General features: G+C 40.0%; 1 protein-coding gene across 1 annotated transcript; it reads left to right on the forward strand.

The window, feature by feature from the left end:
• Positions 1 to 10,603: 10,603 nt before the first annotated feature.
• Positions 10,604 to 91,156, forward strand: OXCT1 (3-oxoacid CoA-transferase 1). The gene is made up of 17 exons (XM_054003286.1): positions 10,604 to 10,818; positions 14,659 to 14,767; positions 16,095 to 16,185; positions 27,550 to 27,685; positions 31,618 to 31,767; positions 33,554 to 33,660; positions 38,698 to 38,758; positions 54,415 to 54,522; positions 57,083 to 57,194; positions 57,659 to 57,753; positions 58,421 to 58,469; positions 61,609 to 61,681; positions 62,448 to 62,523; positions 73,973 to 74,062; positions 79,047 to 79,127; positions 81,135 to 81,236; positions 87,457 to 91,156. Exons 1-17 carry the CDS (start codon positions 10,753 to 10,755, stop codon positions 87,490 to 87,492), a joined length of 1,542 nt encoding a protein of 513 aa, XP_053859261.1. The 5' UTR covers positions 10,604 to 10,752; the 3' UTR covers positions 87,493 to 91,156.
• The last annotated feature ends 53,023 nt before the right edge of the window (positions 91,157 to 144,179 follow it).

Here is a 144,179-nt window from a genome sequence, read left to right on the forward strand (position 1 = left end):
CTGGCCCAAGGACCTTCTGAAAAGTCTCAGCCAATCCAATGGGTGGTCCTCGGAAGACCAGCTCGTGCATTTTCCCCGGGAGTTGAATGCGTCGCCAACCTCATCATGAAAGGCAGGAAACTCTCCCTGAGAGACCTGGGAACCAAGCTGGCAAGAATTCACCTTCCCTTCCACAAGCGACCGACCACGGAGTCAACCGCGATATCAGAGCACCTGGCCCTTGCACTCACAGGCTTTGGAGGAGAGATCTCCTATGCTACCAGACCACCTTGGACTCAGCTACTGACCATTGTCGACATAGACATGCTGCCAAAGGTCATGGATCGACTGCAGCCAGGACCAACGGTCTTCACAGATGCTTCCTCCACGACTTCTACAGCAGCGGCAGTGTGGCAGGCAGGAGAACAATGGCATTGCGTCAAAACACGTGACCCCACACTGTCAGTGCAACAACTGGAAGCAGCAGCAGTGGTCTTGGCGTGCGGACTCTTCCAAGATGAACACCTCAACATCGTAACGGACTCTATATTTGTGGCAAGGCTTTGCCTGGCCATGTCGGGACCAGGTGTGTCAACATCTGCAGCGGCCTCAATGCTGGAAGAGGCGCTCTCCTCACAACGAGGCACCGTGTCTGTCATTCACATCAACAGCCACAACCCAGTCAAGGGCTTCTTCCAGACCGGCAATGACAAAGCGGATGCCGCAGCAAAGGGAGTGTGGACATTGCAGGAAGCTCGACAACTGCACGAGTCACTCCACATCGGAGCCAAAGCACTGGCGAAGAGATGCGGGATCTCGACAGCGGATGAAAAACATGTAGTGGCCACTTGCCCTCACTGCCAGAAGTCACCCCTATGGACCAGTGGGGTCAACACAAGAGGTCTCAAGGCCTCAGAAATCTGGCAGTCGGACTTCATTTATGTCAACCGCTGAAGCCCCGAGCATGGCTTGCAGTGACAGTAGACACTTACAGCGGAGTGATCGTGGCCACACAGCACCCCAAAGCTAACTCTAAGGCCACAATTCAGCACTGGCTGACAGCCATGGCATGGCTTGGTATCCCCAAGCAAATTAAAACTGACAACGGTTCCAATTTAATCTCCAAACCAGTGCAAGAATTCGCCTTGAAATGGGGCATCACTTTAGTGCATGATATGCCGTATAACAGCACTGGGCAGGCCATTGTTGAGCAAGCAAATCAGACCCTGAAAGCCAAGTTAGAAGTACTGGCAAAGGCGGAGGGCTTTGCCAACTCCGTTCCCCCAGGAGACCAGGCGCATGTATTAGCAACCGCTTTGTTAGCACTGAATCAATTCCCTAGGGGAGATGAAACAAACAGTCCAGTTCGAAAGCACTGGGTCACCCGAACACTAGAGGAGGGCCTGCAGGTCGTAATCAAAAATGAGCTAGGTGAATGGGAACGGGGCTGGAGACTGGTGCTCACAGGGCGAGGGTACGCGGTGGTTAAAAAAGAGGGCAGAATCAGGTGGTGCCCACTTAAGTCAATCAAGCCAGACCTTCAGAATGAGACTAATGAAAACTGTGAGTTTCTGTTTGCAGGACATGTTCGTGGGGCGTCCCCGTAACGTGTACACCCCTGTTCCAGAGGAAAATGACGAACCACCAAGCCGCCAGACAGCACCCAAGAGTCCCGCACCGGTGAGACTCAAACATCAACGGTGTTTTTGTGTGATTTTACTGTTGGGGCTTGTCGCCGGAGGGCGAGCCGACCCAGATCATTACCCCCATCAACCATTCAGGTGGGTCATGCAACATCTTTAAAGTGACAAGGTGTTCAAAGAAATCACACATGAGCACCCCATCCTTCGTGTTCCACATCGCCGACCTGTTTCCAGGACGACCAAAATTACAGCCCTATCACCTACACATCATGTACATGTACCTATCCTACTGGTGCCCAGCCTCCAACCCAGGGAAAAAGTACTGCAATTACCCGAGGTGAGGATATTGTGGATACTGGGGCTGTGAAACCATTGTTACAGATGCCAGGCCATCAGGAGAAGGGTGGCAACTGCAGGAGCCCGACAAATTTTTACAGTTCACCTGGGCACCCACCGGCTGTAAAAAACCTGCCATTGCGAAAGGGGTCTATAGCAACTATTATACACAGCCCAAATATCAGAAATGCACAGACTATAACATGACAGTTTTGCAGCCAGATCACCCTAGTTGGGCCACAGGCAGAATGTGGACAGTAGTCTTCAAAGGGCCAAAAGAGTGGGTGAATGTACAAATTATCAGGCTCCAACCACCAGCACCCCGACCGGTAGGACCCAATAAAGTTATTAAAGACGTGCTGAAAGGGGAAAACATAACCCACCCCAAAACCTTGCCCACAAAGGCCACTGATATCCCGATCGGCCATGCGGATGCCTTCCAAATAGGCCGCTTAGCCGAGTCAGACTCGAGCCCAATCTTTCGCATGCTAGAAGCTACCTTTCTATCCTTGAACGAATCCAACCCAAACCTAACTGATTCCTGCTGGCTTTGCTACGATGTTAAACCTCCTTTCTATGAAGGAGTTGCTCTAAACACCCCCTTCAGTTACTCTACAGCCGATGCCCCCCACCAGTGCAGATGGGATACTCCCCGCAGAGGAATCACCCTGAGTCAAGTCATAGGCCAGGGCAAATGCTTTGGCAATGCAGCCTCAGCAAAGCAGAAAGGCAACTTCTGCACCGAAGTTGTCAAGCCCAACAGAAAGATCAATAAGTGGGCGGTCCCATCCGCATCTGGGATGTGGGTTTGTCAGCGATCTGGAGTGAGTCCCTGTGTGTTCCTTGCCAAATTCAATGATGCTATCGATTTCTGTGTCCAAGTTCTGATTGTTCCTAGGGTCCTGTACCACTCAGATGAAGAGATATATCACCTTTTTGAAGAACCCGGCCAACTCCACAAAAGAGAAATAATAACAGGTATAACTATCGCAATACTGCTTGGCCTGGGAGCAGCTGGCGCAGCCACGGGTGTCTCAGCCCTCGCGACCCGACACCAAGGGCTTGCTCAGCTGCAAATGACCATCAATGAGGACTTGCAGAGGATCGAGAAATCCATCTCCTTTCTAGAGAAATCAGTCTCCTTGCTTTCGGAAGTGGTCTTGCAGAACAGGCGAGGACTGGACCTCTTGTTCATGCAACAAGGAGGATTGTGTGCTGCCTTGAAGGAGGAATGCTGCTTTTATGCAGACCACACAGGAGTCGTTAAAGATTCCATGGCAGAACTCCGAGATAGACTCAGAGAAAGAAAGACAGGGAAACCCAACAGAGCTGGTTCGAGTCCTGGTTCAATCGATCACCATGGCTCACCACTTTAATTTCCACCCTGATAGGTCCACTGGCAATACTACTTTTGGCTCTTACTTTCGGACCATGCCTGCTGAACAAGCTGGTCTCATTCGTTCAGGCCCGCCTGGAACGAGCCAACATTCTGTTTATAAGCCAGCAATAAATGCTGTAAACCAAAAACGGGGAACACTGCCAGTCGCAAAAATGTTCCAAACTTGCCTTGCGAAGATTACTCAAGTTTGCCAAAAACCCTTTTTCCCTTATCAAGTCATAACTTTGTACCTCATCTTAGTGCCTAGGTTTATAGCTACCTCATTTATTAGTGAAAAGCGGGGGGGAGATGTGGTAGATAGGGACAGGCGAACGGAAGATTTCGGAATGTAATGGAAAGCAAGACCCTCTCCTCCTCATCCTGCGATATGTACCCAATCACCCCTGAGACATGTAGCACCTCCTAACACCACTAGTCCTCCACTCCCTGCTAACCCTAGCCGGGCCCACCGTCCCCCTTTTGACGTAGTAGGGCCCCTTGACTATTTAACCTCATGAGATAAGGTAATAAACGCCATTTTGACCATCTACCACATTGGTGTCTGTGCATGTTGGTGGCCCGAGTGACCCGGGCAAGGCCGGGTTGCCGTGCTGTGTCTTGAAACCAGGTCACCTGCCTTCTCAGCAGAAGGCAACAGAGATCGCTCATGCAGTAGCCCTTCGCCCAGTCAGGACAGGACCAGATGTGAAGAACGTGCTCTATTCTGCAGCTGGGAGCCATGGTTTGTCCTGAAGCCTTTGGCAGAAGGTGCCTGGGGAGACTCGAGGCCGACCTCTAGGATTTTGGAGTCGAAGCTACAGAGGGTCTGAAGCCAACTATACTCCAATAGAGAAGGAAATCTTAGCAGCCTATGAAGGAGTCCAAGCTGCCTCAGAGGTGATTGGCATTGAAGTACAACTCCTCCTGGCACCCCGATTACCGGTGCTGGGGTGGATGTTCAGAGGAAAGGTTCCCTCCACCCACCATGCCGCCAGTGCTACGTGGAGCAAGTGGATTGCTCTTATCACACAGCACGCCCGGATTGGAAAACTGAATTGCCCTGGGATTTGGAGATAATTACAAACTGGCCGGAAGGTGAAAACTTTGGTCTCGCTGATGAAGAGGAACAAGAAGTGACACGTGCTGAAGAAACTCCACCATATAACTAACTGCCAGCAGAAGAAACACGTTACGCTCTTTTCACTGATGGTTCTTGCCGTATTGTGGGAATGAAACGGAAGTGGAAAGCAGCCGTGTGGAGCCCCACACTGCAGGTTGCTGAAGCTACTGAAGGAGAAGGTGGATCAAGTTAACTTGCTAAACTCAAAGCCGTTCAACTGGCCCTGGACATTGCAGAAAGAGAGAAGTAGCCAAAGCTCTGCCTCTACACTGATTCATGGATGGTAGCCAATGCTCTGTGGGGATGGCTGGAGAGATGGAAAAAGACTAATTGGCAGCGTAGAGGAAAATCAGTTTGGGCTGCTGATGAGTGGAAAGACATTGCTACCAGGGTAGGGAAACTACCTGTGAAAGTTTGCCATGTAGATGCCCCTGTCCCCAAGAGCAGAGCCAAGAGCACCAAAACAATCAGCAGGTAGATCAGGCTGCAAAGATAGGGGTGTCAAAGATAGACTTGGATTGGCAATACAAGGGGGAGTTGTTCCGAGCACGATGGGCCCATGATGCCTCAGGCCATCAGGGTAGAGATGCCACTTTTAAGTGGGCATGAGACCAAGGGGTGGATTTAACCATGGACAGTATTTTTCAGGTTATCCATGACTGTGAAACGTGTGCTGCCATCAAACAGGCCAAGTGAGTGAAGCCCCTATGGTATGGTGGGCGGTGGTCCAAGTATAAGTATGGGGAGGCCTGGCAGATTGACTACATCACACTGCCGCAGACATGCCAAGGCAAACGCTACGTGCTCACAATGGTGGAAGCCACCACGGGATGGCTGGAAACCTACCCTGTGCCTCATGCTATGGCCCATAACACCATCCTGGGCCTTGAAAAGCAAGTCCTTTGGAGGCATGGTACCCCTGAGAGGATTGAGTCAGACAATGGGACTCATTTCAAGAACAACCTTATCAACAACTGGGCTAGGGAACATGGCATTGAGTGGTTGTACCATATCCCCTACCATGCACCAGCTGCAGGTAAAGTGGAAAGGTACAATGGACTGTTAAAAACCACCTTGAAAGTGTTGGGTGGGGGATCTTTTAAAAACTGGGAGCGGCATCTGGCAAAAGCCACCTGGTTAGTTAACACCAGAGGCTCTACCAATCAAGTGGGCCCTGCCCAATCTGAGCCTTTGCATATAGTAGATGGAGACAAAGTCCCAGTGGCACATATCAGAGGTTTGTTAGGGAAAACAGTGTGGATCATTTCTGCCTCGAGTACAGACAAACCCATTTGTGGGGTTGTCTTTGCTCAGGGACCAGGTTGCACATGGTGGATAATGCAGAAAGATGGAAGAACATGATGTGTACCACAGGGAGATTTGATTGTTGTTTGAGAACTATGTGTAAATATCATTGTTTGCTGAATGTTACTACCATTGTCTTTGTATAGCTGTATATTGGATGTGCTTGTAGAATTAGAATATATATATTAGTTTTAGTAGTAAGCTGACAATATGGGGATAAGGGGGGGAAAAATAAATGTATTTGTCCCGGTTCAGGGTAAATTTGGGAGAGAATCCCCAAAGGGGTTCCTCTAGAAGGCAGATTCAATTGGCCCCTCCCCCAACCAGTTCAGGGAAAAATACTTCCCTGGAGAAAAGTGGAAAAAAATGTTTATTAAACAAGAAAACCTAAACAATATTAAACAATGAAATTTCTTGCTGCTTTAAAAGAGAGACAAACTCAGAAAAATTCCCCCCTTGCCTGGGCTGCAGCTCAGCTCACTCAGTCTTTTATCAGTCCCTCTGGCGCTGGAAATGCCGCGGCCCAGGCCCAGCCCGTTGGGTTACAGGTGTGAGCTGCTGGTGCTCTTCTGGGTGTTCAATCCGGAGCTGGTTTGAGCAGGTCCAAAGAAAAGGAAAAAACCACAGTCCAGGGAACTTCTTTGCCTCAGCTAGCTAAAACTAACTAAAAAGCAAAGGAGAGCTCTGTCTCGCTGTCTGTCTGTCTGCAGACAATACAGTCCAGGAGAAGGAATGTGGAGGAGTGAGTGCAGTTTCTGAAAACAAACTCCGCGCTTCTTCTCCCTCCCTTCACCCCTGGAACAAGTCTTAAAGGTGCAAAACTTATTATTCAGCATAAACAGAACAGACGACTGGGGATAAAAGCATCATACAGTCAACCTAGGACACTACTTTATTGTTGATTTAACTGCTGATATTTCAGTGGCTACTTCTCAAGTGCTGTCAAGGTTAATAATTTGCTGTGGTAACTTAATTCTCAAATTTTGCTGAGTATAAAATATTCAGTGGCTTCTAAAAGTTCTGCATAATTGCTTATCTTAGCTTGTAACAATTATATGATAGTATGACAAGATATAGAATATAATTTATATGAAAGTAGGGCATTCTAACCAAAATATGAATCTGGTATAAGGAAAACTGGACAAATATGAAACCACCAACAAAAAAACCTTAAAACCCTAAGATTGTTTTTCATTGTATGGAACTCCTCATGCAGTTACTGGGGTTTTCTGTTTGTTTGGTTTGGATTAAATTTTTTAAGTTTTATTTTAAATTTTTAAATTAAAAAAAAATCTTAATTAGATGAGCTCTAGTGTTCTACTGCAATTTGCACTGTAACAAAAATATTTGAGGACTTACTGTTTTCTGCTCAAGAAGTCCTTCATGGATAAAGAACTGCTCTTGTCAAAGGGGTGTTGGTTCTTCCTTATTCTGTAGCTGCACTATCCTTTCATAATTTGTTATCCCTCTTTACCTTAAGCTAAGGACTATAAAAGAAAAGTTAACAAAGAGATTCCTCAAGAGGTTCAGGTGTTGTTTCCTTCAAAAACCTTGGCTCTGTGCTTCTCTTATTTGCTTTATGTTTCCATAACCATCTAGAAAATGGCTTTTAGGGTTTTCTTATTGTTTGTTTGTTTTCCGCTTTAATTTTGTCTTTGGTATTTATATTTAATTATGTTTGAACTTACATTTGTTTAATCCTTGCTGACTTTCAACATTTATAGTTTTAATTAGACTTGTAAATATCATTTTTTCTTTGTAATGACCTTCCTTTCACTGAAATCTTGTTAATAAGTAAGTTGAATATTTAAGTTCCCATGGCTTCCTAGTGTAATCATTAGTCAAGCAGGTAGCAGCCCTTTTGTCTTCCCCTAGTTATATATTCTGTAAATGCTATGAGTTGATCTTAAAATTGTTGTATTTATCACACAGAGCTCATAAGTATTTTCATATTCTCATCATATTTGTTATTTTTTAATATTTTTTTGGTGAGTATCACGAGTTTTATATCCTGTCTTTGTTCTCCCTGTAGCACTCCATTCTCACAGGAATATGAGGATGAAATAATGTTTTGATTTTTGACTTGCCATCCCATGTCAAGGGAATCAATTTGTTGCGCTTTTCAAAGATGAGTTGCAAGTGCTCTTAAATGAATAATATAAATAATACTTAAGTATTTTGAGTAATAACCAAAAGTACTGAAACACGAAACTCATGTTTCAGAACGGGGACCTATTAACATGTTGAAGATAAGTTTAGGTGTTGTCTGTGTGTTCTAATTGCTGCAATGTTAAATGAGCTTTCCCTTTTGTGTGGTTCCATATATGGTTTTCATGCCTCACTAACTGAATTTTCCTGGCAAGTTCCAGTGGATCTGAAAGAAAGGTAAATTGCTAAGTTTTAATTAGCTAAAGCCTGGGTGAAGTATAAATGAATTTAAGAAAAAAAAAATTGAGAAACAAAGTTCTTTACCTCAGAATTCCAGTTCTTCCCCCTGTGCAGGTAAATCAAACCTCTGAACTACCTGCTCACACTTCGATGTCTTCTTTGGACAATATTATTTCACTGTATTGGTGTGCTGACTTTGACATCTTATGCTTGGTATTAGTATAAGTAAGCTGGTGTTATACAGTGTATATAATGATTAACCTTTGGTAGCTCCAGAATGTCTACCTGCTGACTTGTTTTGGGCACCAAGGGTTCAAAACTCTCCTCATTTGTAAATGCTGTTGAATTTGGAAAGTGTTTTGACTCACATTTACTGCTGTCATGTGATTTACTTCACTAAACAAAATAATATATTTTAAAATTCTTAATCATTTTAGAGACTAGTTTCACACTGGCTGCTTAGTTGTAGTTCTCATTGTATGAAGAGCTTTCAGAAATCTTAGAAAAGGTTGATCTACTGTCCTTTCTAAGCTACTCCAGAAGGAATTATTTTATCTACTCTTACAGTAACATTTGGAACTTTTCTAAGCCAAAATAAAATGCTTACAATCCAAAGCATGTGAACTTTGCAATTTTTTAAAAAAAATTGTGGTAATATAATCTGTAGCACCTGATAAGGAAAATTTAGTTCATAAACTAATTTATGTAAGTAGAGTACCCAGTTTTGCATAATAGATGTTCCAAGAAGGTATTAATACTCATCACTATACCTACTGCATGCAGTTAGCCCCCTTCCTTCAGTCTGCAAGGAGGAGCACTGCTAGAATCCTGAACAGTGCAAACTCCATGCAAAATAAATGCTAGTTTGATATATAACAAATACTCACTGCTGAACACTTTGATAAATTCTAGAATGCACTCTAGAAATTGGTTTAAAGGAAGATAACTTACTGAACTGAAGAGAATAAACTTTCTTTAGACAAGTTTTTCTATGCTTAGGGAAGTTTTGTCATGAAAGGAAACATGACTTAAGGAATTTACTTTTTTATACAAGACTTAGATAGAACCAAGGGTCAGAAATCCAGTGAAACTTTTGTACTAATGCTTAGTCCTGGAAAAATACAAGCTGTACTGTTATTTTGGTTTTAGTTCATCATGTCCTTGTAATTTGTAGCTTTTTTCACCTGGCACCATCTCAAACTTAACTGACTTGCTAAATATGGTGAATAACTAGAAAACTACTGAAAACCTTCACAATAGTGAAGGTGTCCCCATCACATTTCACTGGTATCTGCAAGGTTTGCCTGTTATGTGAACTGTAAGTACAGGAACCAGCAATTTCAAAATGCTTGTACATAGGAGAGTGGCATGCCACAGGCCACAGACCACCAGCAGCAAGGCAGGACCAGTGTTCTGAATAAAACGGGAGGGTTCTGCAGGAACACTTCACAGACCGGTAGCACACTCTGAAGACCTTGTTTTCCTTGTAGCTTATCCTTCCGCATGTTGATTACCACAATGGCAAATTACAGTGAGGCTGGCAGCTGCATTGGAAACTGCCTGGAAACAAGACAAGGGTCAAGCATGACCTGCCAGAAGTGTGACCTCCCGTCATGTGCGTGAGAATTTTTCTTTTCCTGCCTCTAAACAGCTTCTCACATTTTTTTTTTTGTGAATCCTTCTGTTGCACTGGGCATCTTTAGGGCATGCAGTGATTATTAGGGGTATTTTTAGGAAGTGTAAATAATAGCAGAGGCATATTTTGAAATTTTCTTCTAGCAGCAGCAAAAGGGCCAGCAGTTCACATCATGTGGCTGCCACTTCAACAAGTATACATCTATTCTAGTAACGTTTTCCCACCCAAACATAGAGTCTCGGCGCTCTGTGAGACCATGTGCTTTTTGGAGTCTGGGTCACCCTGAGGATTATGCACTGGAAACTTAACAATTTTTCTGCCCTTTGCCTAATTCTTGTGCTGCTAGTCTTTGGTCATAAAGTGACAACACAGAAATTTAAGCCACCTTAACTTTATCGGGGAAACGGCTGAGATGGCACTTCTGAGTTGTCCATCTGTGGAAATCGTGGAAAGGAAAACAGGAAAAAGGAAAGAAAACCAGGAAAAGCTCTTGTTTTCTGAAGTGATTGTAACATTGTAATACTGATGTGCCGCTGGTTGATACCGTTTGCCCACCTGTGTTTTGCGCGGGTTCTGATGGTTTTTATGAACAAACCACGACGGACCACGATGACGATGGAGCGGAGTGGGGGCTGCTCCCTCCCGTGGGACAGCACCCGGGACGGGCTGCCTGTGCTCGGCAGGCGCGGGGCGGCTGGACAGCTCTCCCGGGTCCCGGGCGGAGCAGGCGGCCGAGGGGAGACGGGAGGCACTCAAGCCTCGGGCCCCCCTCGGTCGGCGGCCCCGCCTCGGGCGCACCGACGTCAGCACACGTCAGGGCCGAGCCCCTCGGCCTCCCTCCGCCCGCGGGTTCCGTTGTCCCGCCGCTGCTGCTTCCCGCGTTCCGCGTTGGGCTCCCACAGCCGCCGCCCCAGCCCGGCCCGGCTCCCGACGCCCCTCTGCTCCCCGACAGCCGCGCAACGCGAAGATGGCGGCGTTCAAATTCCTCCTCCCCGGCCGCCGCATCCTCCTTCCCGCCGCACGCAGGGCTGAGGTAAGGACGAGGGGCGGCGGGGAAGGCGGGTCCGAGCCCCTCCGCCTCGCCCTGCCCGCCGGGTGACCTTGGCGGAGCCCCCACTCGCAACCGCCCGCGCCGGGTCGGCCTGTGTGGCCGGGGGTACCGAGCCCCGGGTGGACGGCCGCCCGGGGGCAGCGCTTCTCGCCCCGCGGGGAAGCGATGGCTTTGTTCGTGCGCGGTTTGTCCCGCGCAGCCCCGCGGGCGGCGGGAGGAGGAGGGAGGGCAGAGCGCGGCCGCGCCGCAGGCCCGGGCCCGGCAGCGGGTGGGGATGCGGTGACCTTGAGAGGCTGGCAAGGAGGGCTGGCTTTGAGGTTTTTTGGTTTTGTTTTTATATTTAATTTATTATTATTAATTTAGATCCCCATAATTTCAAAAGGCAGCACAGTTACAAGTGTGTTACTGTGTATTCCCATGTCGCTCTCACCGCCTCCCCTCCCGCAGCAGCAGGTGTGCAAAGCTCGCTGGCAGCCCCGCCATCTCCTGCTACCCATAAATGTGTGCTGTGCAGCCGTGCAGCTCCCTTCGTATAGGAAGCTTCTGCAAAATCTCACGGATTTAATGGTTTCCAGCCCACATGTAACCATAGCAAAGTTATTTTTTTTGTTTCTTCAGCCAGAAGTGTCTCTGTGGCTTTTCTTAATTTATTTTATTTGAAAAAGCTCACCTTCTCACACCTGTGTTTACTACTGATATCCTTATGAACAAATCTTAGCACTTTCAGGTCTTCTTTACTATGCCATATTTTTCCTTTTCCAGATAATTAAAATCTGTTGATTATTCTAGGAAGGGGCTAATCTCTCCCCATGTTACTTCCTTAAACCTGCCAGAATTGCCACCAGTTCCTGAGGTCTTAGCTTGCTGCCTTGGTGTGCAGGAAAGCATGGGTGATTCCTGGTGCCTCAGGTCCCTGAAAGCCCATTGCTCTCAAACAACGGGGTGGGTAGGAAAGGGACAAGGAGAGGAACATATTTAGGATAGAAGAGCAGATACATGCATTAGAGACATCCAACCTTCGAATGCACACTTGTGTAACACATGCTTCTCTGTTCACCACTGTTGCACACGGTCAGGAAGATTAAAGAAAAGGTACCACGTGGCCTCTGAAATACTTTCCTGTGCGTAGGTACAGGGACACAGCAGAGGCCTGGCTTCCTTCCAGCCCTGGCCCTCAAGCCCTCTTGCAGCCCTGTTGTACTGTGATTCCCAAAGCTGCCAGCACCTAATACTCCTCTGGACTTGCTCTGACAGGTCCATGTCCTTCCTATTCAGAGGACCCCAGAGCTGCATGCAGTGCTCCAGGTGGGTCTCACCAGAGCAGAACAGAGGGGCAGAATCCCCTCTCTCCCCTGCTGCCCATGGGGCTCTGGATGCAGCCCAGGACACGTTTGGCTCTCTGGGCTGTGAGTGCCAATGGCTGGGGTGTTGCCCTGATTTTTAAAAGTGTTAAGTTCTCTTTTATGGTTCTTTTGAAAGTTTTAAAGTTCTCATAAAGCTTCTTTAGCCTTCTGATAATGTTTACATATTTGAGAGTCAGAGTTCCCACACAATTTCATGTATAAATAGAATAGTTTACGTAGTTCTCTGTGAGTGGAGAGAAATGATTGATTGATCTTTGGACCAGTGTGGTTGGAGAAGTGGTAATTCCATCCTCCAATCCACGGTCACCTTTGGAATTCTATAAGTACCAGATATTTAAATAAAACTAGGTCTTTTCTCTTTTGAACTTATCAAGCTTCTGTGTACTCATTTTGTGTCCAATAGTGATAGCTGGGGCATGTCCAGCCTCTCACCCACCCGCAGCACCAGTTAGTCAATGAGTTCCTCTCCCAGTCTGTACAGGCCTGGGATTTCCCTGATGCAGGTGCAGCACCAGCATTTGGCCTTGTGGAGCTCTTTAAGATTCCCATGGACATGCTTCTTGAACTTGCCCAGGTCCCTCTGGATGGCATTGTGTCCCTTAGGGTTATCAGCTGCACTGGTTAGCTTGGTGTCACCTGCAAACTATCTGAGTGTGATCTCTCTCTGTCATTGATGAAGATATTAAGCAGTCTTGGTCCCAGCACGAACCCCTGAGGAACACCAATGTCCATCAGGACTCTCAGCCTTTGGCCACTCCCTTCTGGTTGTGGCCATCCAAACAATTCCTCATCCACCAAATCCATGCAATTAAATCCATCTCTCTCCAATTAAGAGACAAGGATGTTGTAGGGGACTGTGTCAAAGGCGTTATAGAAGTGCAGATGAATCCATAGCCCTTCCCTTGTCCACTAATGTGGTCAGTCCATCACAGAAGGAGTATGATCAGGCAGGGCTTGCCCTCAGTGAAGCTGTGCTGGCTGTCCTGAGTCATCTCCCTGTCCTTCTGTGCCTTAGCACAGCTTCCAGGAGGAGCTGTGTCATGGCCTTCCCAGGCACAGAGGTGAGGTTGACAGGTTGGTAGTCCTGGGGTCCTCTTTTTTTACCCTTTTTAAAGATGGGTGCAACGTTTCCCTCAGGGAAGTCTCAAGGGACTGCACCTGACTCCGTGACTTTTCGAGTACCATGGATCAGTGGCGAAACATTCATGGTATAATTTGGCATGCAGAAGGCTGTTGCAGTTTTTCTCACATGACATTGTTTCTTATGACCCACATACTGATTTTTTATTGAGACCATCAAAACAGAGGAACATCAGGGTCTCCACTGGGAAGGAGGTAAGCTTCCATTCAGAAGGGTTTTCTTAATATTCAGTATAAACTCTTGCAGTTTTAATTATAAAAAGAGAACAGCTTGTGTAATATTGAAACTGAGGCAAAATTAGTTGCCCTGGTTGTAACTCCAGGTAACTCTTAAGGTAACTCTTCAGGGAAGAATTTGACTATTGTCTTCAAAATGTGTAGATTACCTTGTTTATTTATTATTTTTTCTCTCTCTTTCACAGTATAATTTTTTTCACTTCTGCTGTCAAGCTAGAACTTGAAACAACAGTAGGTAGTACTTTAGCTTCCAGATTTTCTGAATTTACTGAGTTTGTTTCAACATCATGATTTAGGTGTTAATTTTTCTTCTGGTGCCTGAACAAATACTTGAGTAGTATTAATGCATGGTATTAGTGATAAATACTTAAAGAGAAAAAAACGTAACTGTGACTAAGTACTAAACATTACATACATAAGTTATAACGACTACTGTGTAATGGCTTTGCACTGTGAGGTCCAGGTTCAGGGGTGGGATTTATATTGATTTCCCTCTTGCCCTCCATATTTCATGCATTTCTTAGAGTCTTCTTGATTATGGGCTGTTCTTCAACAACACGTGGATCTGCGTTAGAAAGCTCTAAGACTGCACAAGGAAACTGGGGGAGGGTTCACTCTGTGGAAGGGTGTCCCTGCTTACCATACTGCCACTACAATGCTGTCATTCCTATTGTTCCGTGGCTTCCACTCAAATTTTGTGAGGGTGTTGTCTTTCTTTGAGCAGTTTCTGTTTATGTTTAGTGTCTGGATGTCTATGAAGCTCATGTAGCAATATATAGGTTTAAGGAGTCTGTGGATGGCTCCAACTTGTGCTGAGGAATTGCATTTGTAAATCTGTTCTCAGAAAGGAACTATTTGTCAGTAATTCGGGATGGAATTCTCTTGTTTTGGAAACCTGTACTTTACTTCCCTCCCTTCTCACCTCTGCTCTCCCTTCCCCTCATACCCCCCTTAGTATTTACAGCAGCAGTATCTTTTTGTATCTATTTCCCCCTTACCTAGCCAGAGGCATGGTCTTCATTACAAAACTACTGTCTAATGTCTTTTGTTTATTCTCATGTTTCTTTTATTGTTGTTGCAGATCTGTGGATGCTATTTTTCTACCAGCTGTCATCGCAACACCAAATTTTACACTGATCCTGTTGAAGCTGTGAAAGATATACCCAATGGGGCAACTATACTCGTTGGTGGTAAATATTTAGATTGTTTATGGTTGCAATCATGTTATGTTAACGAGATACCTTTTACTCATTTACCGTGTTTCTTTTACTATTAACTAATTTGAGAATCCATGGAATTGCATGATTTTTTAAACAAGTGGTTTCCTACTCTGCTCATGAGGGCCATACTCTTTCAGTGAGAAAGTCCAGGTTGTGTCATAGGGAAGGGGAAAAAACCTTAGAAAAATAGGTTTTTTTTTCCCCACTAGCAAAAACTGGACTCTATTTGGTTGAATCCAGAAAGTGAACTTGGGTTTTTCAAGATAGCATTGTTATTTTCATTATTTAACATGGTTTCACATTGTCATTTCACGTGGTTTGATTATTTTGTTTGCATTCTCTGTATCTTTTGTCTGCCTAGTCTTTGGGTCTCTGTGACCTTCAACAAACTGCCTAACCTGTTCCTGTGTTAGGAAGTGAAGATAATACTTATCTATGTATCACTTAATGCTTATGTGTGGTATTTCCAGAAGAGTCAACAAGTTGCATCATACTAACTTTCACTGTCACTTGAACTTTTGGATATTCTAGGCGCTTTCCACAATTTCATGCTGTGCAATCTGCATTTTAAAAAAAGTGATTTATCTATTTCTTAGGTTGTTTTAATATTGCAGAAGTAATGAATGTAACATTGTAAAACACTTCAATGGAGATGTATATCAAGGCAAAATTCTTTCTGCAAGAATTTTGTTTTTGTTGTTATTAATTCGTGAAGAAAAGAAGATTTGAGGCCAAGATAGGCTGGCCTTGAAGATTTTAGGGGTCTTTTAGAACCTAATTGATTCCATGATCCTGTGAAAAGGTAGTGCTTGTAGTGTGACTTATTATTTCATTTTAGATGTACTGGACTCTTGCATAATAGATGGGAGTGTGAGGCTCTTGTGCCTTGGTGGAGATCTAGATTACTGTGATTCCAGGCAGATATCCTCTCAAGGGTGTTCAGACTCCAGAGTTTTATCACCTAATTACACAGGCTAAGCTTTGGGGTGTGCAGCAAAGATAGGAAGATTAAATGGGTAGAAAGAGAAGGAGGAATAACGGGTACAGGGAGGACACACATAAGGAGAGCCATGGTCTTGGGGCACTTCCCTAAAGGCCCACTCTGATGGGTAAAGAGCTTTCTCCACACTAGGAAGTGTCTGGAAAGTGGGAGATTCCAGTACTAGAGTCTTTCTGGAAATGTTGATTTATTTAGTTAACTAAGGAGCTTCTCAGAAGCTCCTTTTAATTCCCGTACTTCTGAACATTCAAACACTTGTTACATAAACAATTTTTTTTTTTTTTTTATTTTCTGTAGGTTTTGGATTGTGTGGGATTCCTGAAAACCTTATTGGGGGTTTATTGAAGACTGGAGTAAAGGGAATAACAGCAGTCAGTAACAATGCAGGGTAGGTATTCATATGTCTGTGGTTTAATAAGTACAGACTGAAAATTCCAATTATGTGAAAAGGCTGATATATATGAAAAAATCTTTCTTTTCACCATCATAATTTTATATTAACCAGACAGCTTGGTTTGAAAGTGTTATTTTTGGAAGGAGCCCAGGAAGCTCGGTACTATATGTATACTTGACTTTGTCAGGGACCAATTGTCATGGTGTAGAGTTGCAGTTACTGCAGTTATATTACTGTAAATATTTATATGTAAATTTATGTATATTTAACTGGTTGGCTGTAAAAGTCTAACTGAGAGGCTTTAAATCTAGTATCAGTGATTTTGTGTGTATGTTTTTTTGTAAAGTTTCAAATAGGAATATATTTTTTAAACTTAGTTTGGTGCTTTCTGACCCTTTTACTGTATTTGTTACTTTAAAAAAACTCCAAGGAACACAAAAACAGCAGAGAATATCTATGATGAATGAATGGAGAGTCTCTTTAATAGGTCTTCAGATTTTTGATTTTTTTTTTTAAATGTTTGCCCCTTAAGAAATTCATGTGGAGTTGAAATTGAGAATACTTCTTTCATGTATAATCTTTCATCTTCTCATTCAGGCTAATTTTTACACAAGATGTTCATTGTAGTAAGCTCCACAATACCTAATGATTTCCATATAGAGAAATAACCACAACCACTTCTGTTGAAGTGCATCGATGAAAATATAAATGAAATTAAAATATTAATATGTAAAATATTAATTGCACATTCATTGGATAACAGATGATTTGTTTGGTACATACACTGTCAAATTTAAGCTCCTTAGAATCTTGTGGGAAACAATTTCTGCTGGATGATAAAAAGGAGAAAGAAAGAGAAGTAATTTTGAGTGGAAAGATCAAGCACTACAGTAGAGATCATTAACTTTCCTCATAGTCTTATTTTTGAATAACATACAAATATTTGCAGATAGAGAGATTGCACACGTGTTCCTGAAGAGGAGGTGAAAGTCTGAATATGAGAAAAAGTAGAAAGAGGAGCACTGTGCAATAGGATGAAAATGAAGACATTTTGTATTGTATTCTGAATATAGTTGCTGATGTTATAGATTAAAATTAATTTATGTTGAAATAATGTTAACTTTCCTGAAAGTTCTTTGGGTTTTGAGGCGGAAGTGATTTCTGTAAAACTATTGGCTGTTGGCAGGAAAGCAAAATTTAATTCCTGTTCTCTTGAAATTAGTTTTTTATGAACATTCATGGAAGTCTGGAGAGTTCCTCACAGAACAGTGTAACAATTTGAAAATGCTCAAGGGCATCTAGAGTTTTTTCTAAAAGTCTAGTTTGTAAAAATACAAGTTTTACTCTCCTGTTGAACAATATAATTTATTTTGAAATATAATTAATAATAAAATAACTGTTTAATCTATCTTTGCATTTACCCTATTACTACTATGTGGAACTTAGCCTGCTAGAGTATGGTAGTGTCTGGGAACCAGGTTAAAACACAGCTGTTGTCAGAAATAAAGTCAGAATTTTTGTCACAGCAATTGATACAATTTTTAATCTTCTAATTAGCCTGTAAAAAAGCATGCTTTTCTAATACCATGCATCTTCTTAGCATCTTCTAATACCATGTCCAAAGGTTTAGTGGTATTATCAAATATTGGAACGCTAGTAAATGCTTTTACAACTGAAGTAGCACAGCAGTCATATACCCTACAGCAGTCATATTCAAAGGGTCAATTGTTCCTGTAATGTTGAGGTGTCAGGCATTTTGTGGAATGAGTAATTTGCCACTTCCAAATTGCCATATGGTTTAGTGTGCTTTTCTTTGGTGACCTTGTGTTGCAGTTGATGCCTGGCTGTGTTTCAGTTTCTTGACTGCAGCTGCTTTCTTTTCTCCAGCTCTTCCAGCACATAGGAGGTAATTGGTTGTGGTCAGGTTTTCTTGTCCTGTGGGGGTTAGCAAGCAGCTTGTAATTGGAGCAGGGAAGGAGCCAAGTGTGCAGACAGACAGCCTATTCTGGAGAGCAGTGCAGCTACATGGATTAAGTCACATGCCTTTCAATATGTGAGAACCATGGAATGTTACAGAGCTGTCTGTTTATAGCTAAAATAGCAGCAATGGAGACAGCGATTCGCTTACATCTAAGGGAAAGCAGTAATTAGGAAGTCCTGAAGTGTTCTTGCCAAATTTTCTAGCTGGAAACAAGGTTTAGCAGAGCCTAGAAATGCTTGGCAGTGTCTGGAAACAACTTTGAACGAGTAGGATGTTCACAAGTTCACATCATACTTACTGTTCTGTGCTGCAGTGTAACTGGGAGAAGATTCCTCCTGCAAAAACTTGTTCAAATCATGTAATTGCTGGCAAGTGAAGTCCTGTTTTTGACCTATTTAAGGCTTTTCAATGACAGGTTTTACAGTAGTGTATGGGGTGCTCTTTGTCACACTGCTTAGCTTACTGTCTGCTGCTGCACATTATGCTCGTGCTCATGCTGTGTGCTAGCCAGTGAAACAGCACCTTTAAGAGCAGTTACTCTTTTGCCAAGCCAAACAAGGCAAAGTGTTTGAAAGTAAAGCAGTTCAAATATCCAGTACCTCTGGTATTTACACAACTTGCTGCAGGGGAAACTGAAGCTTGTGAACCAGGGCAATACTACAAGATAACTGCGATAGATAGGTGTGCTTCTAAAATATATCCTCTCACACCTTCTCTTATAACTTGTTTTGCTTATATTGTTCATCCTGTAAATACTTTATTTGCACTGTGTTTTTGTAAGCCCTTTAAATTGAGAGTATTCCATTTTATTAGGCTACTAAAATACATTTTATTACAGATTTTCTTCATTCCTGTTTTAATTTGATTTGTTCCACATTTACTAGTATTAAAATTAATAAAAATATATTAAAATATATTTTAATAAGTAATAATAAATTTTAAATACATGAAAGTGAAAGGATGAATAAATAAATAAATTTTAAAAATCTCGTTTTAAACATTAATTCAGTAAATTTCCAATATAGCTGTGATTAGTATATAGTACCTTTTTGGCTGTTTTCTCCTACCCATGTAATGTCATAGTATCTTGTTGCGTACTGATTTAAAGTTACTTGGAACTTGGGACTTGGATGTATTGGCTCAGCCTATGCTAAGACTTTCCTAATGCAGGTTACCTGTTGTTTCAGGACCTGTGTTGCAATAAAAACTGTCAACATAGCCAAATATTTAAAATGAAAGTTAAAAATGTGCATGAAATTATTATTTTTAATTAATTGTGCTTAATAAAACAGATAAATAATTTTGGCTATAATCACATACTGAAATCAGCATTTTCATTGTATCTACCGCCTGAATAGGCAGACTGAAAATGAAGCCCATTATTTGTGATAACTATGTGTGTAGTTTGATTGTTTTATCAAATTTTGGTTTTGTCTTATTTTGAGACTTAAAAATGCATCCTTTTTGAATGCAGTAGTGTTGAACAAAAGGTTTTCACTTACACTAAAAATAGAGAAGTCACAGTTAAGATCATAATTGCCTATCACCTGGGCGATCATCTGAAAGGAGATTGACAGCATCTGTCAGATTATCACTGGTTCAGACTGTGTTCTTATAAGGCATTATCAGTTTTTTGAACCGTTGGTCTCTATTCTTTTTGAAGGTCTTTTAAAGTTACAGTGTTATACATTAGGAAGGAAAAGATGACTTTGAGATAAGCACTTGCGCTTTTGAGCATGATGCCTGAGTGCCATTACTTAGCTCTGTTAAGCATAATACTCTTGTTTTCTTAATGGGCTGGGCTATTTGTGGTTCCCAAATCCCCAAAAGGCAGTACTCTATGGGATCAGATGCAGTGGTAAACGTACTGCACCCCATATTCTAAAGCACAAAATGTATCTTTATATTCTTTGCAATTAAATAATTTGGATTTAAGACAGGTTTGATGAATGTTCTGTAAGTTAAGGTTATCTCATTTATTTGTAATAAATGTAAATTCATTTGTAATAAATTTACTCATTAATGTAAGTTAAGGTAATCTCATTTTTCAGTTGTTATTTTTCTGTTAAAACCAGAATGTGTCTGCCATCTTTGCCATGGATTCCCTGGTTTTTCTTACATGTAACTCATGTGGCTTAATTCCACTGTTATTCTTACTAAAACATGTATGTATGTATGTATGTATGTATCTGTCTATCTGTCTTTATATTACTTATGCTTAGTAAAAACATATTCAAATGTAAATGTGTATATAAAAAAATACTGTCATGTGGAAAATTGTTTTAAATTCACAGAACGTTGTGAAATTTTTCCATATAGTATTAAGTATTGAGTGGTTTTAGTGGAAAAAAATAGATAATCTCTTGATTCAGAAAGTTAAACGTAACTAAAAATGTCTGAGGAACAGGCAAAGAGGTTTGTATGTACACAGAGGTGAGATGAAGGTGATACTCAGAGTATCTTACATTGTGTGTGACATTTTTGTATATTCAAAAGAAATTCTTCAAATATCCCAAATTTAATATATTTTCAGAAATGAAAAAGAAGGCCACCAGAGACTCCTACCTCTCTTGGTAGAGAGAGAAGAGTGGAGTTATGTAAAATCCTACACACGGCAAAGTGCTAAAATCAGGAGGCTATATATTTTCAGTGAATTTGATTATTTGAATTTGATTTTTTTAAAAAAAATGTCTGCATTCTTTATAAAGAATCTAATCAGATGCTTTATTACAGTTGTTAAATTGCTGACACTGTTTGAACTGCAAATCCCTGAAAATCTGCCTAGGTCATCTAGCTAATTTTAGTGTGGAGGCGATTTAGGATTTTGGCAGGGCAAATTGTACTAGCTTTGTACTATGTGGAACTATTGAGAAATCAGCTGTGGAGATGACTTTCTGGTTGTAATGACAAATGAGAAAAAAATAGATATAGAACTCAGCATGGTTGAGGAATTGGTTGTAGAAATGACAATGGATGTTAAACCTATCTTTTGGCTAGGTGACTTTTGAAATGTGATACATTTACGATGAAATTTAAATATTTATCAGATTACTTCTATATGATATACCTTCTCTGTGAAGGAAAAATATGGTACATTTTAGACATTCTGAATAAAGTTGTTTTATAAAAATACAGTACACCATTTCATACCAGAAAGGAATGTGGAGAGAGGAGACTGCTGCTGATGTAACCATGCAATGTACAGTATTTCTCCTCTTCAGAAGTTATCTGCCTTATATGGACTTGGCCTATATGCCTGCACCCATCACTGTCACAGGAGAAGAGCATCATTTTTGGAGGAGGATGGTGGAGGAACAATACTGCCATTTTGCTGTGAGATTTGAGATGAAGTTATGAGAGCAGAGAGGACAGAGTTCCCATGAGAATACTTCAGTAGCAGAAGGACAAGGGTCCAGTGCAGACACTGCAGAGAAGGAGTAGACAGAGAGGAAAGCTCAGGAACACCAGTTTGCACAGAGGGCTTTATGATTTTCCACAAGCAGTCTACCTCCCTCCCTCCCTCCCTCCCTCCCTCCCTCCCTCCCTCCCTCCCTCCCTCCCTCCCTCCCTCCCTCCCTCCCTCCCTCCCTCCCTCCCTCCCTCCCTCCCTCCCTCCCTCCCTCCCTCCTTCCTTCTCATTCCTGCTTCTCATTGTCTCCTGAACAGGACTGCCATAGCATATAGCAGCACCCTTACTTCTCTCTTCTTCCTCTTTTTCAGTCTACAGAGAGCTTCTTTTTTCTTTCTTAAGAGAGCTTCATCCTCCCTTTTTTGCTTTCCATTTAGCAATTTGCAATCAGACATATGGGAAAATGTCCTAGGAAAAGAAGGTGCCTGAAGACAGTGTCAAGACATTTGGCTAAAGACAAGATGCAACAAGGCAAATAAGCGTTATACCTCTGAATAAATTACCTTTCTGTGAGCTGAATCTGTTTTTCTCTATCTGCTGGTTAACTCCTATTCCTCATCTTGTTCTCATTCTTGGTACCCTTTGGGAAGTGAGGGACAGAGAAGGAGAAACACAGTATCATCTGAGCTGGCTCTTCAGTAACCTTACAGTTGGGAAATTATTGTGGGACATAGTGTCATTGTTATGACCAGCTGTAAGACTGGGGATGATGAGCTGTAAAGAACTGTTATGTGATTGTCTATATTAATTTTGCCCTGGATGTGCCTGCACTTTTGTTCAGTGTCTTCCAGCAAACACCATCTAGTAGGCATTTATTAATTTTCTGCACAAAGCCATTAAGGATCTTTCTAGTGCTGCCAGGATTATACTTTATTTTTGTGGACCCAAGAATGTGTGTCCCTAAGAACTTGAGTGGTAAACTTTCATGTTGGTAAAGTTTCATACTATAGTCAGGTACCCCTGTGAACCTGAAAGCTTAAGTTTCTGCTACTAAGAAATGCCACGCAGGTAGTGATTGATTCCTTTTAGTTGGCAAGCATATCTGGTCTTCCTTAGGAATTGTGGATCTGTCAGAAGGCATGATTTCATGTAACTTGGAGCAAATCCTCTTGAAGACTGAAAAGCTGAGATTGCAAATAAAATCAGCCTCTCATCTTCTACATGGAGAATATCAGAGGAAATTGTTTCCTTTCCTCACACCTAGTCTATTGTCAAGAAAATTTCTAGCTCTGGAACAGATCTGTCTGTTATCAAGTTTCATGCTTCATTATGTAACACTTGGAGCTGATGAATACCTAAAAAGACTGCTTGTCTATCTCCAGAAGGTGACTGGTGTCTTTACATAAAATGTTTTCTAGGAGTAGAACCAACCATTTATGTGCTTTTTTTTTTTTTTTTTTTTTTGCAGCAACAGCTAGTTGCAGAATATTTAGTTCTGCCTGAGGTGGAACCTTGCCCCAGGATTCTTACTGCATACTTTTCCTTCTCAATCTGTAGTCTTCAGGGGTGGTGTTGTAGTTTTACCCTCCTATCTTTCCAGTCCCCAAATTATGAGAGGAGGAAGATCAGGGGGTGTATCATGTTAGCTCCTTGATCAACATGTTTTAATTCTCCAAAACTCAAGATACTCCTTTTAATATTTCATAACTAATAATTTCTGGTCATGTGTAATCTCCTAGGAATATCAGCTTCTGGAGGATCTTTGAACAATTAGTGGAGGAAGTTATCTCTTCAAGAAATCTAGAAGGAGGCCCTCATTCTAATTGATGCTGCTTTCTATCCAGTAAAGGCAGCCAGTCTGTTTTGACCACACCCACATATTTTAGAAACAAATAAATATTTTTACAAAGGCAGAGAGAGAGGAGAGTTGTAATTGTCTTGTGATGTTTCCTTTTACTCAACCCCCACTAACAATAAGCCATTTTATGTTTTGTGCCAGAGTGTGTGACATTCCTAGTAGCCATTTTTTTTCTGCATAAGAATGCTAATTCTTATTTCCTGCTTCATCAGGCTGTGTAGGGCTTGTTGGTCTATGAGGCTTTTTATCAGTTTGGAAACTTAGATAATCTCTTCTTCCATGTGATGCTGTAGAATGTGTTACGCTTGAGACACCAAAGAAGAAGAGCTGAGAACAGCAGTTTATTGTTTATCTACAGTGAAATACTGACATGTTGCCTTTGACCACTTCTGGTACATTGGAGATGTGTGAGCTAGATCTGTCTGGGAGTCATATTTGCTGAATTTTTTAAATTAGAAAAGGCAGACATAGTTTTTGGCAGGATGTTTTTGTAGATCTGAGAGGGACAAAACAACTGGAATGAATGTGTTGATGATCAGAGCTCCTTAATTTTTCTTGTCTATATCAATAGTTTGGCATAACTTGGGTCACTGACATCCTTGATCAATGCCTAGTTCTCTTTTCCTATATGCATTTCATGTATTCTGTTGATGCACTTTTCATCTTAATACAAAATGGGCAAACTTCTAGAAATCCAAACACATCTGAATGTAAAAGAATGCTTTCAGTGTCTAGCAGTTATGTGTACTTTTCCTTTTCTGACTGCACTCATAACAACTGTATCAATTTTTGCGACACCTTCTTCCTTCCTATCTAGGGCAGCATATTTTTATTCCATTTACCTTTGTTTTAATTTGTAAAGGACCAAATCCAGCTTTTGAAATAGGTGTATGGGATGTATTCTTTTCATGCACTCAGTAAAGGTTCTTTTTTTTTTCTTTCTATGGTTGCTGTTTGATAGGTGGAGTGTTGCCAGGCAAATTTTTATAGGTAACATTTGAGGGTAAACATAGTTAAAGCTGAAAAGTTCAAAAGGCTCTTGTGCTTAAAACACACAATCAAGAAAGAAGCAAAAGACAGCAAGGGAGAACTAATAACTTAAAATTGCCATAGAACTGTTATATTGAGAGAAGTATCCATAAACCGGAGGGTTTTTGAAAGTTGTAATCTTGGATAGAGATCTCACAGGAAAATCAAAGGGTAGGAAAAATAGGAGTAAGAACAGTGTTTTCTGTGTGAAATATGTGTTTCTTGGACATTGACATGCAAAAGAAAAATATAGGAAACATAAAATATGCTGAAGTGCTCAAAATGGGTTTTTGGAGGGACATGAAAACTGATGCATGTGAAAGCAAAAGGGTTATTTTAGCTGGAACCTGAATACAGATTGCATCCTCAAAAGAGAAGGATGGCAGTGTATTTTCTTTCAAGATATGTACATCTAAAAAAACCCTATATGAGTAATGGCAACAGGATTTTGTGCTGCTGCTCTGAAGATTAAATGCATGCGGGAGTTGAAATAATTTTGTGTTACCAGGCAGGTAGAGCCTCCTGGTGCATGGCTTTTGAAAGGTGAAATTCCTGTTCTCATTGTGCTAGGGAAATAATGTTTTATATGACCTTGTTGTATGCTCAGCAACAGATCTTCACAGCAATTTTACTTTTTAACAAATTGGCTACATTTGAGGAGAAGAGAAAGAGTGACTTAAGACAAACTTGGCATGAGTGTGACAGAATAACCTTTGTACAACTTTCTGCTTGATTTCTTCATAAATACTGAGTTTCATTTGATAGAAGATACCTCAAAGTAGTAGATCAGGGAATTAAGTGTATCCACATGGAATCCTGCAGGATGATATGCAACATCCTGTTAAGGACAATATGCTTCAGTAGCTGCTTCTGAGAATGTAGGAACAAGGATTATGGATCTTAGTGAAATGAAGGAGAAATTCCTTTAACCATTACAAATCTGCTCCTGACCCTCTGTTTCCATCCTTTCTTACATCAATGCACACAGTATTTCATTGTCTTCATGCAGAAGTTTATTTTTCTATTTGGTAACTTCCAAGTCTTGTAATGATAAGAGCAATGTTAACCACCTGAATGATACACATAGATTGCAAACTTTGGCTTGCAAGCAGTTCAGGAAGCTTCCTGTTGTTCCTGCACTAGAAAGCGCTAGTACAGTTTTGTTTAAATTCTGCAATTTTGCCACACAGTGCCATAGTTACACCAATCCATTTAACTGCCATCAGATGTTGACTGGTCTTTTTAAACATTTGTTTACTACCTTTTATAATGAGACATCAGGTTGATGGTTTTCATGTGAGAGGAATTGTCCTGCTTTGAATCAATCTATACAGGAAATTCTGGCTTTTTTATTTTTATTCTTTTTTGTAATCTCTTTTGCCCACAGGACTTCTTTTTCTTCTCTATTCTTAGTTCTTCTAGTTTCAAAACTGGAGGGTTTTTTTCTTGTGGGGATTTAGAAACACGAGTTGTTTCTAGGCAACATACATTTTAGTCCCAAGGCTTTGGCACCAGAACATTTTGGAAGTTGCATCATGGTTAGATTTTTAACTTTTTTTTTAACCTGTCAGAGTTGGAGAGTGGAGCAAACTTTTATAATAAATCACATTCTTTTGTATCTAGATAACATAGAATAAATTCAGAGAACCAGGTTAGAGAAGTTTGTTTCACTTCCTCTCATCCAAAGTGCTTGAGTATGCACTGAAGTGGGCCACCTCCTAAAAGTAGTCCTAACCTTAAAATAGTGCTCATGCTGCATGCAGTTGGGAAGGCACCAGGACTGCATGTCTGTCCATACAGCTCTCAGAGTATTGTGATGGGACAGGCAGAGCTGGTGCTGGTCCTGCTCACTCAGCCCCTCTCCCTTCACCTGCAGCACTGCAGCCTGTGCTATGGCTGGCATGCATTTCCACTTTTTATATTTGAAAATGAATACTGCATAATAGTAAAGTTTTTTAATCTGGTCTTTCTTTGGAGCACTTCTTCAGGAAGGGTGTTTTCAACAGGATTCATATATTGTAAGCACATATGTGTTAATTACAAAAGTGCTGAATGATTGATATCTTAAAAGATGATTTTAATATTTTTCTGTATTTCTTATCCTGAAATGTCAAGCCATTGTGTGGATAATTGAGTCATATTTAATTGAGCCAACTCATGGCAGATATACATCATATTTTATGAGGTAATTCTGCATCATGGCATCTTTTTTCTAGAGGGACTGAGTTCTCTGCTTATATAATGGAGAGACCAACATAAATGTAGAGGAGCTTCACACACATGTACCAGTCTGCTGGCATCCTGCATAATGTGCTAGAAAAGAGAAAAAAACATGTCTTTATAGTATCATCTACATTTATTTCCATATTTATATGTTAACCTCATATTTCCTTGAATTGATTTTTTTACAGAGAAACCTTGGTTGCAGGAAGTCCTGAAAAATGTTTCTAATCCAGAAATACACAATATAGCATACAAACATAATGAATGATATCAGGATTTTAGAAGCACTGGCACAAGAAAAATGTTGTTTAATATCTCTGGCATTCAGTTTCAGTTGACATAGACAAGAAAATCTTGTTTGTAGTGCCAAAATCCTTTGTTGGAGTAGGTGATTATTTAGTAAGAGATTTAATTATTTACTATTATAAGAAAATTTAAATACAAACATTCTCTTACCTCATATAGAAACTAGCATTATAAATATCAATGTGCCTTTGTCCTTGGCCTGCTAAGCAATCACTTGTGTTTTTCCCAGTGAGCAGGAGTGTAAACAAAAATGCCTTTATTCACTCAAAGCCATGTCTGACTTTTTATTAATTTGGTAAGGTTTTTTAAAGGAGCAGATATGTAAAATAAAATCACTTGTCAAGCTGGTATTTTTAGTTGCTAACATGTGAAGTGACTTTAACTGGAAGTTTTGGATGTATTTTGTCCTTGGAAAAGATGAGGTCTGAACACTGAAATATTAAATTTTAATTGTAGCTGTGATGCTTTACCCTCAAAATGCTGGAATTTTGTTTTTGTTTTCAACTCCTTATGTGTGGGGGAGATAACTCTGTTCTTTTTTGTAAGTCATTACAGCTTATCAAATGGGTTTTTTTTACAATAAAACTGTCTTGTCTGGTATTTTCTACATAGTGTTGACAATTTTGGACTTGGTCTTCTGCTTCAGACAAAGCAGATAAAACGCATGGTGTCATCGTATGTTGGAGAGAACGCTGAATTTGAGCGCCAATATTTATCTGGTGAGCTTGAAGTTGAGCTTACACCACAGGTAAGGAGTATCTCTAAGAGGGTGATTTCTTTTCATCTAAAATATTGAGTAGGATAATGCTTAAGTGCTCTTACAAAATTATTTTGCAATCCAAATGTTTTGCTTGTGTGCAGAAGACACTTGCCATCTGTGGTGGGCTGACCCTGACTGGATTCCAGGTGCTCACCAAAGCCTCACTCTCAACTCCCCTCAGCTGGACAGGGAAGAGAAAATATAACAAAAGACTCATGGGTTGAGATAAGTAAAGAGAGAGATCACTCACCAGTTATGATCTTGGGCACCATAGACTCATCTTGGGGAACTTAATTTTGTTTATATCAATCAAATCAGAGTGGGCTAAGAGAAGTAAAACCAAATTTTAACACTCCCTTCCCCTACACATACTTTACCCCAACCCTACCTTCTTCCTGCTTCCTGTGGATTCCCTGCAGGGTCACAAGTCCTGCCAGCAAACCTGTTCCAGCATGAGCTCCTCTTTCCTTGTGGTCCCAGGTCCTGCCAGGAGCCTGTTCCAGCACGGGCTTCTCATGGGGTCACAGCCTTCTTTCAGGCATTTTCCTTCTAGAGTGTGGGATCCTCCAGGGGCTGCAGGTGGATTTGTGCTCCCACGTGGCCCGCCATGGATTGCAGGGGCACAGCTGCCTCACTGTGGTCTTGCCAAGGGCAGCAGGGGAGTCTCTGCTCTGGCACATCGTGCACCTCCTGACCCTCCTCCTTCACTCACCTTGATGCCTGTTCCTCTCACATACTCTCACTCCTCTCTACTCTCAATGCACTTGGATCTGTGCAAGAGGTTCTCCTTCTTCAGTACGCTGTCCCAGAGGTGCTACCACTGTTGCTGATGGGCACAGCCTTGGAACCAGCTGGCACTGGTTCTGTGGACACTGGGGGAAGGTTCTGGCATATTCTCACCCTTCTAGCTACCAAAACCTTGCAAAGCCAATACACCATCTTAGGGTCATGCATCTGTTAAGCACTGACTGTCTTGTTATTTGTGTGAATTCCTTTAGTTGAATTAGTTAATTAATAATAGATTATATTCATCTGAAGTATATATACACACACACACACATACGTAAATTGTAGAAAAAGGCATAAAGTATGCTCAATACTGTGGCCCCATATAAAGGGAAGGAAGTCAACGAGCTGCTCTGTTCCCATTTTGGTGGCAGGTTTTGGGGATGTTGCATGTGCAATGCCTGCCACCTAGGGGGTAGGAATCAAATTTGGAGATTTCATTCATTGTGCGACAAACTCCTTTTTGGCTCGTTCATTAACTTAGCGAAATTAATCTGTGTATACTGTTATGAGCAAATTTAAAACTTTACTTTTTAGCACCTTATTTTTAATTATTTTAGCACTGCCAAGCTACTCAAATAGCATGAATGCAATGACATCTCAAAATCATCAATATCAGTCATGTTCTATTGAGATCAACTTCTGTGAAGTTGTTGTTCTAACTTTAAAGACTACGGCATGTTAGTGTCTGGCATTTTCAGAGGTGACACATAAAATTTAGGCTTTAAACAACTATGTGTCTGGGAAAAACAACTGTGTTAAGTTTTTATTAAGAATAGTACCTTGAGCTCCCTCTCTTGTGAATCACAGAATTGGTCAGGTCGGAAGGACCCACAGTGGATCATCTGGTCCAACCTCTTTGCTCAGTCAGAGTCATCCCAGAGCACATGGCACAGGACTGTGTCCAGACGGTGCTTGAATATCTCCAGTGAAGGAGACTACACGACCTCTCTGGGCAACCTGTTCAGTGTGTGGTCAATGTCATAGTAAAGAATTTCTTCCTCATGTTCAGGTGGAACTTCCTGTGCATCAGTTTCTGCCCCTTGCCTCTTGTCCTGTTGCTCAGGACCCCTGAAAAGAGCCTGGTCTCTCCTCTTGACACCCCTTCTTCAGATACTTACAGGCATTGATAAGGTCCTAAGGCCCTAAGCAGTCACCTCTGCTCAAGGCTGAACAGGCCTAACTCCTTCAGCCTTTCCTCATAACTGAGATGCTCCATTCCCTAAAGCATCTTTGTTACCCTTGAAGATGCTTTTCCTGATGCACCCCAGGACACCACTGGCCTTTTCCTGATGCACCACAAGGACACACTACTGGCTCATGCACATCAGGAGCCCCAGGTCCTTCTCCACCAAGCTGCTTCCCAGCAGGTCAGCCCCTGGCCTGTACAGGTGCATGGGATCATTCCTTCTCAAGTGCAGGAACCTGGATTTTCCTGTGCTGAATTTTGGAGTGTTTTTCTCTGCCCATCTCTCCAGCCTGCCAAGGTCCCTCTGAAGGGCTGCAGAGCTCTCTGGGGTATTGGCCACTCCTCCCAGCTTTGTGTCATCAGTGAATCTGCTGAGGAGGCATCTGTCCTTCCTCCAAGCCATTACTCAAAAGTTAAACTGGACCCTGTATTGACCCCTGGGGACACTACTAGTGACAGGCCTCCAACTAGATCCTGTGCCACTGATTGTAATGCTCTGGGATTGCCATTGAGACAGTTCTCTATTAATCTCACTGCCCTCTCATCCAGTCCACTCTTCCTGAGCTTGCCTATGAGGATACTGTGAGAGAATGTTTCCTAGAATTACAGACATTAGTGGAAAAGTTCCTTTTATATCCAGTCAGCAGACGTGAAGATAGCCAGACACTTGTCATGTCTGATGTTTCAAATATCGCAAATCTCACAATGCATTTTTTTCCTTCCTATTTAATGTTCAGTACTTTCACCTAGGGGACCACGAACTCCTTAGACACATAGTTGGCTCTGTGGACTACCGATAAGCTATGTAGATCCAGCATGGAAATAATGTGTCTACAGTATATAAAGGGAAACAGTAAGGTGAATTAATTACCTGCTAGGAGATGTGGGGATTTAAAATACTTGTGTCAAGAAAAACAATCTTTCTAAAATAATGTGGTGTAACCTTAGGCAAAATGGGAAACTTTTATATTATTGCACAGTAAGGAAGACATCATGGTGAGATCTTGAAATGATAAGGCTTCTTAGAACATAGGATTCTGTATCATTGCATGGTTTGCATATGCCTCTAGCCACGATTTTGAAAACCAAGCAGAAGCCATGGTATACGGCTTCTTTCATATGGTATATGGTAGAAGGCAGGATAACTGGGGAAAGTAAAATCTGTGTTGTAGAGGCTGTTAAACTGGTAATTGACCATGATGTTTTTGTCTTGCTTTGAATCCAGGAGAATATAAAAAAAAAATCTGGGAAATGACACTAATGAAAAAGAAACACACATCTTTGGCCATACATACATAATTAAGGCGAATGAGGAATTTTTGCTGTTAGTGTCCTGTACTATGGCTGGACAGGGGTTCTCCAAAAAGGAGAAGCGTGCAGATGGGGTGGTCAAAGAGAGTATAAAAGCTGCTCTGTTAGCTTTTTGGTATTCTTGGCATGGGCAACCCAAACTACTGGACTCCCTCTTGCTTTCTCAATCTGCCATGCTTGGCTGTTTCAACTAGGAGTGGGTTCTGAAGTTTTTCTTAGAATATTGAAGAATGAACATCAATGTTTAGGACTGTTAGAGAAGAAAAACCTTCTAGGATATGTAGCCAGGTAGGAAAGAGAAAAATAACACTGTACTCTTCTCAAGAATAATTGGTTGGGAAACAAACCGAAGGAGAGGAGACATAGCCAAGTGCTGGCATATGGTAGGTAGTTGTATGACTGTGTCATCTTGAGCAGTTCATGACTGTGTGTCAAACATTTCTTGCCATATCCAGTACTAGTCCCACATGGGAAAGCTAAAATGTGAGGAAGAAATAGATGATCACATATGTCTACTATGTGCAGAAGGAAAACCTACAAATGGCAGGATATAAAATAAAGTTAATGCAAGCCATTCATCAAAGTTTGATTTGCTGTTCCCAAATGATGATTTCTTAAATGTGTTTTCCCATAGGGTACACTTGCTGAACGTATTAGAGCAGGAGGAGCAGGAATCCCAGCATTTTACACCAGTACTGGCTATGGGACGCTGGTGCAGGAAGGGGGTGCACCCATCAAGTATAACACAGATGGCACCATTGCCATTGCCAGCCAGCCAAGAGAGGTAAGAGGTGTGATTGCCATTAAGAATCCTTCAGCATTGAAAAATTAATTTCTAACATATTTACAAGATAAACAAGTGTTTAAGAAGGAGTTAAATTTAGCTTTACTAAATTCAGTTGACTGGATGTCTATGATACCAGACAGATTAGCTTTGCTTCCATTGCTTACTGCTGTCCTCTGTGATGTGTTAAAGAAGTTCTTACAGTTCTAGAGTGATTTAGCATAAAGACCTGGTCCAAGTGAAAGCCTGCCTTGCTGAGTTACTTTTCACTTGACCATTCTTTGACCATGTTTGCTGTGTATTCAAACTAAATTCAAACTAAAACCTGTTAGTGGGGCAGGTGCTCCTTAAATACTGCACTTAAATATGCAGTAAGCAGCCCTGCAGCTGCACATGGAGCTCAGCCTTGGAAGAAATGGGGCATTCTCATATTAGAATGGCAAGAGCTCAGCTGACACAAATTTCAGAATATGCATTTCCCAACATTTGAAATGAAATTCAGTATCAGTTTTTAAAACTGCAAAGAAATAAAAAGACTGTGGCTTTCAAGGGAGAAGCAAGGGTTTCATTTTGAAATTGGATATAGAATTTGGAGAAGGGAAGAGACGTCTCAATGCCATAATTTTTCTTGAAGAAATGGGTGGGGCTAATATTGTGTGCTCCAATTTGGCTGCATACAACATTAAATTTCACCTCAAGCGCATTTCTGGGGTAAAGGTAATTACACCCTAAACCATGGTTTTCATGTATTTTATACATGACTATTTGCGGTATCTATACTGCAAAATAGTATATTGCAAATATATTATAGTATATGCAAATATATGCATATAGTATATGCATATAGTATATGCATATACTATATATATATACACATATATATATATGCATATAGTATATGCAAATATATTCCCTTAATTTTTTTACTGCATACATCATTATGATGTTTTACCATTTGGAAGAATGTTTTGTTCGTTAAATAGCTTATAATTTTAATAAAATTTTTCTTAATTTGTTTTTCTTTTGACACTTGTGGGAAAATCTCACTTCCTCTCCTCAGTCTAATAACTATGGCTAGCATAATTTGTTCAATTCCATTCTCCACATCCATTTTGCACAGAAGTGTCATTTTGTAAAGGCTCAGATCTCCTTTTATGGTACTGGCACACTGATGTCTGATACACTTTTCTCATACTTCCCCTTTCATCAATTTTAAGTTCTCAAGTAATATTTGTGTATACTCTTACCTTCTACATTGTTAAGAGAGGTGGTCTTTAATCTCTCTGTATAGGATTGAAAGACTAGCTCTGTCTCTCTTCCATATTTTGATTTCAGGCACAGTGTCATTCATTCAAAATATTGATCATAAATCAGGGGAAACCAAATGAAACTCAGCCTGTTAGATGAAATGATTTGAGTAGTCTGTCTCGAATTGACTTAATTTTGGATTTGGTGTTGGGCAGTGCTTATGACCTTTTCCAGTAATTCTGCTTTAGCACTTCAGTATTTGGTTAGCTGGTAGATGTGCAGGACAAAGCATGTCTAATTCCAGTAGATGGAGCAGGAGGAATATGGATTCTCATGATTTCACTAGAGACACTATGATAAAACTGGGGTTTATAGCCTTTCCATGCCTCTCTTATCATACAGCTTTTCAGTAAAAACTTTACAGAGTACAAAAAGAAGTTGAAATATAACTGTCTGCAAAATTAACCCCTAAAATAAGTATTCCATGTGAAATCTGTTGGAAGAAACCTGTATCTCAATTTTGGACTTTTCTCTGTAGGTGAGGGAGTTTGATGGCCGTCACTTTATTCTAGAGAAATCTATTACAGGAGATTTTGCTCTTGTGAAGGCATGGAAGGCTGATCGTGCAGGAAACATAATTTTCAGGTATGACTTGTTTACTGGTGGGAAAAGATTATTTTACAGTTTAGGTAGTGAATGGGAAGGAGAATCCGGTCTCCTGTGTTATGGCAAAATAATGTTTTACGTATTTCACATTCTTTCATATTGCCTTTCCCTACTGTCAAATTACACTGCTATAAAACACCAAAATGTAATTGCTTTTTCTAATGAATTTTGAGAATTCAAACATAGCTATGAAACAAAGCATTCATAGTTAAAAATGAGACACAGCAGACCGAAGTCATGATGATTTTTGAGAAACTTAGTGACATTCTCTTTCTTTCAATATTCTTGTTAGTTTGGGTGTGTTTCTTGAGCAATTAAAGGCTAACCCAAGAAGTACAGGTTCATGTACAACAGAAGAGAAGGAAACTGAGTCAGTCTTTGGCCAGTCAGTGATGGGAAAACTGATTCTGTCTAAAGAAAACTGTTTAAAGTTTTTTTTCATCTCAGAGGTGTAGGGAAAGGCATCATATGAATTTAAACATCTTTGCAATGAAAAGTTTGATGTTGTACTACTGAGAAAATCTTTTCTATGAGTTGCTCTGTTTGTGTTCTGGTTTGTCCTGAGCTGAAGCAGGAGAGTGGTTTGCTTATGATAATGCTTGGTTTTTATTTGTTTGTCTTATGGCTATCAGATGAAAAGGTGAGTGTTGTAGTTATCATGTGCAGTTTATTACAAGTGCATGCTGATTGAGAGTCTGTCTTTGTATAGAATAAACAAGGAGTTGGAAAAGCAACTGAAAAATATGTGTCTAAAATAATACCCATAAAGTAATGCTTTTCTTTATATGTTTATATGTGTGTGTGTATATATTTTTTATATACCACATAATTAATACTAAATTAAAATACTTGAAAATTAATTGATTTATATATCCACATAATTAATACTAAATTAAAATACTTGAAAATTTATAAATAAGTTTTTATTTTGCCCAACTCTCGACGTCCTGACTTGCCCACTTACAAGACAATATGGTTTCTGATTGAAAGCTGAACTTTCTTGTATGTGTGCAGATGAATTTGATGGCTGCTAAACTGCTCTCCTTAGGCTCTGGTACATTGAATACAGGAAGCACTCTTCCCCCCTGGCCTTGTCTTTGATCCTGAGCCACTACTCTCTGTGCTTTTATCCTGTATCTTTCTGCTGATGCATAGTAGATACCTCTCAAAAGTTCTTTCATTCTCCACAGAAAGACTGGTTGTGTTCTCCTTTTACCCTCTTCCTTTATGTCCTGTTGTTCTCTATGCCTTTCCTTCTTCCTGTTCTTTTCAGAAGTCTTTGTTATGTCTCCCATATTCACACAATACAGCTGATAATAGACACTTCCATCTGGAGTGAAGACCTAAAAATCTTGACTCCTCCCTTCAACTGTAACAAATTGAAGATGGAAACTAATCATCCTTTGGTGTCCTATTCCATATAAAATATTGCTAGCTCAAAGGAATGTGCTTATGATAAACAGTGATCTGTTCTGTTTCTGGATGAGATACAATTATCTCATAACATAAAGAAACATAGGGTCATCTTATAACTTGATGTCTGCTACCACTTTCACAGCAGTGTGGTACTATTCATAGTGTGTTTCCTGTGACTGTATGAAGCCAGTAGCAATGGTGTGTCTGCCAAACTGTTAATCTCCCTCAAGCTAAGAGCTTTTAAAAATTTAGAGGTTGTAAGTGTAGATTAAGTACACTTTCTTAGACCACAGGCTGGCATTGATTTTTTTCCTATTCTCATACATCAAGGTATACTGTTTTCTTGGAATTCAAAATGGCATCAACTTCTTTAGAATGCTGGGGTCCTCCTTTATATAATTTTTAAAGATGGGAACCATCTTTCCCTCTTTCCAGTCACCTGGTACTTGACCGGACTGCCATGACTTTTCAAGTATCATGGAGTGAGATTTCTCTGCCTCCTTTGGCTCCCCTCCCTTTTCACCTGGTTCCATTCTTCTAGGTGTTCTAGCCCAATCTACTTCAACTTTACAAGCAAATATGTGGCTTGTTGGTGATGAAAATAGAGTATTGACAAAGAAGCAGAAATGTTGAATGGATAGCCTGAGTCGGAGCCTCTTCTATGACAGTCATGTCAGGTCATCTCTTCATGCTTCAACTGGTTCTGCAATACATAAATTCAGCTCATACCTGAGGTGTCTCTGCATCTTCATATCACTAGATATGTAGTGGATGTAGTTTGTTGTGTTTGTGTTTGTGGATGTAGTGTTGTAGTTTGCTATCTTTTGCCTCTGGGAGAAAAGATGTCATGCCTTTGGGTCATAGAAATTGGAACATTGTTCCAATGGAACTTTATAGATGTTGCTGAATCTAGATGTCCAGAAATTTTTCTTAAAATAAAAAGACAACGTCGTCTAGCTAGTTTTTAAATTTCCTACTGCTAACTCCTTAACATTATTCTGTGTTGGAAAATAAGTGTAGTGCTTCTGTTTTGTTTTTTTCTTCTGGATGATGTGCTTTTTAGAAATAAGGCCTGTGATCCCATAAAACTTCTGCATGGTCTAGTCTTTAGAAATAAAGCCTTTGATCCTGTAAAAGACTGTGGCTTCTGAAACAACTTTACTAACTCAAGAACAGTTTAAATGGCAGAAGCTTTTATAAATTACATCAGATTAGAGACCATTAGCTCTTCTTAATGTCAAATTAACATTGAAAAGTTTTCTTGTAGTTTTTTTCTCTATGTAAAAATAATTTTATATCAGTTTATTTTACTGATAGAGTAGCCACTACAATCTTGAGAAAGTCTTTGGCTCAGAAAAGTAGTTACATGGGATGAAATAATGAATTGTTAGTTTTGTCATCTTCATTTCCCCCATCTGTATCCATTTCTCAGCTATTTTAATTCAGGTTTTTATAGCTCCATTTTTTTTCTCATTTGCTACTCTGCCTAGCTAGGGGAGTTTTCCCTGAATCATTACTAACTAGTATTGTTTTTGCCTCTCAGAGGAGAGTATAAATTCATGTTGTGGGTTTTTTCCCCTTTTTTTTTTTTATTGTTACATCCTTCCTTTGGGTCTGTATAGCCACCAAAAAGACCCATGGGCAGAAGATACTCATAGCATCATAGAAAGGACCCACAAGGATCATCAAAGTCCAACCCCTGGCCCTGCACAGCACCATCCCCAGGAGTCACACCCTGTGCCTGAGAGCATTGTCCAAACACTTCTTGAGCTCTGTCAGGCTGGTACTGTGACCACTGCCATGGGGAGCTGTTCCAGTGCCCAGCCATCCTCTGTGTGAAAATCTTTTATCAGATGTCCAACTCAAACCTTCCCTGATTCAGCTTCAGGCTGTTCCCTCAGGTCCTGTCACTGATTACCACAGAGCAGAGATCAGTGCCTGCCCCTCCTCTAGCCGTCACAGGGAAGTAGTAAGTGCAGTGAGTTGTCCCCTCAGTCTCCTCCGGGCTGAACAGACCCAAGTGACCTCAGCCACTCGTGATTTGGCTTCTTGTTAAGGCCCTTCATCATCCTTGTGACCCTCCTTTGGACAATCTCTAATAGTTTAGTATCTTCTTTATGTTGTGGCACCCACAAGTGCCCCCAGCACTCGAGGTTGCCCCAGTGCAGAGCAGAGCAGGACAATCCCCTCCCTTGCCCGGCTGGCGATGCTGTGCCTGACGCCCTCAGGACAGGGTTGACCCTTTGTTAGAGGCTTCACAGCTGCTGTATATTGCCAATAAAACGGCGTTTCCCCAAGATAGTGTCTTTGGGTATGCTTTGATTGTGTCGCTATGTGCGCTGGAATCCCGTCCGAGCTGCCAGTTGGTGCCGGGCCTTGGCCGCGTCCCTGCCTCTCTGCGCCCGGAGCCACGCGGTGGCAGCAGCGCCCCGAGGCTCGGAGCGGCTGCGGCGCCGGGCACGAGGGAGGGAGGGAGGGAGGGAGCACCTTGTAGGCCAGCTGTTGGACTTCATCGTCTTAAGGGCTTTTTCGCAGCTTAAATGATTCTGTGAGTCTGTGAACTAAGGATGGTCAGGGGGAAAAAGTGCTTCTGTGGAAAAACGATGTGGCAAAGGAGGTTTTATCTTGTTTTGAAACCTGGTTTCATGGATTTTGATGAAACATTTCCAAGAATTCTGCTTTTTAACAGAGAAAAATGCTGAGAAGCTAGCAATGGAACACCACTAAAACCTTCATAGTACTTCTTAATTTTGAAATGTGCTGCGCAGCTTTGTTTTGTTTCTGAAAAACACATGGAGTGGCTGACACAGGTCACTTGTTTCCCCTGTGCTCCTAGGATCTTGGTGCAGTTGCCAACACAGGTATACATGTTAAGTATTGCTTTTATTCTCTAGAGGTCTTTTTCCTTGGTACAAAAATGCTTTGTGGGAATACTTAGGATAAATGCCAGAGTCTTACAGTGAGTGCCAAAACGGACACAGCTTTGGTTTTTTTTGGTATTTGGTTTGTTTTTTTTTTTTTTTTTTTTTTGGTTGGTTGGTTGGTTGGTTGGTTTGTTGGTTTGTTTTTTTTTTTGTTTGTTTGTTTTTAACTAAGAGAATTGGATTACATTTACTACCGGGAAAAGTGCTATCCCAAGTCCTAGTCCAAGTTAGGAAAGCATACTTGAGAGATTCTTAGGCCTGGTGCTTGTCCCCTGTGCAAGTGTGCATTCTTTGTGCAGTGAAATAATGGCATTGTACAAAGTCCAGCTTGCCGCTGCTGCTTTTAGATCCAATAAATGAAGATATCAGTAACATACCCAATTTCAATTAAACAGTGTGCTGATTTAAAGTCAAAAGAGCTGTAATAAATACTTTCTAATGTAGCAAAATATTATTTAATTTCAGATGCATCTTACACAATTCCATAATACTTTCTTCTCCCTTATACTTTTTTTTAATTAGTTCTTCAGCTATTTGCATTTCACAAAAAGCTTTGTGATGCTTAAAATACAGACATTCCTCTAGTAGCTTATCTCTGAAAAGTCTTCCATTGTACTATTATGGCCTTTAATATTTATTAATCTTCTTTTTTTTTGTATTTATTTTTGTTTTTCAGGAAAACTGCAAGAAATTTCAACCAACCTATGTGCAAAGCTGCAAAGACAACTGTAGTAGAGGTAGGGAATTGAAACATAGTAAGCCCTATACTGGTATAGTCAACATACCCCTTTATCTTACATGGTATTCTGGAGACAGGCTGCGGGGATTTCAGATCATTTCAGGATTTCAAATCAGGGTCAGTGGTCTAACCTCTCTCCTTGGATTGCCTTCTCCTGACACTATGCTCTGCTTTGATGAGTAATTCCTTTGTTGCTGTACATCTGATGCTGACCAGGACTTTGTGTTTACTGTGATCAGCCTTTGAAAGGGAAACAAAGCAAGAGCCTTCAGATTTGTTAAATAAAGTAATATGTGGATGAAAGAGGAAAAGATTAGGCTTAAGCTATGCTTGAGAAGATTCACTTAAGACTTTATGCAAAACTTCTTGAAAATAAAATCAAGTACATAACATCATAGATTAGGCAAACCACAGAGCTATCACAGTTGTGGTCTCTAAAATTTAATAAATTACATAAATATCAGTTCACAATGAGATACAGATATTTGGCTGTGTCTTGAGAAAGAGGATGGACTAGCTGATCTAGAAGTTTCTTCCAATCTTTTTGCCCTTTTTCTTTATCTGAAATGATAATATTTAAAAATATGAAGCAGCCTACACTGGAAAAATATTAGTGCCTGGAGAGTTGCTAAGGCATAGCAATATGTAAAAGATAGACTGCTCTCTTAGCTTTTTCTTCACTCTCTGGTAAGTTTTTTTATATGCCTAATAAAAGCTAAATGCAGTTAGGCAGTAAGATCAAGACAAACTCTTCTGGACTATTTCTAGTAAATGGTATATAGAAGAGGTTTTATTTCTTCAGGGCTTTTTTGTTTGTTTTGTTTGGGGCTTGTCTTGGGTTTTTGTTTGTTTGTTTGTAAGATGTTATTTGGAAAATATATTTAAGCATCTCTGGATAATACATTTGGGAACTTCTGTTATTTCTTTGTGCCTTACAGAATTATCACAAAAAAATACCATGATATTTACCACATGACTTACACTGACAATACAGCAAGACATTCTCATGTTTTGTTTTTAAGAAAAGTTTCAAGTATTTTTCTATTTAAAAATTAAATAAAGAATCCTTTCTTATATACACTTGTCCTTTATACCTTGTTCAGTCTGGCATTTAAAGAATTTAAGTAGATCGAAGCCTTCCACCTACATTCCATATCAGCCTCTCTTTCTGCTCTTCTATCCATGTATGATAGGGTAGAATTTTCCTGTCAGTGAGCAGCTAATGTGACATCATGTTTGCTGTAATTCCATTTATTAATTGTTAGTAGATCTGCTGTGAACTGTGTCCACTCTGAGTTTTATTGCATTTTCAATACCATTTAAAAAAACGTCAATCTTTTTGCAAGATGCATTATTAGTATCACTTTGCAATTCGGTTTTTATGGACAAATTAGATGAAGATGCAAAACCACAGATATAGGACAAATATTTTGAACCATCCTTGACTTAACTTCTAAATATCATTCTTTCAAAGTGGAATTCAGAATGTTTTGTTTTGGTGTAGGAGTTAAAATCCAGGAATCCGAAGGAAATATCTCTATATGGTGTCTAGTACATCCTCAGTACTGAGCACTATAAGCTGTCTCGGCTTATCAATAGGGAACTGAGGCAGCTAAAAATTTGAGTTTTGCCTAACTCCTTACTTAGCTCAAGGCTGAAGATTGAAATTCTCAATCCCATTTACAGGGAGAAGAAAAAGGTTTGTATAGGGTAGTAATTCAGATACTGTCTTGGCAGGAGGGATTTCTAAATTCTGGTGGTTCTTCCCAGCTCTGTTTCTGTTTTTCACTGGCTGAACATTTAACTGAATTTAAGCGGACAGTTCTAGTCTCTAGGAGTAGAGACTTGAAGCCGACCCTGCTCCTTTTCATCAAAATAGCTACAGGTCAGGCTTGTCTTCAAAGATAAAGTGATTGACTGGGAGTTTCAGGGTTGTTTCCACTTTGCTGAGATGTACTTTAGTTTCTGATCATTGATACAAATATGGAATAGTATTTGGCATAGTAAGATACTAATGAAATATAAACTACTGGAAATCCAATCTCAGTGTATCTGTGAACTTGCTGAAAATAGGAACTTAACCGGAAATTATTTACATTTGTTAACATGTTCTGCTAAATTAACCTGATGACATGTGAAATCTGACATGCATACACAGTGAAAGACTTTTTTTTCTTTACTTAATGCTGTTGTTCTCTAGTTTTAGTCTGTGTGGTGTTTTACACACTCTTATCTGAAGTACAGATAAGACACTTAATAATTGGAACAATTCAGAGGCGGACGAATTTTGTCGATGTGAAGGATAAGAGAAAAGAAAAAAAGATAAGGGATAGAACTGCCTCACTTCTCAAACTCACAGACGGATAGCTATTGTTTGCTTAAAAATTCTCTATTGTGAGAAGAGAGATTGGCTGTGCACAGAGGCATCTGAAGAAGGAGGAAGTCAGGCTGTACTATTACCTATTATGTTTGGGATACACAGTGAAGAATTAGTGATTTTTAAAATGTCAGATTAAACTTTCAGCCTTGTTTATTTTGAATAGGGAAATGGTCAGAAGTAGCCATTCAGTACTCATTTTGGGATCAGAAATGTATTGATTTTAAGCTTCTAATTAAATGCAATAAGTGCTTGCTGATCTGCACAATTTTTTTGAACTGTTGCATGCATCTCTTTTGTTTATCTAAGTGAGAGGGAGTAGAACCTGCTGTCAAGATAATAAGGATGGGTTATCTGAGATAGGGTTATCTGTCTATAAAAATCAAACTGTGCCAAATCCAATGGAATTTCTATTTTAATTTGAAGGTGACCCATTATTAAATGTCAAAAAATTTTTTCAACTAAATTGCATGATTCCTGTTATTTGTAAGTTAACCTTTGCAGACAGAAATGCTAAATAATGTTGGTAACATCAGTTATTTTGTCTTTATATAAAAGTGAAATGATGCAGGGAGTTCATCTGCTTCTTGCTTCAGCTTGCAGAACTTTGCAGAAATTAAGCATGCTGTCAGTCCTGTCAGTCCTGTAGCTTTGTTTGAATCTAAGCTCTCACCCACTCAGCCTGAAGCTTTTAGGTTGTTTTTTCAGAGGTATAAACACTTTTCTGCTCCTATAGCAAAGATGGCAGAGTTGAGAAATTGGCTGATACAAAAGAAACTCAATGGTCAGAAGTTACATACAAGCCACCAGTGCTCGTAAAGACTCAAAGGAAGAGCATGCCTGTGAAGAAACTTGAGAGGTTGTGTGGTGTTATAGATGTGGTAACACTTCCAACACTGTTGAATGAAGGTGAAACTGAATTGAGGAAGTGTCACTGCTGTCAGGACCCTTAACAGAGCTGTTGAATTTTGTGATGGGAAATGAACTGCGAGGCAGCTTGGAGTTGCAGAGAGGCCTCTTGGATATGTGCCTAGGCTAAGGGCTGTGATAACAGGGTGCTTCTTAACATGTGCATCTCCCTGTAGAGACACCTCTGAGCAGATCCCCACTGGGGCTTTTGGTCATGACACTTCTTTTTTGTAGGGAATTTAGGCTACCCAAAGCTACGGGAGAAAATATGGTGTGACCTTGCCAGATGTAGTGTCATGACAGCACGGGAAAGGGTATTAAAGGCTTGGGCTCTTGCTTTCTACCACAGAGGAGTACATAAATGTGTGTAACTGGCCCAAATGACCCTGAGCTCTTATCTGTTTTCTTTTCATTCTCTGCTGTGAGACCTACTGAATATTTTATCCTGGTGAAGTGGTTTGAGATACCAGCCACGGCCACTGTGAAAATGTTTGGTAGTGGTAATGGTCAATATGTTTAGAAATATTTATTGACTTGCTGTTTGAATATCCAGTTTGAATAAATTTCTTGTTCAGATCACAGATCTCCTTGGGTAAATAGCATTTACACATCAAATAATATCGGGGGAGGGAAAAAAAGAGAGTATACTTTCTCATAAAAATGCATTAAATAAAAATCATTAAGCCCTGCATTTTATCTCTGGTTGCCTAGTAACAACACAGCCACATCAGTGAGACCATTTTCTCAGGTACAATGAACTGCGTGGCACTAAGGGACAGAATCAGACTGAAATAAGCAATTTGTATCCTGTTATCTGTGCTAAATCATGGCATTTGGTTTTATTGAAGAAACTCAAAATGAACCTTTTTTTGTGTGTATGTCTATACCTCCAAATGCTTTAACAATGGCAAAACTTACCTTACATGCATAGCTCTGTTCTGAGGAATTCTTCAAGATTTTTAGACAGCGATGGTTTAGTGTAAAAAACCTGTAAGTACCACTTTAAAGTGGAACAATCATCTAATAGAAACTTTTTGTTACCTGGGTGGTCCAGCCGTGGAACTCAAAAATGAGCCCTGGTAGAGGATGGGTTTGGGAAGGGCACAGACTTTACATCAGTGTGTGTTTCTGTGAAACCACAGATCAGGACGAAAGGCATAGAATTAAAGTCCTCTGCAAATGCTGTAACCACTGAGCTTTTGTGTTGCTGTAGCTTTTGTTGATATTATTTAACTGCTCAATGATGAGTCTGTGTGTACTTAGGCAATGGTTGTAAGGGAGTGTCCCATGGATCTGCAGTGGCAGAAGGCCTTTTTATGAGAATCCCATTTGTCACAGGATGGACGCTGAACTTCTTAGTCCTGCCACATTACCAGCTGCTTTTGGCACAAATGACAGTAGAATTCTACTTGCTGTTATATGCTCCTATAATACATTATGTATATATGTGTATATACATATATATACAATAAATATATAAAACTTTGTATCTTGAATATTTAGGTAGTTAGTCAGGGCTTTTGACTGCATAAGTGTATTTACATACCTAGGCCTTAGCTAAATCCTGAGTCAGGGCTGCCCGTGGATCTGAATTTAGATAACCCAAGTATAAGGTATAGACATTACAATAACCTTTCCCAGAGGAATCTTAGTTGAAAGATTTGAGTGAATACTTGTGGGAGAGCAACTTTGAAATACAAGCTCATGATCCTTAGAATATATAGAAGGGAAAATAGCAAAATATCGGGAATGTCTCTTAGGAGGACTGATTTCATCAACTCAAAGACTTGGATTGATGAAGACTTTTGGGAGGCATAGCAAAGAAGAAATGAAGTTAGGGAAAGACTGCATTAAATGCTTGAGAATAAAATTTCCCAACATGGAGGAAGTAATGGAAGAGCAGTAGGAGTTTGACCTTGATCACAATCACTGTAATTTCAAACACAGAAAAGAAGCATGATAGAAAGTGAGATCCAAGCTCAGATGTCTGAAGCTAAGCATTACAAAGCCAAACCAAACCGAAAAGCTTAAGTTTCTGAAAAATATCCAGCCCAGTACAAAATAAATTCTACTTGAAAGTAGCAAAAAATCTTTTTAAAAATACATACATAGCTGACTGGGAGACCAAGAATACTTCACCGCTCCATGAAGTGACTAAAAGTATCAGTGCAGATTACAACAAAGGCTGAAGAGTTTAATGCCTTTTCTCCTACAGTACTGAGGAACGTTAATTATAGCCACCAGTTTTGTGGCTATAATGATGACAGTCATATAAAGTTAAAGAGAAATTAGAGAAGGATTGGAGTTGAAATTAAAGGACTACTAATACTGTTTTGGAAAAGCAGCTCCTAGAAACATTTGCACACCACTGCCACAACAATTTTAGTTTCCCAAAAAGAATCCCACCCCTAGACTTGAATATTCTTTTATTGGTTTTATTTCTCTTCATTGTATTTGATTCCTTGCTTCTGTGCGTGCATGTGCTTATTAAAAACAGAATAAAAAACAAAACATTTGTACAGCTGTGGTGCAGACCCTCTTAGAATGATTAGAAAAGTTCAGGAATATAGGTAGTACTGGGCTAGAAGGGACTTCATATGGTAGTTCTTGTCACATTTAGTTAACATGCTTCTAATTCATGGTATGATTATTGGGCTGTCCTCTGCTGGGCCAGGAGTTGGACTTGATGATCCTAATGGGTGCTTTCCAACACAGCATACTGTATTCTGTGACTCTATTCTATTCTATGATTTTCAGGGGAATAAACTTCTTTGATAGTTAATTTGGCAATATGGGATTTGTTGATGTTTTTTGTTTGGATGGGCTTTTGTGTTGGTTTTTTAACTGTTTTTTTATTTCCTGGTTGTTGGTTTTCTTCCTACAATTGCTTTTCTTTTATATGTAATGTCTAATTAAATGGCTTCAGATTTGGCACTTTGTTGCTCAAGTAGTGAATATTAAGTAGTTAAAATTCGTAGCAGATCAAATTGTTGCTGACTGCTGTTCAGGTAATTTTACTTACTCATAATATACTGCTGGAAGATTTGAATTTGTTTTTCTTTTATCTGTCTCTTATATTTCATTCCTTTCTAAATTGTATTTTCTTGTATCATGAATTTTCTCAACATTCAGCTTCATAAGTTCATTGCAGATGAGAATATATTCTTCAATGAAAAAAATTCCTTTTATCCTTGTCACATATGTTAAGAACAAATATGGCATTCAAAAAGAACAAGAAAAAGCAAGCTCGCAGTTGATCAGTAGATACTGTAGATTGCCAGGAAGTAACTGTGCTGGAGAAACTGATGGAAATCCTCTGCTTCTAAAGCTAAATTTAGAGAGTTTTTCATAACATGTTCTAGAAATCCTCGCAGAGTGTGCATTTGAAGTATATTTCACTAGCAGTACTCATGTCTTCTATCATGAGAATTTGAAAACTAAATTTAAAATACTCCAAATTTTCAGCTCCGCTCTGTGTATAAGATGTGTAAATCAACCAATGACTTACCTGCCATTGCATTTAAAATCATGCATTATTATAGGACTGAAAAAATGGGAGAGTTTTAGGCATTATTCAAGGAATTTACAAGCATATATCCTGGTGTCTTAAAGCATTAATTTGTTTTCTGTGCTATTAACAACACTGATGAAGATTTCTAGTATAGAATGAGAAAGATTTAATATCCAAACTGAAAGTCTTCCAAAAAAATGCGTTCTGACACAAAGCAAATGTATCTTTCAGTTGATCAGCATAGGAGATTTGAAAAGCTGCAGCCTCATAACTGTTGCTGGAGTGAAAAATTTTGAGTAATTGAATCAGTAGCTCAGATGTTAGCAGCATCCTTTTAGCTCTTGCAGCATCCCTCCCCTGCAAATTATATTGAATTACTCAGTAAAAAAGTGAATATTTAAAGAGAACTAATGGGTTGAGATACCAAGACTGACTTGACTTAAATCATACTGATCTTTCAGGCTGCAGACAATGGTAAAAGAATGAACAAGGACAACAGAGTAGTTTTCCTTTTCTGTGTCCCAGACAATTTCCTAGTCTTCCTCTTCTTCTTTTTTTTTTTTTTTTTTTTTTGTTTCCTCCCCAAAACGTTATTAAATTCTGTTATAAAGAACTTTGAAGAACTTGCACTCAGGGTGTCCAGTGTTTAGAAACGCACTCTGGACACCCTGTCATTCATCATTCATCCTGAGTGAATTTATATTCCCACGAATATAAACAAAGATCCTTAGTTTGCAACTTCTAATTCATCTAGACAAAGCAGTAAGTAAACAAATCTTAAAGCAACTTCATGTTTGAACAGGTGTTCCTGGATGTTCCTTTGTTACAGAGAAATAAGCACACTCCTCCTTTTTGTTAACCTTTGGAAAAAGTCAAATGTATTTTATCAGTTTTCTTCTTGTTGCTGAAAGAAGTGAAGAAAGGCAAAGAGTTGTGGGTTTGATCCCCGTATGGACCATTCACTTAAGAGTTTCATTCCATGATTCTTGTGGGTCCCTTCTGACTCAGATGATTCTGTGAAATAATCCCAATCTGAATGGAGAAGGTATGTAGCCAATTGGCTCTGTAAGCAATGGGATAAGGAGCACTTGTGCTCAGGACAATTTTTCACCATTTTTAGTGAAATCAGTTTTCTTGTAAGGCTATGATAATCAAAAAATTCCATTTTTATAGTTTGAAGGACTGATTTAAATGTTTCTGCCAGCTTCAAATAGTAATAAAATGCTTTTATAAAGTACTTTATACTTGAGGTTTTAAAAATTTCCATATGTGTCTATTGCTCTATTTTCCAGGCACCTTTTAGGAAGCATAATGATTAAGTGCAAGAAAACTTTAATTCTTCTTAGAATATGTTACTGACAATCTTTTTATATACACATTTCTGTGGTCTGTTGAAAGTGTCTAAGCCACATCAGTTGTTTTGTTTCTTTCAGACTTTTCCTTGAAAGGTCCTCTGGCTACCTTCTTCCTCAAAAGTGTGGAGAAGTTTATTTATCTTGAATATTTTGGGAGGTTGGGATATCTGCTATGATTCTGAAGGTGAACTGGACCACACTAATTCCTTGTTGAGAAACAAAGCGATGGCATGTCAAGTAGTTTCCAGAACTCTTTGTAAATTACCACTGTCTCTAATGAACGTTGAAATAAGGAGAATGGATGTATGCATAGAACATGCCATTTTTGGATGAAGCTACCTTTTTGTTACCTTTACTGAAATACCTGCAAGGCTTCTTTTTCTTACCAGAGAGAACCAGCAACATAATTAGCTACAAATCAGCTGCTAATACATTGTTTTATGTTGCTATTACATTGCTATGTATCTCTTGCTGAGCATGCTCTGGTCTGATCCTTAGTTAGATTCCTTGAATCTGAGGGGGATTTAGTTGCACTTAAATAGATTTTAAAGTACAAAACCCACCTTCTTGGATAGTGCAATTAAATCTCTGATTTATTTTTTTATTTTTGTTTTACTTTTCTATTTCTCACTTCAGTATTTAAATTCCACTTAGTTAATTTTTGAAAGTAAAGCTTAAATTTCTCTCCTGACCTTTAAGTTACATTTCTTGGAATGTGTAGAATATGAGACCTTTTCTAGTCTCTTTTAATTTGTCATTTCTCTGATATGAGTAAGAAGATAGAGTCTTTTGTTGTGGTTATGGTTGGGGTTTTTGGGGAGTTCAATTATTGCAGGTAAAATGTGAATAATTTTAATAAAAATTAAAAAATAAAAATAAAAAAGTCAGTTATTTATTTTTACCTTTTAATAAGTTCAAAGGTTGTCAATCTAAAGCAATTTGAAAATAAGTAACAAAGTATGGCAATAACAAATTTAAAGCAACATATGTTTTGTTTGCAAAAATGTTATATTATATTCCAGTACAGTTAATATTGTTAGCAGCTATTCTGTTCTGGAGTGGAAGTATTTGGGATGTGGTCATTTCTCTTATTCAGCTGAGTAAGGATTAAACAGGTTCTGCTATTAACTGGCCCTTAGCAAATGAAGACCATGTTCACAGATTGCAGGAGTTCTGTATGTTGTCTTCCGGCTCTTCTTCCATTATTTAATTCTATGAATGAAAAATAATTACATCATGTAATCAAAGAAACTATTTTCCAAAGTTTCTATCTCCAGATGTGAGATGATTTTGTATATATTCCACATGGATGGTTATGTTTTAGTTTGTGTTAAGAACCTAGATATTGAATATAAATTGGGTGCTTTTTCACCTCATTTCATCAAGAAAGCAGAAGTCACAAAATATGATCACAGCCAGCAGGAGTTCACTGATGACTTATATCAGAGCAACCGCAGGGTTTTGGAAAGAATCACTCCTTAGGTGTGCCTGCTGTAGGAGCCTGGGTTGATTGGTAATGCTGGGGCTGCTGGACTGCTGGATCTTAAAGTAATCTCTCATGCTTTCAATTCAGGTAATTTTACCATAAAATAATGGAGTAAAATCCAAATGAGTGAATTTAAGGAGGTAAGAAAGCAGCTACTTCATTTTCACTTTTTAGTGGATACAGAATTATATAGACATATTAGTGCAAGTCATCAAACAAGCAAGCCCATCAATTTAATGGAAGAACTTCTTTGAGAAATGTCAGTATCTTCAAACTTTGAACATGTTCTTGAAAGTTAAGACTGTTGTGTATCCTCACTGTGCTATATGTGACTAGCTCAAAAATTTCTGAAGTGTAGTTCTATGTGAATGGGAGAACCTCTTTAGAGACTGGTGGTTAAATTTTTCCTATTCTTCCATGCATGCACACAGCTTTACATATACATAACCTTTGCAGATAATCAAGTATACTTCCTCTTTTCTTTGTGGTATTTATACTGGAGCTGCTGTGTGTGAGTACCTAGAGCTGGTAATCTACTGCTGTCTGTTTTCTTCTCTGCTGTCAGCAGTACAGCATGGAGGAAGATGTCAAATGTGTGGAATGGAATGGGGCTGTTGAAGGAAACAGGGACCAGGTGCAGAAAAGTGTGAGAGGAGATTAAGCCTGAGGCAACTACAAGTGGAGGTAGTCATTGAGGAGATTTAGAGCAGAGAAAACATACGTGAATTGAGTATATTCTAGCAGGGGCTCCTGATTTAGGAGGATCTGTAGCTACATGACGAAAAACCTGGAGACAAATATAGGAGATTTATGTCAGTTTTGCTTTCCTAATCATCAGATACAACATACTGGCAACAGATCTCACTGTTTTTCTCTGTGGTGTTTACAGAGGATAACAGTCTACTAGAAAGAAGGAAAAAGGTACATAAGATCTTCAACAGCATGAAACAGACAAATAAACAACTGCTGTGTGCTATTTCTGTATGGCACAGAGAAGGGATTACAGTGGAATTACAAGAGGTAATAAGAAATGTTTTTCATAATAGTTAAATTTAAAAAATACATCAGTAGAGTCTCTTGGGTTCTAAGAAAACAATTAGTTCTTGGCTCATCAGAAGCTATGAAGAAGGTGATGTATGTCTAGCCTCCGACTGAGGACATCCTGCAACTGACACATTGGTGGCAGCTGGGAGACTATAACCAGAAGTACCACACTGCCTTTTAAGATCCTATTGCTTTGAGGAAGGGCTATTTGTCTAAGTGGACGTCCAGTGTGACCCAGACAAGGCTCATTGTATGAAAGGTTCTCTAACAAATATGAACTTTACAGGTTTTTACTGTTCCCTGCCCCTCATTAAGCTTACGAAAATATCTATTTGAAGTCTAATATGACCATAATGCAGTAATTGTTGATCAAGATATGCCTTTATAAGGCTATTTGGTAGTTGCTTGATTTCAAAGTTATAAAAGTCTCTTTTTTAGGATGGATATTGACTCACTGTCATTCCATTACTGTACAATTTTGGCAGGGGTAGAAATTTCATGGTCTGTCTGATCTTACAAAAGAAGAGAATTGAACTCAGAAGATCCTCTGTTTCATCTCCCTGCTTGCAGAACTCAGTAACCTGCTTTGCTTTTTTCTGTAGTTAAGAAAGTTTGTATAATATGTTCTTAATTTCTAGTGAACTGTTTTCAGAGTATATTTCGCAGTTTTAAAATACCAAAGCTGCTTGTGAAATTCAGTCTAAACAATTAATATTAACTTTTTCCCCTCTTATTTGTCATTAACCATCGTGAATGGTTGATCACAGTTTCTGTGATCCTGAATGCAGACACATAAAATTTACTATTATAGCCCTTCTCATGTATTTTAAGTTTTTTTAATTTTAAGATTTTATAAATGTTACAATGGATTTTGCAGTGACATCCTGACACTTCCAGTAGTGAACTGAAGATGTGTACTGATGAGTTTGTCTTGAGCATCTAAGTGGCTAAATTTTATTTCATTCCTCTTGTTATTTTGGACATTTAAGCAACTAATGTTTTATTTTACTAATGTTCTGCTAGGAATAATCATTATTTTAGTTTGAAGAACTGAACTAAGATAATTAAGGTAGTGATAGAGAGATGTAATAGTTAGTATAAAAATAAGCTACTTAAAAATGCTTAGGTTTTGTTGGGCTCTGATTCTCCCCGATCTCTTTTTTTTTTCTTTCATACTCACATGTTTTTTTGTTTTTTTTTTTTTTTTTTTTTTTTTTTTTTTTTTTTTTTTCTGTAATAAGGAATTAAATTGCAATTTCCAGTTATAGCTTAGTTTTAGGAAAACTGAAATTTAAAACCAAACCAGTTGAAAAAATTTAACATATTATAAAGTACATAATTAGGCTGCAGAAATAGAGAAAAGGAACACATTAGAAGCAAAGGCTTTTTTATTTTTGAGTGTTTTGGCATGAAGTTTGTCATTGTTATTTCCTTACCAATTTTTGGTAAGGAACCATAGTTTTTTATTTTTCTTACTTCTTATTTTTCTTACTTTACATACTTTTCTTACTTCTATATCTATCCCTTTTTCTCTCTATAAGCCTCCAGAAATTCTGGAGTAAAACTAGAAGAATAGCTGAATTTCTGTAAGGAAAAGGAATTCAAATTGTTTTACAAAGGAAAAGTAGATGCAAATTACAGAACAAAATGATATTGTGAAGCAAAGGACCATTTCCTCTGTGAGTGCTGATACAAAACGGAATGGCAGAAGGCTCTTGTGAATCATAGTGGAGAACAGCTTTTGTATTCTGGGTGTACTTACAGATAAACCAGTGTTTAGGAAGGACTGAATTCATTCATTCTCCTTCCACTGTCAGCAATCAGAGAAGATTTGCAAGAACACTGTCCCCAGGAAGAAACCTCCAATACTGTGCAACTCTTAAAACAATGAAAGGATTTTTGAGTCAGGCATCAAAGCCTTCCCAGAAGAGGGAAGTCAGACTTTGTGGTCTCCTGTATTTACTTTTTACAAAGATGTAAACATTTTCTGTCCTTTTACACATTGATGAAATGAAGATTTAAGATGAATGCATGTGATCAAGGCCATCTAAAAGGTACTAGAGGATTTTGATTTTCTTACTACAAAGAGTACAGGAGGTGGTTTGCCCTGATTAGTTCCCTCTCTATGCTTTGGCAGACTTGGTGTCTCTCGTGTGAAATGACACATAATGATTTTTGATGTTTACAAAGATTCTTCTGTATGTTACAAGTTAATGCCTGAGGCAGGGTGAGTACAGAAAAGAAAGAACAGAAGCATAGGTAAGATGAGAGCAGAGCAGGAGAAAAACTCACACGCATCCTTTGAATCATTAATATGGATGTGCTCCTGCCCTTCTCCTTGAGGCTTCATCTACAGAGGTGTTACAGGGCTGACTCTTAAAAAAATAAGAAATCCGAAAGGGAAGTAAATACACCCAGTGATGGTACTATTAAATTTGCAGTATCATTCTTGTCTAGAAAGATACTTGGGCAATGCCTTGCAGTGGCCAGAGGCACTAGGGTGCTGATTCCCATAGCCATCAGATTTCCTGGTGTCACTTCAGCTGGCTCAGCTTGATCTCTGGCAGTGCTGATGGCAGGCAGCCCATGTATAGTGCCTCATCATCCAATTCCCTGGGAGACAGAGATGGAACACTCAGATGGCGTTTGTACTTCCCCTGCTTGAATTCTCCCTTTTCCATGTAAACGGGCTGATTATTTCACTTGCAGACCTGGAAGACAGTTAATTTTTCATACATCACATGCAAATTCTTAAACCCTTTTCAAAATTCCTCTTTACTGCTGTGGAGGTATTTGAACATATTTAATTTTAATTACATTTGATGCTTATTCCACATAATGGTAGAACATGGAAAGGTGTTCCAGTTGTCAGGGATCCTTACGCTTATCTGAAATCCCTAGGACAAAATACAGTTTGCAGTGTTATGTTCATTTAGGATAATGTTTGGAAATAATAGAGGAAAAGCTATCAGGCTGACTGCTGTGTCCCAAGAGACAAAATACAAACCAATTAGCAGAATGGCGTGACTGATAACGAAATCCAACAATTTATTGTTGGATGAATAATTTATTTGGTGTATTCTATGGGGGGAGAAACTCAGTGTGTCAAGTTTTCTGACAGCATAATTCTGTTTGAGTTTGTTGAATTGTGCCAAGATTTTGGTTTTTTAATCTCAGCTGCTGCAGCAAATAAATGTAGTTATTCTTTGAGAAAGTTCAAATCAGGAGCAATTAGTATTCCTCAGGCCTAGTTTTCCATCTAATAAGTGAAGACAAATTTAATTAGAAAGGGTGAATTTGGGAATTCTGCTGGTAGCAGATCATCTGCTTGCATATTGCTTCATTGCAAAGTCTTGTCTCCTGCTTCTCCTCCCTTTTGAGGATGTTCTGACAGTAGTCACTATACCAAAAGTGCAGTGTGCTTCCGCTGTGTGCTTCGGGGTTCTTTAATTTTACCCGCTGTTTGACTTGGTCTCCATGTTAATCTTAAAGTGAGTGTATCAAATTAGAAACTTCAAGTGAGATGGATGAAACTGCAGCATTTTTCATGCATACCCAAATCAGAATTTTCAAGATACTGATTTGATTGTATCTCCTTATCTTGTAGGTAAGGGCTATCTGGATGTGGGGCTCTGTTCTCCATGAGCCCTGAGGCTGGTGTTGCTGTAGCTGTTATCGCCTTTTGCTTAGGATGTTTGCCTTGCAGATTTCACAGCACATCCTTTCTGTCTCATTAACCCAGGGCTTTTTTCAGGGATCATCTGAACCTGATTCTGTGATCTTTAGTTTTTAATTTTTCTTTTCCCTCTCCTGCTTTTCGGGTGGATTGGTTTGTTTCTTTGTTTATTGTCACATTTCAAAGCACAGTAGGAAGGTAATTGTCTATCAGATGTACTATAGATTTTGGTATTGATCATATTGTCCAGCAGGTTGTCAAACTGAGTTTTAAACTCTTTAATGTTGCTTCACGGTGACAGCTATTCAGAGATTTACCCTTACTATACCCCAGGTCTTGTTTTGGGGTTATTAGGATTTGGGCACTCCTAAGAGTTTAATGAATCCCTGGCGATACAGCAGTTTGGAAATTGTCTTTTGATCTTTGAGTATGTTGTGATGTCCTGTATAGTAGATTATTGTATGTTATCTTTGACTGTTGCTCTAACATTACATGTTTTCCCTGTGGTTGGATGCAACTGCAAACAGCACTAACATTAGGGTCTGTTCTGTGGCAGAGTGAGATGTGCTCTGTGTACCTGAGGCTTGTTAAGGAAATAACCAGCCATGGCTAAGAATCTTTGCTGCAGGTATCTGTCCATAGCAGCGTCTCTAACTAGATCACCCCAACTCAGGCCTAGAAAGAAGGAAACCCCTATTGTCTGGGATGCTCCGGATAGGTGACATTTCAAATCTACTACAGATGGATGAGTGTAATTTTGTGCTGAATCTGTCTTTCACTGACTGTAAAGACTTCTAGATCTTCATCTTTTGTCTTCTTTCTTGCAACCCATTATTACAGTTCAAATGTTTTCTATTTTAGTTTTGAGTACACTATGGAAAACTTTTTATTCAGCTTCTGTGTTTGTATCCTCTAAATTAAAACTTCTGCCTTATTTTTTTTATATCTTGTTACTAGCATATTGTTTTCCTCTGTTTGGGCAAAAATTTTTTGTAGTTACAAATAACTCTGATTTAACTGTACATGGTATATTTCTTCAAGTTGGCCATACAAATGGGCCTGTTAAAACATAAATTACCTTCAATTTTTCATGAAGAAATATACTTTGAAAGAAGAGAACAGATAAGCATCTAAGTTAACCTGTTTTAAAGACTATATCTATTTTGTCCCATTTGTTAATTTTCTTGACATGATCTGCTGTATATTTAATGTTTCATTTCAAAACTTCATTGGTATTAAAACCTCTCATTGAATAATTTTTTCTAAATATTTTTCCTTTTCCTTTTCACTTTGTAGGTAGAAGAAATTGTTGATATAGGAGCATTTGCCCCAGAAGACATTCATGTTCCCAAAATCTATGTTGATCGTCTGTTACAAGGAGAGAAGTTTGAGAAGAGAATTGAAGTAAGTCGCTGAGCTTCTCAGTCACAACATATTTCAGCTTGGGGTGTATTTAAAATTTGCGTGGTGTTTAGTCTAGCCACCAAGTCTTAGCACTGAGAAAATAGTGTGAGAAAGACCGATCAAGTTTTGCTAAAAAGTGGAGCTTAGATAGGTACTTACGTAGTTGGGTGGGGGCCTGAGGCTTGAGGAGTAGGAAATTCTTTCTTACACCTGAGACTCTATGGTTCAGTTCCTGAATAATTTAGGGCAACTGCCTGTAGCCCTGCATGACTTTACTGCAGTTGAAAATTTAGTGGAAAATGCTACTAAATTCTCCTTCCCTCTCTCGTTCACCTGCTGTAGATATAACAAAGGGAACACCTAAACAAGGATCTGACTTCCTTTTCCGCTGGACAGCTTTTAATGAGGGCATGTAGGGCTAGCCTCAGTCCCTTTTGTGCCTTACATTGAATTATGTTATGTTGCAAAGGTCCTGCAAACCTTTGTTCCCTTTTCTTTAATCAGGAACTTTCCTAACTGGTGGCTTTTCTGGTCTGAATAAAAGATGTCAATAGCTATTAAAATTGCTGCAGTAATACTCCACCACTGAAAACACCCAAGAAAATTATGATTATGTAATTCTTCTTTGTTGTTTCTGTGACTTTGCCACAGTCAGGCTATGTCCCTATAATCATTTTGGTGATGTGACAATGCTTTTAATGTGCAGTTGAAAATTTTGTATTTCTTCTGTGTCCCCATAGTCTGGAGGTGGGAATTGTTCATCAGAAAAGCTGGTAGAAGGGAAGATATTGACACAAGGAGAAAAAATCTGTGAGAAAAAAAGTGCAGAAAGGAACAGTAATAATTAAACTTCTGTTATTAAAATCAAATCACAAAGTCCTAAGAAGTTGTACAAGGCCTTTTCTCTGAGCATTCTCTTTTGTGAATACTAAGGTTAAGAAGTTATTTTTTTAATTCCGTCTGTTAATTCTGCAATAGCATATTGCATGTTGTTGAGTAATTGACTGCAAACAGATGTGTCAAATTTTCCCCCTCTACGCCGGCCCCGGTTGTGTTGGGTCAGGTTGCAATTAATGGCCTATTTTCTTCTTCTGAATGGCTGCATTATCTCCCGGAAAAACTTTTTACCTTTTATGGCAAATAATTTTTCATTTATTAAACTATTGCTTCTGCTGCATCGTGGCTGCATAAGGGAATACCTCTTTAGTCAATACCTACTGAATACCTGGTGAATACCTACCTAGTCATCTGCCCCCTTCCGTATATGTTTCAGAAAAAAAGGTGGCATGGTTGAGGGGGTGAAAACTACTATAAACTGCCAAGCAAAATTGTAACAGAGACTAATTTTGATTATGCAATTTCGTGATTCTGGCAGTGGCACCTCTCACTAGGTATAAGTATAGGAAGGAAATGGCGGATTTATTTACTCTTCTGTTAAATTTTATAAATCAACTGGCTGTACACAGAAAAGCAGTGGGAATGGTAAGTGGTGAGAGAAGATGAAGAATATAAAAAATAAAGAGAAGCTAGTCTGTCATAATTCTTACTGGCTTTAAATAGCAGTTCTTGCCTAATACAGCTTAGAAGTGGTCTCTGTAGCACCATCTATAATTTCTATCCAGCCTTCTCTTTGCTGTATAGAAACCCTCTGTAATTGTTCCTACTTTATCCATAATCCACAAGTGAAGCAATTTTAGGGAAAATAGCCAAGGCATAAAAAGGAAGGTGATGGGAAATTCAAGAGGATTGATATTAACTGTTGCTGATTGCTTAAGGAGAAAGTGACTGCAAAAATTCTTTTGTGGTGATGAAAAGTAACAGGATAATTTTTTCTGATGTGTTAATTGTAGCCTGAAGTAGGAGAAAATATGAAGACATATGGGGGTGCAGGACATGATGTTTCCCAAAGGAATTTTATATGCATAGGAGAGATGTGCAAAGAACATAATCTATGTAGACAATAATTTAAAAGAAAGATGTTACGAACTTCTTGTATGTCATGGCATTTTCACCTACATGTGATTTACAAAACATGAACTTAAGATGAGAAAATACCAGGAAACAAATTCATGGAGTGTGCAACATTATAGAAAGTTATGTTTGAAAATTTTGATTCTTAGCTCCCCAGTATCTTTAGATGAATGGCATTTGTCTGTTTCATCCTTATAAATCTAGAGTAGTACATTGAATTGAATGAATGCAGAAAGAGAGCAGTATTTGTATTTTCAGCTGACATTTTACGAATCTATTTAGGTATCTCAGACTTGCTAGTATTTGCACTAGTGCTTAGTGCCTTCTTCACCACTTCTCTATATATCAGGCTTGGCAATACAGACAAAGAAATAATATTTTGCTCTAAGGCTGTCACTGACAATATTTGATGACTCCATTGGCTTTGCTAAGCTTGAATGCATAAAATAAAAGGTCGGTTTTTTTGTAGAAGATGAATAAATAGCTTTATTCTTAGACCCAGTATCTCAGTGCAATCACAAATCAAGCTTTTGTGTCTTGAGAAGCAAGAATCTGGATTCTAATCTTATGATTACTTCTTATTTTACAGCGCTTATCAATCCGAAAGCCTGAAGACTCAACATCCAAACAAAAAAAAGGAGACAATGTGAGGGAGAGGATCATCAAACGGGCTGCATTAGAGTTTGAGGATGGCATGTATGGTATCCTTCAGCTGCTGTAGGTTAAAGTGATTGCTGACTAGAATAAGAAACCCATCTGGCTTGTTTAGAACAGGATGATTAATGTGCTCATTGTCTTTACCAGACCGTGTGATTCTCTCATTTTATTAATACCCAATTGAAATAGAAGGGATACTAGGACATAAAATACAGAGTTTTTATGTCTGGTGGCTTTGTTAGAATTTGAATGTATTACAAGAATTTCTCAGAAAAGTTGGAAAAGAAGCTTTTTTTCTACTGTCAATATTTTTATCCTATGTAGGATTTGACAGAATGCAATTAGACAGTCCAAATGGGAAAATAATTCATCACAAATATGAGGTATTTAAGTAAAAACAAAAGTGCTTGTGAAAGGAACAGTTTTAATCTACTCATAGTATAGCAGTAATTTTAAAAAAAATTACTAGTTTGCAATAAGTGTTTCTGCCTTAACCACCTTTTTTCAGCTAATCTGGGTATTGGAATCCCACTGTTGGCCAGTAACTTCATCAGTCCAGACATAACTGTTCACTTACAGAGTGAAAATGGAGTCCTGGGTTTGGTAAGAATATATCTTCGTCAGTTATTATAGTGTTTTTATTTTGCTGTGGCTGGGTTTTATTTCCTGCCTGCCTCCAACTTGATTATTATATTATTAAAAATATATATACTATCTTTTGTCATCATAAAATTCTCACTCTGCTGCAGAGAAGTTTTCTAGGAAATGCTCATTTTATGATTATGGTTCTACTTTGCTAAGGATGTCCTTTAGTTTCTGGACTCAAAACCATCAGGAATTTGCAAGACTAAGCATTGTAAGTCTTAGAAAACATAATTTTAAATAAAGCTTAAAGTGAATATTATTTTTACTGTCATATGGCTTTATAAAGTTTCAGTTATGACCTTTTTCTGAAAAACATCTGTCACTTTGATTAAGAACAAAAAGAAACCCAAATCAAACAAACCTTTCGCTTCATGATTGTTTAGTAATTCTAATGTCCTCGAACAATATGTCCGACAGACCTGATATGTTACTTGATAGAAACTGTGGCTTGTAATGTCAGGATTTTTTTCTGATAAAAAATAGAATTCTGATTAAAGAAGATAAAAAATCCATGTCTGCCATGATCTGGTTTTGGTAATAAGCATTAGAAATAATATAGCAATTACTAATTGTATTTTAAAGGTATTTTATTATAAAACTTGACATACATCTGTATTGTTGTCAGGGTCCTTACCCACTTGAAAATGAAGTAGATCCAGATCTGATTAATGCAGGTAAATACTTTAATTAATGGAAAATTAATAACCATGTTAATTTAAAATTTTTCTTTTGATACAGTATTTGAGCCTAGAGACCTGTTTTATTTGATAATAAATATTAATGTATTTGTCTTTTTTTAAGTGACAGTCTTCTTTGGGGAGAGACTCTCTTCCAGGCCTCAGTAAATGGTCAAATATCCTTTTCAGAAGTGAGATTGTTTTGAGCAGCTTGTAAGGGAATATGGGTTTGTTTTCTTGCTGCTTTTCCTTGAGTCTTCTAGAAAATGGTTTTCAATGATTTATGCTTGGGACATGTTTTAAAACATCCTGTGTATAATGGCTTGGTTTATTCCCAGCCAGGGATATAACTCATTTGCATTCAGAGAGGGAGTGGTAGCCAAGGCAGGGGGAATGAGCTGGGACCTGGCACACTAAGGGCACTGCTGTGGGTGGCTGCTTTTGCCACTTTCAGCAGGGAATGGCAATTCTCACATACTGTTGTTGCCCTGCTGTTTTAGGGCATTTCACCTCAGGAGGTGCTATTCAGTGTAAAAATGTAAGTTTCTCATGATTTAGTGCACTGTCTGATTTCTATTTTTTTAATGGAAAAGTTGTGCCTGTGTACATTCTCTGTCTCCATGTAAAAATACACTTAAATATTGCATTGTGACAAACAGAAGTAGGCCTTGTGACTTTGTTATTGATGTTAATGGTTTGGGTTATACACCTGACATTTTAGACTTGTTTTTTCATACGGAAAATGTACACATTTCACATTTTTATTCAAATATACACATGCATACATACAAATGCATGTATGGGTGTCTACATATGTAATTATACAGAGAGTACCTTTCGCAATGGCTGTTAGCAAGTACGATTAAACTCTGAAAAGTCAAAGGAGATAAATCACTGACATAAAATAATTTTAATTTAATATCAGTCCAGCAATTGTTCACTGACTTGAAACATTTGCTGCTTGGCTCAGCTAAAGGATACCTATCATAGTGCTATGTAATTGCCTCTGTTACTATATTTTAAATGTGGAGTTTTTTGGGGCCATTTTCTGGTTTGAAATAAAAAATTATTTAAGAAATTGAGTCCAGCATTTCACCAGCGTATATGTAATTGTTTCAAGCACTGCATGAAGGAATATGTCAGAGGACTCACTGGAAGAAAAAAAATTTAGAAGAAAAAAATACTATGAGTGAATTATACGCATACACATTAGAACTTAAGTTTTAAAATGGATGCGTATGAAAAATGAACATATTAACAGAGTGACAGTGAAAAAAAACCCAAGAACCTCTGAAAAAAATGTGCTTAAACATGGAAATTGAGATGGTCTGGAATTGTTATTTATAGTTGATAAATATTTTTAAGGGTTAATCTGGAAGACATGAAGCTAACATAACAGGTTAGAATGCAACAAGAAAATTAGATTATTGTACTATTGTTAATTCAATATTAAGCAGCTTCATATGTCCCCCTGAAGCTGCAATAAACAGGACATGACAGATAATAAACAGACAATAAACAGACAAACATCAGACCTACCACCAAAATAATTATTTCTATAATTGCTGAAACATTCACATGGTTGGATTAGGACCATTCTAGGTGCTTCCAATCAAATTTATAAAACCATGTGAAGAAAACAGAAGCTGAATGGCAGAGGAATAGAAATTAATCTTATTCTCATTCATTAACTGGAATGATCCAGCTCCAAGATCCAGTTTCAAGTTTTTAAAACATATACATGTTTTGTATATGTTTTACCAAATATCTCTCTGCAAAGGTAATTGTATTGCTCTGAAATATGTATGGGTTTTTCTGTTTGTCCCATTTTCTTAATGTCTCACATGAAGTATATCTTAACTGCAACTGAACGGTAGGCTACTTTATTACAGCAGAAATATTTTAAAGTACTGACCTCCTGAGAGCATTTTAAGAAGTGGGTAATGTGGTGCTCTTTTTACATTATTCTGTGGTCCTAAGCCTGTGTGTCTTTCTTCTCATTATTACTTTGTTACTTTATCCCGGGCTTCTCTCTCCATGCTGCTGCCTGCAAACCCTGTTTTCTCGTTCACTGCCTTGGGTGGGTGCCCTGTAGGGAAAGATAATTCAGGCTGTCTCAGCAAGTCTAGGTGTTAGCATGATGATTTCTTGAAAAGTGTACAAAACCACTTGTATGACCTTAATTCTATACTATTCTAGTTAATTTCCATACAAATGGCATAAAATATACCTCAGATAAGTTCAATAATTAAAACACATATCTTAGATCTCTAATTTAAGTTTTATGCACTGTTTCTTTTCCCATTCTCTTAGTTAATCTCATTGTCTTTTTTCCTCTGTTTTCTGGAAACTGTTTATTGATGCATCATTCCGCTTCCCCTTTGTTGTTGCACTATGTCACATGTTGCTAAAATATTTCAGTTTGTGTTTTTTCTCTCAGGTTTACCATGCTTCTTTTATAATTTTACCTTCATCTGTGTTTTTTCTGCCTTATCAGAGGCACCCTGTGTAAATGTTTGTTGCTTAAGACTCATTCAAAGAGCAGGCAGAAGAGGAAGAAAAAGGCCCTGAACAGAGTCAAAATAAGACACATCCAGGTGTGCTCCATTGCTTGACTCAAGCATTGTTCAGAGCACAGTACAGAACACAGAAGCACATTTTCTTGTGCACTTTAAAAAAGCAAGAATAGACAAGACCTGTCTTTTTTTTTATATATATTTTTCATCATTAGCAATATAAACTGTTCATTCTGATCTGCTGGCTTTTCTTTTCAGACTCTCTGTGTCCTGAAGGCTTTATATTTCTCTGTTTCAAAAGACAGTTATTTCTCACTTTTTCTGTGAATGGAGAAGAAAGCTAAAGTCCATAGATATTTCGTACACTCTGGTGCTCATGATGCTTGCCTGGAACTGCTGGTGGTCAAACAGCAGGCAATCCTATCATTAGAAGCTCTAACAAGCTGCTTCACAATTCAATAGGATTGATTAGGTTTACATGTGACGTTGTAAGTGTAATCAGGTCTGTAGTTGTACTGAATCCAAAGGAATTTAATAAAATCCTCTTATTTCTTGGTAAATAGCTGCGACTTCGTTTGTCAAAGAAACAAAATGCATACTGTAACTTGTTTCTTTTACAGGTAAGGAGACAGTCACTGTTCTTCCAGGTTCTTCCTACTTCTCTAGTGATGAATCATTTGCAATGATAAGAGGGTATGTAACAACACAAACTCTGATTATTTTTGAAACAGGGAAAGAATAAACTGCATCAGTGGCAGAACTCAGTAGTATTTCTTCCAAATGTGGTTAGCATTTAACAACCTGTAAAATTATCATGGACTTAATCAGTGATGGTTTACAGAGGGTTAAATCTAGCTATTGGAAATAAAAAAACAATGAACTAATAGATACCATGGTGATGTTTGTGCCTACCACCACCTGGCCATCTATAAACACATTTATAATGACATTTTAACAACTATTTTTTGGTCATTTCCAAGTATCTAATCTATACCTGCACTCAGTATATTTTCTTTGCTCAGCTTGCAACTGTGATCCTCATTCCACCTCGTTAATGAAAATTCAACATCTGCACCTGTTTTTTGTTTGTTTTTTGGAAAGGAGTTTGGATGCAAACAAACACTAAATCCTAATGGCACTGAAAAGATAATGGGTGCATGTAAATATGTTAAGGAGTGCATTAAAAAGTACGAGTTCAGAGGTGATTGACTGCACATGCAATTAACCAAACCAGACAGAAGTAGGAACATTTTTGATGCTCAGTAGGCATAAAGAGACATTTGCATCAGTGATACATCTAGGGGGAAAAAAAACCCAACTACGTATGTGACAAACAGTTGCTACCTTTGTCATATGCCACCATTTAAAAATTGGTGTAATGAGCATGACCAAAAGCTTGTTAAGATTTGTGGGCTGTTACTTGAACATGATATGCTAATTACACACTTTCTGTTACCAGAGGCCATGTTGATTTGACAATGCTTGGAGCTATGCAGGTGTCTAAGTACGGTGACCTGGCCAACTGGATGATTCCTGTAAGTAGGTTTTTGAACTACTGGCAGTGTACTGTGTTTAGTATAACACAAATGTAGCTGAGGACCAGGAAAAGGAGAAAAGGGCAGAAGTAGAATGGGGGTTGTGAAGCTAAAAGTAGTAAAGCAGAAGATATGTGTATTTTTCCTGCATACTGCTGGCACCAAGCAATCCATTATCAGAAGTCAGCCTTCTAAAATAATGCTTGTGCATTGTGAAAAGCAAAATATTCTTTATGCAAGCCCTTTTCCTGCCTTTTATGTCCATGCCTTTTAAATATCTCTTTTTTTTTTGGCTGAGGACTGATGCTTTTTCTTGATAGTGATGACTCTTATATGGTTGTACATGAAGCAGTGAGTTGGAGGAAAGTGTAAGCCAGCATGTAGTTCATTATAAAATCATAAAAAGAGCCTGCATTATTTTTATGTATTTCTGTCAAAAGATTGTAGCATTGCCCTTTCAAATGCATTAAGAAAAATGCAATAATACTGTATTTAGCCAAACAGACCTTCAGGTTTCAATGATAAAAATATAAGCTAATTACAGCATTATTTAAGCAGCTGATAACATTAAGCCATTCTTTGAACTTTATGTTCTAACATTGAACATTAGTGACTTTCATATTGTTGACAAGTTTGATATTTTCAGTGGCTTTCAATATGGTACTTTCAGATATGGTTTGTATCAGAGATGTCTAGAAGCAAACTTTCTTATTAGCCTTGTTAAAAGTAATGAGATATATTTCTATCTGTCTGAGCAGTGTTAAAGGCCTTGGGAAACTGAATGATTAGAGGAGGACAAAAACCCAAATTAATGCCCTTGTCTCTTGGAGAAGCATTAGTTGGACCCAGAAATCTGTGACTTCTATAGCAGACCTTTGAGCATGGAAGTCATGGAGCAGTGATGGTAGCATAAGGTGTTTTTATTGAGAGGGAACGGTGTCTGACATGGGGGCCATACAGGCAGATGTTGGAGAAAGGGTTATGTGAAGGGCTAGTCCTGGTGTCTGTGTGAGTAATTGTGGAGAGTGAGAAGGATTATGGCTAGGTTGAAATGCACCTTTCAAGATATGAACTATCAAAAGATGAAGACAGCATTTTGTACTAATAAAAATATTTATTTACACATGCATTTCTTGAAACATTGAAGCTAAGATTGATTGTCTTTCTCAAAATGGTGCAGATTTACATGTTCTTCCCTCAGTGATTTATATTCTCTAAAATATAGTGATTTTAGTTTTGCATTCATACATATCAAGAAGATTATTTTTTATATCTGGTACTGCTTATTTTATCTTTGAAGTTGCCTCTCAGTTCTGTTCAACCCCAAATTTATGAATAACAGGCATGTTTTCAGAACAGGAAAGTATAAAATGCAACTTTCAATAACGTTTGGCTTTTTGTTACCTTTGAGATGTACCTTGTTATTACATTCTACAGCATACATCAGACCTCATGACTTTTTGCTGTTGTCATTTCTACTCTTACTGATCTTTGGCTGTTTGGAAATTTGCTGTGCAGTGAGCTGTATTTACTTGTGAGTAAATATGCCAGTGACACTTCATAAATCCAGCCAGAAGTCTTTCCAGCAGCAATAATTAATCTTTGGTTCTTCTATGGAGATCTGTTGGATGGATGATTCTTAATCTACTTTATTGATGTGTTACTACTATTCTACAGTACAGATTTTAAAAATGGGATTAACCAGCCCATAGGTATATAGATCTCGCTGCTTTTCCTGTAAATAAGATGATATATTATTGTCAGTTAAATTTAATTATGGGCAAGATGTGTTTCTTTTTTAGTCACAATATTTGTGTGTGGATGATAAAAAGATTGACTTTGCTGAAAACTCATAGTGTAAGGAAACTTCAAGCTGTATTTTGTTCTAACATTTTTCACTTTTCATTTAGTTTTGGTTAAATATTTCTTATACATTGTAGCTTTTGGATTATTGTATTGATGGTATTTGCCATTTTTTCAGAGGCAAGAAAGGGCTCTATATGTTTTGAACAAGTACCATTATGAAGCAGTCCTTTCTGTCCCATAAGAGCTTGGTAACACTTGAGGCCTAGTGTGTGCATGTGTGTGTGTTTACATTCACTTACTTTTAGGAACTGAGCTGAGGAAGTCTCATTGCAGTAATTACAGTCTTTTCTTTGCTCTTATCTGCTGACGTTGAATAGAGAGAAAAATCCCGTGAGTAAAAGAAGAAGAGGGTGTAAATATTTTAAGCACATGCAGTAAACAATATGGTTTGCTTAGGCAGAAGTTGCTTCCTAAATACTGGCATTTATTGGTAATTTTATTCCATTAAGCACTGCTACTTAATGGCTTTTTGTCTTCCTCACTTTGGTATTTCTCCAACTAACAAGAGGGTTTCTGAGGAGGGAAAGGAGAAGGAGGCAAATTTCTGTGAATTCCCTGGGAACAAAATGCGATTGTGAGAAGTTGGCCAAGAGAGTTTGAAAAGAAACACGGAGGTCGTGATCATGGAATAGGTCAGATAGGCCAGAACAAGTAACCCATGGCTGCTGGTTGATACTGAATGGAGCCACATTTCATTTCATGAGTGCAGGACACTTGTAACCTATCTGTGTGTCTCAAGTTAATATTGGAAATTGCTGCCAGCAGGGCAGCTTCCCGACATTTTCAGAGCGGCAGCATTAGTGGTCTCACATGTGGTTTTAAAAGCTGTGGGATTGACTGCATATATCCCTGCATGTACTTGCTTCATTTCAGTTCCTTTCAGCTAGTCTTCTAGCCTTTCAGCTAGTCTTCAGCTAGGGTCTTCTTGAAACCCTGAGAACAGAAGCATTTATGAAACAGCTTCTGCTGCTCTTCTGCAAGGGCCGAGTTTACTACAAAGTACTACAGTTGCAAAATAGTGCTTTATTTTCCCCATCCTTCCTAAGAGAACACAAGTAACTATGATTATTGTTGTGACATGTATCAGAGGCTGGGAATAGGTCAAAACAAAACACCAGAACCCCTGTGACACCAAGGCCTCTGTCTTTTTAATATGCATTTCTGAACAACCCATAACATTAAACAACCCTAATATGACTACTCATACAGCTGACACACTGTAGCAGCAGAAAAGGTATTGAAACAATAGTGGAGGGTCCCTGCAGCTGGAAGTTGATGAATCTGAAAGCACAAAATGGATGAAATGTCCATGACATCAGATTTCACTAGGCAGAAACTTCTTGCAGGGGAAAAATATTAACTATGCAGTAAATCATTAATGAGAAGGTAGCTTACTCAGGACAACTACAAGGATTTCATGAGGTTATGTAGGGAGAGTATCAGAAGAGCCAAAGTCCGACTTAATTTAGCTAATGCCATAGAAGACAGTAAAAGGTGCTTCTATAAATACATCAATAACAAAAGAAGGACTAAGGAAGTTGTCCATCCTTCATTGGAGGCAGGGAGAAACATAGTGACAAAAGACATGGAAAAGGCTGAAGTACCTCATACCTTCTTTTCTTTAGTCTTTTATGGTAAGACGAATTGTTCCCCAGGTACTGAGCCCTCTGAGCTGGAAAACAAAGGACAGGGAGCAGAATAAAGCCTCCACACTTTGAGGGAACTGGTCACCGACCTGCCACACTACTTGGACGCACACACTTCTATGGGACCAGATGGGAGCCACCCCAAGGTACTGAGGGAACTGGTGAATGTGCTCACTGAGACTTTCCATTGTTCTCAAGCAGTCCTGGTTAACCTGGGAGGTACGAGATGACTGGAGATTTGTAGGTATGATGGCTGTCTACAGAAGGGCCAGAAGGAGGATCCAGAGAATTAATTGCAGGTCTGTCAGCCTGACCTCGGTGTTAGGGAAGGTCATGGAATAGATCATCCTGAGTGCCATCGTGCTGAGCATACAGGACAACCAGGGGATCAGGCAGATGGATTTAGGAAAGGCAGTTCCTGCTTAAGAACCTGATCTTCTTTCATGACAGGATGTCTAGCTTAGTGAATGCTGGAAAGACTGTGTATGTGGTCTTCCTGAACTTCAGTAAAGCTTTTGACATTATTTCCCACAATGTTCTTCTGGACAAACTAGCTGCTCATGGCTTGGATGGGGGGACACTTGGTTGGGTAAAGAACTGTGGGTGGCCAAGTCCAGGGAGTGGTGCTGAATGGATTTACATCCATCTGTGCCTGGTCACTGTAGAGTTCCTCAAGGCTCAGTATTGGGGCCAGCCCTGATTAATGTCTTTATTGATGATCTGGATGAGGGCATTGAGTACACCCTCAGTCATTTTGCAGGTGACACCAAGTTGGGTGGGAGTGTTGATCTGCTGGAGGGCAGGAAGGCTCTGCAGAGGATCTGGACAGGCTGCATCACTGGGCTGAGGCCAATGGTTTGAGGTTCGACTGGGCCAAGTGCTGAGTCCTGCCCTTGGGTCACAACAGCCCCAGGCAGTGCCACAGGCTGGGGCAGAGTGGCTGGAAAGCTGTGCAGTTCTGGAAAGACTGTGATGCTGGAGCGTGTCCACAAAAGAGCAACAAAACTGGTGTAGGGTCTGGAGCACAAGGCTTGTGATGAGCAGCTGAGGGAGCGGGGGGTATTTAGCCTGAAGAAAAGGAGGTTTAGGAAACACCTTACTATTCTCTACAGTTCTCTGAACGAGGCTGTACCCAGGTGGAGTCAGCCCCTTCTCCCAGCAACTGATAGTACAAGATGAAACAGCTTAATGTTTTTTCAGGGCAGGTTTAGATTGGCTATTAGGAACACTTTCCACACCAAAAAGTTTGTCAAGCATTGGACCAGATTTCTCCAGGGAAGTGGTGGAATCAGCATCCCTGGAGGTGTTTAGAAGATGTGTAGATATAGCACTTAGTACCCACCATCAAAGAGGACTGAGGACTGCTAATAGACTGGATTTGTGTAAATTCACAAGGGCAGAGAGAATACATCCAAAGGTGCAAAAGAAGCTGGCCGTTTCCTAAGGCAGCAGGCTCAAAGCCCAGTGTCCAGAAGTTAACAAGCAGCAGCCTCAGAGATGATACAGGACCTGACACTATTTAGCGTCCCCATTCTCTACAAACAATACAAACCAGGAAAATAAACTTTAGCTTTGTATATTCTTCAACTGGAAAATTCAAAATTAATTTTTAGATTGCTAAAGTAGTGCCATTAATTAACACTAAGAGAAGAAGAGAGTGATGTAATTTGTGCAGGAGGTGAAGTTTGGATACATAAATCTGTACCATTCTTTGGAAAAAAAAAAAATCTTTAAATTTTAGATTCAGCAGCCTGAGATTTTAATGCTCTAACTTGGAGTAGCCAAACCTAAAGGATTAAAACATTAAGAATTAAATAAAATTACAAAAAAATTCTAAGCTTTATCAAAGAAGATTATCTGAAAAGAAGAAATGAGGAAATCCATTCAAATTCAATAATAAATCTTCTAATATACAGTCTGTAGAGGTTAGTATAACCTAAAGCATTAGGAATATAATTTTATATGTTATTGGTAGCTTTTCTACAGAGCTTCAAAGTACATCTTTTGCACAGTTTTGGACACTTCAACCTCTTTAGTAAAAACATTTTTAACATAAAGGTAAATTTGCAGAGACCAGCCAGCTCTGTGTCTGCATAAGGGTTTTTTGATTTTATTTTTGCCTTTAGCTATTTGTAGTGCCAAACCTGGAAACAGAGGGCTCCATACCTCTAGATACTCAAGAGTTTTTCTTATACAAAATTATCATTTTTAATGATGGAAAGGAGACGTATCCCTGATTGCGTTCCTGAATGCCTGAGAGTGCTGTAGGTCTTCTCTGAGGAGCCCTACTGCTGCCTATTTGTCACTTTGCTTGGGTAGGAATGTCTTGCATAAGGCATGTTTTCATTTTCAATTGAAACACACTGTCTAGTTACTCTCTTAGTTTTCCTAATATATCTGTGGCACTGAATGCATTAAACTCAGTGGTTTGTTTCAAGATGTGCAGCATTGCAAGAAAAGTATTTTACCTATTAACTATAAAATGTGTGAAGGACTAAAATTGGGCTAAAATATGTATAAATAGAAAATATGCAGATTAAATATGCTTAATGACTGAGTTTCTCTCAGTAATAATATCAAGTTGTCTGATGTCTAGGACATGAGTAGGGCTACATCAGTATTTCAACAGAGGAGAAGGATGGGACTTGCAGTCAGTCCCTTCCAGAGACTTCTTGGAAATCTACTTTTCAATGGGACATTGGTTCAGTATGAGGATGTATTGGGTTTTTGCAGACACACATCTCGAAATTACACCTACAGTAATATACCAGCCTACTGCTTATCTCCCAACAAATGTGTGCCTGAAAGCCCTGCAGAGCCTTTGCAATACAAAATTATCACTATTGCAAAAGTCCCGCATCCAAAGAGGAGAAAGAGAGTGTATTGTGTTGGCTCTACTTCTTCCACATTTTGATGGCTTTTTCTATCAATTTTCTTCATGCTTATTTCTCTTCAGACTGCATGGAATGAATGTAGGAGCTCCGTATTGGTATTTTATTCATATTCTTAAATTTTCAGTGTGGGAAATGGCAGTTCTGTTTTCTGTATAATGAGAGCAGCTGAAGAAATTCTGCCTGTCTCAAAAATACAATCATATGTCAAAGGACTTCTGATCTATGGGTTAGTGGTGAGAACTGTTACTATGATATGGAACCATCATTTTCAAGTGAGACTAGTAGTATGTTGGCAGTAAAATTTAATTTTTGCATGCTATGCTGTGTGTTTTGGAAATGGTATGCAAAGGTAAATGGACAGCTTAATTGTCCCATTACACTGAAATAACATTCATCACTGTAAAGCAAATCCATTTCAATGAAGCATGTCACAGACTGTTTTGCATTGCTCCTGAGATGCAGCTTTTCAGTGTATCCATTTGAATTTTACTCTGTCATTCAAATCTGTTGCCAATGGTTATTTCAATTTATGGGAGAATAAAGGAATTAAATTTCCCCAACTTTATTTGCATGTGTTTCACGCAGCCCTATTTTATGATTATGGAAAATAAAAATATAAATATAGTTAGTGCACATATTTGTGTATATTAAATTTTAGGGAAGAGTTATTATTGCATTTTGCCAAGAAAAAAAAAGTCATTCAAAAACTTATACTCCACTCTTTCAGAAATCAGACTTTTTGATTTTGCTTTTCACTATGTGTTTGTGTGTGTGTTAGGAGATACCTGGTTAACATTCTTCAAAACCAGGCTATTTCTAGTATGGCTAAACCATACAACTAGGGTTTTTTATATATATTTTTAAAAATACATTTACTCTGTTGTGCATGTAGAGTGTGCTTAGTTTTGTTGTATTCTGCCAGTATTAACTTCTTGTTGTGTTGTTGCATTACCCACTCTTCTGAATGAAAAAACCTGTTAATGACTTCCCACTATTTTTTTTTTTTCTCAGAGTAAGATCTAATCTAGCTGTCCTAGTTGACAGTATAATTACAATAATTCTGTAAGTGGAACATATGTAAGGACATAAAGTCAGTGTAAAATAGAACAAGGAAGTATAGTTCAGAATACTTAGCTTTATCCATCTTTTTTTGATACAATCTTCATCCAGTCTTTTTCACTGGAAAAATGGAAAGTGAGATCTGGAAGAGTTGTGACTTTCATTTTAGAATCAACCACAAATATACCTGTCCTTTAAATACAGGACAGGACTGTTACCAAGGGGCAAAGACATCTATGTTTTTATGAAGTTAGAGTAGATTTATGCATCTGCATTTTTTAATATTGCCTTCTGATTGTTTTTCAAAAACAAACTTTTGAGCTAATACACACTTTCCCAAACCAACCAGGTGTAACCCCACAACTGATGAGATCATTAGGTATGGATCTGATGACCTCCTTCGCTGTGCTGTGCTGTTTGATGCTGACGCATCTGTACTGGCAGACAGTTTGATGCAGGGAGGGAAAGCTGTGTGACTGATGTGTGTTAGCAGTACTGTAGAGAGGGGCAGAGCACACATCTTTGAAGGGGCCTTCAGTTTATCCTTTTGATTGCATCATTTGCACAACTGATGGTTGTGATGGCAGTACCTTGTGTCCACTGCATTACCTTAGCTTCTGCTTTTCTCTGTGAAGCTTATACTGTTCCAGTTGCTCTGAGTTGTAGTGTCTGTCCTTGGCATGACACAATAATTTCCTTTGATAAGGACACCTTCCTACCTTTTTTCCTTTCATACCTGACACCTCATCTGTGTCTGTGGCCAGGAGAGACAATGCTGACATCTTTAAATTCTTTGCTCTCTCCTCCTAGGCATCTTGTTCACAGTCTTCAGGGAGATGCCTGAAAATTGAGGTTAAATGGGAAGCTTGAAGTTTAAACTAGAAGGGCTTGTTATCTTCTGTAAGACTTTTGGAAACAGCAGGTTCACTAACTTTAAGCATAGTATGAGGCATGTGTATTTTTTTATCTAATAGAAGGAAGGAAAAATTTCAGACTGAATGTTATTTGTTTAATACAGTATTAGGGCAGTTGGGAACATGGGCAAGGACTCTTAGGAGGGAAGTGGCTTGATTCCTTTCCAAGCAAGGGTACTTTTTTATCTTGCCTGTGCTTTGATACTCAGTTTTAAATGGAATTATTCAAGATGCATTTACCACTGACAAGTTTTCATTGTTTCTTGAACTCATAATTAGCATTTGCTCTACTGTACTGTTGCTGACCTGTTTGTCTCAAAAGATCATGTTATTTTAACTTAAGCAAACAGTTCAGGTGCATTTTTTCATACGATATTGGGAGCAGTTATAAAATTCAGTTACAGAAGAAAAGTCCTTCCCCCAGGGAATATAGAGGAAGGTTTTAAGGCACCAGCATGGATTCAAGACCTTACTAGTGTTAGAAGGCTCTTGAATTTTTCTCTTTTTTCTCATCTAGCTCTTCTTTTTATGTTTGTCTGCTTGGATTTTCTTATAAACTGTTTTCTGCTCGCTGTAGCACCTTTCCAGCTTGCTTGAAATACCATTTAGGCAAAATGTCACATTCCCTTGAAAAATATCTTGACTGTCTGGCCCACATTGGAGTACTCACAAGTTTCCATGGAACGCCAGGTTGTCTTGGGTGCCACATGTGACCAAACAAATACGAAAGTTCCTGTTTAGGAATTACTATTAGGCCAAGTTAATTCCTCAGGCTCTTTCATGTTGTATTTTGACCACTCAAATAATGTTCAGATATAAATGCACTAGATGAGAAAGTACATACTTTTCTCTCATATTTTCTTAAAGATGCCCCATTACCACAATAACAAAATAATTCATTTTGCAATAAGTAGGCATTATAAGAAATTTCACTAATAATGTGTCGGTTTATTAGGTCTGCACAAAGAAGCAGGAGAGCCGATGATCTCAGTTAAGAAAACCCAAAGTATCAGGTCCAAAATTTCCATGTCTTCCACTCTAGTATTATTTGGACTGAGACTTAGAAAAAACTGGTGATGAAAACACAATGGGAAAAGGAGAATTCCCAACTTGTATTGGAACAGAGAAGCTGCAAGAAATTGTCAGCTTGTGTCTGTTCTCTACCCAAGTCTCTATATAAATAATTGCCAACACTGGACCTCTCAGAAGTGCATGGCTAATTCAAAAATCTTTTATTCTTACTTCAAGGCCTGTCCGATGAAATGGGTTTTATAACAGCACTTCAAATTACCAATGCTCTGCCATGGCACTGTCTTTCCTTCTGAAAGGTTTCTTAAGCTAGCAGCACCACTGTAATTAACAACTGCCAAAAATCATCTTAAATAAATAAATAAATGGAGGGCACAGGGTAGGGCAAAAATGAGTGAAGTGTCTTTTTAAATTACTTTTTAGTCTTGAATATTTTAATTCAAATTTAGCATGCAGCTGTCTGCTTTTCTAGTATGGTGTGGGGGAAAATGGGAGAAAATGCAAGTTGTGGTAGTTTGGTAGGTGCACTGAGAACAATATAAGTGTCATGTGCTTTGGATATTCTTCAAAATAAAAACATGTAATTACTTGGCTAGTTGCATTTAATGCTGAATTGATTTGCTTTACTAGGCACTGCCCTATAGTGATGAATATATTTTCCTAAAGAGGAGGAGTAGATGAAGCAGTTTAAAATCCCTAAGTCCTTCTCTTCAGCTTGCATTTTCCTCTTTCTTCACACACAAAGGGATGATGTCTTTTCTCTCAGTTCTGTATGACAGCTTCTTCAGCAGTACATTTGTTGTTGACCTTCATCAGCACTTAGTTTCTTAGGAATTTACTTGTCACTGTAGGTCTTTTGTAGTTAATAGAATGAAAAGGCCTAGAAAGTGAGCTAATGGCATTGTCAGGATAGATGTATTGATAGCCTGATCCTCAATGCAAACATATTCTGAGTTACTGTGGAGATAATATGTAATCCTCAGCTACTCTGCATTATCTTGTCATGGAGTTTCTGGCAGGCAGGTTAGAGGTCACTCCAGTCTCTGTGAGAGCTGTGTTTTTCCAGGCAGGATGGAGAATGATCTGAGCAGTGCCAGGAAGTTAAGGACAGAGATAAATCCTTTTCAGATTTCTATTTGCAAAGAAATACTTAGTAGTAATGATAATTTATGTGATAAATATTAAATATTAGTCTGACTGAACAGTGCCAAAGGTCTTATTTATAGATTTAGGAAGATGCAATTTGTTCTTCACTGTGCCAACTGTAGGAAAATAGGAATATTTTTTTCTGTGTGTGTGTGTGTGCGTGTGTGTGTGTGTGTGTGTGTGAAGACTGCTGTTGTAGTTTGACACTGGCCAAATGCCAGGCATCCACGAGAGTCGCTAGTTCACCCTCCCCTGCCACAGCTGGGAAGGAGGGAAAAGGGAAAAAAAAAACCAAAGGCTTCATGAGTGAGACAAGGACCAGGAGAAATATTTCAAGGGCAAATCAGGCTCATCTTTAGTTGCAAAATTTATGAAATTTATGACTAACAGAATCAGGGGAGGATAATGAGAAGTAAAGTAAGCCCTTAAAACACCATTTCCCTTCAGCCCCTCCCTCCTTCCTTAGGACATTCCAGTGACATTTCCATCAGCAGGAAGGTGTACACTTTGCTTTTCAAGGGACAAAACCATTGGAACTAACTTCATTGTTCCTCAGTGTCAGTGCTTCCACTAAGCCAATGATACTACTCAGATTTCCATTACACGCCAGGGAAAGAGCCATGGCAGTGGCTCTCCTTATTCTACTCATCACTCTTCTCCTATTTGCATCATATAGAGCCGAGAATGAGACAGCTCTTTTCCCTCTGTTTGTGTTTGAATTCTGTGATTATGGAATAGGTGGGCTTTTGATGCAGGAAAAGTTGACTATCTTGTGCTGTCACTTGCAGCCACGATATTATATTTTTAAAAATAAAAGTAATAGAAGTAATAAAATTAATAATTATAACAACAACAACAATAATAATAATAATTTCCATTAAAAATTTCATTTTAGGGTAAGATGGTGAAAGGAATGGGGGGTGCAATGGACCTAGTATCCAGTGCGCAGACCAAAGTGGTTGTCACCATGGAGCACTCAGCCAAGGTAAGGCTCTGGCACCTCTTTCTAAATCAGTATTTTGTGCTGCACAAAAGACAAAAAAATAAACAGAAAAAAGGGACATACTCATTCTGCTACTTTGTGAGGATTTGACAGTTTTGCTGTTAGTTATTATTGTGATACAACTGGAGGCTAGGTTAATATGGCTCCTTTCCTCAAATAAGTGAATCATTCACCATGGGGAAAAAATATTAACTTCATGTTTAAAAGCTGCATATATTTTTTTAGCTACTTCATGCAAATTTAATCCGGGTAGCCATTGCCAAAACTATAGTAGATACTACTCTACTCTTTGCCTCAGAATAACTTGAAAAATGAGGTTTCCCATGGTTAAATTCTTGTTACGATGGAAAGATATTTACTTTTGAAGTTGCCAGTCAAATTGGTACTGACAGCTTAATAAAATATATTTTTTTGGCATTATGAGATGCAGACTGCCTTACACTTATGTGTAAGTGGTTAATCTAGAGACTTCTTTGTGAGGTCATTGATGTAGGTATATGCTCTAGATAGAATTCCCACTCAAAAGATCATAGGAAACTTTGCATTTGAAACATCTAACACAGGAGAAAAAACATACTGAAGGAGAAAAATTTCTATCCCAAATGTTTAACAATTTACTTTTTAAAAAATTGCTGTGTTTCTGTTATTCCAAATTTATTATATGTCTGCAACAAGAATTAATTTTGTATTTTCCAAAGTAATATCTCTTGTCAGAATTTGCATGGTAAACTATAGTAAATATGTAAATATGAGAGTAAATATATTAACAGCTGTGTGTTTTTTAAATGAGATTTGAAGAATTAATTTTCACTTGAAAATAAAAGCAAATATATATTGAAAAATATTGTAGTTTCACAGTTTGTACTAAACAGTGATCTCAAGAGGCACATTTTGAGTAACAAGGCTAAGTTTAACCTAATAGTTGTCATGTTCATATGCATAAGTAAGTAAATGAAAGTATTAAATGAATTCATCTTCATGGCTTGCGTCACTATCACGCAGCCTCCCAAAAACTGTAGTAACATAGGGACTTTTCCATTTGCTCAGACACACACTTTAGGTATTCGTGTGATCTGAATAAATATTTATGCTGTTTACTTACTGTGGAATTAGTTTAAGGCTTGGAGTCCACACACAATATAATCAAACCAGTTTTTCTCCTAAAGGTACTATTGCTAAAATATTTTTTCCAAAACAGTGTTTGGAAATTGTTTGCTGGGTTGATTTTTTTTTGTCTGTAGGAGTACTGAAAAAAGAAAAGAAGGAAAACAGAGATAGGTTCACTGTTATGAGCAGGTCAGGCATAGAATTATTTATTTTGGTGTATGTATACCTACTTTGTCCACTTTTGTGCATGTTGTGCATGATGAACACTTCTGCAGTTACAGGTTTTCATAAATAATTTCTTTTGCTTTTATGCAAAGGCAGTGGCAAATTAACAACATGCAATATTTTTATTTTATTCTTATTTTAGTATGGCACTTTTTCCTCTTACCTAGCCTCTTTCTGGGGTGTTCATGTCGATGCTTCTTGTTTGCTCAAATGTGAAGATTATGTCCTATAGAAATCTAGTGTTTAGAGAGCAAAACTGCTATTAGAGTTTTCAGGTGCTCTTTTTTTTTTTTTTTTTTTTTTTTTTAATAGTCAAATAAATATAGCACCCATGAGGCCAGTTCTGAAAGTCAGAAGCCTTTTGTTGGGGGTGACTCCATCTTCCAGAGCTGATTTTCTACTCATGGCTTTTCAATTCTTTACACCCAGTATTTTATGAAAACTTAATGCATATGAATGTCTGCATCAGAGGAGCAATCCTGCATCCTGCTCGAAGCCCAGTGTGCTACTGAGTGAAAGAACAATTTGCATGTACTGAGACAGTCTCTAGTGTCTGCTGGCTCTTTAGTAAAGGGACGTTTCTCTTATCTTGTTCTCCAAATAAATAAGAACTCTACTATCAGATATGTAAAATTCCTGTAAATCAATAGCAGTCAAGATTTGATGAATGGAAATACAGTGGAAGACATGGGGTGTGGGCAGTGCCTTCAGTGGACATGTTCAAGAGGTGCTGCAAGAAGCAGTTCTTGTGCTAGTTTTGTTTGATTTATGATCCTTTTCAAGTTTGGTTGTTCGTTTTCTTTTAATAGTAGTGATGACTTTTTAAACATTCAAGTAAGTTTTTAAAGAGTTTAATAGCCCTTCTCCTTTCAGTACACATGTTACAGTTTTTAAACATAGAAATAGGCTGAGTCCTTGCAGCACAGGCAGAATATAATTTACACTAAATTATGACTGTGGAACTAGTAACTGTCTTACCACTCATATAAATACTCAAGGAATTTTACTCTTTTAGAACTCTGATATTCAGTATGTTACAAATACAAACAAATAAGCTTAGTCCCAAGTTAGTTACATTTTAAAATACTTAAGTTTTTACATATAATGAAAACCAAAAGGTACAGAAGATAGATGAGACAACATGAAATCAGCATTGTAGAAGAATCATCAGCTTAAGAACTCCTGTTGAGGAAAGGTAACAGACAAGTACACAAAATGATGAGGGAATGGAGTAGTTGGATGCAGAATTACCACTGCCTCATAAACAAAGTAGGGATAACTGACTGAAATGAGATGAAACAAGAAGAAACACTTTCCACAGCCCCCTAATAAAGTTGTGGATGACAGCAGAATGATGCAAAAATCTCAAGGAATTAAGTCTATATAGAAGGGACTAAAAGCTATTTTATGAGGTTGAGTTCATCAATGACAATTAAACACCACTGCCTGGAAACAGTCTCTGCCTCAGAAAATCTGTGCATTACAGCATTATCAGGAACCAAGAGGGCATATTTGCAGAAGGGTATTTCAATTTTTGCTCTATATACTTAGGCCACTGAGAGACACTTGGCAAATGGACCTTATGTCAAATTCATTAGTTTTTCTTAATGTATTTTTTTCTAAATTACATACATGAAGAAAAGAATAATATAATATAATATAATATAATATAATATAATATAATATAATATAATATAATATAATATAATATAATATAATATAATATAATATAATATAATATAATATAATATAATATAATATAATATAATATGATATAATATAATATAATATAATATAATACAATACAATAATATAATATATAATATAATATAATATAATATAATATAATATAATATAATATAATATAATATAATATAATATAATATAATATAATATATAATCTTGTTATTTAATGTCTAAACAGTCCCTGTGCATTTGTGTCTAATTTGCTAAATGCTGCCTGAGAGAATTAGAAGTCCTTAGCCCCATACCATCATTGACATGTTTTGCAAAACACAGTAATGTAAGGACTGGTAATTGTTCCATGTTGTGAAATGAGTTGCCTACACTGTTCAGAAAAACAGAATGGAGACTGGTTTTAAGCACTTGATTTGGGCATGACTGAAACATGGAACACTGAATTGAAAATCCTTTCTGTGAAAAGCTCTGATTGTAATGTGTTGTGGAAGATGAAGGACATTTTTGTTCTTCAACAACAGAATTTTTTATTTAACGCAGACTGGGACACCTAAGGTTTTTTGTATCTTTATGTATCTTTATGTGTCTTTTCCTTTATCTGAACAAATCCTGAATAAATCTGAGTAAATTCAATGGTAAAAATCATGCGGTTCCATTTAAATTGCTTTTCTTACAGTGCCCTGATGGATGTCTTCCAAAGGTCACAGAATCATTTAGGTTGAAAAAGGCCTCTAAGATTATTGAGTCTAACCTTTGAAAATTTCAGGAGATGCATTTCATCTTTAAAGCTAGCTGGTGATACAATAATCTTCAGCTCAAGTGTTAAGAAGCTCAAATGTATCAGTTCTCAGGGTCACAGGAGTCATTCAGGCTGTCACGTCTGTAAGTCCATGCCTTTCAACCTTCAATTAGGTAACACAAAGAGACACTTCATTTCACGTGGCTGAAAAGTGTATCTGATATGTTACTGAAAGTATTACAAATAGCACAGATTCATCTTGGCTCTTAAGCAAATTGCGCAGGGACGTTCTCAAGATGGACAGGATATAAAAGTAGATAATTGAAAGTAGATAGAATAAAGAAATAGTTCCTCACAGAGGAAGATAAATTCAAAAGCACATGGATTGATCATTGTGTTATCACTCAGGAGTCAAACTGGCTGTGAGATGGCCCTTAATTAAGCCTTAAGGTAAACTGATGATTCTAAATGGTTCAATGAGATGTGTTATACTCTGAGAGTTTTGAAATGCATAACTGAAAATTGATAATTAGACAAAACATTAAAAACATGGCATAATGAGAGAAGTGTGCACTTTATGCTACCTCTGTAAAACACTTACAAATACTGACCAAAAAAGTCACTTACAAATACTGACCAAAATGATCCATCTACCTTATATCCATTCATAGCTCTTGCAGCCTACATTGACTTAGTATGATCTAGAGACATTTTTTTAACTATTATTTTTTAAAATGAAGAAGAAGAAAGGAAAAAAAAAAAAAAAGACAAGGACTTTCCCAGCGACAATATGGATAAATAAACTGGATTTACTGTTTTGAGAGCATGATTGTGCACTTGAACTCTGAAATTCCTCTGTGTATGGCTGATCCTCCATATACCATTTGTGATAAAGGATAAGACAGGGAAACATGTTGCCCATATTGTTGTTCCCTAATTTTTGTCCTCCCATCAGTGAGGTTCCATATATCTCTTGTCTTTACATTGTAGCAGGAAGGGCACATTATTAAACAGCAGTGTGCAGGACTTCTAAACTCAGTGGTACAGTAAGATTCTTACTAGTCAGCCATTGAAGAGGATTTGAAGAGTGTTCTGAGCACAATGAATATTTAAATAACACTGAATGGCTACAGCTGTGATTTTCATTAACATATTTGAGTTTTTTAAAAACTGGTATTTGTATATTGTTAAACATAGGGAAATGTCCATAAAATCCTGGAAAAATGCAGTTTACCACTTACTGGGAAACAATGTGTTGACCGCATCATTACAGAAAAGGTAAAGTACTTTTCTTGACCCCTTGTTAATAATTTCCTCCTCTATCCCTAATAACCATAGCAAAGCTTAGCAAAAATGAAGAATATATTCAGTATCTATTGCCACTGAAGGGAAAAGATGGCCTTGGAGTTCAGGTCCAGAGGTCTTGGGGCTCATATTTTTCCTTTTAAAATTTTGACATCTAGCATATTGAACTGTGCCCTTAGATGCCTTCAGAACAAAGATGCCACATATAACAGGCATGGAAAGTGTGTATCTCCTTGTTTTCTCCAAAGTATTTCTGAAAGTTTGATGTGGCATGCCAGTTTTCTAATATGGCTGTAATTACAGCTTGGGAGGCAAAGGTGCATTATTGTTTGCTTTTGTTAGGGTTTTTTTGGTTTGTTTTTGTTTTTGTCCTTTTGTTTTTTTGGGGCTTTTTGCCCAGCAGAGTACACATAGGTTGGACAATTGGCATCTTCTTTCATGTAAACTACATACTGTTTCAGAGAAACCTGTGGCTGTAGCAGAGCTTTAGTTCTTTTGTCCTTACTTGATTCCATTTGTGAAGCAATTTATTCTCCAGTGGAAGTACATATGAGCATATCATACTGCTGCTGCTCAAAGTAGATTAGTGGATCTTTTCAGCAAAGGATAAGTGACTTAAGGTTTTTTGCTGTAATCATACTCCTTTTATTTTTGGTGTTTACATTTTTAAGGACTTAGAGTAATCCCTCTGTGAGCCATCTTATCATGCAAAGTAGAATGCCTCAAAGGTGATGATGAAGAATTTGATTTCTCATGGTGGGATATTGCTACATCTAAAGGCTTTTTCTTCACGAAGTAAGGGAAAATATATTAAAATATAGACTTTTTTTTTTTTTTTTTTAATTTAGCCTTCTACCAACTGGCCACATTCAAATGTAAGGTACAAAGAAAATGAGAGGGAACAAGGACTAATAGAAAATAAACAAATAGAAATGTCTCTAATATTTGTCAATTACCAGATCTCATGGCTCTATTAGGAAATTATACAAATGTGGAACAACATTTGGATAGTGTTGCAAATTCTGTTTCCACACTAGCATCCTGGAGTGTTCCCTATGCCCAGCTTCTCTTTTAAGACTTAAAGAAGCTGTCCTTTTCCTGTCCCATAAAAAGCAGTTTAATGTGCCAAGAGGACAACTAGGCTTCAGAACACTTCTGTGACAAGCTTAGGACTTCACTTTCATTTCAAGTTCAAGCTTTGCTGGTCTTTTGCTACTAAACTTTTATTTTTAAGCAAAATTACTTTGGACCTTATGGTTTCCCTGGCAACTAAATTGCAACCTGTGTATCTCCCTCTGGCAGGCACTATTAAAGTGCACATTATTTTACAGGTATTTTTATTTGATGCACTTGTAAGTCTCAGAGGTGGAGTGCATATCTTATGAAGACATCAGACAGAACAGCCTTTGCCTCTTCCTCTCAGGCTTTCTTTTAAAAATACTGCAGGGAATCTTGTCTTTCACTGCTAGCTTCTAAAAATTCTAGCATTTGCATTGGGTGTGCAATAGCTGTTGGAGAAACTTATAGTCAGCCAAAGATGATCTCTCTACTGGCCATGAAATGACATAAAAGAATGGAGAGACATTCTCTTCCCCTGTTTCTTTTATGGTCTCTTGGTGGCCATTGTCTTGCAGCAAAGACCATCTCAGCCCTTTCCTTTGAACCTTCAGTTCGCACCAGATTGGAGCAGCAGGTATGGTCCACATTTCCTGCAGTGATGAACAGTTGCACTTTTACCCCACAAAATTAACACATACTAGATTCTAGATATTCTAACACATTCGAGATTCTCTTTCTCAGTACAAATAAATGTAGCAGAAACCTGTATTAGTCAGTCATGAAAGTGAAAAGTGGCATCTTGTGTTACTGAAGGAATGCTATCTACTTCAGCACCACTATTTTGTAAATGTTACTGCATTTACATCCTCATTTTCTCTTTTAATAATAAAAAAATAATTATGTGCTTTTTGAACTTAATAGGCAGTGTTTGATGTGGACAAGAAGAAGGGATTGACCCTCATAGAAATCTGGGAAGGACTGACAGTAGATGATATCAAGAAAAGCACTGGCTGTGACTTCGCAGTAAGTAATTTTACAAACCTGTACAGTTTGGAGTCAGAATAAATATTCTCCACAAATACTTACCGCATGAAGGCTTGTAGTTGAAGTAAGTTTCATCTTTATAGGCGAGAACTGAATAGATTATATGTGGGATTTACAATGAAAGATAATTTGGAGCTAATATAGTGTGATGATGTCGGAAGCATCAGAAGCTAGGAAAACCAGGACAGATGGAGAAATAACTTAGAGAAAAAAGACAAGTGGAAAGGAAACTTCTATGCTTTGAAGATGGGAGCTGATTCATCTCTAAGAGATGGGTAAATATTTATTTTTTCACTGGATAAGCTAGTTTACCTGCTAAATTTCCATGCTATCTTTAGGTGGAGTTGTTAGTCTTCTTGACAGGAGTGACTACATTTGTGCCCTCTGTGTTAGTAGTGCCAGTCAATGAACTGCTCTAAGACTGCCTTGTACAAATTGAACTTATGCTCTGCATTAATCCAGAAAGCCCCTGCCTTTTGACATTCACATTCATTCTGAAGTCTCACTTAATGCAAACACAAAACTGCATAATTAATGGAAAGCTGTACCCCTCTAGAGTGTAACTGGATGCATGTGTCGTTGATAATATAGTTTCTTCTTGGCCTGTCCCTACATCAACACTTCAAAATCTTTTCTTCTGTGTTGTGAAGTCTTTTGGGGTAGTTCAACCCTCCTTTGGCAAGGGCAGCAAGTATGACAGTGTAAAAATTGTGCTGTAAAAATAGTTCAGCTATATTTAGTAATGAAGTAAACTACTCCTTTTTGCAGTGTTTCATTGCATGGCTATGGCACCTAATTGACAGACTGCAGAGCATATAGTATGTGCAAGGGTTTTTTATTATGGCTTTGAGCATATTCTTGGTAGTAAGGAAACTTCCTGAGGCATGAACCTGTGAAATTTCATTTATTTTCTGTGTCTATAAGACAGTATTTCTGATAACTAAATATGATTATGTATGTTTCTCCTTAGATATTTTAAATAAAGATCTGTTAACTGCTGAAAGTACCTTTAATTATCTGAGAAAAAGATGCTGGATTAAAGACTAGTAGCCTGCAACTGCAAAGTGCAGGAAGCTGCCACAGAATCACTTCGCTGAACCTAACTTTGTTGAGTTAGTAACATTCCATGTAATATTTTAGGGAAGTCATTATTATTTTTTAATTTAAAATGGAAGCAACCTTCCATATACAGCAGTTCTGTGTGGAGATGAAATGATTCATTCAGCTTCTGACTTTGAGCTAGTGAAAAATTACCAATTTTTTTGAACTTTGATAATGTCAGGACTTCTTTTTCTTGGGCTGATCTGTCTGTCAAGCAGCTAGTATCCAGAAGTAAAACATAAAAATTATCTTTATAGGTTTGTATCTATTGCAGTCAGTCACCTTGTTTTGTTCTTTTGGATTTAATTTGGGGAGTAACTTCATGATGAATTTGAAGGTGCAATGTTTAGTAAGCATTTAAATAGATGTAAGCTACAGCAAAGGACTTCTATTTTCAGAAGACACTGAAAACACTCCTTACTTGTTCCAGAACTGCTTGTTTGAAAGGACCTGGAGTTTTTTTGGTTGAGATAACCAAGAGATACCTATTCAATTAAGTGGTGTTTCCCAAAGTAAAGGCCAACTGCCTATGCTCAAGGCAGTGAAAGCAGAAGCAAACAAAAAAACCAGAGAAGGAAGTGATAAGGTTAAAATGGTGGGCCATGAGATCAAGCTTTGCAGCAGGTATGACAGGGCAAGGCAATTAGGTCCAAAGAAAAGATTAACACTACCTACTGTTCCTTGGTGCTTTCCTGGAAATGTTACAAAGGAGTGATATAAACTTCAACTCCTTAGTGTAGCCTGAAGTTAGGAGTTGATGAGAGGTATTGGAACAATTCACTGTCTGGCTCCCTGGGATATGTGTTTCTAAGATCAGGAAGGGACCCTTCACGGCATCGTTTCCTAGTTCTCCAGAAAGCAAATTCCAGCACAGTCTGCTTTGTTTGGCTGCCACAGTCACGCATGAAATCACAAGCTGTGGGCATGAAAAATGTAGTTGCTTCTTGGTTTAGGCATTCACATGTACTTAGTTTGAAAGCAGTGGCTTGCATAAATGCTTGCAAAGCAATGCTTGTTGGCAAAGTGTGTACCTCTGCCAGAGCATGTGCAGGTGTTGGTGTTATGTACTTATGGCTCCTTACAGAAGTGCCCACAGTCCCTACAGCACTGCAGATTGAAAGCATGACATGAACCTCAATTATTTGTTTATTAAACCGCTGCCATGGAAGCTTACTAGCGCTTTCTTTCTTTTTTCCCCTGGCATCCTGTAAAAAATGTTTCCAGGCTATAGTGTCTCAGTCCTGCTGTCATTGAAATCCTTACCAAGTCTTCTGTGGAAATCTTTGACAGCAAGAGACTGGGTTGCTGTTGTGTAATATTGGACCCTTGATGGCCTGAATTACATATATAGCAAACAACTACAGGTTCTTTGCTTAGTTTTGAATTTCATAAAATAGGAATTTGAGCATAGTGGTAGACAGTTATTCAGACTGCAGCATCCTTGGTCCTTTTTTTTTCACATTTCAAAACTCTGCCTCAGGCTTTCTTGCAAGAGTAACAGTTGTGCTTGTGATTATTTATGTTCACTGAATGAGGCATCTTGAGTTTATTTATATCGGTAACAGGAGCTTTAGTGATATTGTATTACCACAGTAAAAGCAGGATCATATATTTTCCTTTTTGAAACAGAACTAATCAGGGAAAAGTGAGGAGTCACCCCTTTTTCTAGTAGCATTTTTTTTCCAGTAGATGCAGTAGATCTGAACTAAAACAAATGTCTCTCTGAGTTCACTAGAAATGAGATTTTGAGATGACTATATCTTTATATGTAACTGCCTCACCCCATGTAGACTGCTCATGTTTGGACAGGAGAACTTCATAGTCTATATGGCCATATTTGAGACACATTTGACTATACAGTTCCATTTCACAGCCTGCTTACTTACTTGGAAAAACATCTCCTAAAGAACATTTGCAAAACAAAATGTCAAAGGAAACATGATTTAGAGTCAACAATCTTCATTATAGACTGGCATAATTTAAAAAATAAACAATTCGCCCTCAATTTTTCTATGAAGACAAAATGTTGGCTTATCTTACATGCTTAAATAAGATTTGCTGTAGCCTAGCATGTAGTTCACCTTGGCAGGCAATCTGTTTGGGCTTGTACTGCCTTTTACCATTGATGAGACCATGACAAAACATACTTTTGCAGATGTATTTAATTATAAAAATAATCAGGAAAAGTCACAAATCCCCATCACAACTTTTTTTTTTTCCCCTTAAAGTTTGTTCTTTCAAAATGTTCAAAGATAACATGGTGTATAGAAAAAACATCTGCCAAGGCTAGCATGTGTTTAAAAAGGAATTGTCTGTCCAAGTTCAACCACTGAGTTCAAAATTATAGAGGATATAGATTTTATTTTCTGGAAGTACATTTACCCTTGAGGAACATTTTCTTTTGAGGCTGTTGCAAGATTGAGTTGATTATTACATGGGTGTTGCAGGGTTTTTTTTCCTTAATCAATCACCTCTGCTGCAAAAACCATTAAGAAGAGATTTTTGTATCATATATATATGCATATATATATGTGATGTTAGAATTGTGGTTTGCATTTCTCTGAAATGAAAAAATAGGTGTTAATAAGAGATAAGCAACTTTTATTAATTTAACATATACATGCTTTTTTTCTGCTTTTTTTTTCTTTTTTTTTTTTGAAGGGCTCATTTTAAATTTTTGAACACTAACTTGCTGTTGCTTCCTTGTTAGGGCCAATGGAACTTAACAGGATTCAGCCTTATTCAGAATCAGAACCTGAAGGAATGCTCACTTCATAGAAATTCAATGAAATAAGCACAGGGCTGTTTGTGTAGCTGAATAGGGAGGGTACTTTGGGGTTGGAAATCAGAGATTCAACAGGCTTGGACTGCAACAAGCCGCAGAGCCCATGTGTCTTCTTACCAGTTGAGAGGCCATGTATTGGACTGCACAGGCAAGCTCCTCCCAGAACACCTACCTGTCCAACATTAGCAAAGTATTTGAAGCTTCCAAGATCAGGTGTTCTTCCTGTGAGTGAAATAATACTAAGACTGTGTTGCTTAGGAGGTACCGTAGAAAGTAGCAATTCTGAAGTTGTGCAGTGTGAATACGGTCTGTATTAAGCCCCTTCAGCCTTTACTAAATGCCTTGCTCTTAGCACAGAGTGATACTGGATTGACTGTCTCTAGTGGACTCAGAGTCCTGAAATGCTTTCTACATTTCAGACTTGACTGCTCCTTGTTTCCAAGCACAAACCATCCATTTTGTCACACTGGCATTTTTCTGCTTATTTAATCACATTTTAGTTACAGCAAAAGTTGCATTTGGGTCCAGTTCTGAGTGGTGCTATCTCTCACCACCTTCCTTATCCTGAGAAGACATTGTGGCACATCAGACTCACAGGCATCAGACCCATCTGAAGTGGATAGCAGTACACACAAATGACAGCTGTTAGCGTCAGATGTGCAGACACCACATTTAATGTAATATCCCCATCAAATGTAAAACACTTGATGTTTTGATGGTTCAGAAATCAACATCAGAAAAAATAGAAATCTCTCCAGTAACTGCCTTTGTTGTTGCTTGCAGAATACAGATTTTAGTGCTTCTATCTTCATCCTCCAGTGTTTAGCTTTATTTCAATGGAACCATCCCTGTCTGTGGCACAAATAGGCCCAAATAAAGTAAGGCACATAGTAACTTGGACTCTGAAATGTTGAAACATTTCTGGAACTAATCCAGGAATGCTGATGCATTTTACCTATTACATCTATTTATTATCCTACTTCACACACAACTTTGAAAAAATCAATGAATTGTTGCTACCCACTGAAAACGTTTCATTAGCATTTGATACAGTAAACACATTCTTCATGAACTAAGTTTTCTTCAGTGGCTAGTCTCATAAGTTTATAAATGATGATACATAGTGGCTGGAGGAAAGATCACATAGAAACCTAAGTAGTACAGAAAATACAGCCCTGTACCTCTAAAAGAAAGAGGCATTAATGCTTGAAAAGGCACTTATATATTATTCTTTCATTTGTTAGTTTCTTGAATACTGTTAACTGAAAAAGATGGGTTAAGGAGGCAGGAGGATGCAGTAGGTGATGCTTCCATGGGGCACATTAATCAGCTAAGAGACAGATTATCCACAGAACTGTTTTTCATCCTGAAAAAGTAAGATCACATGAGTTATTTCTGATCTTCATCCTGGGGCATCATGTTGGGAAGAGGAGAAAATTAAAGAGGCTTGGATCTTCTGTGGAGACCTATTCCTCCGGGATTTTGTGTAGACCTGAGTGAGAGTTCAAGCAAATGTTAACCACTGCTGCTATACAAAGTCTTCTCTGTATTGTTCCTATTTACACCTTCTTTCCTCATCTACCTTCCTATTTAGGCTTACTGTGTTTTGTTTTCGGTCTGCTGTACATCTTATAATATCACTAATTGAATTTTGTGAGTAAACAAATTAAAATAATAGAATACATAGATGTGTCCTTACACAAAAATTAATGTGAATGGGAAAATGCAAGGTTTTTTAAAAAAAAACAAAATTGGAATTAATGATTATAATCATTAAATAAATAAAATTGAATGTGAATGGAAGAAAGACATTTAAAAATAAGAAATAAAAATTTGATATTTTATTCTATAATCATCAAACAAATAATCCTGTCACATATATCCATATACAATAGTTGCAGAGTGTTTATTGTATATGTATACATTTGATTGCATATCCCCTGCTCACATGCATCTTCCAAAATTCAGTTGACTGTTACTGCACAGAAGACTGTTTAGGGGACAAGTACAGGTTCATCTGCCCAAGTTTAGTATGCTTGCATTCTTACACCAATAACCTATCTCAAAATAAATGAAACTGAGGGTCTGGATACTAGCACCACACGTATCTTGTTTTCTTGCATCAGAAAATTTAGTTGTCATTTAGTAGTGTTTATCTCTGACATACTGTAAATATGGCAGGTTAAATAAGTACAGTGTCTCTAGTCTTCAGTGGTACATAGTAGATACAGGTGGAAGTGAATGGTGGGTTGTACTGCTAGATCTTATCTGTATGACAACTCTTGTGGGGTTTTTTTCCCTTCTTTTTGCTAGGTTTCACCGAAGCTAATACCAATGAGGCAGATTTAACTGCGAATTACAGACTGGGCTTAATTTGCAAGAAGGCTTGTTTCCAAATGGAAGAAATTGATGACTGTCTTGCAATGTTACTTTTTTTTTCATTTTCTTTTTTTTTTTTTTTAAGGGCTCTCTAAGTAGTTTCTAGATAGTTAAACTCAGACTGTAACTATAAGCCTAATTATATTCTGCTTTCATAACATTACCAACTTTAATGGAATGGTGAATATATTCTCTAAGTTTTGAATCATGTTATAGTAAAATGTTAATGATCAGTGTAAAAAAGAAAAAAAAATGCCTTGTAGTCTCTCTGCCAAATACTAGGGTTTTTTTTTTTTACACAGAATTAGAAAAAAATCATGCAAAACTTATGATTGCCTCTGTGTTTGCTGATATCTGTTGCTCTGGAACTATAGCACTTACCATGTCCATTCTCCTGTAAAGGTGTGGGTCTTTCATTTCTGGGGTGGTCTATAACAAATATATGTATCTGTAGACAGATATTGGGAGTATGGACATTCCTTTTCCTGAACCCTTTCATCAGTCTGTAACAAAATTGTTTAAACCAGTGGAAATAATTGGGACCCAAATATATCTGCTATTTCCATAGTATGTGTCTGTTTGTATTGAGAGGCATACACCTCCCAAAGTCCAGTCCAGCTGTGACCCTTCATATTTTAGTCATACAAACTAGAATAAGGCTAGTGTGAAGGAGGAAGATGAAAAAGTGTCCATCCTCATGCAGACAACTGGTAGCTGCACAATTTCCCATGTGAACTGCTCTTATTCTCCAGATATAATGCTTCTCGTCAGCTCCCAGTCAAAGGCAAATGAATATAATTTCAGGAGTCAGGTCTGTCCTTCCAGTGTCTCATAGAGAAACAGGGGAAGAGAAGGTTGTGGACACTACTGAAGGGAATACAGATGGTTAAGGGTAAAAGCAATATGACCATTTGTCAATCAAGGCACCAGCAAAATCTAAAGAGTTTGGAACCCAATTTCATCATAATTTGAGACAATCAAAATGAAAAGACACTATCTCAGAGTAATTTTGATGAAGGCCTTATTTTCCTGGTAATTACAAAATAATTTCTATATTTTGTTACTTTTGCAAACAGATAATATGACAGCTTTGGATCTCACATACCAAATCGGTACAATATGTCTTTATAATACGGAGCATGAATTGACTGGAATTCAACATTTACTAAAATACAATATTCTTTCCAATATAATGGTTTCTGTAATCTCTGCCATTTGTATAAATTCGAACATGCAAACCACTTCATTTAAAATGTAAATGCACAAGAAGAAGTTTACATAATGCCTATCATACATGTAATAAGCATGCTTAGCACATGACATAGAAAGGCATTCTAATACTGAGTAAGGGATTCACCATAATCAATGTGTGTTGTGCAAGAAATGTAACACATTTCTCAGGCAACCAGACAGAAAAATTGTGCAATACTTAGCTCTCATACTAGCCTTTGTACAGCATTTTTACATTCTAAAATATGAAATGCTTCTCTTTCATGGAAACAGCTACACATTTTTTCTCGATCCACACATGCGTTTTACAGCAGTGAAACTGCTTCAATTGGAGGTATTATATTGTATAGTTGCACTTATCCTAAACAGTTCTTTGATAATCTCTGTCAATACCATAACAAGATACCCTTCATCCCAGAAAGAAATAAACAAAATGCCTTTGTAAACACCGTTATGCCAGTACAAAAGTATTCCCATAATACTAAACTGTGACTTGAACTCGTGGCTGCTAGTGGGTGGTAGGCCATTGTGTAGCCTGAATCTATAGGCAAGACCTGATGCTGAGCCTGTGGGAAAGAAATGTGTTGTACCAAGACCAGGGCTAATTTAATGATTAATGTATCCAAGTGACTTGGTTCATAGGTAATTTTCATCAAAGACTTGAAATTACATTTACCGTAGTGCTCCAGGATATCTTAACACAGCATGTTAATTTTCACGTTTTCTCAATTTAGGCTATTTATATGCATTCCCTGTGTTACTCATTCCACACAAGTTAAGTTTGACCATTTTTTTTTTCTGTGAAGGTAGATTCAAATTGAGCTCACAGAGGTTTTGAAGATTAAAAATCTGTATATAATAAAGCCTGACTATTTTAGCTCACTGTAAACAGTTTCACTTTTGAATAGAGCAGCCCAGAGGCCTCTACCCTAATCAATGAAGACACTTCAGTGACAATTCTGACCCTTGTTAAACACAGCAAAAGGTGCCTGTCTTTACCTTCTGAAAAGCTACTCTGAGGAAATGGGTGTAATCCCTGAAAGCATTTTGTTCATCTTCACTCAAAGCTCTTGTATAGATTACCCAAAATGGGTGATGGGTTTAGGGGAGAATTATAAAAACTATTGTACAGGGGAAGGCAGTTACTGTTAACTTATCCAGAGGAAAATAACCCCACAAAACCAAAAAGACCAAAGAACACAAACATTTAAATAGATGGGCAAGTCTTAAAGAAATCTATAAATGAAAATGTTGATCTATTGCAATTACCTACGATACATTAGTTGTAGGACTGATTAGTTAATTACAGTGAATATTTACACATCTGTGAGGTACAGGAGAAGTGTCTGATGGCAGGATCAGATGTACACTGCTTCTGCCATAGGACTTCACTTTGCTGCTACACGTACAGAAGCCATTGCTGTCATTAATACATGGCTATAAAAAGACTAATAACCTGTTAATATCTAGGAGTTTAGCACCTTGGTTTCTGAATCAAAGAATTAGGACCCAAGAATTCCTGTTTTCCAGCTTTTCTGGTTCTCCACTTACTGCCTTGTGGAATGACAGATGTGTTCTCTGCCTTGTCTCCTGTTGCTGGAAAAGGGGATGTTTTTCTTCCTACCTCACAGGGATGTTGTGAGGAATAAGAAGCTAAAGTCTGTGCAAGAGGTTATTTGTTTCTCTTCAACTTGGGGATCACACTTGATCAAGAGTGTGGAAGAGTACTTGAAGACTGTCATACATGCTGTACATTTGAGTTCTGTGTCTTATTTGTGTCAGTGTTAATGCAAGAGAGCAAAAGTACATGGTGCTGAAAATTGGGGATAAAAGGAGAATAGGCTCTCTCCATATACAGCAATGATGCTGTAGCAAAAGGAGACAAGATATGTATGTCACACATGAATTTTTGTATCTTGAGGACAAAAGATTGTGGTAAAATATTGGTATTGTTATGAAAATGTCACGAGTTCGCACAAGATAATTGCAACAAGCTTTGAATCCACTTTTTAAATTCATTTGTTAAGCAAAATAAAAATTAAAGCACTCCTAAGTATTCCCCTCTCTGTGGGCACAAGTGTGGTTCACAGGTAAGGTATACTCTGAGCAGTAGTTGCAATAGTCAGTATTGCAGGGATTAAGGTTTATTAGGACTGAAGTAATTCCCTGCTTGACAGCACTTCACACACAAGGACAGTTGATACTCTGTCCTAAAGAATATGATGATTCTACTATATTATCACGTTGGACTTCATTTTATATTTTATTGATTTTTTGTCCCTGAAAAAAGAAAAAAAAAAAAAAACATAGAAAACATAGCTGTGCTGTAAACACTGCAAACTAAACATCAAAGTCCTTCCTATGTATCTGCAAAACAATCAATAAAGTAAAGGTTAAAATCGCAGGTTTTGTCTATTAATTTGTCTGTTACCATTTTTTTGTGGTGTTCTGTTCTGCTTTTGGGAGAAGTAAAAGTTTAGCTTGTGTTCACACCAGCATATCACACCTCACCACATGGCAAAACATCAAGGTCTTGTCTGAATGTGGATGCATTTGATAAACAGAAATAATGAAGCTCACAAATCAGGTAACAGCTGGATTCTACATGTTCTCTCTTCTCACTGATGTCTCTGTTGGGTCAATCTTAAACATAATTATCACATTCATTTTCAAAATTACTTGTCTTTCAATCAAGTTAAATAATGGACTGCATATGTAGTCCTTAGAGAAGAGATTTTTTACCTTTTGATTAAAACTGCTGTAGAACTGATCACATTTGAGACGTTAATCATCGATGTTAGCGTGTGGCTGTACTCTGAAAATTGTACTAAATGACACATGAAGACAAATTCTATTAACCACCTACTGAATGATAAAGTAGATGATTGCAAAGGGATGAAAATGTCTGTGTGTAGTGGGGTCATCCTTCCATACCTGTCATAAGGTCATGCATAAATGTGTCATAGAATCGTTTTCTCTTCAAAGTCATCAGAAAGCAGGTTGATAAATGTGAAGGAAAATGTTTATAGAGTCATTTTAAAAAACCCTGATGTTTTTCTCTGAAATGAAGCTCTTCAGTAATTTATTTTTGTGGTCAAAATCCAACATCCCTGTGTAGGGGACTACAAGGTAAGTGCCAAACCCTGGAGATAGTACAGCGATCTTGCAGCTCTGAAATCCACTCATACAAATGTGGAAGGTTATGTTTTCCTCTGACGAGGAGAAAGTTAATTACAGGCATATCTGAAAAGTTTTGTGGTACCTTGTATGTTTTTCGTTTTACCTATTGTGCTGGTTTGGGTTTGGGTAGAGTTAATTTTCTTCACAGTAGCTGGTATGGGGCTGTGTTTTGCATTTATGCTAAACACAGGGTTGGTAACTCAGGGATGTCTCCCTTATCCTGAGCAGTGCTTGCTCAGAGCCAAGGCCTTTTCTGCTTCTCATCCCACCCCACCAGTGAGGAGTCTGGGGATCACAGGAGCTGGAAGGGGATTCAGCAAGGACATAATTTCTTTGCTGCACAGCAGTAGTCTTCTGAGAGCAGAACCCCTCTTCTGCACATAGCCATCTGCTCCTGGAGACCAGGGATCTTGACATGCCCATTCCACACTATGTTTGGCAGCTTTAAATGAAGGAATTTCACAGAACAACAGGATGGGGAAGGAATTCCTTTTCTGAATGTATTTACATAACATCAGGTGTTGAGGTTCCAGCAAAAGTAAAAGTAGCTATTGTGTTTGTATTATGAAAACTTGCTGTGTCTGGTTCACATGTTTATGTACACATTTAGAAGAAGTAAGGGCATGGGAGAAATCCTTGCCTTCAAGGTCATCGGGTTCTCCATGTGCCTCCCATGATACTTTTTATAGATTGTATTTTACTGCTGTAATGGCTTGCAGAAACAAGCAGAACATGACTTATTTGTGGGAGCAGTAGAGTCTAAAACTAGAATTTTTATTTCCATGTTCTTAAACCTTTCCCCTGAGCATGTAATCCAGACAAAAACTGTTTAATTTGTGTAAATCTTGGATAGCTTATTAGACTGCAGCTACTGTAGTGCTTTTGGGCATTGCCCCTGGGGCTATTGCACAGGTGAGAAATGCTGCCCTTGGTGCAGTGCAGATCATCATGCTTCTCTCAAACCTGTGCCTGTATGAGATTCACAAGCCAGTGTCCACCCACCTGGCTGCTAAAGAGTCTCGCCTTGTACGTAGGTTTGTGCTGTTTTCAACATAGAATTGGCACAGCCCCAGCTCCTTTGAAAAAATGTGATGATGTTTCTTTCCCTCTACTAACTCAGTAGGGAGAGTTTTTGCAAAGGTTCAGCTCCTAACCCTGACCAGTAGGATTCAAACTACATCTTTCTTATCCCAGGAAAACACCTAACCAGCCATGTTGCTCAGGGAGCTGGGTGAGAGAGCTGCTCCAGGGAATGATGTCTTCTTTAGCAGAAAGGATGGCAGAAGCCACAAGGCTGTGAATGAAGTCAAGAAGGAGCTGGAAATGTTCATGTAGTGTGCATTTGCCCAGCAGTGACAAGACTTGAACTGTCCTTCAGAGGATGGCTCTTCTTTTAATAACATGTGCTTTCAAATGGGTAAGCAACTGACTTCCCCTCCTTTCTGTCTGTCCCATGTGTAGGCAAGGTGTTTCAGGGCAAGCAACAAAACTGGGAAGTTTCTTAAAGAACTGGCAGGTCAAGCAATATACTGCTATGTCACCTCAGCACAGTACAGAGAGGGATTTTCCCTTTTAAGATTGGTTTGTCATAATGAATGAAATTTGTTTGTAGATGCCCATGCTAATTACTTTTATCATTTGAATAAATTCCTAAATATTCCCTTTGGTTCTGTAGCTGGAAACTACATACTACACAGGTAGAAAAGTGAACTGAAAACTTCTCTAATGCAGGGAAAACCTGTTTGAAGAAGAGCAAAAACTGCAGCCAGGAGGAGAATTAGTTTGCAGAAACTGAACAAAAACAAACTTATATGAAAAGCAAACTTATATGTTACCACCCAAAAAGCAAAGGCAAGCCACAGAAGCAACACATTCATGCCACTTAAGAAAGTATACATTAATGTAATAAAAATTCAATCTCATCTGTTTAAGCAATGAGTGAATAAAGACTGTGAATTGGATCTGATGCCTATATCCTGGAAAATCATGTTTCCCCCACCCGTTTCAAAAATTTGGCTGTATGAGCAATTAACACTATCACTCAGACTTGTCCAAAAACCAAGGCAAGCTATGTGATGCTATAGCAGGCAAGGCTGTCATGTCCAATAATATCCCTAAAATTACAAACTTTAATCAGTCACTCTGACTTTCCATTCATTTTTGTTCAATTCCATCTTGCATTTGCTCCAATAAAACCCTATCACCCATGCTTTCCTCTTTCTGGCACCTTACTAATCCTAAAGAAGTAGCTCCCTCTGCTTAAGGAAGACTGCTCAAATTTCATCAGTTTTCCTGCTTGCATGGACTTGTTCTTAGGGGGAGGAGAGGAAGTAGTAGTGTGTGTGCCGTGTTCTTCTGAGCCATGCCAGCAGGGGAACTGAGACCGTGGACATCACGGGCAGAGATGGTGCTGGGGAATGGTGTTAGAGAGCCACTGCTGAGCATCAGCACCTCTGGTGTTCTGGCCAGTTTCTAATGCACTGCCCCTCACACATCTCCTGTCAGAAAAAACCCCAGATGCATGGTAAGTTCTTCTCTCTGTTGTTAATTTTATTTCAACTTGGAGATCACATGGCTGCTCTTTTGAAAAATTAAAATAATGAACTCCAATGAAGAGGATGAATCTAAGCGAAGAGCCAGGGGCTTGGCCACCCAAGCCCTGGGCATCTTCGTGACTGCAGTGCCCACTGGGACAAGAAGGAAGACATCAGGCTTGAACATGGCTTTTCTCAGATCATAGATGCTTGTCGTTATACATGGTGGAGGACAGGGCTGAGAAAGGCTCAGGACTTCTTTGGAACAGAAGGCAGGAGCTGAAATCTGGGACTGAAATGGCACAAACCCATTTTTCTGTCCTGCATGGTGGAACCACTGCTGGAACTCTCAGTTCCACCAGGGGATGCTTCTCATCATAGTGCTCATACTTCTTCAGGATTACAGGCTGGTATTGCTGATTTTCTGCTACCGTATTGATTAATACCAACATTTTCAGATTCCTGTCTTCTTCAGGCAACCTTCGGCCTGGAAAAGGAGAAAAATAAAAAAAGCCAACTGCATAAATCTGCTAGCTATAAAACTGAAGGATGGTGAAATTATTCTGCAACAGTATATCCATATTCTCATTAGAGTAATTCAGCATTTTTAGGACATGTTAACTGCTGCAGCAAGAAGAAGCTTGCAAGCAGATCAATATAAAATAAACCACAGCTTCACAAAAGCCAATTTATCATTTCCAAAGTACTTTTCATCCATTGTGCAGGAAAGTCATCACTGGTACACCAGTGGGACAAAGTTACAGAGAAAGCCTCGGACGACTTTAGATGTGGAGTTGCAAAACTCATCCAATCTGAAAAAAAACATTGCCATATTGTAATGACAAAAACCAGGACATAACCTGTCACAGAGAAACTGAGAAAGGGGTATGATCACTGATAACTTCACTTCAAAAGTAGAGAGGTCACAGCTGGTAATTAATTATCCAAATCACCCCTGAGTATAACTCTTCTAAACAAGCTATCTGACCTATTGCAAAACAATCCCTCTGAGAAAACGACCACATAAGACCTTTTTTCCATGGGGACTTTAACTTTGCAACAGACTTATTTTCACAGTGGAGCTGAAAGGGGTAGAGAGACCAGGGAGCAGCACCATCACATCATGGCACTGCTGGTCCTGGGGCAGCAAACCCACCCACCAAGGTCATGATTCCTGGGATCCTCTTTGGGGTGATCTCTACGAGTACACGTGTTGTTTAAACATATCTTCAAATTTAATCAGATTTAAGTATGCACTTGTGGGCCTCCAGGAGCACCTCAAGGAGCGTGAGCTTAGAGGTGAAGGTCAGAGGAGGTCAGACAACTGGCATTGTGACCTGAGAGGGCTTTTTGGCTCCAGCAGGGCATGGCCAGGCAGGACCCACCAGCAGATGGGGAATCTGCAGTGTGTGCAGGACACACTGCTCTCCCAGGGAAGGTGGGAGGGGAAAGCTGGGAAGTGCTGTGCAATGCAGGTCTTTCCATGCTGCCAATTCCCATCTCTGAGTCTCTGAGTGTTCCCATCTCTGAGTCTCCCAGTCTGGGCGAGGCCATGCAAAGCTGCATGATGTGGGCAGACCCTTCACCTGCTTTGCAGAGATTTCACGTCTTTTCCCAGAGATGCTGAGTGTTGAGCCCTGGCTTAGATGGACACATCTGAAGGCTTTCTGTATACAGAATGGTGCTTCTGACATGACAAATTTTGGCAGTACCTGACAATTTTAGCCCAAGGAGAGCCCAGTTCTTAGTACAAGACAATATGCACAGGACGATGCTTTAGCTGGGGCAGGTGCATGGGGAAAGTGTGGTGAAGTAGAGGTTGCCCAGAACAATTTTAGCTACTTAAACATTAACTACTAAATGTGTATTAATTTAGTGAGATTGTGGCCTAAGGATCCAAGGATTACTGATCCACAGTGTGGGCTTTAATCTTTGAGTACACAGTAAATATTTAAAGTACTTGGCTTTCAAGTATTAGGAAGGGTTGCACTAAAATCTAGATATAATCTAATAATAATATAATCTGAAATAATCTAATAATAACAATACCATATTCAACTAGATTTAATGTAACAGGTTCTGTAAAAATCTAGTAAATGAAGACGGTAGGAAGAGAATGGCTTTCCTGTGAATTTCTTGCCACTCATCCCTCCAAATTTTGTATATTCACACCGTGCTTTGTAGTTTAAGGGAACTTTGTCAAATCAAACCCAGCAGTGGACATTCATCTTCATAATTACTGGGGCCAGAGAAGAGGAAGCAAGCTCTAATTTTACCACCACTATCCGCAGGTGAAGCCTTCAGTAATAAAAATGAATACAGCTGGAGTCCCACTAGTTACACAGAATGTTTAAGGTGGGAAATGAAAAAAGATAACTGGGTTTGCTGAATAAATCAGCACTGCCATCCCTGCTGAGGAATGTGGTTATGTGTGTCACAGCAGGAGGAGGTCAGTGTCCTGAGCTCAGGCTCTGTGCAATTACCCAGGGGAGTGGTGGTGGTGCAGCTAGAAATGGTGCACTCAGCACATCCTCATCCACAGAAGGATAATACCCAAATGCACTGAAATGACAGGAGGAAAGGTCAATTCTTAACTGGTTTCTGGCACTAAATTGCAGAGGACTACAGAGAAGGAAAGTTGCTATATTCTCTTAGGTGAGTTAAGCTGGTGCTCTAACATGAGCATTAATTCCTCCCCAAAGCATGATTTGCTGGGGTGGTGTGAGCCCCAGGGTTTGATTGCTGCCTCAGCTGTGAGGCTCTGGATGGCAGGATGCCAGCCAGCCCCCACTAGCACCTTCTGCCAGCTTTGTTGCTGTTACTAATTTTTAAGGCATCACAAAACATTAGAGGTCCTTAAGCATAACATGGAACTGTGGCTGAGATTATTCAAATAAGTGATATCATTATTCACTCTTACTGCTATTTGAGTGTTCACAGTACGATTGCAGAGGTATTTGCTAACCTTAGTAAACAAAAAATCCCTGCAGCTAAGAACCATCTCCAGAAAGCACAGGCAGGGTTGTCTCTCCCACATTGTTCCTCCACTGCTTTTCTTTCCCCCCAGTCATGTACAAACACAGTATTTTTTCACCCTTTTCCCTGTGTGGGGAAAAAAAAAATGAAATATTTTTCTTATAACAAGAGTTTTTTTAAATACCTCTTCTTCCACATGATCCTAACAGGATCCTCAGCATGTGCACATCTGTATGAGTGTAAGATAAAGGGGGAGAAGATGGTAGGCAAACATGTTACTGTGATATTAAGTGGCATGGGACTAGAAATACCACAGGATCATTTAAGGATCATTTTAAAACTCTTTGGCCGAGTCACCCTCTTGTTGCTTGTCCTGGAAAAGCCACTATGCATCTTATTAAAAGCTGTAGTGCATGAAAATCATGTGGCCACTTAAAACGAGGGGAGAGTGAGACAGCAAGAAGGTGAAGGTTTAGCTTTCAGAATCTGACAGCTTTTTAGGTCACTGAAGAACATAAAGTTTACCAATTTGTATTTGGACAGTGTTAGAACTGACAAAACTCATGATGTGCTGGCAGGGCAAGATCTGACCTCAGTAGTGGAGCTGTGTATTGCTTTCCATGGATTATTCTTGGACAGGTGGAAATAAATATCTCTGATTACTAAATGGGAAATGTCTGTGATGTCAGAGGCAGGGTACCAATGTGAGCCTGAGGCCACTGCTGTCATTGGGGCAGCTGAGCCTCCAGGCAAGGACCTGCTGGGGGCCAGGGCTTGGGATAAAGGTGCTCTTTTTGTGCTCAGTTTGGACTCTGGCTTTTAATCAGGCCCTGGAATAGTCCCCAGAGGATCTTGGAAAGACAAAGGAAAAGATAAGATTATCTAGAAGAACCAGCTAGTTTTAAAGTTAACAAGTTTTGGAGAGGAGCAGTTGCTGTTCTCCCAAGCACAGGAGAAGAATTTGTTCCTTGTCTATGCCCATGGCTGGGAAAAGTCTTGTAAAACTTGTTTTAAATAGAAACTTTTGGCCAATAGTAGTACTTTTCCTCTTACCAGAAAAGTTATTATTTTTCCTGCCATCTGACAGCATCATTAGAAGCTTATCCTTTCCCTTAACCTTCATGTCAGCTGTTACTGAGTATAAAGCAGGTTTGACTGTCTGCACGTTCCCCCTATTAAATGCCCTTTTCATAATTAATTATATAGTAACTCTCCCAGGGTGGAAAGTCTGGCAAATAATGGTGTATTCCAATGCATATATTCTTTTGATGAGGGTGAACCTGCTCCAAGTGAGCAGGCACAAGGGACAGTGCAACCTCCACCCACGCCCCTACAACGAGGTCGTTTCCGTGACGTTTGTGGCTAAAGGGACTTACAGGATACTGTTGTTCAAGGTGGTTTCCCAGGTTGCTCACAATGGAAGTCCTCGAGTAACCCTAGAAAAAGATGAGGATATTGCATGACTATTTATTGGGATTTATTTATATTGCGGGGCCAGAGGGAAGTGCTGCATGGAGAGGCGCATGTTCCTGAATTATCAGCAGGGCAGGTTTCCTGCTCTGTCACAAGATAACAGAGAGGAAAGTGCTTTAGTCTGGCAAACGAGACTGTTCTCAGCAGGAAATGCAAAAAAATCATGATTTTTTCCTTTTATCAAAGCTGAAAGCTTTACTGCTGAAGCTGTGTTGCCTGGTTTTGGGTATCCACACAGCTCAGCATGCCTGGGGCCCCTCCACCCTGGCATCTCATGCCACTCCAGCCAACACTTAAGCAAAAGAAATGTTCCCCCTCAGGGAAACTGCAACACTGGCAAAAGCCTTGGAACAAGAACTGAAGGAAAACAAATGGGATTTCAGACTGGTTTTTTTCCCTTTAAGTAAGGGTCGCTGGAGTGGCTGAGCATCCTCCCACCAGCTTTCAGAGCAGCTGGTCCAGGACTCTCCTCCATCACCCTCAGTAGGGCTTCACCCCTGTTCACTTCCACCATCATGCCACAATGATGCTGGTTTCAATTTTTTCTCCTGGCAGCCTTTCATGGAATAATATTATTTATAGTCCTATGTCCATTCACATCATCATTACTCTCTAACAATAAACTTAATAATGCCTTTGCAAGCCTTTGTTATTTGCTGAATGCTGTGGGGTGCTGTGTTTTGGAGCTATCATGCACTTTACAGAGCCTATGATTTGTCTCTCGGGTATGTTATCTTGCTATTAGCTGTAAATAGGGATCTAGATAATGTTTTACATCTGTACCATTAAGAAGCAACAAATTAGAGTCTTCCCTAGCCTCTTCTGCTAGCTCACTAATCTTTGTTAACTTCAGGAAAAATGTGGGGGGAGGGGGGGAAATCACTGTTTGTAAAGATACTGAGAAAACTCCACAATTTGTATGCTTGAGACCATAACAATTGAGATTTTTTAACCAAATCTGGTTGAAATTCAATACTCCTTTTCCTGGGAAAGCCACAGATTGTTGCTATTTGTTTTAACAGCAAAATGAAAAGGAAGCCCAAAGCGTGAAATTTCCTTTACAAAATGAGATAAATATTAATTTAAAATCTACTATTTAGAACATTTTGTTTCAATGAAATGCAAAATAAAACAGTTCAGAATAAAAATCCACTTAAAAGAGAAAACTATAAAAATATTCCTTCTTAGTGCAACAGAAGCATTTGTTTTCAATGTATTTGCAAAATAAACAAGCAGCTTCTAGATGTTCTCTGGGAAGTTGTTTTCAAGGCTGACCAGACAGCAGCTTTCAAGATGTAGATAACAAAAAATGCTGAAGTTGTCCATCCCCAGTGCTGGCAAGGTTTTGAGCAACTCCTACAAGGCAGGGGAACAAATGTTTTTTCAAAGTTTCTTTTCACATTAGCAAAGAACAAGCCTTTTGGGTTTTTGAAAGTAATGATTCTGTAGCTGAGGTTTTGAAGCTTAAAAAGCAGCTTAGTTTTGGACAAATGAGCTTTCAAGAAGGAGAGCCTGTGCTGGACAGTGGAGGAGATGGCAGGACAGACAAACTGCTTGGGTGCCTGCTGGCCCCTTGCCCTCCTGCCTGCTTTGCCTGGACTCTCCCTCAAGGGTGCATCCCACTCAGTACAACATTTCCAAAAGTGATGTGTTCAGAGGTTTGCGGTCTTGGCTGAACACTCTGAAACAGTTTAAACACCTTGGAAAGTGTTTAGACCCCCAAAAGGGTCAACATCACATCATTGCCTGGATACCAGGAAACACCCCACTGGCAGGTGTTTGCCTTTTTCTTACACACTTGATATGTCATCTTGAGTTTTTCCTTCCTGGGAGCACTGTCAGCACCTGACACTAATGGAACAGAGCTAGGGAATTCACTGCCAACTCAAATGCGTGAGGAGACCACTGGAGTACACAAGTGTTGGTTTCTTAACCAAACTCATGTTTTTCCGCCTCTTAACATATTAACCAGCCTCACGAGCCAGCATCTTTGCCCACAGAAACAGAGTGATTTGTTTTGTTGGAAACTAACCAGGATGGAGAGCGGACCTGTCCGCAGCTGAGCAGACAATGACACCTATGAATATCTCATTTGTGGATGGTGTTTTGAGTAAAGGGGAACCTTTTTATCACAGGATCAGTGAAGTAATATGAGCAGGGCCATGATTGCCTGATGAAGCGTAGTGCACTTTCACAAGATCAAAGTAGCACAGCTTAAGACTTTGGGTTTGGGAGGAATGTAGCTGCTGATGGGCACCATAGGATGTAAAACTCTGCAAAACACTGTTCTCCTGATTAATTCATGTGAAGGTACATGGGGTTCAGCGCAGCTTATCAGCACCTCACAGTGGTAGGCACTGTCCTGCAGTAATGCATGCTTCAGAGAGAGCACAAAAAACATCACCTGGTGACATGTAGGATGGCATCCACTGTAACAATGACTGATGGAAGCAAATAGAAGTTTTATGGAATATTCATGGCTTTCTTAGCTGCTCCCCTTCTACCTTGAAGTGATCTCCTGATGCACAGGGCTAATTTTGCAGTGTTGGTTTCACTCCCTTCCAGTACTCACTGCTGAATTTCACCTGCTTTTCTCTCTCTGACTCCACAGCTGGGCAGTGATCCTGGCCCCAGGGTACAACATCCCAGGCACCCAGTGAAGGTAATTGGCTGCTTCTCCCTGAATACTTGCTAAGGGAGACTCACCCCCTCTTCTTTAAATTCTCAATCTTCATTTATCTCTGGGGTGATGGGTGATTTTTACTACTTGGTTTTCAGTTCATATAACCCAGCAGCTGGAAGGGTTATCTGTGATTTCACTCCCTTCATGTGCTCAGAAATGTTTCTAAGAGAAGCAATCTAATGTTGTGGTGTTACGTATATGCAGCAATAAGAAAAATAAATGTTTCTTATTTTTCTTCACAGAAATATGGGCTCATAAAGGTGAGTTACTGCACAGTAAGAGACTTGTGGAACCAGATTTGCAAATGTGGAAACCGAAACCATAAGTTTTAGATCCTAGATAAATTCAAGCCCAGCTCTGGATGTCAGCCTATAATTGCTGGATGTGTCAGAGAAGGAGGGATTGTGCAAAAAGTTCCTTTATTTTAGTATATCCAAATAGCCTTCTCCAAAGGGGTGCCGTGGAACATCCCTGAGGGAAACAGGACAGGTACATTAATAACTTGAGGGTCAGATACCAGGCCTTGTCCTGGTATATTCAGATTAAGAGACATAAATTATTTCTGCCCTTTGTCTCTTTGTGTGTCACTCCCTGCCACTTTTACTCTTCATGCCACCTGGTAAGGAATTAAAACATCCCTGGAACATCAGGGAGCAAGTAAAACCACAGCAAAGGTTAAAGCATCAGCTGGAGGCTGAACTGGGATCTAATGGAGGTGCTGGGCCTGCCTCAGCCTCAGTGGCCTGTGAAGAGAGAGGCAAACTGTCCCAGATTTTACTGCTCCCAACCAGCCTCTACCCCCCAGTCCCTGGAAGGGACTTCTTGGCAAGCCAAAACAGCAGGAGCTGCCCCAGGGAAACTGATATTTCCAGGTCTTGCAGGGGTGCCTTGCAGAAGACATCTGCTGTCCTCTGTGTCAGGCAGAAAAAAGATCCTTCTTTAAACTTAGCCCTAAACCTCATCAACTTTATTATTCAAATCAGGAGTTGCATAGCCCTGCACCCTCCAGGAGTGGTGATACAGCAAGGAGATTGTGCTGTTCCCTGGTGTACTCCTAAAGGGGCTTACAGGTGCACCCAGGCAGTTAGACAGTGTTATTAGTGAAATAAATGAAGCCCAAAGGGGATTTCAAGCAGAGCAGCTGTATAACATGAGGGTAGTGACGACACTGAGTGGGTGCAGTAGGGCTGATTTGGAATGGCCCCGGGGGAGGTGAAAGATGAAAGGGTCAAGCCCTGCTGTACTTCCTGCAAGCATTCCTTCCTCTGCAGGTGAAAAAGCCAAGGAAAGGGAAGCAAAGACTAACCCAAACTCACCATCTGAGGGGCTTGCCTTTACTGCACAGCACACATTGCCAGGGCCATGCCCAGACTGTGCAGTGACATGCAGGATACAAACTTCCCAGACTGCACCATCCAAGCAGCTGCTCCCAAGGGCTGAGCTGACTGGTAGGAATGGGGCACAATGGCAGGCACGTGCTGGGAACAGTGTTAGATGCCCTTCCCAGTGTTTGGGAGAATGCTGCTGCAGCAAACTCTGAAATCTCAGCCAGTGGTTCCCCATGGGGCTGCTCTGTGTGTCACCAGGGACAGTGGGGTGCTGTGGGGAAGCTCACAGGCTTTGTTCTACCGCTGGCACAGGTTTACTGGGGAGGACAATGCAGCTGCAGCCATCAAGCACACTGCCAGCAATGGCAATGGAATGGAACAGTGCTTGTGTTCCTGCTAGCCCCTGGTGTGGAAAGACACTCAACAGTGGAGGTCAGCTGGTTAGCTGGTTCCCCATGCTTGGGATCATGACAAATGTTTGCTGGTATTGAAGTCTCATTGTAAGATAATTCACAGAGGCAGTAATATTTGGACAGGGCAAGCTTGAGCAAAAGACAAGGTGTTGTGTCCACTAATAAACCTACAACCAGAAGCTCAGCTGGTCAGGATTACGTGCTCAGGCACTGCAGAGCCTGCCAGACAAAGGCAGCCTTCCCTTCTTGCTCTGGGGCCCAGCACAGGTGTCAAATGCTGCTGAAAGTACATTCATACCAGAGGAATTGTGGATTGCTCACAGCAATAGGCACTTTCTAGTCCTTTGTAGTCTTTCATCCATGCCTCTTACAGTTGGACTCGATGATCTTATTTTCCAAGCTAGACGTTTCTCTGATTCACTAGTTTAGTGGGATAAATATTTGACTGGACACATCTGAAGTTGGTGGAAACTGACTTTTATAGTTGTGCTAAGCATGAGCTGAGAGAGAGAAACTACTTTTTATATTGCCACATGATAGAAAAGCTGAAACTGAAATACTTATGATGGTGATATCATGCCTATCAGCTCCTTCGTCATGCCTTAGGCAGCCCAGAGAAGGTTTGCAGTCTCCATCCCTGAGGAGGTTCAAAACTTGAGTGGATACTGCTCTGAGCAACCTGCCCTGGGTGACCTGCTTGAGCAGGGGGTTTAGACAAGATGACCTCCAAAGATGCCTTTCCAAGTCACACAGCCTGTAATATTACAAATAATGAAACTTTAGAACCTTTTGCATTCTTTCTATTTCTTATGCTCATTCATTTTGCCTTTGAATGAAAATGGAATGATCTATGGAGAGATCCCCCTTTCTTGATGGGCCTCCAGCCAGTGCCAGCTCTGAGGGCAGCTGCAGCACCACTCCCTTGCCACAGTTGCCAAGGACATCAAAAGGCTTTGAACCCTAGGGCCTGAGCAGCAAACTGAAAGATTGATGAAAAATCTCAAAATGAGACAGAATAGAAATGAGGGTTTAAAAGAAAGAACAACCAAACAAAACCTCCAACAAAATCCCTTTAGTCCCTGCTGCACCCTGCAGTCTGGTCCTTCCTGCCAAGGCTCTGCTCACTCTGTAGTGGCTTTACTGGTTTTCCACAACCTCCCATGCTCCTGAGTGATGGCCATGTCCCCCAAATGTGGCCTGCCTTCCCCTTCAATGGGATGTGATCAGCTCGACAAGAACTTTTTTACTGAGGACAGGACTGTCTGCAGATAAACTCAGTTTTTGGAAGTGGGCAAAACTGGAGCAGTATTTCTGTCTGGGAGGCAGTCTGCCTTTGCACATGGACTACAGGGAAGCTGTTTCCATTAATCACTTTTCTGTCTCTCACCCACAGCTTGCAGGCATGTTCATGAGCAGTTGCTGCAGGAGGGTGCTCATGACAGGAAACCTACAAAAACAGGGGAAAGGGGCAAAGGAGACCTGCCTTCTGGAGCAGCATTAGCTGCAAAAATCAGGCTATCCTATCTAAGGGTATTTATCTGATTTAAAAAGAAAACAAAAATCTTAAGAAAATAGATGAATTAAAGACTAAAATATTGACAGTAGGGCAGATTGACCTTCAGTCCATCAGAGGAAAGAAATGTAACAATTTGGCTCTGTCCTGTTTTAATATTGTTTTAAGTCACCTACTTGGAAAATAAATTAATGTATTGCAATTTCCCTACAATGTGGGGCACTGCTGGAAAAAATAATTGTTGAAGGAAAGGATGTCATTAATGTGTAGAGAGAAAACAGTTTGATTGTTTTTTTTCTAGAGACATGTTTTTTAACATGTCTAAATTACAGTGTTTTCTGGTCGTTTCTGGCATTTCTTAGATGATGACCATCACCTGACATTTTTAATCATTGATTTTTTTTGCCTAAGCTGCCTGCTTATGAAAACCCTGCTTTTAACAGGAATTCACTTTGAATAACATGGAGCTTTAGCCTGTTTTGTCTAAATAATATATCAAAATTTTTCTTGGCATCATCACATGAGGGAATTCCTCTGTTGTAGCACCTCCCTTAGATAAATCCCTTTGTGGCTGAATAAAAAGACAAATAATCTTTTTGCTACTCCAGGATATTTCCTCAGGGATTCAGGAGCTGCATAAAATTACAAGCTCCTCCAACTGCAAGGTCTTGGCTGGCGTTTCCTACTGCTGTTTGGTTCTTTTTCAGCAGGAGCGAAGGGGATGACAATCATCCTTAGCCACACAGTAAATGGTGCATATGAAACTCCTGCACATGTTCTTGCGCTGTGTCTAGCAGACTTGGGCTGCTCCTGTTGTGATGAGGTGATGAGGTGCTGGGAGGCTGCACAGAGCTGTGATCATGACCTGGGGACCTGGTAGTGTTCAGTGGTTGTAGCTACATATGCTGATGAAAACTGGATCTGCATTTGAAAATCCTGAAATGGAAAATATCATTCCATGCCAACAGTAAAAATGAGGTAAAAGGAAGAAAGAGGTTGTTCCCTTTTAGAAAACAATTTCTTTTTTTCATTTATTAGCTTATTCCAGAGTTGCCATTTGATTTTCTAATGCATTAATTGTGCTGTGTATATTGTTGGAGACTTTTGAAAATGTGTGTGAAATTAGATTATGATTTGAACAGAACATAAAGGCTAATTTAATTTAAAGTCATATCATCTTCAAACGGAAATCTTGTGTGCAGGTTATATCCTGTTACTACTATTGCTTATCCTGTCAAGGTGCCTTGGAGCCCAAATCCTCACTGTGTGAAGGACTTTGGGAAAAGGGTCCTCTCTGCCTCTCTCTCCCTATCTCTTCCTCAAGGAGCTGTGTTTTCTTTTGCCTACGCATGATTTATGGGCAAGAGAGATATCACATCAGATGGAGGCAGGATTAATCCACTGAGGAAAGAGCTGCAGGCATGTATCCCACAACATATAGGCCAAAGAGGCTGAAAGAGTTGTGGATTTTCAGCCTGGAGAAGAAAAGGCTCTGGGGAGACTGTAGAGCATCTTCCAGTATCTATGGCAGTCATCTACAAGAAAGATGAAGAAGGCCTTTTTACAAGGGCATGTAGTGATAGGACTCAAGGGAGTGGCTTTAAACTCAAAGGAGCTAAGTTTAGATTAGATATTAGGAAGAAACGCTTCAGTGTGAGGTGGATGAGTCACTGAAACAGGTTGCCCAGAGGAACTATGGGTGCTCCATCCCTCAAAATGTCCAAATCAGACTGGATGGAGCTCTGAGAAACCTGGTCATGTGGAAGGTTCCCTTCCCATGGCAAGAGAGTTGGAAGTAGATAATCTTTAAGGCCCCCTACCAACCAAACTATTCAGTGAGTGTGTGATGAATGACCAAAGCCTGATCCTGGCATGTCCTCCTGGGCAGCTCTAGTACAAATTGCTTGGGTTGTCCGCTTCCCAGGAGTGATGGTGCACATCAGCTTGAGCAGTATGCTACAGTGAGCCACCTCCACTTATCTGCACAGCACCCTTCAGCCATGTGGTGACATTTGCATCTTCATCTATCACTCAGTAAATGAAAATACTGCATTTGTTTTGCTGCAACACTTCTCTTTCATGATTGTCTTGACATTTATATATCACCAAGAGACATTACATTATGTCAGGATTTTATGCTTGTGGCATTATCTACACTAATTAAAGCTGTCACTACATGGCTGAAGCAGGTAGGAAAGTAATGAAGTTTCTTGAATTTCTGATTCTATTGCAGTTGCAACGAAGGAGGCAGCTGATGCCATGGGGATGGGCACCACATCCCTGCAGTCTGCCTCGAACCCTGCACAATGCCTTGGCATGCAGCAAAGTGCTCCTTCATGTGTTCAGAGCAAACCCGTGTCCTCAGCTCTGGCTGGCGTCAAGGCTGTGTCCAGAAGCTCCAACACTGGAAGAGGCACTATTCCTGAGCATATAGATCAGCTTTCATAGATCAGCTACTCTAAATCAAAAGAATCATGCTTTCTGGAAAGCTAGGAAAGACCAAGCTTAAATCATCCTGAGCAACAAGAGAAGCACTTGCCATATAGATGGAATGCAGGTAGTATCCATGAGTACACACGCCTTTTTTTTTTTTTTTTTTTTCCCCTATCTCCCTTTTCTGGAGTGCAGCCTGGGCAGGCAGTGGGGCAGGTAATCAATGAGGCAGCTCTGTGGTGATGCCCTAGACAGCCTAATCGTCATCTGGAGCCATTTACTCATATCCAGCTTCTGCCAGGAACTTTAACCTGTGTCCTCTGTTGTAACCTCTGTGAGATGTACCAGGACTGGGCCAAAGGCTCATAAGGCCATGTGCAGGATGTAAACTGTGGTTTGCCATCAAATAGCTGTAGTATTCCATTAGCATGCTTTTGCTCATGGATGAAAATGTAACAGTTTGGGAAAAACTAACTACAAATAAGGAAGAGAAGTAATCTCCTACAGCTTTTACAAGCTTTATCAGATTGCAGGGCAAAGATATTTTTCTTCCTCTATGCAAATGGAAGCAACTTCTCTAGCATTTATAGAAGAAACTTTGTCCTGGCTTTGATGAGGATAATTTTTCTTTATAGTTGGTACAGTGCTGTGTTTTGGATTCAGTATGAGAATCATGTTGGAGGCACACTGCTGTTTTGATTGTTGTTAACTAATGCTTACCCTGTGTCAAGGACATTTCAGCGTCCCGTGCTCTGCAGCAGTCAGGTGCCCAAGAGGCTGGGGGAGCATGGCCAGGAGAGCTGACCCAACCTGGTCAAAGGAATATTCCATAGACAGACCTACATGGCCAGCACACAAATACTAGGAATTGCCTGAAAAGGGGTCAATCAGGTATTGGGGACAGGGTTTGTCATCGGTCAGCAGGTGGTGAGCAATTTATTGTGCATCACTTGTTTTCTCCTTGAGTTTTATCTAATTTTATTATTATTGTTATATTTTGCTCCTTTTCAGTTATCTCAACTTACAAGTTTTACTTTTGATTCTCCTTACCCTTCCACCAGGGAGGGGCTGGGGTGTGGAGGGTAAGTGAGTGGTTATGTGGTGCTTTGTTGCCAGGTAGGCTTAACCCACCACAGGGTTTCACACAGACCCATATTATCTATCTACATATAATACATTTCTTGGACACATAGAGATGTGCTAAGACTCACCATGATTTAAGCATGGTAAGACAGAGAAGGCAGAGGGTTCAGCAGCTGTTTAATTCCTCTTGCTGGAGTAGGTTTATATTAGTGATATGCCCATCACCTCTGCAGGACTCTAATCTGAACAAGGAGGCAAATGCCTTCAGGGTGCCCTTCCAGGGCGCCTCCTCCCATGTGTTGGTGACCAGTGCCATGTCCCGGGCATAGCTTCATGTCCAGTTAGTTCAGCTACTCACTTCTTGGAGAAGACTGTCATTTAAATCAAGAACTTTTTTCTACTGTTCTTCCTTGGAAATTGAGTGTTTGGCATATGGACTCCTGCTGGTTTAACCACTGGCCCTTTCCCCAGGGTGGGGTCAGATTTCCCAGTTAATTTTTAGCTGCCGTACAACCTCTGACACATCAAAGTAAAAACTTAAGTGTCTTAAAATCACAACTTGGATAAAGAAAAGAAATTGGGGGTTGTTTTTTCTTTCAAAAAAAACTGAAAAGAGACTCAATTGGACATAAAGCCAAGTGGGTCTAATGGTCTATATCAATGGAAAACAAATTCACTAATAACCTGTGGAACAGTGCTCCTTGGCACAGCCAGTATTCTACCTCTTGCTACAGCTCATGCATGCACTGCCTGACCATGACTGGAGGCGCCTCCTGAGATCCACACTGGCAAAGACCAGAAGATGTGCAAAGAATTGTTCCAGCTGGAGGCTGGCTGGATGCTGGACACGTTTCATATTGTGGAGTGTAAAGTGAATTATCCTTATCCTTAGTAGAAGACACATTAATTTCTGTGTCTCATGGGGAAACACATATTTGGGAAATTAATGATTGTCTCCAGCTAAAACCTCTAAGGCACCTTCCCATTTTAATTGCTACTACTGAAGTCCCCTGACTTTGTAGTCTCTCTATGCTCTCTTGTTAGCAGAACTGGTAATTGTGTTTTAAAATAATCACAATATTTTCTCTGATGAGCTTAGCTCCTTTAGCCAGGTCAAACAAAGGTCAGGGGGGATATAATATCTTGTAATAAATACACTGGATAGTAAATGCTGAGGGAAGGAAAAAAGCTTTTTGAGCTGAAACATTAGCTCAGGATCAAATGTGCTGGTTATGGATAAATTTATACTTTCATATGGAAGACAATTTATGGGTATCTGAAGAGGCAAGTTGTGAAGAGCTCTTTTGGTCACAGAAGTGGAGGGTTTGGGTTTATTTTAAGGTGGAGCATCACAACCCTGTGTGAGGGGCGGAACAAGTGAAGGCAGGAATTCTCAGAGAAAAGGGATGAGGTTTGTGCCTCTGCTGACACAGTTTTTGTACTGTCATTACTCGTGTTTGAGCTCTCTGGGATTCTGAGAAGGGTCGTTTCTCTTTGGCTTTACCCAAGACAGAGACTGGTGAACCAGGGTAGTGGTAACATGCACTACTGCTGCTGGGGCATTCAAAGGAGTCTCAGTGCATGTTTCCTTATTTTGTTCTGCTTAAACCTTTGTGGTGGTTTAGACAACAGCAGGAAATTGTAACTAATTTGACACTTGCTGCCTGGCACTTGGTCATCATGACAGTCCCCCTGGCTTGGCATTCCTGTCTGAACTGAGTACCACTGTCCATTGCCCTGCCAATACCCCTGAAAAGCAGGAGATTCTCTTTGTAAGGTTTTTATTCCAGGCTGAATCTTCACAAAATTATCATCACTAAAATTACCCTCCTGTATCCATCTGCTGTGCACTTTTTTCCAACCTTCCTTCATGAAACCACAAAGTCCTATTTAAGTGAATTTTTTTTGCTTAGAAAAAACTTTCTCTTCAAACATGCTAACTCTTACCAACCATGCCATACCATAGCTCAAAATATAGCATCCACCAAGTGAGATTTTTTTTTGCAAAAAAGCTTTATGTTTAACTATCTCTCTGATATCCAGCAGTGTGTTGTTTTTGCCTGGGACAGAATTCTGGATTTTAGACTTCTCCCACAGTAAGTCATGGGACCTGCTGGGTGCTGTGTGTGCAGCATTAACTGTGGAAGCTCAGTCCTTGGGAACAGAAAAACTAGTTTTAACTATCTTCTTCTGTTATATTCTTCAAGGGTAGGCAAATGACACCGAATAAACAATTTTACCAAAAAACAACAAAAAAAACATTTGTAATTTTGACAGGATGGTGTACACACTGAAATAATGCTGAATTTTTTGAGAATTAAGGGTTTCTGGAAGAATGTTATACAGCATTGCCTAAGAATATGGTCTGTTCTAAAAAAGCATGTTCTTTTTGTTTGCTTCTGCACTAAATGTTTGAATGTCTTCTGAAAACTTCATAAATAACCCACTACAGACCGAGAGTAAAATCTCAACTGGGTTGCAGCACCTACAACTTCTAGGACTATGAAGGAAGGTAAATGAGACAGCACGTCCATTCCTACTACTCATGCTGCTGCTGTGTATGCTTTACTTGCTCTGCATGAAAAGCAGGCACAGGAAAGCTGTGAAGCTTCCCATGTGGCATCAGTAGCATGCAACCCTGCTTTTTTCCTGTGGTTTGGTTTGGTTTGGTTTGGTTTGGTTTGGTTTGGTTTGGTTTGGGGTTTTTTTCGTCCATGGTAGGAGGATTAAAAGAAAAACTTAACTGTGAGGAAAAATATTGCAAAAGCTTTGATTCAGTATCTGAGTCTCAGGTCAGTCAGTAGGTCTCCAGCTCCTAACTGCCTAGCTCTTTCCTCCTCTGTTACAGCAGGGTATTCTAGTGATGAGTTTTGGTTAATAGAAGATGAAAAACCAAACTAGTTCATCTGTCAGGGAGATTTCTTTTGGAAATGCCAGCAGGGTCAGACAGAAAGTGAGAGCAATGGCCCAGCAAGGAGACAAGTCTCTGGGTAATTGCAAAGCCTGGAGCTGAATAGACATGTCTGTGTACGTGCAGGCAGGTAGATGTTATGTGTCAGGGGCAGCAGTTGTCCTTTTTTCAGAACACTACTTCCTACTGACATTTTTATCTTTCAGTAGGGTGTTTTCGGTATTGGTTTTGTTTTTGTTTGAAAAACACAGTTCGGAAATAAATGTTTTTACTTTACATTATATTTTTGGTTTTAAGCACTTTACCATGGGTAAGCTAATAAAATAATCATGGCTAACTTAATACAGAAATCCAAAAGGTCAATAAATTGTTCATAACTATGGCAAATAATTGTCTATAATCACAGATGTCCATAGGACCATCGCTAATGGTAGCCACGGGCGCCTGGCACATTGTTTAGGTATCCTTTAAAAGAGTCTGCATAGAAACTGTGACCAAGGATTATTAAAAGCTGCCCATTTCACAACCTGCCACCTCCCTAAATAAGAAGCATGTGGATCTGTAATGTCAGCATCTTCTGCAGCGGTGCACCACACTTCCATGTGTGTGTGGGACTCGTGTCTTGAAACAGCAGGAGTTGGTGTGTTAAATAAGGTTTTCTGGACAGCTTTGTCATCGTCCATGAGCAAAATCAAACCAGTCTGAATTGTTAGGAACATTTTTGTCACTCTTCCCAGTTTGCAGAAATCCTGTACATTCACTCCCTGCAAGAGGAATAATTGCCTTGTCCTTTGAGGGCAGCCTTTCAATACACAGGACCTAAGGTATGTATGTAATTCCTAAAATGTAATTCCCTCTTTCTAAAATATTATTCCCTAAAATGTAATTCCCTCTTTCTGCTCAGAATGTGCAGCAGTCATGATGGTGGTGAGGAACACAATGAGTGCCATCACTCAAAGTGAAAAACAAAGACTTCTCTGGACTATCCAGGCAGTGAATGCACCCAGTGTTACTTGTTTATTCAAAATCATGCAGCGTTCACGGATGTTTAGTCTCCCACACACTAGTCATGCATGAATGCACATACTCTCTGCTGCTGATGCTTTTAAGCCCTAGAGACCATGGCTGAGCAACAGCCTTCTGCCTTGTTATAAAGACCCAGGTTTTTCTGGTCCCGTTGAACACCCCGACTCTTTGTGGATGTCAACGCAGCAAAATCCACATAATGCCCAGTGCTAGGCCAAAGCAGGCTGTGGGGACAGTGCTATGATACACCAGCAGGCTCTTCCAGTGATCTGTCTGCGAGGATATTTCTAAAAGCCCTTGAGTCTACAGAATTGGACTGCTTTGTACAAGAAACAGTGGGCTTGTGAGTAATTCTTTTATAATATTAATGAGACTAAACAATATTTTTCCATATGATCTGAACAGAGATTGTTTTTTCTTTCACCAAATTTAGACTTACACCAAAGAATAAACTTCAGAAGGCACTACATAAAGCAATTCACAATGTGCCCCTGCAGAAGCTTTAATGCATAGTATTAACATCTCACTTCTCACTTGTGTATGCATTTCTAATCAGGATGGTACAGATTTTATACAGGCTTGTACAGAACCCCCATCAGTGTAGTATCTGAAGGGTTTTCATGGTCCTTCAGCTAGGTATGGATCATTCTGTAGTATGTCATCAGAGACAAAAATGTAGTTGCAGAAGAGCATTTTACTACATTTAGACTCGAACCATTTTGAGTTTTGGGTTCTATTAATGGCTACAGTTCTGGTGACCTTAATAAAAAGCTATGAAACTGCGGCTGAGTCACATATGATGATGGGAATGAACCTCTTGGAGAGACAACAAGGATAAAAACACCATTCTTTCATGCCACCCAGCATAAGCACCATAAAAAACTGCAAACTTCAATGGAACTTTGTCTGCCTGCAGATGCGCAAATAGAAATCAAGCCTTCCTGAGCTATCAAATACAATCTCCCACTATCCCTGTCTGTCACTTCTTGTTTTCCTATTCACATGTCTACCAAGCCCACTTCTGCATGTGGTCTTGCCTGTTGTCCAGGCTGAGGGACTTCTCCAGAGATTCTTGTGGTTTACCACTGCCCTCCCACTTCCAGCCTGGCACTATTATTGGCAGTTTGCACCTTTGCTGTAGTGCCAAACACATACCTCCTAGCCTTAAAAATTCTTCTTTCTGTTGTTTAGTTTATCCATACTCTATTTCAAGAGAAAAATTCCACTGCTGTTTGCCAATAGTTTCCAATGGCTAAATGCTCCAGGATGTTTCATGCTCTCACAGGGATCAGCCTTCCATTTGGATGTGTGCTTATTGTAATCCACATTAATTACACATTAATTTGTACTGTGGAGAAATTGCTTTCATTGTAATCAAAACAAAACAAAGCAAACAAAAACAAAAAAAGAAAAAAAAGAAAAGAAAAAAAGAAAAAAAGAAAAAGTTAAATCCAGATTATGTTTTTCTATTTTGTAATAATATTGTTTAATGTTAGCCCCTGGATGAGGTAAGACCATAACCCAAAGGATGTGAGCTCCAACCACACTTCTAAGCATGGCTGTACTCACCTTCTCCCCATCCTTGGGAGTATTCATTATCCTTTACAAAGTGGTGCTCCAGGGGAGCCCATAGCTGGAGGCTTGGGCACTCAGGCAGCTGCTGTGTGCTCACACCCTTCTAGGTGACGTTTCCTAGTGCTATGGGCATCTGGGCAGACCCTTGGAGTCCATGGGGTCTTTACAGCTGACAGCAGGGACACAAAGTGCTGTTGACCAAGTATGGCAGGTGAGGAGGGAATCTGCATCCTGGAGCGGCAACTGGGAAATTTTAGAGCTCCAGTGATGTAGTGACGGCTTGAGCCATTCCTGGGGCTTGTGGATACCAGACAAGCCATAGTGACCTGGGCACCATCACCCATCTCTTCTGCAAAATGGCAGAGTGCAAGGAGCTCAACCTGTGGCTCCCTGACATGGAATGGACAATCTCCAGTTGAAAGGCATGAATGCTAGGGCAAGGGTTTTTGTTGCACCATCGCCATCAGGAGAGGGAATATCACTGAAATAGAATGAGCAAGTGGTTTGATGTTACCTGGAATATTTTTGTAGAAACCATGGAAACAGACTTTCTCAAAATTAACAGCAGTTTTGCTGTCTGGGAGCTCATTCTGCACCTGTCTAAGATGTTACTGGTTTCTAATCCCTTCCTGAGGTAAGGCTGCCTGAGCAGGTGAAGCCAAGCATCTGAGTACTTGTCTGAGTTTGGTGATTCCACCACTATGGCTTCAGAGGAACAGCAATTTTGTCAGTGAAATCTCTGTGTATACTATGAGTGCGTGTGTAATTTCCAACCAGATAATTTTAATTTATTCATGTATAAAAGCTCTCACAGTTTGCTGTTTGTCCTGCATTGTTCTTGTACATGGACAAATCACTCTTCAATGCTGTGTCAGAAACAATTATTTATGGCCTGGTGAAGGTCTCATTTTTCATTATAGTTTATCATTCTGCTTCATACTAATTACAAACTGGAACTGTTTATTTACTCAAACCACAGGGGCTCAGCAGTATTGCTAGGTATTCTGCATGGCAATGCGAAATGCAAAGAAGAGAGTTGCTCTCTGAGTGGGCTTGTTTTCCCCATGCAGAGGCTGCCAGCATTACAGATGCATGGCGGAACACACACTTCACTTATTCTGCCAACTGGTGTGTATTAGTGCTATTTAATATTCACTGTGAGGAGGGTATTTTGGAGGGCTTCTAGGGATCAGTTTAGTCTCAGAGCTGTTTTATTTGAGGAGGTCTGGTTTGTTGTGGTTTTTATGATGGGGTTGGTAAACAGCATCTCTTTCAAGAGCTTCTCTTCTTGTACCCTGGGATTGTTTTGTACCTTGTGGGCTGTGGCAGAGCATATGCTGCTGCATGGTGCTGCCAGGCAGATGTGTGGGGGGAGCTGGGCAGTGCTGTGACAGCTCCTGTTTTGTCACCCAGCTCGCACAGCAGGACCAAGGGCAAGGGGAAGCCACTGGGTAAAATGTGTCGTTCCGTTGTTTTCTCCCGGCCCTGGGCAGCTCCAGCACCTGGAGCGGCACTGCTTCTCTCCGGAGACCGGGTTTGCCGCTGTTGCCGGGTGTGGCTCCGTTCCGCGCTTCAGGTGGGCTGGCCGCGGTTTCTACAACACGAGGGATGAAGGCAAAGAGGGAAGGAATTGTCCAATTTGCCCACGAGGGAGGCTGAAAGGCTTTAATGGCTGTGGGAGCTGCGGTTGAGAAGCTGCGGACTGCTCCCAACTCCGCGTGGACGAAAATGGCCCCGAGACTGGGGAGGCGCGGGATTATATAGGGGGTGGGACAGGGAGGGCAGAAGCCCTCCCGCCCAATGGGGACAGGCACTGTGGGGGTGACATGGACCACGGCGACCAACAGGAATGCGACACGGTCAGACACGGGGCTCCAGGGAAAGTGGGGCTGGTGGGAACGGGGTGATGGGCACAGAAGTCTCCGGAGGGGATGAGGAGTGGTTACAGGAGTGGCAGGCTGAAGCTCCAATAATAGGAGGTCCGGAGAGGGGGGAGAAACACGGGGGATGCATGAGGGTACACAGAACCGGCTAACTAACACAGATCAGAACCCCTCATATGAGCCCAAACCCAGGATGCAACATCTCCCCGCTTTAAAAAATATAAAAAAGACAGTTGCTTTGACTTTGTCTCTCACGCAGTGGCCTCTTCTCCCATCTTCTTCTGCTGCTGCGACTATGGTGACGGAGTCGCAGATGGAGAGGGCCTGGAGATGATGCTGGAGCTGGTTCTTCTTGGGGTGTTTGGGGACAGGGGAATTGGGGAAAACAACTTTATTACAAACATGTGGACTGGGGACACACATGGACTGGGGTAGCTGGAAGGGTTCTTTCTGTGGCTTTGGGGAAAAAACATTTTTAAGGAGATGTAGGATCTTTTCTCTTTGCAGTGCCTGTGGTTTGATGCCACCCCCCGATTGGTGGGGTCACCTGCTGCACCCACAGGCACTCTGATGTTGTGACTCACCACCTGCACTACTTGATAAATCACAGCTCCCCTTGAGGTGCTGTGGCCTGCCTTATTTCTATCCTCACGTGAGGCAGATGCACATTCTGGTTTCAGTTTTTTGGGAAAGTGGGGTCTCCCTCCCCCCTCCCACTGCCCCTAGGTGAGCCCTCCCCAAAAATGGACATTAGATAACAAAATGTCCCTTCCAATCACAGTGGAACCATAGGCATTTCGATGGAGGCTGCCTTGGAACAATGTTCTTTGGAGGCACAGCAGCCAAGGCAATCACGTGGCTTCTGGGTTTTTAGGGATCTCAAGCTGTGTTTCAGCGTTCATGGATGCTGTTTCTGGGACAAACTTATCCTGGACCTCTGATCCCTCTACATGCCTCTCAGCTGCCACCTTGACCCGATCCACGGAATCTGAAAAAGGCTCAGAAACCTGCCCCTGCTCTCCCTTCCCCCTGCTTCCCTCCCTCCCGGATCTCCGGGAACCATGGGAATGCAGAGGCGGGGACTCCTGCTCCCCCCTCCCTCCACTTCTCTCCCTCACTGGTCTCCGGGAACCATGAGAATGTGGAGGCAGGGGCTCCCATCCCCCTCCCTGCCCCTTTCCCTCCTCCCCGGATCTCCGGGGCCCATGGGAAGTTGGAGGTAGGGGTTCCCGCTCCTCCCTCCCCCCTCTTCCCTCCCACCCGGATCTCCAGGGCCCATGGGAAGATGGGGACAGGGTGCAGGGAACAGGATGCGGGCTGCCTCCTCCCTGAGGCAGCGGGGCGGAGATGGCAGAGCTCTCCCCGGAGGGAGAGGGTGGAGTTGATCATGCAACTAGGAGAATATGTAAAGGACTGGAGGGAACGCCCACATGAGGGGGAACAATGGGTGGAGGAGTAACCTGATCTCCCAAGGGGGCGGTGCCCACGCCCATAGGGAGGCAGGTGGGGGTTGGATCAAAGGCAGTGACACAGGGAACAAAGGAGAGAAAGGGATTTTGATCGGCGGCATGGCCCCACACCGCCGGCAGCTCTCCACGCAATTTCCGGGTGCTTCACGGTGATTCTCTGGCTACACTGAGGCTCTGCTGACCCTGGCCCCACAGTTGGGCGCCACTTGCAACAAAGCGTTATTTTTCCCAGCCCCGGTCAGCTCCGGAGTGCCTGGCTTGGGCACCTCTGCTTCTCAGCGGGGCTGGGCCTCATCACGATTCCCGGGCGCTTCTGCTGCCACGCATCGGGGCGGGCTGGCCGCGCTTTGCCGCCAGCGATAGGGAGGAAATAAAGAGGCAAAGGAATTGTCCAAATTTGCCCCCGAGGATGGCTGGAAGGCTTTAATGGCTGTGGGAGCTGTGGTTGAGAAGCTGCGGACCGCTCCCAACTCCAATGAAAATGGCCCCGAGACTGGGGAGGTGCGGGATAATATAGGGGGTGGGACAGGGAGGGCAGGAGGCCTCCTGCCCAATGGCGACAGGCACCGTGGCGATGACGTGGACCACTGGGTGACCAATGGGAACACGGCAGGGGCAGACATGGGGCTCCGGGGAAAGTGGGGCTGGTGGGAACGGGGTGACGGGCACAGAAGTCTCCGGAGAGGATGGGGAGTGGTTACCAGAGTGGCAGGCTGAAGCTCCAATAATAGGAGATCTGAAGCGAACCACCGCGGGGGGGGGGGGAGAAACACGGGGGGTGCATGGGGGTACACAGAATCGGCTAACTAACACAGATCAGAACCCCTCATATGAGCCCAAACCCGGGATGCAACAGTAAGAGGCTATGATATTTCCTCCTTACTTTGCTGCAACTTCCCAGGCAGCTGATCTGCTCTGCTCGCCTGAAGGTGAATAACAGTAATTGTCATAATATGACACTTTCTCCAGAGATTTCTGAACTGTCCTATCATAATCAAATGGGAGAATAATTAATTAAAAAAAAAATCCAAGCATTGCAGGCCTATACTTCTTGAGGATTTTTTTATTAAAATGAATCACTGAACACTGTTATTAAAATAAAAACCACTGTCCTAGTTGCTGCAAACAGAGCCAATGTTTTATGGTGGAAGTTCTTTTAGCTGCAGCTGTGTAGAGTCTGATGCCTTTTATTGAGTCAGAGAGAGAAAGAATTTGAACAATGCATTAGAGCAAAAGGAAAATATAATTTTGTGGCTTGATATGGTGATCAATCTATAATTCAATATTAGTCATATATCAGATGGTAATAAAATCACTGTGAGACAAGGTCCAAATCTGATGGTTATTTTTTTAAAACTGAATGGAGGCCTTTTCAGCCTTTTTTAAGGGGCTCTCTCTGCTAAGAGTACAGAAATTGCTTTTACTTGATCCAATTTCACATTACTACAAAAAGTAAATTTCATGCTACATTTCATTTTCAGATGTAGGCTATAAAACCACGAGCTATAAAAGAAAGTTGCGTACTGCTCCTGTTCTTTGTCTCATAATAAAACAAATAAACAAACAAAAAGCATGGAGAGAAACAGAGAGTTTCCTAAGGAAAAAAAGCCCTACCACACAGGGGCAAAATCAGGATCCTGTGTACCTTCCTATACAATATGTTACGGCTTTATTTATTTAAGGGGCAGGGATTTGCACAGTAGAAGGTGAGGAGTTCCTCCACCCTGCTTGCCTTGGTTCCTACCTCTGGTTCTCACTGAATGCATGATCTGTCATTCACTCCTCTGGTTAGCCAATTAATCAATATAAATGCTGGAAGACACCTTCAGTTACTTAGTCTGACACATATGCCAGATGCTGTAAAGCTTCACCCTGACTCATTGATCTATGTATGATTTATCTTCCAGAAAAATACCTGGTCTTGATTTAGAGAGGCCAAATGATGGTTGAACATCAGTGTCTCTTGGTGCTTTGTTCCAGCTGTCAGCATCCTCACTTGCCAGACTTGGTGTCCTCATCTCTCTAAGGTGGAGATGTCTGCCAACCATGTTTGTTTTACTCTTGTGTCTTGGTTTGAAAAGACAGGAGACTGTGAAGGTAGGCAAGGGCCTCCCGTGAAATGGAAAATGTAAATCCCCTCCCTCCGAATTACCACAATTTCAAAATAAAAAGGCTCTCAGGCAAAGATATGGGAATGGGAATAACAGTTCTTTACTAGGAAAAAAACTAAATAATAATATTTTTTAAAAAATGTAATTAGTACAAACAAAACTACTGATAGAGTTAGAAACCTGACACTCTGCAGAGTCAGGGTGTTAGTGATAGTCCAGTTAAATGGTGGCTGCTCCTCCTGCTCCTGGAGTGGCAGATGAAATGCTGCTGAAGCGGTGATCCCATAGAAGGGTGTAGTTTTCTCTGAAGGTCTGGTGATAGAGTAGATGGGCCTGGTCTTCCTCTGGGAATCCAGAGAAGAGGCTGAGTTGATGTCCCAAGAAATGCTGATTTTATGCAGGTAGGGATGCTTGGCTCCTCCCTCTGGGTGGAGCATCTCACAATGGGATGATGTAACTCAGTCATGTAGTGAGCCATTCAATGGCCCATTAACAGCAGATATCTCCCCGGAGGGAGACATTGTTCTTGGAAGAGATAAGAAAACTGCCCAACTTAACAGAAAATACCTGCCCCACCTCCCACAGATGGCAAATAGAATATATGCTTATCTTACAAGCCAGGACATCTTGTCTCTGACAGAGATTGTGGAATGCCCCTGTTCCTAAGAGACAGGAATTTGATCTTACTCATCTTGTGTTGCTAATAACTCCTCCCTTAACCCAAACCCTAACTCCACCCCTGCAATACCCTATAAAAACCCATGAGCCTGCCTTTGCCCGGTCTTTCCTCTCCATCCCGCCCCTCCTCCCTGGGGGTAATAAATGAATTCTTGAGCTTTCTGAAACGAAGACCTGTACTGTTTATTCCTGCCCGGCGCTGGCAGCTGCACCCTCCCTGGATACGATGACCCAGTCGCAACACACTGCAATAAGAGATGGCTTTTCTTCACCGATGGTTGTATTTCAGCAGGTGGCAGAGGGAGCCCTTATGCACCTTCTGCGCTTTATAGTTCTATGAAACCCTGCATTATTTGATCTAGCCCAAAAATACGTTGCAGTTTTTAAATTATATAATTAATATATTATGCTAAAACAATCTAGCTGTGATCAGAAGTTTGCCCCTTATTATTGGCTGAAGTTTAAACCTCAGAAGCAGCTCTATCACCTAGTAAAGGACAAATCAGATAGTTGACCTTTTACTTGAAAGTCTTGAGACAGTATTTTGCAGGAAAAACATAATCTGAGAATTTTCAAATAACACAGAAGAAAATTCACTACCAGAGAGATTAACATGTTGATACACTGAGGAAATACCACAGAACCTGACCATGTCAGATCAAACCCAGCTGCATTTCTTCATATATTGGTATTGCACAGCCTTGTTTTGATGGTGGGTGGGGGTGGGGGGTGGGGAGGAAGGGGGAAGCAGAGAGGTGCCTTCTGTGTTAAGTTGCCAGAAGCTTCTACCATGTCCAGCAGAGCCAATCTGGTAGGTCCAAAGATGGACATGCCACTGACCAAGGCTGGGCCAATTAGAAATAGTGGTATAGTGATAACGCCTCTTTGAGAATGTATTTAAGAAGAAATCAAAACAAAATGTTGCACAGTTTTAATTTCAGCAAGAGCAGAGCAAGGTGAGAAGATGTGAGGAGAAAAGCCCTGCAGACACCGGGTCAGTGAAGGAGGAGGGGCAGGAGCTGTTCCAGGCACCAGAGCCGAGATTCCCCTGCAGCCCCTGGTGCAGCCCTTGGTGAGGCAGCTGTGCCCCTGCAGCACAGGGAGGTCCACAGGAATGCAGAGATCCACCTGCAGCCCCTGGAGGAGCCCACGCCAGAGCAGGTGGGTGTCTGAGAGAAGCCTATGAGAAATGCATGGAGAGAGGGGCCCTGCTCCCAGGATGAGCAGCCTGTCCTTGAAGGACTGTACCCCATGGAATAGTGACCCACTGCTGCAGCAGTCTGAGGGGTGCTGTTCCTCATGGGATGGACTTATGTTGGAGAAGTTCATGGAGGGACCTTGCAGTGCAGCAGGACAACAACTCTTCTCACTCAGCAGGAAGAGAAGCCCAGGTGATGAACTGAGCACAAGCCCCATTCCCTGTCTCCTTGCACTGCTGGGGTAGGAGGTAGAGCTGGGAAGGAGGGAGAGGTGGGGGAAGCCGTTTTTAAGGGTTTATTTTACTTCTCATTATCCTGCTCTGATTTTGTTAATAATAAATTCGTATTTCTAAACTCAGCCTGTTTTGTGATGGTATTTCATGAATGATCTCTCTCTTGGTCCTTATCTCAACCCATACACCCTTCGTTAAATTTTCTTTCCCCTATCCAGCTGCTGCGGGGAGTGAGAGAGTGGCTTTGGTAGAGGCCTGACATCTGTGCAGGTGCCGTGGTTTGACATTGGCCAAATGCCAAGCACTCCTGAAAGCTGCTCACTCACCCTCAGCTGTTACAGCTGGGCAGAGCAAAGAAAGTTTAATGAAGTGTTCATGAGTTGAGATAAGGACTGGGAGAAAACACTCCAAGGGCAAAACAGGTGTGACTTAAGAGATATTAAGTGAATTTATTACTAACAAAATCAGAGCAGAAGAATGAGAAGCAAAATAAGCCCCTAAAAACCACCTTTTTCTCCCCAGACCCTCCCTCCATCTCACTGACACCTCAGGGACAGTGGTGGGGATTTTGGTCAGTTTGTCACTCCAGCTTTTCTTCCACTTGCAGCCTCCTCCAGGCATCCATCTACTCCAGCGTGGGCACCTCCTCCATGGACTTCAGATGAGTCTTTGCAATCCCAAGAGCCTCCAAGGGCTGTAGGGGCTCAGCTGCTTCACCAAGGTCATCATTACAGCCTGCAGAAGAATCTCGGCTCTGGCGCCTGAAGCACCTCTTCCCCCTACTTCTCCGCTGACTTTGGTGTCTCCATGTTGTTCTCCTCACATGTTCTCACCTCCTCCTCTTCTCTGGCTTCTAGAATTAAAACTGTGCCACAAACTTTGTTTTGATTTCTTCTTAAATATGTTATCACAGAGGTGTAACCACCATCTCTAATTGGCCTAGCCTTGGCCAGTGGCACATCCATCTTCAGAGCCACCAGGGACTGGCCCTGCTGGACATAGTGGAAGCTTCTGGCTACTTCTCACAGTAGCCACCCCTGTGGTTCTCCCTCTACCAAAAGCAGGCCGTGCAAAACCAACAACCCATGACAATTTTTTTCATGGAGAATGCAGGCAAGCATGAGGATTTTAAGATAAGGATACTAACTGGGAGAAGTAACAGACAGAACAAGTACTGAATAGAGTTATAGAGTAAAATGATAGTGGGGGATTTTTGTTGTTATTGTGATGAAGGGTCAAGGGATGGATTTTCTGTAAATTTGTGGATTTTGTGGTTAATTTTTGTTCTGTGTTAAGATGTTGTTTTGGTTTTGCTGTAAAGATTTTTTCCTTTTATTTAGTTTGATTGTTTTTGTTGTTTTAAGTGAAGCTTATGTGATGAATGTGGATTTTAATGACTCACAGAGGTGAGGGGTGGAATGTATTGGCTTTGCATAGCCTGGTTTTGGTAGTGGGCAGGGGCTACAGGGGGTCACCAGGGTCACCATTCTGTGGGCACTGGAGGGGTTTGATGCTGATGAGGGGTCTGTGGTGGTCTCCAGAGATCCTGGGATCCCCATTCTGTGGCCACAAGTATTCCAGAGGAATTACTGCAGCACTCCTGCAAGTGCTGAGCCTTATCCATGTCCAGGGGCACTGTGATTTTGGGGCCGTAGTGAAATGTTGGGGCTGTAGTGAAACGTTGGTGGAAGGGTGTCACATCCTCAAGCTCTTCATCCCATTCCCACCTTTGCTGCAGTTCCTGATGACTCCATCCACCTTGGCTTTGATCTCATCCAGGCCCTTGATGATGCCCTGGGCCTTTTCCTGTATCTCTAGCTGTCGCATTTTGATCTGCTCCAGGCTCTCAAGGCTGCAGCCCAGCAGGTCCTCAGACACACCTGATCTCAGCACTTGGAGCAGATCCTGGATGAACTCTTCCAGCTCTTCTGTCATTGTTGAGACAGTCACAACACACAGAGAAACATCATGCATTTCAGAAGGCTTCTTCCTGTTTATTTTAACAGTATGCTGTCTTTTTATACCTTCTCACAAAGTTTATACTTATTCATTGGCTGCAATAAATCAACATAATATTCACTTGTGCAGGGCAGTCTCCGCTGCTGTTTTCCATCAACATCCAACTGCAAGCGCCCCCATTTATCTTTCCTTCCTCTTGGTTTCCATGTCAACAACCTTGGTAGAACTCCTTTCAGGGTCAAAGGCGACTCTTATCAGACTCTCTTCTTCAACTAACTCTTTCTGGCTTAAAGACTAGCTGTCACCCTCTTCCACACTCCTCCATCCACGGGGAAGCCTGTGCCAGTCCTGGTTGCAGCACTGATCCAGATGATGGGATGTTGATCCTGGTTGCAGTATTGGTCCAGCCAATGGGGTGTTGATCCTGGTTCCAGCGTTAATCTGGGCAATGGGGTGTTGATCCTGGTTCCAGTGTTGATCCAGCTGCATTGGTCTGGATGATGAGATGTCCAGGGTACTGGGGATGCAGAGATCCACCTGCAGGCCTTAGAGGAGACCCACACCAAGCAGGTGGATACCTGGAGGAGGCTGTGAACTTGTGAGACACCCATGGAGAGACAAGCCCAGCTCCCATTTTGGAGCAGCCTGTCCTTGAAGGACTGCAACCATGGAAAAGTGACCAGTGCAGCAGTTTGAGGGATGCTGTTGCCTGTGGGATGGACTCACACTGCAGTAATTTACAGGGAGCTGTTGCCCATGGGATGGACTTATGTTGGAGAAGTTCATGGAGAACCCTACAGTGCAGCAGGGGAATGACTCCTCTCCCTCAGCAGCGAGAGAAGTCCCAGGTGATGAACTGACCACAACTCCCATTCCCTGTCTCCTTGCACTACTGGGGTAGGAGGTAGAGCTGGGAAGCAGGGAATAGGGTGGGAAAACTGTTTATAAGGGTTTATTTTACTTCTCATTATTCTGCTCTGATTTTGTTAATAGAAAATTCACTTCATATCTCTAAATTGAGCCTGTTTTGCCTCTGATTGCATTTGGTGAGTGATCTCTTCCCAGTCCTTATCTCCCATGCACCCTCCATTAAATTTTCTCTCCCCTGTCCAGCTGCAGAGGGGAGTGAGTGAGCAGCTTTGGTGGGGGCCTGGCATCTCCCCAGGTTAAGCCACTACACTTCAGTGATCCCACAATTCTTTATTGTTTTGTCATAAGTATATTAAAAGCAGGGGGCAAAAAAACATCAGAGATCAGCATCCCTGAAGAAAAGTCATTCTGACTCAAAACAAGCACAGCTGATAACACTTTATATCTTTCTGTGTTGCCATTGCAACAGGTATATAAATAATCTCTCTCAGGCACAACTGTATCAGGCAAATCCTAACTACTCTAACAGCTCTGTGTGGCACACACAGAGTGATTAGTCCTGCCTGACAGTTATACTGTCAGGGTTCTCTTCTTGTTTCTAAGGCAAAATTATAGTGATTTTTGCCTAGACGTAACAAACTCAAGAAATGGCCTTACTGAAGCTTAGATCTGCCCTCTCCTAACAGAAATGCAGAAGGCTGTTCTTGGTCTGCTGAATCTCTATCCATAGCATGGGAGATAAATAGTACCTACACCTCTATGGAACGCTGTCCCTGACTCGCCATCTGCCACCCTGTAATATCAAAGTGTGTAATAGGCCATAAATGAGGACTTGAAAATCTCTGTGCACAGAGAGAAAACTTTCTGGATCCTGGTTAGACAGACACTTTTGCTTAAGTAGGTCTGTATATTAGTGACTCACCCAGGCTTTATTTTCCCCACTTTGTTCCCTCCCTCCCACTGTGCATCCTGAGGGATGTGAAGCAAGACATTTATGCCATGCTTCTGTAGAGATGATAAATAGTTTTCCATGCTTTCCTTTTGGCAGAAACCAAAGATCTTGGAAATTCAAAACCTATGGGCAGAGACCAATTGATGGAGCTTTTACCTAGACAAGACCTACATAAGCATTAGTAGTTTTGTACCAGTGTTAGGAAACACTTAGGGATCCAAATTCATCTTTTTATCTCACCAGTATTTTAAGCAGCTCAAAACAGGTTAGCAAAGTAAGTATAGCATTGCGTTCATGTTTTGGTCAGAAAGTTTTCAGGTAGTCCAGAAACTTTCTTTTTATTTTGTTTTTCCAGCAAAGAAACATCTCTATTGATCCTTATTTCTGTCATGTCTAGTATAGATTCTCACAACTCCTTTTTCCTCTGTCTTAATATGAATGCTGTGAGAAGCCTATGATTGCATAGCATGCAGCTACTATGTCTCAAAAACAATGACATCCAAGGTGAGCAATTCAATTTCAAATCAGAATTAAAAAATCCTAATTTTCATTGACAAAGTCACTGCCAGAGTCATCATGAGCTTTCTGCTTGAGGGAATTCTCCATCATCAAGAAAATTCCATGCTCCAGGCAAGATAATGCTCCTGGGACAGATTCGTGAGATGCACAGGGAATCTTCAGTTGAGTATCCCTGTAGAAGAGGGAGAAGTGGGCTGAACATGAGCCTTACTGTGAAGTGTATAGCGAGCACATTCTTCTTTAAGATCAGAGATTGGAATTAAAACCAATACCATGGCAGAGGGGTTGGAACTACATCATCTCTAAGGCTGCTTCCAACCCAAACCATTCTGTGGTTATAACACATACAAAAAACCCCATCAAACAACAACAACAACCACCAATTAAAAATAAAACAAACAAACAAACAAACCAAAACAAAACAAAAAAACCCAAGACACCAAAACTCCTTCTACATATGTTCATACCCTGCAGTAGGCAAGGAAACAGGCCAGGCAAGCAGGAAGCAGATCTTGTGATCAAGTGCTGTTCTCAGGCTTTTCTTGTCCATTTTTTAATTCTTTCTGGACCTTGCTATCTTGTTTGTAAAATTACGGCTTGAAATATTGCTTTTGTCTTTTATTCACAGGAAATTGAATTATGTCAATGAATGATTGTTAGGGACTGGGATAGCATAATGATGGGAAAAATACTACTAGCTTTTGAATCTACAGTCTACTCAGATAAAATCAAACATAATGTGTGAATATAAAAGATTGTTTTCTAAAATTACAAATGTTGGACAAGTAAAAAATTCAAGATATGTTTAATTAAACCCCTTGGAGCACCTTGGCTGAACGACACCATAGAATTGTTCATTCTCATATTTCTGTACTAGATTAGGGAGTAGCAGTTTTCCCATTTTTCTCATTCAGCCTGTCTTTCTCAAGAAGGCACATTCAATGCTTTGATACTGTTTCTTTCGTAAATGATAAGACGATTGTTTCTAAAAATGGCACTAATCCAGAGCATATGTTCCACTTGTGTTTGTCTGAAAGGCTACCACAATAGTGTCCCACTGTGCTGACAAATGTGACCAAGCCATTGCTGCCAGTAGCAGTCCATGCCTTGGTTAAACCTCCAGTAATAACTGCTGCTGAAAAATGCAGAGCTGAAGAAACCATATGCTAAAGCTACTTGTCACAAAACAAGTCATTAGCTCTAGTTTTAGATGTAATAGCACTAGCAACATATTTCAAGTCTGGGAATATATTCAGCTCCTTTTATTTTGTCTTGGAAAACCATGTTGCAAGAATTACTTAGTCTAGCTGAGATTTCACAAAGCAGTTCTATTATATTTTGTGTTGTGGAAAATCATGTTGAAGGAAAAACATATTCAGCAGGAAAGAGTCTGTGCCCTTTCCTAATGGTTGTTTCCCTCAAGAAAGAGGCTGGTGACTCTGAGGACTTGCCATTCCAGAGCTCTCCAGGAACTTTGGGATCATGGTTCTAATTGATGTTAATTAATGGGAGATACTCCTCTTTGTGAAAGCAAGTCCTGCTGGAAGCAGGAAAAATTCAGCTAATTCCTTTTTTGCTCTTTCCCTCTTCAAAGTTTTGCAATTACTATTTTGAAATCAGTAAGCACCAAAGATTTCAGGTTTCATATAGACCACTGTTATTAAAATAAGACTGTAATAAGTACAGTGGTATGAAATGAAATCAGTCGTGTTACTACTGGAAAATCTGTTGTGATTATCAAGCAAGTAGAATGTCTGGGGATTATTCTTAATTAATCTGACATACATAACATAACATTTGACATACACAACATTTGACATACATGGCATTCATTCCCTTTGCTGTACACACAGCTATTTCCACAGTAGCCAATAAAATTAAGCTGTCCATACACCTGCAGGCTCTGCTCTCATATGCAGTTTAATTTGCCAATAAGAATAATGCAGTCTCCTGAGGATGAATGACTCAGGGCTTGCTGGGTCAAGGTGTGCAGAGACAAAATCATACCCTTCTGGTCATTACTTGCTGGGATCAGCATGTTCTGATTATTACTGTATAATTAGTTAATAAGGCCCCTTTCAAAGTGGAAGAGAACTGCTTTCTCTGAGTACAACGTGCACTGCATCTATCATGGGTTTATTCATTCTGGGTGAAACTGATTCCCATTTAAGAGGATGTATTCTGAGAATGTAATATCTCTATTGTACTGTTTCTGTTGTTTCCAACACGTCAAAAATAAAAGATGGTGACAATTATCAATCACTTTAATCTGAAGCAAATTTTTAAGAAGCAACTTACATTGGGCCCAGTGTTTTGGCTTGAGCATAAAAAAGGAGAGGTGAAGGAGGAAACTGATATTTCAGAGTAAGAGATTTGCATGTGGGGCTTGGAGAAGATGACACCTATTTGGAACAATGTATTTTCATTTTCTGTTGTCCAGAAATGGAGATCTATTTCATTTAGTATCTACTATTCATTCCTATTGACTATTAAATGTATTTTTGAAGTAATTGATTTGATGAGTACATAGTCCTGAAAAGCAATTTTCTTGAGTTGTTTTAATATAATGCATATGTTGCATGGCATTTAAGTCTACGTTGCCAGGCCAAGGGTTTTGCAGCTCCAAGCACCTTAACATCAGTGCTTTTCTTGTCAGGCCACAGACTAAATAAATGAATAATAGAGTAAATTAATAGAGTAAATGAACAGAATACTCAAAAATATTGTATTTATGAATACAATGAGATCCCACTGTGATCAGGTGAAATTATTGTACAATCTTAAATGAATATTCACACATAGGCTACTGGTGGTGGTGGTGGTGGTTGTTTTTTGTTGTTTGTTTTGTTTTACTGGGGTTTTCTTCTCCTCAGCAGTACTTGGCCCAGATTAACTGATCAACTTCCCAAATTAGAAAATAAATCTTACTCATTACTTTGAAAAAGTTTGATGAATTTATGTCCTGTCCAGCCAAAATTGCCTCTATTTATAACTAGTAGTAGCCCAACCTTTTTCATTATTAAAAGACTCTTTTACAAGATACCAAGACCAACAATTGTCAGCATGCTGAAATAGAAATGATTACTTCCTTACTGATATTGCCTGACCAATGGAGTTTACAGGTTCTTATAAGAAATGAACACAATATTTCTCTCCTAATACTATCAGATCAAGAGTAGTCTATTTTAAATTATACATCTCTGAAATTAATGGGAGCACCTTTTTGGCTTTTTATGGAATAACAAAACCAGAAGAAGAGGTTGAGTAGGTAGAGTGAGCCTGGTAAGGGGAGCCTGACAGACAGGACTGCTTCTTGCTGGAGAAGGGAGGCCACCTGAGAGCCCCCTTCTGCCTCTGGGCAGGTCACTGAGAAGATGGAGCCATGCTTTCTGCAACAGTGCAAGGCAGCAGGATGTGAGAGTGTGTGTCTAAGCTGAAACAGGAGGAGTCCACATTATATCCAAAGGGAAACCTTTTTCCCTGTAGTGACAATCCAATGTAGAGCAGGTTGCTAAGAGAGGCATTGGGGTCTGTGTTCTTGAAACTTTCTGGATTGGTCTGGAGAAAGCCGCAAGCCACATGATCTGATCTCCTTGCTGCTGCTGTTTTGAGCAGATGGCTGCACTGGGTACCATCATCTCTTCCAGGCTGGGTTACAAAAGCCCTTTAGAAAAGAGACCAGGGACACATCTGTGCCATGACTATTTGCTTAAAACCATGCACTCTGTTCCAGTCCGATCCATGTAATATTCTTTTCTATTTATTTACTCTGTTTTTTAAACCAATTTATAGTTTGAAAAACCTTGCTAGCCCATTTTCCACTCAGTGTCTGACTCATGCTGTGACACACTCATGGTATCTCAAAACTTCCTGAAGAAACAGTTCTCTCTCAAAAGCCAAGAAGCTCAAGATGTTCTATCAGGTACTTCAAACAGTCTTTCTTTTTGCATATACACATATATACATATATACACACACACACATGCATGTATACACACACCCCTCTGACTAACAACATGTTCTGCTTTCTTTTATCTGATCAAAATGATTAGTCTTCAAAACTCAACTGGATCCCTGGGTGCCACAGAGCTCATACTTTAAAATTGGTGCAGTATGTATTTGAATCTGTAGTTAGGTCAAAACAGTATTTTTTCTATGATTGAATTTTCACAGCTTGGGGATTACCTCAGTGAGGATTCTGTTGTGCATTTCTGCTTTCTGCTGATTTCTCAAATGCACTGTATCTTGTTAACAGTCTTCTGCTGCTATCATGCAAACTTACTCTGTAATTGAGTCTGTTTCATGTTTTAGCTCTTTGCTTAGGTTACAAGCAAGCTGCTGTGCACTGGAGCTCTAGCAATTGCAACTGATGATGATTTTTTAGACTTCAGGCAACATTTTTCCTATTATCTTAGAAGAAATATTCCAACATATAGCCAGCACTTTGAAGATATTTTAGAACACTATTTTTTCAGTTGTGACTTTACAAAGAGCCAAGCGCAATTTACCACCACCATTCAATACTTCGAGTTATCTTTACCTTCTGCCACTCACTAATTAAATCGGGTAAAACTTGTTTTCCAAGTTCAATGGATAAGCTCTTTCTCCAGCTACAACTAAAGAGCATTGACTCTGGAAAATGGAAGAAAGGGAGAAAGGAACATAAAGAATACAGAAAGCTGGGGGTAATACCACAAAGACCTTAGCCTTTGAGATTAGCTGTATCTTCTTGTCTGCAAAGCAAAAAACCTTCACTGAGCATTTGGGCAGATTAAAGAACAGCAGTGGCAGATGTGTTGCCATGGTAGATGCAAGATGGCTCATTTTCTGTCGGCTGAATCTCCTACAATTGATTATTTGATTTTCCACTATTTTGCCAGAGATTGCTATCAAATTAAGCCACCACCTGTCGTTCTGTTTGCTCCGGCTGAAGTGTGGACAATGTTGCAGATCTAGGCATCAGACATTTTCCTGGCCTCTGCTAGAACTTATTTTCTATATAAAATCAACTGTCTAGAACATTCCACAGAAAATTCACTTCATGACTTGGGAAAAAGTTACCTGATCCTGTTGTCTCAAGTGTTTATCTGCTATAAGATTAGTGTGTGTCTTCTGCTGGCCTTTTCATCGTCGTCAGGAAAATGCTTCAAGTACCTCATCTTGCCTTTTTCCAGATACAAGTAGTGAATTATTTTATAAAGGTTGCTTCTAATGAAATAGAAAGAGGCATTCATTAAACAGGTGCCCATCTTGATTTCATTTTTTTTTCTTAAAACATTTAAATGGAAGTTGGTTTGTTCTTTGCCAAGCCTGCCATAAATCTTTAGGTAACATATTAACTTCTCTTATTACACCTTCCTATACTCTGAGCTAGACAACATATTAATTGTACCTATTCCTCCTTGTCTCTTTTTTGTATATATGACTTCTATCTGGTCTGTATTTATTTAACAGATTGTTTGACCAAAAAAATTTCCCTGCCTTAATTGTAGCTTTTTGACCACCTAAAACTTTTCTCAAAGAATGACAATATCCATTCTTGTTCTTTCTCTTTTGTCTGGTCCTCTCTTTCAAATGAAGCTGCCTAAAACCATCCTCATATGGTTGAAGAACTGTCTCCTTTTTATCACTGTCACTGTAACTAATCCCTGAATCTTGCCTTACAAGATTCAGAAAGAGCTAGAACAGTTAAAACTGTTTGACCTTGAAGACTTCCAAGTGGGAATATATAGTTGTCCGCAATGTCAGTTAAGTGTCTCCTCTAAAATAAGAAATTTCCAATTATTTTTGCTTCTTGCTGCAATTTCTATCAATTGGAAAGCTATTTCTTTGCACTTTTTCATCATTGTAGGTCAATTTGTTTGTGATCTGCTGAGTTAATGTCTGTGTTATATTTGTCTCATTTACATATTCCTATTTTTAAACCACTGCCTTCCTTAGTGCTCCACTTCCCTCCATTCCCAATAATTACTGCTGCAACACAGGAAATACTGGTTATCCAGTCTTTAAAAAAATCCTTCTATTTAGGAGGATTTGGGAATGGGAAAACCCATTTGACTCTGTTAATATGACTAATGATGTGTCTCCATTATTTCTATCATATTGCTGTTTCACTCTTGGGGACAGAAAGCATGGAGCCAAGTTTTTTCTCCCATCCTTCTAGTTTAGTTTGATATCGTGTTGGTCCCAGAGTGGACCATCACTAGTAGTGTTTTTCTGGATGTCTTCATAATACTGTCTAGTTCCTGGAGCTCAAGTAAGAGTCAGCATTTGTGCTTTTCTCCTCCAAAGAGACTGCAAACACTATGCTATTCTTGAGCCACCAAGAGGAAAGGATGCCCATTAGGTAATGTCCTGAGTTGTTAACTGAGTTTTACTTCCTCACAGACAAGCTTCTTGGCAGTTGGCTTACCAACAGCCTGGTAATCATATGATTTCTCCAGCCACATTGAAAACTGTTTCTACTTCTCATCTTTTCTAGGAGTCTCTGGTCTGGACTGTACATGACAAGAGTACTGGGGCATGTCAGAGAATAGTGTGGTTTTCACCCAGTCTTGTGGAATTTTTTTAATTTCACCAAGAACTTGAAGTGGCTTTATTCTGACATTTAAATATGTTGGTTTTTGAAAGGGTTATTTGATCTGAACCAACACTGCCATTTGCCTAGCTTTGTAGCGTGAAGGATTCTTTAAGACCAATAAAGGTCTTAGCTGCAGCTCCCTTGGTTGTATGGTTGAGGACAAGAAGGTCACAATTTTTTCCTACATCTTGAGAAACATAAGGCGCCAGTGGGGTTCCCCACATGAAATGGCAGAGAACATTTTTGTTGTTTATGCATAAGCATACACAGAGATAAAAATCAAATCAGAGTTAAAAATCAAATAATAAGATGCTATAGTGATATTTTGTTCTTAATATTTTATCCCCCTTAACAGGGGATAAACCACTGCAATAAAAGGCATGAAAAATGTTGTGAGTTCCTATATTTGGACAATGACTGCTCAATAACCTTTAGACAAATTACTGCCTTCAGATGAAGGGACTTCAATAATTGCTTTTAAGATCCATGCATGGCAATTTTGATTTTAATTAATCTGATAACACCTTCATTGAACTCTGAGCTGCATCTGAGTTTATGAGGAAAGGCTGGAACCATGATTATTTTGTAAGCAAATGGTGATGTTGCAGAACTATTTGTGAGGTGCAGTCTTGAGCAGCAGAGAAGTGAAAGGGACAGAATAGAGCACAAATGAGTATAAAACAGGAAGAGCCTGAAACTACACTGTGAAGTTACATGCCAAATGTGCAAGTCTGTGCCACATATTGTGAGTGATAGGCTGTCCCCTTTCACACAGGGGAAGGGAGCATGTACACCTGATGCTCTAACTACTCTAAACTTAACATCATCTTCTCGAGCTACGCTGCTGTTCTGCCAGCTTCAAAGTTCCCAAAAGCTTTTGGGGAAAGTGGAGGAAAGACGAGAAGAGAGGGACAAAGAGAAGGAAGAGGAGAGGAGGGGGGAAAGATACAGGAACTCTCTAAGAGCTTGAAACTTATCCCCAAATGCTGGTGTGAAGATTTCCTCAGGCGCTTGCTTAGGAACAGATCACAAGGCAGCCTCTGCCCAGCCTGGGGTCCCTCCTGGACCTCAAAGCTGGAGTGAGTCACATCCCTGTGCCTCAGGGCACCGAGCAGGCGGAGCTTTCCCACCTGGCAAGCCCTTGATACTGGAGCAGAGACAGGCGCCCCAGCGGGACGCAGTGGAGCCGTGTCCCAGAGGAGCTCTGACGGCACAGGGACCGCTCAGGGACCGCGCCACCCGCACTCGCACAAACACCCCAGGGCGCGGAACAGCGCGGGCTGCCGCGGCCGGAGGCTGCGCAGGGCCCCGGTACTGAGCTCAGATGGTGGTCAAACACCGCCCAAGGAGCTCAGGCTTGGTTTCCACTCGTCAAAACTCCATGAGTCCAAATTCGTCCATTTTCCAAAAGTCACATCCCCTCCGTGCATCAGAAATGATGTGGCGAACCAGAGCGAACGCCCGCGAACGTGTGCGGGACTCCAGGTCTCAGCACAGCGCTGCTCAAAAGAGCAAAAAGTGCAGAGACACCAGCCGTGTGAGGTGCGACCAGATGGACGATCTGCTAAGGCTGGTGGCAGAGTTGAGGGGAGAAGTAGAAAGACCACGAAGTTTTAACAGGGAGTCTTGAGAGGAAGACTGGCTGGAAGAGCCATACTGTACCATCCCCTAAACAGGCACATATACCATCCACATCTCAAGAAGCAGTGGATCTTCTACCCTGTCACCACCAAGCTGAAGGAGGGGAACTCAGAGAAATTTATTGGTTCTAAAGTTTTGGAAGATATAGTCACCAAGAATAATCTGATCAGTTCATAGTATTTAATAACAAATCAGTTTTTATTGTGGAATATGATTTGATAAGCTATTTTTTTTTCTTTTGTACCCAGCAAATTCAAGGTAATTTATCAAATAAAACTAGCTGTAAATTCTTCTACATGTAATTTATCTGATTTCTCATTTCCATTTAAATGTTGCTTTCATGTAAAAAAAAAAAAAAAAGAAGTTTCTTAGAGAAAGGGCACATGGTGTTTATGTTTGTGTAGGCAGCTATTGAACTAGCTTAGCATAGTTGAGTGGCCTTATTTAATCTTGTGAAGACATTGTATAGATCCTTGTGTTATCATGAACTATAAAATCTAGTGAGGGAACTAGAGAAGTGAAAGACCTATAGCAGATGAAAATCCACAAATAATTATAGCTTCACAACACAAGTTGTGAACACAACTTTTCATTAGCAAAACAAAAAAAAAATAAAATGCATAACAACACAAATGAATAGTTCTTTTGTGGTGTTGGTATGGTATTTTACATTAATTCATCCTGAACATAACATATAGATCAGGCTTTTGACTCGGTCTGGTATAATTTGAGCATTATGGAATGTTGTGTACAATAACACTGGCACGGTGGGGTGTGTCTTTGCCTTCCTAAGTAGCAGTGAAACGCACTTAACACTCCTAAGCAGCCAGAGCGCGGCAGGAGAAACAAACATAGGAAGTTGTGGGAATAAAGGTGCGAATGGAGCTTGAGTGCTTGTCTATTTTCCCCAGGACGTCCCACCTCAGGGATCTGCTCCTCCCAGCTGCGGCACAGCATGAGCAGCACTCCTAGCCGAGCAGCAGTGGGACTGTGTGCACAGCTCCTGAGCAGTGTTGGGTCACCGGCTGTGCTGGAAAACACTGCAGGTCGGAGCCCACAACGATACCAAATTGCTTGGAACAAGCAGTTCTAAAATTGAATAAACTTTAACCTGCATCTCTGATTAAGCCGGTTCTGAGAAAGTATGAACGTAAAAGTAGCTGTAACCCTGAGCGTGGCCAGAGTCCCTGCAGCCCCCAAGCAGTGATGCAGGGGATGAGCCAGCAGCGCTCCCCTCGCCTGCCTTTGAGTTTTAACACTGCAGGGCTGACTTGGGCCAGAGAGCAGCACCTGGAACGCTCTAACATATACAGCTTGCAATGCTTCTAACAGAGTGTGTACTCTGACTGCTCTTGTTCCATCTGGGGAGTTGGATGTAAGTGGCTTAACTCTGGGGTCTTTAGCACCAAAGCTGTCTCTAACTCCAGGGAAAACTGCTGCTTCCAGAAGGGTGGCTTTCTGGCCTTTTCTAACATTACAGTACTGCTCCCATTGCAATGGGATTAGCCTGATTCTGATTAGATGCCTATAGTAATATCATCAATCAAGAAAACAGAACACAATGTAGGGGAGAAAAGGAAAAGAAAGAAAACCTATCAGAGTTCCTACCTGTGAAAAACGCCAATCACTTGGTTTTTAAAATTTTACAAGTTTAATTATAATAAAATGGTTATAAAAATAGTAATATAATTAGAGTAATAAAAATTTAGAGTTAGGACAATTACAAGACAATAAAAAGCAAAGAATTACGGATGTCCGGACGCTTTCGGGCACTTAAGACACAACAAGCATGTTTTATGAACAAAGGAATAACCGTTAAAAACCATACACTGTTGCATATTTATACATACTTAATGGCTATGCATACATTCTATTTAAAATAAGAAACTCTGTCTGGACTATGTCAACTCCTTCTTCTAATCCCCACGGCATCTTCGAGTCTGAGCAAGGCCTGAAGAAATTAGTTTCTTCTGATAAGAAAACCATAAATTCCTCTTCTCTGGAAGATTTAGGTGTTCTGTGATTGTTCTCTCAAAGCGACTATCTCATTCTTTAAATAAAAAATCCCACATGCATAGCTTCTATTTTAACTACAAAACTACATTTACCATACTATTAAAATGTTAATACAGCACTTCTAATCAATATAACATAATATTGTATTATAGTATTCAATTTAATATTTGTGAAAAGCCAATCATAAAATATGCATTTTTCACAGTACCGCTATATTTTTCCTATTTTTATCCATTTAAAGCACTATGGCTTTCCAGCAAGGTTACCAGGGGAAAGGAGGAGTTTGGCACTTAGCTTTGTTGGTGGCACTGAGGGCTGGGCCATGCTGTAGGGAACCTCAGTGTTGCATCAGGACTCTCTTTGTTAGTCCCTACCAGAGAGTTCAAGAAATGAGGGGAATCATGGGCCACATGCTGGGAGGATGGCAAATGCCTTCACTCAGCCTCTTCATGTCCTCAGCTGGAGATAATCACAGATAGGAGGTCTACACCTGAATCTTTTCATTGAAATGTAGCATTAAAGCATGAGAATATTGCGCTTCAGACCCAACTCTTCTTTAATGACAAAAATCCCCAGTGAATCTGTTCAGACTTAAGTAGAAGCATCCAATGAATAGTATTTTAAAGTGTTACAGAAACCTATGCAAAATATATTTGCATGCATTGTCTATCTTCCTTTTCATCCACTATCCTTTCCAACCCAGGGTGAAAACATTTCCCCTGTATTGTGAAAGCACAACAGCTCTATGCTGCAAGCCAAAGTGTGCTAGGAGACTGTTTGAGGTAATAATTTTAGAGAAGCTCTTTGCTTCTGCTTTTGCGTCAATTGCAGAACAGGTGTTCTAAGGCAGGGTTCAGTGCTTGCATTTAGGAAGGGGGTGACAATTGTAGAGAGGGATAATGCAGAGATGGATGTCTTGAGATAAGCTGTGAAGAGAACAACCTCTTTAGTTTCCATAAAAAAAAACACTAGAAGAAGTTTCTTAATTATATGAGTAGGGGTATGCATATCCATAAGTAAGTACATAAATAAAAATCTTGAAACATTCTTAAAAACCTTTCTGAGGGAAGAAGGACTTAACTGGAATTTACTGGAAATTTCTAAGAGGATGGAAAGTTACCCAGGTTGTTTAAAATCCTAAATCTTGTTTATGACCCCTTTTAAAGCAGGCTGATTGAATAGGTGAGTTTTCCTCATAATAAATAGATGTATTTTGTTGTGCTGTCTGATAATCTCATGGGAAAGATAGCAGTATCTTAAAAGCAATCACAATCTGATTATCAGTTGCAAACTCTATTGATTTATTTTTTAAATTAAAATGTAACTGGGAAGGTACCATATTTGCTTTTAAAAGATTTTACTGTCTTGTGTGGGCTGGGAATAAAAGAAGCAGCTGATGGAAAGTCTGAAGATCTGACTGAAGAATCAAATAGAAGATTATTCCTACATGAACTGAAGCATAGACAAACAGCCCAGTTTGCTGTGTTTATGATGGCTGTTAGTTGAGCTGGGACAAGAGAGGGAGCAGGGATTAATAATGTTTTATTGCTGTTTAGGGAAATTTTAAATGGAGCCATTTTGATCCTTTACTGATTAAAGCTTCATCCGGGAATGAGAAATTACTCTTTTAGACTGTGAGTAAAGAAGCAAGAGCTTGAAGATGGGTTTTGCGTATCAGCTGGGAATTGGTACCTCTAGGGTTAACGCGTGTTTATGGTTCAGGCACAGAAGACCATTTCATTAGGCACTTTTTCAAGTCACATATACTGGAGAAAAATTTTCAGGAAAGAATGTGTATGTCATTGAGAGAAATTTGCAAATCTGCAGCACAGTTCAATGGAAGTCAAAGAAAAAAAAACCAAACCTAACCAATCCCAAAGCTCCCCTCCCCTGCTCTGAACTGCCAAATAGATACTTAACTGCTGCTACAAGAGCTGGAAAATCATCTCAGAAATGTCAATCACAGACATTTCACAGATGCTTTTTCATGTCTACAACAATGGGAAAAGAAGGAAAAGCAGAAAGTGTAGATTTTGGGACATAAAGAGTCCAATGCTGAGCTGCCTTGAAGGGTTCAGAAGCACAGCCTGGGTACTGTTTCTTTCCTGAGGTGTACTGAGTCACTCGGTGAGTGGGGGTACTTGTCTGCCATCATCCCATCTGACCTTTTTGGTCCAGCAAAGAGAGAGGACATACGACAGTGCTCTTCTCTTGACCTCTCCCTCATGACAAACTATAGCTTTGTGGATTTATGGGCAGGGGAGGTGCCTGGTGGACCTTAAGTCTGCTTCAGGAGTTTTGAGGAGAGGAGAGGGATGGATGTGGAGAATGTGTATTTTAGAGTGGGCATCCACCAATCTGGAGTCGCTGGCTGGTGCTTGGGTCCCCTGATGGTGCTGTCCAGACTTGTGGGCCACAGTTTCCATGCAGACCTCGTGGCTGCGTCTGGGTTGCTTTAAACTCATCTTCCTCCCAGGCTTCTTAGATTCAGTCATGACTCTTTTGCACCAAGTTGCTCCTAGAACTGAAGTGATACTGCAGCATTCTGATGGAAAAGACTACCTCCAACTCTTCTAAGAGAACTGCAACATACAGAATTGTTGACAAGCTGTTTAATCTCTAAATTTAATTAGTTCTACAAGGACTAGTATAAGACAGTGTAGAAATCAGTCTTTTAATATCCCATAGTCAGACTTCTGGCACAAAACATAGACTGAAAAGCCTCACTAGGACACTGAAGAAATTGGTATTTATGAACAAATTAAAAGGTAAAAGATTAAGATAAAAACTTAGCTCTAACAATTGCAGGGTGCTTATTTTAATTAAAATAATGAACAAAGATATGCCATTTAAAATGAGCTTCCTAGAAGCAAACAAGCACACACGAGACATAATAGCTAATGAAAAGGATAGCCTGCTGATGAATAATAAAAAATTGACACTTCTAAGTCATCCTTTAAATACTCCTGCAGGAGGGATTATCAAGGCAAAAAAAAACCCCAACCATTGAAATAAAAAATGAGGTGTCTGGAAGCACTTTTTTCATTCTTTTAAGTGTAAGAAACTGCAATCCAGGGAAAGCATAAAACAGAGTTTTATTTCCATTTTGATGCTTTCACACTTCATAGTAAAAGTATATATAATTTTGTAAAACTACATATATGAATAATAAGTAGATAAGAATTAAAACATTTGAAAGGGGTTTGTATTTTCCACAGGTCTGGTTCTCCTTTCAAAGAGGTTTTATACCAAAATACCTTATTCATGTCCATGTATTTATACATTCAAGAGGGACATTCACATTTTTCACTTACCTTGAAGGACCTAAAGATCCTTTTGGGACCATTTGGGAGACCCAGGTAGCTTTTCCTTGTGTTTGAGAGAGAATCAGCTTCTCAATTCTTTCACCTTGTGCCATTTTACAATGGGAAGCAGTCTGCCTCACCACAGAGAGTAGGAGACAGGTGCATGCTATAGAATGGAATCAGAATTTCCATCTCAAATTAAAGGAAAAGTTATTTAAACTTTTTGACAGCATCAGACATGGAGGTAGTCCCACAGATTTGGCAATGCTATTCATATGATTAAAATTTTTTGTAGCTTATAAAAGAAATTAGACTCATGTTTATTATTTTTTAGAGATAGGGACAGGTAGCATTTCTTGAAACTCCTAGGGATTCCTTTTTGATGTAAAATTTTGTGTTTGATTACATTGGGTAAAAAAAGGGAATGGGAGAACAAGCCTGATTTTGGTAGTGCATCATGTCTGAAATATGTAGTATATTTTCTTTTTAAATATTGAAACTTGCAGTGAGACCTGATCTACAGAAATAGTGTCAATGGGAGTGTGTATGTGCAGACAACTGGTAAATTTTTAAGGTTTTTTTCATCCAATGTTCAGCATAAATCCAGGCTTATACAGTCTATCACTTCAGGTCAAAATGTTATTTAAAAAAAAAAAAAATCAACATTATGCATTACAGCCTTATGCTCTTTTTAAATTAAGGAACAGCTGCCAGATGATGAGAATTGTGGTAGAGTATCATAAAAATGTTTCAGTGACAGCTCTTCTAGAGAAGGTCTACAGAAACATGACATTTAAAATCAGGATAAATATATGAAGTAAAGAGGGATGGTCTAAAAAGCAGGAAATGCTCTAAATGTTCCGCTGTAAGACTGCTGTTCCTTTTCCTAAAGGATGAGGCCCAAAGACAAGAGAAAAAAAAAAAAAAGAAAAAAAAAAAGAGAGAGAGAGAGAAAGGAAAAAGGAGAAGGAAACAATTTAGCACAAACATATTGAAAAAAAAACCAAGCAATTTTCACAAATACAAGGCAAGGTGGTTATTGCCCAATGTGCTGAAATTAGGCAGGTTGGCTTCAGAGCACAACTGCTTAGGTAGAAGCCCAGGAATTGAAAACTTGAAAGTTTGAAGCATGACGGTAAATTGATTTCTGCCTGGGAAGGGCAGAAACTGCGGTTAATTGGTTACCAGGCTGGGATGAACCCTGACGAGCACTGCCGGAAGTGATACAAACCTGGCCCCAGCAACCCAGTTCTTAAGAGATCTTCATGCCATTTTGAAGCTGGTCCCTAAAAATGAGGGCTGGTCTAGTGGCCTATACAAAGCCTTTCCCAGTTGCAGTTCGTGTTTATTTTACTAAGTTCTATTAGGCAGATTGCTCTGTTATTCCCCATGTTCTCCCTAAGTTGTACCCTCCTACCCAGCTGTCCCTCAAATAATCTCCTCCCTTCCTTCCAGACCCTTCCCGGCTGGTCAAGGCAACCTGGCCCCTTTGCCCTGTCTGTCAGCCTAAACCCTACCCATTGTTCTAGGAAGTTCACTGTCCCTCACCTCCAGGACCAATCCCAGATCGAACCCTCTCTCCTCCTCTTACCCTGATTTGTGGCAACCCTGAAAACACACCTTAAGAGTTGCTCTTTGGTTGTCTCATTGTGTCTACCCCCTGTTTTGTGAAGTTTTAAAAAACCTTGCACAGCTGTGCTCTGGGCTCTGCTTGCCTGTGTTTCATTCAGCTCTCCTCATATGCCCTTCCCTCACCTCACCCAATAAAACCCACTGGACTTCACACCTCAAGAGAGCCTCTCCTGCCTCCTTTATCCAATCCTCATTGCACCTCCAGGGGTCCCTAGTGCTGGGCATTTGGCTCAGAGGTTCCGCCTCAGGCAATACCCTAACCTGGTTGGTTCCCCACTCTTGCCATTGCCGCTGGACTATCTTGGAGCTAGCCTGGGCTCTGGAGGACAGTGGCATTTCCCCTCTGCTTGCTGGTATTGCAAGCCATGGATGCTGGTGTTGCATCCAAAAAGACCCTGGGTGGCCTGTGGGTATTTTCCATTTCTCAAAGCCTGAAAGAACACAGCAAGTTCACACTGACATGACAGGGAAACTCCAGGGAGGGGCGGTGCCCACTCTTCCTCTGCATTCAGGCTGGCATGAACAGAATGTGCTTAGGGATGTGAAACATGGGTGCACTGACTCCAGCACTGGGGAAATCCCAGCATTTCAAAGGTTTTATGGATTTCCAATATGAGTAAAATAGCAGTTGGGATGAAATGTTTATCAAGGGAGGGTTGCTTCCTTTCACCCCCAGGTCTTAGCTCTGTACCTGACAAGAAGCTAAAAGGTATTGGCTTGTGGAGACTGATGCACAAACTGCAGCTTTGCTCATGAAACCTCAGATTCCAAAGCAAATTTCACCTTAACGAAAACCGTTTTTTTTTTTTTTTTTTTTTTTAAGGAAATAGTGTTATCTGTCATGATTACATTTGGCAAGCCTCACTAGCTTTAAAGTTGCTATTTAGAGACACAGTGTTTGCCAACATTATACATTGTAGATGCAAGCCTCTTGACTTCAAAGAGAAAACAGCTTTGAAATGGCAAATTAAGTTTGGCAAATTTTGGCAACTACTTTAACAGTGAATTATTACTGATTTTTTTTTCCATGCAATTACTCTGTTTTTCATGAGAGCTCTTGCTCTGCAGAGACTCTGAGAAGCCTCCTCTGAGCTCAGAGACAGCAAACACAGTAGTACCACTTTCATAAGCCAAGGCAAAACCTTGGTAAGGTGTTAAAACACATGTACAGCTGTCTCCTAAACACAGACTGATTTAACATAGACTACTCTTTGCATACTGAGCATTTGTCAGGCTGAATTGATATGTTTAGAATATTTGATTTATTTCTTTTTCTAGGAAAACTACATGTCTGTTCAGTCTTACCTCCTGTTTGATGACAGGGATAGGTATTAGGGCTCCAAAGTTTCCCTCAGCCCCCTCCATATATTGTGCTTACAAGAGTTGGCATTGCAGCTTGTTTTGTTGCTTGGAGACAGCTGCAGGAACACACAGCGGTATAAATCACACCTGATTCTGTGCTAAGGAAGTAAGACCATCTCTTGTTTTTCCTTCAGACCTCATAGAAAGTGAGGAAAGAGAAATTTATATTCAAGATACTTAAAATATTGCTTTAATTTAACAAAAGGAAAAAAGGAAACTATGTAATGCAATCTGTAACAGCCTTCCTGGAGAAAAAAATACTGAATTTTCATTCTACTGGAGGTGATCACCGGAAGCACAGAATTTGAACAGGTTGTGTGATAGAGGAAAATAATTAGACACAATCTGGATTTGGGCATTAAAACTCCATAAACCTTTTTGGAAGGCTTTTAAAACTGCAGGCTTTTACAACTGCTCCTCACCCTAATGTTTATGGAGTTTCAAAGGAAGGAAAAAAACAGGTTTTGCTACTAAAAACTTGACTTTGGCAAAAATTGAACTTGAAACAGTTGTAATGCACAGGTTCACTGACTAGCCCCTGCATGGATCTTCATCTGCTGTGTCATTTGCCTGCCTCTCAAGTTTCAGAGCTTTATACCAATTTTTTTGGGACACTTGGGAAGGCAAGGAAGGCTGGAAGGGATTTGTCTGTCACTCTGTTTCCCCTCCCAGCACCAGCACAATCCATGCATAAAGTCCATCTCTCTCTCGCTTCAGTGAATGATGGTGTAGTCACCCTTTTGCCTCTGTAGGTAAACAGATATATTATGCTTATAAACTGAAGGAAAATTTTGATCAGGTTACCAGATTTGATTTTTTTTAAGACCTTGTTGAACATGATAGAACAATATTATGTGAGGAGATGCATGCAATAGTGCTAGTAGGCAAACTCTAACATATTTAACAATATTTAACAATAAGCTTAACATGACATAAAACAACAAAATTATTGGTAATGTGCAACATTAGATATAGAATTCCTGCTGTTGGTGATTGTCTTGGTTTGAAAAGACAGGTGTCTGTTAAGGAAGGCAGGAGCCTGTCTTGAAATGGAAAATGGAAACTCCCTTCCCTCCAAATTGCTATAATTTTGAAATTAAGGGCCTCTCAAGCAAAGATAATGGGAGTTGGAATAACAGTTCTTTATTAGGGAAAAAAAAAAAAAAAAAAAAAAAAAAAAAAAAAAAAAAAAAAAAAAAGCAGTAATACAAAACAACACTGACAGAGTCAGAATACAGCCTGGCACCCTGTGGGTCAGGGTGTTGGTAAGAGTCTGATTCAATGGTGGCTGCAGCCCTCCTGGAGTGACAGGTGTGGCTCTGTTAGACCAGTGATCCAGTAGATGGGTGTAGTCTTCCTCTGGAGGTCCAATGGTGGTGTCGATGGGCCTGGTCATCTTTTGAGAATCTAGTGGAAAAGAAAGCTGGTCCTCTGGTATTCCAGTGGGAAAAGGCTGCATGTGGTGTTCAAAATGTCAGATTATATCCAGGTAGGAATGCTTGGCTCCTCCCCCTGGGTGGAGCATCTCCCAATGGGATGATGTGATTTTATCAGTCAGGCAGTGACACTCAATGGCCCATTAACAGATGATATTTCCCTGGAGGGAGGATTGGTTGTGGAAGAAATAAAGAAAACTGCCCCACCTGGTTTTAACAGGTGTCCCAATTAACAGAAGATGACTGCCCCACATTTAACAGATGGCAATAGAATACACACACCTGGCCACATCTTGCATTTCCAACCTAAGACAGTGGTGACCAGCTGAACAAAATATTCCACTAGTGATGTTATCCATCTTTCTTCATTCTTTCCAAAGTATAGTGTACCTCTTCTAAACCAGAATGAACGTCCATTGTCCGTTGCTTCAGATGTATTCCAGCAGCCAACACA

The sequence above is a fragment of the Vidua macroura genome, chromosome Z (genome assembly GCF_024509145.1).
Source record: "Vidua macroura isolate BioBank_ID:100142 chromosome Z, ASM2450914v1, whole genome shotgun sequence".
Taxonomy (NCBI): Eukaryota; Metazoa; Chordata; class Aves; order Passeriformes; family Viduidae; genus Vidua; species Vidua macroura.

Bases quoted from the DNA above. Each gene is read 5' to 3' on its own strand.
- OXCT1 (XM_054003286.1), top strand. From the start codon at position 10,753: ATGGCGGCGTTCAAATTCCTCCTCCCCGGCCGCCGCATCCTCCTTCCC. The intron at 38,759-54,414 runs GTAGGGAATTGA...TTCACTTTGTAG, and splicing joins CAAAGACAACTGTAGTAGAG to GTAGAAGAAATTGTTGATAT. The intron at 57,195-57,658 runs GTATCCTTCAGC...ACCTTTTTTCAG, and splicing joins GTTTGAGGATGGCATGTATG to CTAATCTGGGTATTGGAATC.